Source organism: Gymnodraco acuticeps, unplaced genomic scaffold (genome assembly GCF_902827175.1).
Source record: "Gymnodraco acuticeps unplaced genomic scaffold, fGymAcu1.1, whole genome shotgun sequence".
NCBI lineage: Eukaryota > Metazoa > Chordata > Actinopteri > Perciformes > Bathydraconidae > Gymnodraco > Gymnodraco acuticeps.
The window spans coordinates 387311-531489 of record NW_022990011.1 but is presented as its reverse complement, the minus strand read 5'-3'; the positions used below and the strand labels follow the sequence as shown (position 1 = coordinate 531489).

The 144179-nt window shown below is 40.0% G+C and overlaps 6 protein-coding genes, 1 long non-coding RNA gene and 6 other non-coding genes across 24 annotated transcripts; 3 read left to right on the top strand and 10 right to left on the bottom strand.

The window, feature by feature from the left end:
* Window positions 1-39076: 39076 nt before the first annotated feature.
* mfsd8l1 (major facilitator superfamily domain containing 8-like 1) lies at window positions 39077-46400 on the bottom strand. The gene is made up of 13 exons (XM_034213179.1): window positions 46318-46400; window positions 46160-46248; window positions 44675-44860; window positions 44480-44542; window positions 43929-44048; window positions 43502-43581; window positions 43078-43426; window positions 42912-42985; window positions 41944-42157; window positions 41503-41625; window positions 41241-41371; window positions 39438-39557; window positions 39077-39185 (listed from the first exon to the last, which is right to left on the bottom strand). Exons 1-12 carry the CDS (start codon window positions 46398-46400, stop codon window positions 39477-39479), a joined length of 1593 nt encoding a protein of 530 aa, XP_034069070.1. The 3' UTR covers window positions 39077-39185; window positions 39438-39476.
* A 1872-nt stretch (window positions 46401-48272) lies between these two features.
* On the bottom strand, window positions 48273-54022 carry polr2h (info polymerase (RNA) II (DNA directed) polypeptide H). 3 transcript variants are annotated; one of them, XM_034213194.1, is made up of 7 exons: window positions 52993-53235; window positions 52065-52157; window positions 50295-50378; window positions 49771-49864; window positions 49508-49591; window positions 49301-49386; window positions 48411-48665 (listed from the first exon to the last, which is right to left on the bottom strand). In XM_034213194.1, the coding sequence occupies exons 2-6, from the start codon at window positions 52135-52137 to the stop codon at window positions 49332-49334; spliced, it is 390 nt and encodes a 129-aa protein (XP_034069085.1). In that variant the 5' UTR covers window positions 52138-52157; window positions 52993-53235; the 3' UTR covers window positions 48411-48665; window positions 49301-49331. The 3 variants fall into 3 exon arrangements, with proteins under 3 accessions (XP_034069083.1, XP_034069082.1, XP_034069085.1); XM_034213192.1 differs by lacking the exons at window positions 49301-49386; window positions 52993-53235 and adding an exon at window positions 54001-54022 and having other exon boundaries at window positions 48273-48665; XM_034213191.1 differs by lacking the exon at window positions 49301-49386 and having other exon boundaries at window positions 48273-48665.
* LOC117544273 (lisH domain-containing protein ARMC9) lies at window positions 53363-101478 on the top strand. 8 transcript variants are annotated; one of them, XR_004568669.1, is made up of 27 exons: window positions 53366-53561; window positions 53972-54075; window positions 54257-54382; window positions 54651-54821; window positions 55103-55258; window positions 55389-55481; window positions 56528-56552; window positions 57008-57165; window positions 57504-57602; window positions 58530-58565; window positions 60150-60184; window positions 60270-60381; window positions 60614-60706; window positions 61271-61361; window positions 62020-62143; window positions 62519-62658; window positions 63658-63734; window positions 64392-64466; window positions 65429-65519; window positions 65822-65871; window positions 66824-66922; window positions 75426-75541; window positions 79699-79796; window positions 80320-80425; window positions 88104-88298; window positions 88389-88460; window positions 88583-89749. XR_004568669.1 is itself a non-coding variant. In XM_034213187.1 (26 exons), the coding sequence occupies exons 2-26, from the start codon at window positions 54001-54003 to the stop codon at window positions 100386-100388; spliced, it is 2463 nt and encodes an 820-aa protein (XP_034069078.1). In that variant the 5' UTR covers window positions 53363-53561; window positions 53975-54000; the 3' UTR covers window positions 100389-101478. The 8 variants fall into 8 exon arrangements, 4 of the variants coding, with proteins under 4 accessions (XP_034069078.1, XP_034069079.1, XP_034069077.1 ...); XR_004568668.1 differs by having other exon boundaries at window positions 88389-88465; XM_034213187.1 differs by lacking the exons at window positions 88104-88298; window positions 88389-88460; window positions 88583-89749 and adding exons at window positions 97902-98095; window positions 100366-101478 and having other exon boundaries at window positions 53363-53561; window positions 53975-54075.
* Window positions 89821-92427, bottom strand: LOC117544275. Its single transcript, XM_034213190.1, has 3 exons — window positions 91645-92427; window positions 90899-91034; window positions 89821-90690 (listed from the first exon to the last, which is right to left on the bottom strand). Exons 1-3 carry the CDS (start codon window positions 92235-92237, stop codon window positions 89938-89940), a joined length of 1482 nt encoding a protein of 493 aa, XP_034069081.1. The 5' UTR covers window positions 92238-92427; the 3' UTR covers window positions 89821-89937.
* A 6784-nt stretch (window positions 101479-108262) lies between the features above and the next one.
* b3gnt7 (UDP-GlcNAc:betaGal beta-1,3-N-acetylglucosaminyltransferase 7) lies at window positions 108263-112635 on the top strand. Its single transcript, XM_034213208.1, has 2 exons — window positions 108263-108500; window positions 109918-112635. Coding segments are annotated over exons 1-2 (1254 nt in total). The 5' UTR covers window positions 108263-108498; the 3' UTR covers window positions 111170-112635.
* A 4124-nt stretch (window positions 112636-116759) lies between these two features.
* On the bottom strand, window positions 116760-125361 carry ncl (nucleolin). 3 transcript variants are annotated; one of them, XM_034213183.1, is made up of 16 exons: window positions 125095-125361; window positions 124148-124243; window positions 123965-124052; window positions 123323-123442; window positions 122818-123009; window positions 122468-122605; window positions 122160-122243; window positions 121859-121982; window positions 121451-121587; window positions 120968-121094; window positions 120021-120160; window positions 119474-119609; window positions 118990-119123; window positions 118666-118792; window positions 118244-118552; window positions 116760-117925 (listed from the first exon to the last, which is right to left on the bottom strand). In XM_034213183.1, the coding sequence occupies exons 1-15, from the start codon at window positions 125110-125112 to the stop codon at window positions 118246-118248; spliced, it is 1968 nt and encodes a 655-aa protein (XP_034069074.1). In that variant the 5' UTR covers window positions 125113-125361; the 3' UTR covers window positions 116760-117925; window positions 118244-118245. The 3 variants fall into 3 exon arrangements, with proteins under 3 accessions (XP_034069074.1, XP_034069071.1, XP_034069073.1); XM_034213180.1 differs by having other exon boundaries at window positions 118254-118552; XM_034213182.1 differs by having other exon boundaries at window positions 118254-118552; window positions 119474-119606.
* Window positions 118048-118185, bottom strand: LOC117544289. Its single transcript, XR_004568676.1, has one exon. It is a non-coding gene; the product is annotated as a small nucleolar RNA SNORA57 (small nucleolar RNA).
* Window positions 119252-119389, bottom strand: LOC117544285. Its single transcript, XR_004568672.1, has one exon. It is a non-coding gene; the product is annotated as a small nucleolar RNA SNORA75 (small nucleolar RNA).
* Window positions 119814-119951, bottom strand: LOC117544287. Its single transcript, XR_004568674.1, has one exon. It is a non-coding gene; the product is annotated as a small nucleolar RNA SNORA57 (small nucleolar RNA).
* On the bottom strand, window positions 120416-120553 carry LOC117544288. The gene has a single exon (XR_004568675.1). It is a non-coding gene; the product is annotated as a small nucleolar RNA SNORA57 (small nucleolar RNA).
* On the bottom strand, window positions 121231-121368 carry LOC117544286. The gene has a single exon (XR_004568673.1). It is a non-coding gene; the product is annotated as a small nucleolar RNA SNORA57 (small nucleolar RNA).
* LOC117544290 lies at window positions 123101-123238 on the bottom strand. Its single transcript, XR_004568677.1, has one exon. It is a non-coding gene; the product is annotated as a small nucleolar RNA SNORA57 (small nucleolar RNA).
* A 13239-nt stretch (window positions 125362-138600) lies between the features above and the next one.
* On the top strand, window positions 138601-140263 carry LOC117544281. Its single transcript, XR_004568671.1, has 2 exons — window positions 138601-139935; window positions 140064-140263. It is a non-coding gene; the product is annotated as an uncharacterized LOC117544281 (long non-coding RNA).
* Window positions 140264-144179: the final 3916 nt, after the last annotated feature.

Here is a 144179-nt window from a genome sequence, read left to right as displayed (position 1 = left end):
GAGGTCCAGTGGTTCCTAAGCTAAAGGAGGTTATAAAGGAAGTTTGAAACCTCCTTTCCTTTCATTTGGAGAATTGGAACGGCGCTTATCATGGCTTGCCACTGACGTACTTTCCGGGTTCATTTCACTCCGTTAGGAAGGTTCCTCTAAGCTAAATGGACTATTGGAATGCAACCCAGGGCTATATATAGGTGAGGGGGATGGGCACAGGTGAAAACAATCAGGGCAGGGCCAAGCAATCTCACGGGCGGGAAACACACAAAGGCTGGAAATGTGGGATCTGGAATGACAGGAAAGATTACTTTCAAATAGAAACAGGAAGTGACAAGATCAAAACACAAAACTAGAGTAAAAACATAACTAAACCTAACATATCTGTCGAGTCAACAACACGTTATTGCACTCTCCTCGGCCCTAAGCTGTACCATCTCTTCTTACAGTGGTCCACTTTTTATCATGGCTTGTTTTGTTCAGGGAAAGCTCTGAAGGCCTTTTTGTTTAGCTCGTGATGTGTGTGTGTGTGTGTGTGTGTGTGTGTGTGTGTGTGTGTGTGTGTGTGTGTGTGTGTGTGTGTGTGTGTGTGTGTGTGTGTGTGGTGTGTGTGTGTGTGTGTGTGTGTGTGTGTGTGTGTGTGTGTGTGTGTGTGTGTGTGTGTGTGGTGTGTGTGTGGTGTGTGTGTGTGTGTGTGGTGTGTGTGTGTGTGTGTGTGTGTATTTTCACTATCTCAGTTTAGTTTAACCTCAATTAGTATTCAACATAAGCACGGCTGAGGCCAATGGGGATTTCATAGCTTTGCATGAATTTTACTTTTTAAATGTATTTAACAAATACAGACTTTGACCTGATGATGGCTATGAAAATGTGCACGGTCATCAAAGGGATTATGATTCATCCGGGGGTAAACATGAAGTGTCCTTGTAATCTATTCAGTTGGTGTAAAATAATTTCCCACATGACACAAATGTCATGCTAACGGTGGCTAAAGAGAACAAATCCTTTGGATACATTTGAAAAGTTCGATATTTTAACTAAATTAAATTGCAATTCATTCAATCGTTTTTCAGGTGGGTATATTTCAGATACTCATCGAGCTCGGCAGAATCTGCACCTGGCTCGCCGATAATAAATGATCATTACACCTGGGTAAAACAGAGTCCATTCTCTTCGGTTCGAAACATAATCTCAGCAAATCCGACGACTTCTCAGTTGCAGTGGGCGACATTATTGTCACAAGTAAGAAGGAAATTACATACCTAGGATCTATTCTTGAGGCAAACCTCTCCTGTGACAAAATGGCATCCAATGTAATAAAAAAAATCAATCAAAGAACTAGATTCCTATACCGGATCTCCTCTCTGGTAAACAAAAACACCCTGAAAACTCTGGCAGGAGCACTCATTCAAGGGTACTATGACTATGCTTGCACGTCATGGTACCATAGCACCTCCAAGGCGCTAAAAATAAAACTTCAAACATCGCAAAATAAACTGGTCAGACTACTGCTTGACCTTTCATCTAGAACCCACCTCACCTCTGCCCACTTTGACAACCTAGGATGGCTTAGAGTAGACGACAGAGTACAGCTACTTGCAATGGGCCTGGTCTACAAGATCCACTACACCTCTATGGTACCCATGTACATGTCAAAATTCTTCCCAAAGGTCAAGGAATACCATGATCATAACACCAGAGGGAGCTCCACAAATCATGTGAAACCCAGATTTGGCACAAAAAAGGGGAAATACACATTTCGCAATTATGCCACATCAAGGTGGAACGCTCTTCCCACAACTGTAAAGGAAAGTAAAACTATACTTACCTTCAAAACCTCTCTTAAAGAGCACCTTCGGGGGAGAGCATTGCAAAACTGGCCCCGGTAATGGTACAAATCTCAACCTGTCGTTCAATGGACAGCTTCCCCCCCCCCCCCCCATCTATGTATATACTCGCATTTTAGACTCTGTTACTAACTGTATATCTGTAGACTTGGTATGTCTTAAATGTCCGGTTAGGATGTATTAGAACGAAATCTAAAATGAAAATTGTAAATAAGCAATCTGTATGTAAAAAACTTTTCAAAAACTTTTCAATCAATCAATCAATCGTACAAGATAAAAAATGATCTGTCATGGAAAACATGGATTTTACTTAATTAGTTTTCCTTTGCTGTTTTACTGTTGTGTTGCCTACTAAAATCCGAGGACAAATAACCCAGCCGGTTCTTACAGAGGGAAAAGTTCTAAATAAGCCATTTTAAATTCATTACACTTTGCTGATCACAGGTTTCTATTTGCAATTCAGACAGGGCTTATGAATTTGACCCGTCAGCCTTCCATCACGCCACAAAGGCTCAAACAATTGGCCAGATAAGCAATGCAACAAATAAACAATAGCAGTAAAAAGCTGTCTAAGGCAAAACCTCCATCAGATTAAGGTTAAGACGTCAGAATTTCCCCTGCCTGCCGTCCTTGGCCTCTCACCGCTCAAACACAGGTGGTGCGAAGACAGCGGTGCTGCTGGGTCAGCAATTGGCACTCGCTGGTAAACAAACGTGGGAGGTGGAGGAGAGGGTGATGGGCTGATGGTGAGAGGAGAGAAGGGAGGCGAGCAAAGGTACATTTTGAGAATGCAAGATTGAGTGGTTAGGAGGAAGAGGAGGGGCAAGAGAGGTGGAAAACAGTGGGGAGAAAGAGAGACAGGAACTCAAGGAGAGGTAGATGGAGAAAGTTAGGATCCGCAGGAGCAAAAGTGAATTGACAACTAATGAGTCAGCATTTATTGAGTGGAGGCATTTGAAAGCTCTCCAGATTAAAAAGTGTGAGTGTGAAACAATGAGGTGTGTCAGTGGATGTGTGTCAGTGTTCGGACAGAATGCAACTTTAGTGAAGATCCAACTACACAAAATCGGGAAAGATGTCGGAAGTCGGCTCTAAGTGGTGCAAAGAAAAATAAAATGTTTTATGATACATTGGCAAGATCAGGGCATGTATATAATATATTAAATGGTCAGAGTTAACAAGGGACAGGTCGTAATAAATGACGCAATTTTGCCTACTTTGGATATGTAGAGCGAAAAATCAAGATACCATTCTGAGATGTGTTTGTTATTTTTTTTTATTTTTTCGAACAGATTAAAAAATAACAAATAACAAATGTGAAAAACAGAATACCGTATTGTTATAATACAGTATTTATCCACATTCATGGTAATATTTGTATATTCAACAAAAAAACAAAAAATGTCTTCATATTAATAATAAATCATATGTGTCCGAAAGGGAGTAGGAGGAAGCAAATGCTTATTAATTCCCACCCCTTACTTGATCAGTGATTGTCCTTTAAATCATTATGCAAGTTATTCCTACATACATTTACATGTATACATACATATACAATAATTTCTCATCTTCAATCACCTCTCTTCATTCTCATAGTTTTCCCAAAAAGTGTTTCTGTACATCCTTTTAAACTGAATTATGCTTGTGCTTTGTTTTAACTCCTCCTCCAAACCATTCCATAAAATCACCCCACAGATTGTTATACTCATACTTCTCAGAGTTGTTCTGACCTTGAGTTGTTTAAAATGTAGATTTCCTCTCAAATTATACCCACCCTCTCTGTCTACGAACAATGTTTTTAATTTCCTAGGAAGTAGATTATGTCTGGCTCTGTACATGATTTGTGCCGTTTTAAATTTAACCAGATCAATGAACTTCAATATGTGTGACTTCAAAAATAATACATTAGTGTGTTCAAGATATCCAACATTATTGATAACTCTTATAGCCCTTTTTTGTAATGTGCATAACGGCTGTAGGTTGGTTTTGTACGTGTTTCCCCAAATCTCCACACAGTAAATCAGATATGGCAATATTAGTGTGTTATATAGAGTATACAATGAGTTATAGTCCAGAATGTATCTGGCTTTTCCCAATATTGCGATAGTTTTAGCCAGTTTTGCTTTTACATGAGTGATATGAGGTTTCCAGCTGATTTTGTGGTCTAAAACCACACCAAGGAACTTCATTTCATATACTCTTTCTATGTGTATGTTATCTAGTATTAATTGTATCTGTGGATTTTTTTTATGTTTTCCAAATAACATAATCTTTGTTTTGCTTATATTTAATGATAATTTGTTTGTGTCAAACCAATGTTTTACTTTAATAATTTCTGCTGTTATCACTTCCATTAGCTCTTTCAAATTGTCACCGGAACAAAAAATATTAGTGTCATCTGCAAATAAAATAAATTTCAATATATTTGATACTCTGCAAATGTCGTCGATGTATATTATGAACAGCTTTGGACCCAACACGAACCCCTGAGGTACTCCACAAGTTATGTTCATGTATTCTGATGTAGGTTCACCAATTTCAACAAATTGTTGTCTGTTGCTTAAATAATCTCTCACCCAGTTTAATCCCACCCCTCTGATGCCATACCGTTCCAGTTGTATCAGTAAAATATTGTGATCTATGGTGTCAAATGCTTTTTGTAAGTCTATAAATATTCCCACTGCTTGTTTTTTATTGTCCATGCAGTTTGCTATTTCCTCACTTAATTCCATTAGTGCCATAGATGTTGATCTATCTTTCCTGAATCCATATTGACTGTCGTCCAAAAGCTGATGTGTTTCCATGAAACTGTCAAGTCTTTTTGTAAAAAGCTTTTCAAGGATCTTGGAAAACTGAGAGAGCAATGAAACAGGTCTGTAATTTGTGTAATGGTGTTTATCCCCAGTTTTATATAATGGTATAACTTTTGCTATTTTCATTTTATTTGGGAATTTACCAGATTGAAAAGACAAGTTAAAGAGATGAGTCAATGGTTCTGCAATTTCTTCAATAATATTTTTTACTATAATCATATCAATATTATTCCAATCGGTCGAGGATTTGCTTTTACATTTTCGCACAGTATCGATGATTTCTTTTTCTTCGACTGGTGCGAGGAAGAAAGAGCTATTGTTTTCATTCCAAAGGTCCGTATCTTCCCCTTTAGTTGTTTCTACGGTTTTAATTTGTTCTGCCAGATCTGGCCCCACATTTACAAAGAATTCATTAAAACCATTAACCACATCTTCTGTATTATTAATAACATTATTTTTGTCCACAAAAAACTCAGGGTAACCAGAGCTTTTTGCTCCATTTCTATTTGACACTATTTAATACTTTCCATAAACCTTTCATATTATTCTTATTATTCTCTAATATTTATTATAGTATTCTTTTTTACATATCCTCAGAATATGGGTTAATTTATTCTTATATCTTTTATATTTATTTTCTGCTTCTGAAGTTCTATATTTTATGAATTGTCTATATAGTGTATTTTTCTTTTTGCAGGCATTTTTTAGGCCATTAGTGATCCATGCACTGTGAGTTTGATTGTGTCTCTCTCTGCATTGTTTCACAGGACAGTTTTTGTCATAAAGTGCTTTAAAGATGTTTAGAAATTCATCATAGGCCTTGACAATATTGTCTCTCTCATATACTACCCTCCAATTCTGCTTTAGTAAATCATTCTTAAATGCAATTATGTTATCTTCAGTTCTCAATCTTTTGTATTTGAAATGGCTGGCGACTTTCGGTTTCTTAGAACTGCAGTGATACACAATAAAAACAGGTAAATGATCACTTATGTCACTATATAATAGTCCGCCTACTGTATTGTTTTCCATAATGTTTGTGAATATGTTGTCTATTAATGTAGCAGAATGAGAAGTGATTCTACTAGGTCTGGTAATTTCAGGATACAAACCCATACTGTACAATGTATTGATGAAGTGTTCTGTCATTTTATGCTTATTTGGATTCAACAGGTCAATATTGTAATCCCCACAGATAAACATAATTTTTTGTAATGATTTAGTAAACATGTTTTCTACCCTATCTGTAAATGTGTCAATACAGGTTCCAGGAGCTCTGTATATACAACTCACAATAACATTTTTAGACTTTTCCATACAAATTTCTACTGTAACACATTCAAACAAATCGTCAACAGCTGTTGTCATGCTCTCCACCACCACCTTATAGTTCATTCCTTTATCCACATAGATTGCTACACCCCCTCCACTCTTATTCCTTCTGTTTGTATAATTCAGTTCGTAGCCATCCATCTCAAAGTCCACACCTTTCTCAGTACTGATCCAGGTCTCTGATATTGCTATGATGTTGAATGGGTTCTTAAACTGACTTAGATATTCTTTAATGTTGAGGAAGTTGGCATATAGGCTTCTGCTATTGAAGTGGATAATTGATATGTTCTCTTCTGATTGACGCGTTACATTGAATTGCTCTTCTGTGAAATAGTTGCAGCTGTTGTTGATATTGTTCAGTAAATTGTTTACCGGATCAATGTCATTTTCCATGTCCTGTGCTTTATGCTCTGTATATGCAAAAGTTTCAAGTCTTGATGGAGATATGTGTATATTATCTGGAATTGTCATGGTAGTGTTTTATTTTCGTTACCCTTGTCTGATTTGTTTCATTGGTATTTGTCCAGTTCCTCCAGGTCCCTGATGATTAACACTTTGGCTTGTTCTGGTGATCCGTTAAGCTTGATGAAGATTTTGCAGTTTGCAGTCCATGTTGATTGTATTTGTTGCTGTTTTCTCAGGAATCGGGCCTTTCTGGCGATCTCAGCATTTCTTTTAGTGAGGTGTTCATTCTATACATCCGAGCCCTTAAGCCGTCTTCCCTGTTTCAGAAGTTCAGTTTTATGTTTTCTGTTGGCAAACCTTATTATTATTGCCGGTTTATCAGTTTTATTTCTCCGTGGTAGCGGGTGACAGGCCTCGATGTTGTCGCTGTCAATCTCTATTCCCTTGGTGTTGAGGAAGGCCGTCACCTGTAACTCCCACAGATGTAGCATTCTCCTCGCTTGTGTCCCCTCCGATCATCCTCGTCGCCGCCCGAGCGTATGAGCGGGGTTTCGTCTCCAGTCCAGTGATTATGATGTTGTTAATTCGGGTGTATTGTTCCAGCTCATCCACCCGATTTCCAGCGAGAATATCCTCTTTCTTTTTCGGCTTTAACCTTCCTCCACCAGGCTCTAATTGCTATCTGTTGCTGTCTTACAACAGATACCTCCTCCGTCAACATGTCTAACGATCGTTTAAATGTCGTCAAACCTCCTCAGCATGCTGAGGAATCTTTTTTGGTGGCATTGCGTTTTGTTTAGGATTATATATACGGAGAGAACGAGGAAATGTTAGTTTGCTCTCTGTCTCTCAGACCTCCTGAAAATTGATTTCTTAGAACAATTTGCAAACATTTCCCTTGTTTAACAATTTAATTAAAGGTAAACTGTCGAAATCAAGAGAAAGGCTGCCCAATCCGAATGGCTAAATGACCACCGGCCTTCTTGGAAGATATCAGGTCACATGGTCTGCAGAGTCTATGTTAGGAGGCTAGGCAATGTTATAAAAGTTTCCACAGTAGCCCTAAAATTACAACTTACTTTGCAAAAATATTTATTAAAGTAGAAAAGCTTCACACATTCATGCTTGAAGGAGGAAAAACTGAGATAACTAGGGGTTCTAGCCCGTTTTGAGATCTTTGCAAGTTTAAGATGTCAGACATACTGACAGTTGGTGTGTCTGCCTTTACCTCTGACTCTACACATTGCTCTCTCTTATATTAAATGCCTAGCAATCTACTGGCGGTGGAAACAGCCTGTTTCTACCTACCTGCCCTCTATTGGCCCCTCAGTCTGCTCCATACCTCAGATGATGAATCCTCGTGGATTTATCTTCTTATTACAGACACATGCATTTCCTAACATTCGGTCTATATGCTGTAAAATGTATTATCTCTTCGATTTACACACGGCATCTATTGCACGTCTGTCCGTCGTGGGAGAGGGATCCCTCCTCTGTTGCTCTCCCTGAGGTTTCTCCCATGTTCCCCTTAAACTGTGGGTTTTCTCTGGAAGTTTTTCCTTGTACGATGTGAGGGTCTAAGGATAGAGGGTGTCGTTTTTCTCATACTGATATTCTGAACAATCTGTGTCTCTACTGTAGGCTATTTTTATTATATGTACAGCACTTTGGCTCGACCAATAATCATTTATAAATGTGCTATACAAATAAAACTTGATTTGATTTGATTTGATACGAGCCTCAGGGATGGGAAGTTCTGGTGTTCAGCTGACAGTCAAGATCAGAAGTGTATATTCTCATGTCTCACACTTACCCCAAGGCACCGGTAGAGGCAAACATTCTCTTTCAGTCACTGCTCAAATCCCTTTGCCGTGTCAATGAATCCATACAATTTTGTTTTCCTATGATTTTCCTTCACTAACAACTACTGTAAAGGTGAAGAATCAACCCTTATTGAAAAAACAATACAAGACGCGGAAAAAAGTGTAGTTACTGTAGTTCAATGATCCTTAGGTGAAACTTAATTCTGGAAAACATTACAATCACTAGAGTATAGTTTTGATTGTTAACATTTTGCAGTTTATGTGAACGAGAAACCTTTACAGAATCAGTGTCAAACTAGTTTGTGCTATCAAAGACCCACATTTCAGAAAAATCAATAGTGTGAACAAAGCTACTCCTGTGAGGGCTTTTCTTTTATCTACAAGTAAGTAGTGCTGTGTGTGTGTGTGTGTGTGTGTGTGTGTGTGTGTGTGTGTGTGGTGTGTGTGTGTGTGTGTGTGTGTGTGTGTGTGTGTGGTGTGTGTGTGTGTGTGTGTGTGTGTGTGGTGTGTGTGTGTGTGTGTGTGTGTGTGTGTGTGTGTGTGTGTGTGTGTGGTGTGTGTGTGTGTGTGTGTGTGTGTGTGTGTGTGGTGTGTGTGTGTGTGTGTGTGTGTGTGTGTGTGTGTTCCTCAATGTCTGTGAGGTCCTTGAAGTCAGACCACCTAGAGTTGACCCACACTGCACGGACTACTTTAATCTTTTACTACTGCAGACACATAAAGATAAAGAATCTCTTTGCAGTCTAAAATGGAGAGTGCAGGATGGGAGATTGAAGGTGTTTAACCCTCCCTTCTCAGCCTCAGACTCAAATGTATGTTCCTTGTTCCCTTTCAACTGGTTTATAGGTATCTTTTTATTGTTCCACCATTTTTTTCCATAGCTTATCTGATCAAAACTGTTCATGAATACAACCATCCTGTCTTCATCTCCGGCCATTTCACTATTTGGTTGGTGTGAGAAGGCAGTAAAAAGCTTCATGAAAAAGAATGCTGCTGGTTAATTTACTTCACTTCAAAGAAACACGCCTAAAAGTTGCTGGATCGTATCCCAAAGAAAATATGTGAGAGGAATCTAAAAGAAGAACCTGACGAGCTACAGTACCAATGCTGCCTTGCACAAAACTACACACAGTTTTATTTACTCTTGCAGACATGTTAGGCAGCCTAAAATAAATATATCATAACATTGTTCGAACACAAAGATGAATTTAGAAGAAATAATTAAACATGCTCAAAGCACAAGCTCTCCTTTTTGCCTCTGTGTCATTTCCATTTGACAACACACATATTCATACTTACACAATCTCTATATAGCCTCCATTCAACCCTCTAATCCCAGCACGCACTGGAGGTCACCACCAATTTAACAAACTATGGAGGAATTAAGGGTCAGAGGCCAAAGCCACTAAAAAGTTGGCCTATAAAAGCTGTGGACGCAACATAAGAAAAAACCTTTAAAACCTTTTGTTTTAGTTTTTTTGAACATTCGTACCAGAGACACACGGGAATACACAATCACATATCCCATAGATCTCTTTCTACCGCCAAACTACTGTCTCCTGGTCGTATTTATTCTTGGGTAATTACTAAAGACAGATGACAAGTTGCTGACAGATGGCAAATAGATAGGCTTTGCCCTTGAGATTTGACTGGCCTGTTCATCAAACACATAATAACACTGTAGGTGGATGGTGCAGAGTCAACATACAGATTTTAAAACCCAAGGACACAGGACTGCTGGAGGTCTCCACAGAAACTGTGTGAGTGCTATTCACTCGGCACTAAAGAAAAAGGCAAGTTTGAATGTTCAAACAATTTCCTTCCACAGGAGAAATATACTGTCATATGTGCCATAAATATATCGGCACATAAGTATCTTTGACAGCAGGTTCCCTCTTCAGGGAGCAGTTCAGTTAATGCTTGTTAGGTGAGAAAATTGAGGATTTTTCAGATGTTGCTGCCATTAATCCACAGCATAGTTTTCATCTGAGAGAAGAGACGAGGGCAGCCGTAACATTATGTCATCTGTCAATAAAATATTCTCTTGCTCCCACAGCAACCATGGAGCGCCATCCGGTTTTGAGCAGATTGAAATGTGTATCGACTTACCCAGAATGCTTTGTAATGAATATGCCTCTTCAGCTGTTTTTAGTGATTCAAAGGATAGCAAACAATATCATATGCAGACACAGCCATTTTTGCAATTATATGAGCAAATAATACGGTTTTAGAAGTACATTGCAATCATTTATTCAGAGTTCGACTCACATAGCCTTCAGTAACCCGCCCCATTTCACTGCAGGATATAGGTCATAAACCCTTCATAATTCTGTCACTGCAGTATTGTTACAGCTGCTACGGCCATTCACAGCAGAGCCAGGGAGAAAGTTGATGTTGGCGTTCAAGTACAACAAAAGAGTACATCAAAAATTGGGAAGTGCTGGGCCAAAAAACAAACCCATCTCATCACCATCTGTTTTGCTTCTGCATAACTTTCATGCTAAAGCCTGGAGACTCCCGCTTTCACTTGAGGTCGCTTAGCTGCTGCCGCTTTGTGATGCAGCGAGCAACAACAAAGTATCCTCAGAAATATGCCCGTAACTCATCTGCAGCTGCCAACACTTTGTAAACAGCCAGTGAGAGAATCCTGCTCAAACCACAACAATCAACTTGGCAATTACAATTATTCAGCTATACCCAAATCACCGGACATTACCCTTACCACACTTGCTCATAGCTTTTAAACTGTTTTCACCACATGTAGGTATAACACAATGCAAGGGGTTGGGAAATATATACAGAAATGTATTTTGCTATAGTGAATATATCATGAGCTTGGGAATGAAATGGGTCCGTCAAGCATGGCAACACACAACACTGAGCTACTAATTTGTGATTTGTGGAATACATAGATAAAGACTAACTCAGCCATTTGGTTATAATAACCCGGGAGGCGAGGCAATTAAATGTTTACGAGCACACATTGCTTTGTCCCTCATTATTTGCAGGCAATCACAAGAAAATATTTACTGGTGGGCTTTTAATTTCCTGCCTGTATTCAGTAACAGTGAGGTAAAAGTTTAAACATTCTAGCTTATTTGACTCTTGTTAATGTTGTTAATCAGGCTTCGAAGCTGTTGCACAAAAACACAATGTCATGTTATGAGCTGAAATATTACCAGTAATTAATCTTAAACCTGTCATAAGATCTTAGGAAAGAACACTGAGTTTCGTCATGTAGTTAGCGTAGGACATGCCGTCATGTGTGTGTGTGTGTGTGTGTGTGTGTGTGTGTGTGTGTGTGTGTGTGTGTGGTGTGTGTGTGTGTGTGTGTGTGTGTGTGTGTGTGTGTTGTGTGTGTGTGTGTGTGTGTGTGTGTGTGTGTGTGTTCAGTGTGCGTTTTCAGTGCAGGCCTCTGTAGCCGTCATCCTGTCTCCAGAAGGATTTAATGTAGTCCCCCAGGCCTTGTGCTCAAAGGCAGTGACTGACAACTGGCAGGGGGTGTTAGAGATATGTATGATACGGTGTACTGTATGAGAGAGAGGGTGTGTGTGTGTGTGTGTGTGTGTGTGTGTGTGTGTGTGTGTGTGTGTGTGTGTGTGGTGTGTGTGTGTGTGTGTGTGTGTGTGTGTGTGTGTGTGTGTGTGTGTGTGTGTGTGTGTGTGTGTGTGTGTGTGTGTGTGTGTGTGGGTGTGTGTGTGTGTGTGTGTTTGACATCAGGCAGTAGTGTTGTTAGTCACTTTTCTCTGTATGCCTGCATAGCCATCAGCTCTTAGTGCAAGTCGTCCCTTGTGTATGCCATTTGTGTTTTACACTTCTGAACTGTCTGTGTTAAGAACCTTTTGGACAGACTTTGTTGACAGACTATATTAATTGAAGTTTATAATTAGATTTTTTTTATTAGCTTATTTAACAACAATCAACAGTTGTAAAATGCCAAAACTATTTAGTCAAATTGGTGTTTATATTTTCAGTGTTGTCTTTCTGTAACTTGATTTAACTTATGATCTTTTTTCAATCAAAATCTAATGTATATATAAAAAAATACCATTGCAAATTTTAGTTAAGTTGAACGTTTAAGTGTATATTTGTTTCTTAGGCATAGCTGCCATGTGCCGTGATCTTAATATCAAATAAAACCCTTCATGCACTACACCATATCACAGTTTTACATCAGCTGGATATGCCTGTCACTAAAAGCCCAAATACAGATTGACATTTCATGTAAAGGCCTCTCTGTTAATTATAACAGTGCACAGCTGCAGGTTAGTGTTGGCTAAAAGTGAGTTATCAAGCCCTGAGGCTGTGAATGGTTGCACTGTATGAACAGCGGTCTCATATGTCCATCTACAGGGGGCTACTGTTGCACCACTAAGCCTTGTCATTGTTACAGTTGCTACTGTGGAATAGGGGACACACTTACATTGCTGGGAGCTGGTGTGTGTGTGGTTGTGTGTGTGTGTGTGTGTGTGTGTGTGTGTGGTGTGTGTGTGTGTGTGTGTGTGTGTGTGTGTGTGTGTGTGTGTGTGTGTGTGTGTGTGTGTGTGTGTGTGTGTGTGTGTGTGTGTGTGTGTGTGTGCGTGCGCGTGCGTGTGTGTGTGTGTGTGTGTTTGTGTGAGTTTTCCGGTTTGATTTCATTTGCATGTGCATGGCCACACATAAGTGCATCGTATAGCGTGCACATCATGCATGTGTCGGCACAAGCACGTGAACACAATATTCTTTACCTTGTGCATGTGTTCATATCAGTGTCTCAGTCATCTGTGTGCTTTCCATTGTAAGAGTGTGTCAGTGTGTTTTGGCAAGATTTCAGATCCTGCACCGACAACAACAGGACCTCCAGTTTCAGTGCCAAGTCAAACAGTGCCCCCTAATTCCCCATAATCCACCCTGTCTCCAGGCAGGTGATCCTTGTGTGTCTGTGTGTGTCTGTGTGTGTGCCAAGCCCTGCTCGGGTGGCATCAGCAAACTGAGGCTACTCTCACAATGCTCTGGAAACTCATCCTCCCCATCAAGCTGTCACTCCTCACAGTAACCAGTAGGCTAAGCCTGTCACAGGCCTGGTTAAGCCTTATCATGTGCTTTGTCTCTCACTGGGGGGTACTAGGACTATTACATATCAAAACAAGGCCACTTTAGTAGTGCCATTAGTCATTGTGTCAGCTACTAGTGTATTTCTAGTTTAGCATTGCTCCATAGGGGCTTTTCAGTGCCATTGCAATCTCATAGCCAACTGTAACTTCCTATTTACTGCAGTTGGGAACTGTTTAAATTCACAAAAAGAACACTGTCTTAACCCTAGTTGAGTTCAAATTGGAGCCAGTTTCCAGCATTACAATATATTCAAACTAGCTATCAGTTAGCTGAATGCAACAACATACTGTACTTTTGCAAATTACATAAATGTGTAAGGCCATATTCTGACCACTGTGTACAAAAATACAGCCTCTTCAGTCTACCGCTGGCATTTGCAGAGATGAAGGTTTCCTGTATCCCCTGCCTGCAGTTTTTATTTAAGCCAGCTAACCAACTCCTGGCTCTAGCTTCATATTTAGCTCAAAGAGATAAGAGTGGTATTGATCTTCCAATCTAACTCTCAGCAATAAAAGCAAATAAGCAAATTTCTCACTTTTCTTAAAATAAAGCAACAGAAAACCGTGCTCTACTCTGTTGGGATTGACAGCGAGCTTTTAATATCAGTATGACGTCGAGCAGAACACCATATGTCTGCCAGAGGATGTGTTACATTACCTGAAAGCAATTCCATGCGAGAAGCTGAACTTCATGTAGGCACACATTTATTAATACACCCAGACACATTTATGTACTCAAACATGTTTACACCCCAGAAAGCCCTTACAGACATCTGTTCAAGTACATGTTTTTGCAATCACAAAAATGTGCAGGACACCATTGCCGCCACCATCAACATTTTACCCACAAAGACTTTAACATGCCCACTGCATATGTCAATCATCCAGTGAGTTTTATCAGGTGTCAATCATCCCCCTTGCTGACCAGCCATCATGTTGTGCAACCTGAGTTAACTCGCCCCCCCCTCGTTGCACTCCAGCGCGAACTTCTCACCCCAACCATAATGCACTTGGCCGTCCTCCAACCTTCCTTCAACCTCCCAGCTTTTACCTTTCTCCCTCCCTATTCACAACACCAGCATTTATGGACTCAAACAGATCCATCACTCAGAGTACTCTATGAACCATCTGCCCCCTTTTCCACCCCAATCCCTGTTTAGGATCTTATACAACTATTCCTGGTATTTAGCCTGATTGACAGTGTTTAATAATGTGTTCAAGAATAAAAGGGCATTATTAAAAGGGTGAAAGAGGAGGCAACTAAAAGGCCAGGTATTAGGGCGACCAGGTGAGGAAGACTGTTTTTACTGTGGGCGTTCATTAGCGGCCACAAATAGGCCATGCTGTTGGTAATGCATGCCTGCATATATGTGTAATTCAAAGAAAGCACACAGGAAGGTGTAATAGCTTGTTACATCATTAGTAACCATAGTTCAACAAATGTCGCCCAGTGTGCTGTGCCTTTTGAGTTTGACACTGATAGTGCTAAGAGTAATGATCATGCTATGATGGTAATTTGGTGTGAAATCTATGTGAAGTTAGCATTAACCGAATATCACAAAAGGCATTACCGGCATGTCTAGGAATGCGCTATGCGAGTCCGATCCCGGCCAATGATAAGGCACCATCTGTTACCCATGAGTGGAACTGGTTTATGCTTACAGTTGCATACACACACCATTCCTGTCACTTGTTCCAAAGGCTTCCCTCCTTGGCCTAGATTATGGAGGGGCTTTGGTGTTTCGAGCTGGTAGGTTTTCTTTATGTTATCATAACGTCTTCGGGCGACAGACGCTTTCCTTTCTTCCTCTCTTTGGTTTCTAGCCAGGATTACGAGGAAGTATAGGGGGTGAGGGACCGGCCATAAACTCCCGTCTCCGGTCTCTATCTTCAATGAATTTAGGGACACATGGTCCCATAACGGCAATTCCTCTCCGCCCATCCAGTTTTAATTTGATTGGATGTGCCAGCAGGGGAGACGGAGAGACTTAGGCGAGGTGAGGCAGTGACAAGAAGAAAAAAAGAGAGATCGTATTATATCAGTTTTTCCTCGTGCTGTGTCAAGTCCCTGATTGTTGTGTTTGGAAGGCGTTCAGAGCGCGTGAGGGCTGCCATGGGGCACAGAGCAAGGATAAGTTGACAACTTAGTGCAATGGTCAGGATTATATTTCCACGAAAAGCTTTTTAAAAAAGTGGCATAACAATCTTTCTGACCTTCGTATGGTTTAATTAAAGAGCAGGCAAGATGAATGTCAGTCAAAACAAATGGAAACGATACACTTTGCAAGTGATTTCCCCCCCCTACTTACCTCTCTTGTAAAGTCACAGGAAAGTGCAGCAGGAAAATTGTTCCTTCCAATCAAAGTTCCTGATTTACATTGTTCTGTTATCTGATGGAGAGTCGGAATAAAAGGCTATCTGCAAATAGCTGGCCAATTCCGGTCCGGGGTGAGTCGTTGTTGGAAGTAACGATATGCCTTGTATCTTTGCTATGTGCTATTCTAGATTGATTGCTTGCTAAATATGAGGATGGAAATGAAATATGGAAAGAATATGGAAAGAAGTCATCTTTGTATATGCAATTACAAGTAGAAGAATGAGGCAGACATTTGATCTGAAGACAGAACTAGAAAATCAAAGAGTTAAAAACTTTACTGATGAATCTCAGTGAATTAAAAGAGCAATGTTTCAACGTAACCTATTTCTTTTCTGTGGATTTGACTTAATTGACTGGAAACAGTCGGATTTTTGCCTTTGATTGAAAACTGTGTGAACTTTCATGCTGGTTTTTAAACTGTTTTCTGCTTATATGGGTTTACAGCCCTTAATAACCATACATCCTCCCATCTGTCCCTTTAATGTTCCCAGGTCACCTGAAGTCACTTCCAAGTCTTCACCCGTTACATTGAACTTTACATTTTCCAACTTCTGCTCCCCAAGGTGTGCCTGCAAGACAGTGATGGAGGAAAGATAAGTAGGTGGTAGAGGAGCAACAGGAAGCTGAGTTAAAAAAACATGGCAGGGGGTTGGTAGAGAAGCAGCAGGAGGGGGACATAGACAGCACCGGTGGGAAACAGCAGTGAAGAGGTCTTCAAATTGGTGAGAAGCTACACGGAGAGAACCAGCAGGAGATGCAACGAGATAAGTCTGAATTGAGTTAAAGATAGCAGGTTCGTAACTGGAAAGTTGTCAGATCTACTCATCCATCCACCTCAAAAGAAATGCAGAATGAATAAGTAATGCAGCCCACTTTCATGAGCGAATATTAACTTATTTATGACTTCAATCAACCAGTTTGAATTGAAACAGTGGTAGTATTTCTTATGACCTCTGTCACATAAGAACTTCTCTTATCATTTTGAATGGTAGCCTGAAAACATTATCATTGATAGTTTAGAACCTAAAGTTGAATAATACAGAGGCATGAACAGGCTATGTATCTCTAAAATCACACCATGAGCAATATATTACAACAACTTTTGCTTTGATTAGCTTCAGATAAATGCTTCAGGCCATGATCCCTGAAAAGTCTTGTTATGGTGGTCATGAATGTGGAATCACCTTTAGTTAAAGGTCTCCTATTATACTATTTTTAGGCATATATTATAGGTCTCAGATATATAAAAAACATGTCTATGAAGTGTTTTGCTCAAAATACCAAACAGATCAACCATTCTAGCCATGCCTCATACTCCTCTATTTCAGCCCTGTTAGAGAAGTGCTGATTCTGGGTCTGTAGCTTTAAAAAAGAAAAGAGAGAGGAACTCATGCAGGAGAATTGTACCGGCACATACTCAGCTAAACGCTGCCGTGATTAAACGCCATATTATGTTCCAAACCACATCAAGGATTATGTCTGAAACAGTATGGAGCTCAAATGCTTTTTCTCTCATGGGTCATGGGTCATCTCTCAAGGTGAGTACCTTATTATATCCTGGTTTTTTACACATACTCTCTCCAGTACAGCGTTAGCTCTAAGTGTTAGCGATGCTTGCTAATGTAAACACAGACGAATTACCTACAAAACACGTTGTGCATTGTTTCTGATACAGCAACGTTTCTGATTGGGCCGTGGCCGTAAAGCCAGCCAACATTTCTGATATTGCGTCATGACTGCAGCAAATCTGGATCAGCTCCGCTGTACCCCCATTTTCATGTGGGTTAGGAGGAAAAGAGAGAGGATTGTATTTGCGAACACTTTGTGAGTCTCCTTACACACCGGGAGACGTATAAAAGACATCAAAAAGTGAATTTTGTATAACAGGGGACCTTTAAGTCACACATATCAGCATTTGAGCAGTAATCTTCATTAGTGTGGATAAGAAACATGTATCAGCCCTATGTCCACCAGATGTATTACGGTCATGGAGGAATTTTGAGCAAAGGCACTGGATCTCCTGCCATGCTCTGGCTCGGTACTGTAGGCCTCACAGGTATGACAGGGCAGTTGTGTATTCAGCCCTCCCCCAGCAATTATCCCCCCAAGGCCCTTGAGGTAAACAAGCCTGTCCTTGCCGAACTTGTCAGGTCTAATAAGGGGTTAACCAAAAGAGGGGTGGTGCTGAAGCTGCCAAGGGTTTGACGTTAGGGAACTGTCGGTCTGTTGGCAGGAAACCCCTTGTGGCTGCTGCCTCGAATCCAATGGCAGCCTCCCAAGTGTTTGCTGCCTTTCAAAGTCTGTGTAACTGTGGTAGGCATGTAATTACTCCACTAGCTTAATGGCCACAAACCGTCCTTTAAGCACCTACAACCTGCCTGGGACTTGTTTTCTGGGTCAGGGATGGCCCTTGAAGTAAAAAAGAACATGTCATGTGAGCTTGCAGGTGTCTCCAGCCTTTCTTTGTTCATTTATTTGTTATATTTTGTTTCCCATGTTACTACCATCATCTCTGCACAGCATTGCAGTCCATTCGACCCCTATTTGCTGCTCCCCACAGTTTGCCAACTTTTGTCACTGCGATAAAGTCGAAACAACCTGGGTGACTTGCCAAAACAAATTCAGTGGCGTAGCCAATCATACAATTCCTACTTGATTTAAGAAAAATCCACAGAAAACATGCTGCTCACTGACAGAGTGTATTAGCGGTAACAAGTGTGTGCCTGCATTATATGTTTATATTATTTGCTTGAGACTGCATTTGTGTTTCTATGCCTGGGGGCCATGAAGGCAGAAAATATGGCAGACAGACCCCATTCCCTAATCCCCATGTCTGCCCTGCCTCTCTTAACCTCAGCTTTCTCTCCACGCCGGTCGGTTGTTTCCGTCACACTGCAGACGTCTCAGCTGTCCTGCTTCTTCACTGTCAAGGTGCTAACAAAGCATGAAAGGTGTCAATATGAAGGTCCTCTGATCACAGTTTGGCTTGCACAACAAAGCTGAGCATACATGTGTGCTCGTCTGGCCCTGGAGCGCTGTGCGTGATGGCAGCTCTACGACTCTACGTGAGGGGAAACTGATGGTTGGCCAAACAGCCTGACACACTTGGGTTCTCAGCAACCCGCTCTCTATGCAGATGTGAGCAATACTTTGGCTCAGGCTAAATTGTGCCGATCCAAACCTGTGAATCTGATACCAATTAGTGGCAGCCTAATCATGTGCCTCCCGGTCCTGGCTTTTGTTACAAAACAAAATAAAGAGTTGGAGAAAAGTTGGGAGAGAAAGCCAAAATGGAAGAGGGGGAGGAGGGTTAAAAGAGGTCCAGAAAATGAAGCAAGAAAAGAGAAGCTAAGAGATTGTTTAGAGAAGTGATCTGGCAGAAAAACGCTTCAATGACTGGAATTCATATTTAGAAATAAGAAGGTATATGACACAGTGGACAAACCTGAACTAGGATGTGCAAGACCTTGTGTTTGTCTCACTTCTGGCCACACGTTTGCTTGATTAACCACACCCAAAACCTTGCCACTTACAGAGGAATGCAAATACAAACACAAAGAAATCACAGCCGCTCACATGCATCATTGTCACCGTTCTCCCCTTGCAGGTGGAGGGTTGGCATTTAACCAGTCAGCAATGCCCCGCTGAGCTCCCAGCAGATTTGCAGTTCATCACAGGGTCATATCTCTCTCACTCTTTCTCTATTCATTCATTACTCTGCCCTTAACAGCAGCATCACCCAACACTAGGTATTGTACTGCCCCCTTGTGGAGCATACATGTCACATAATAAATAGCCCCAGTAGGCCCTGCAGATAGTTCAGCTCATTTGAACCAATAACCTCTGTGTGAACTCGGTGTCTGAGTTTACAGCTAAGCTTCTTTTTTATTCTCTAATAATAAAGCTGTGGAAAAAATTAGGTCAGTGCTCCTTTAAACAAATTGTTAAGTCATGAAGAGGAGTCCCTAAACCATGTCACACTTTGATACGGTCTAGATCTACTTCTAGTTATTTATGCCATTTTTACTTCTATTTGCCGTATAAATATTAGTAGTTTATGTCTGTGTGTTTGTAGGTTTTACTGGAAGCGTGTATGTGATGTACATTATTCTTGTTTTTGTTTTTATCTATTTTGAACATGCATGAGGAACTGGGCAAAATCATTGCATGAACACTTTCGTGGAGAGTAATTAGAAATAATAACAAAACATTTAATAACTATATTAATTGCCATTAGCAGCTTATGTGTTGACATGTCTTTTTTCAGCACGATGTTATTATCACAGAATATTTGAGTTAAGAAACAATGATTTCCTTCTTATAATCCTGCATATTTAATATATTGTTGAATTATTTTACTTGACAAAAACTTTTAAATGTTATTAGAGACAAAAACAAGACAATCAAAAAAAGTACATGACAACCAATTTGAACAGGCTATTACAGAAGGAATTGTAAAAGCTTGTGATTAGTTTAGAAATATTTGCTAGAAAATGTGGTTATTGAAATTCCAGAAAGGCTCAACACATATTTGTACTGAAAGTCACACATGATTTGTCGTGTCTTTAAATCTGGCTAAAATTCAACCAGCCTAGACGGCCCTTTTTTCGGCTACGGGTATTATTCAACATACATTAAAAAATTCATCAGGGCCAATAGTAACATGTAAATGCCCACAGCAGCCTCCTTTCTAAGGGCAGTTCGTTTTTTGGATTTTCAATCATAGCTCAGACAGTTTTGAAAGTTTTCTTAAGAATTGTTTCCTGTAGTGGAAAAGAAGAAAAGGTAATTTAGCTAAATGGTTAAAAACACGAAAGCTATCCTTCTTGGTCATTTCGTTAGTTTTTTTCTTTATTGATGTATTCACTTTAATGTAAAGCACATTTGATTTACTTTGCCTTTAATATACTCTGATATATTTGCAGTTTGTAATGTATAATTTTGTGGAACAATTTTACTATTATTCAATAATTTATTACATTACATGACATTTCATTTAGCTGACGCTTTTATCCAAAGCGACTTACAATAAGTGCGTTCGACCCATAGACTATATATATAAATATTGTATCTTTGACCAAGAAGATACAAACTTGAAGAAAACAGAATCATATAAGTACATTAAGTTTCACAGAGCCAAACCATTTTAAGTGCTACTCAATTGGGTTTATTTATTTTTTTCATTTTATTGTTCGAAGTGGAGTCGAAAGAGATGAGTTTTCAGTTTGCGCAGGAAGGTGTGTAAGCTTTCTGCTGTCCTGATGTCAATGGGGAGCTCATTCCACCATTTGGAGCCAGGATAGCAAACCAACGTGTTTTTGCTGATGGGAACTTGGGTCCCCTTCGCAGTGCGGGTGCAGCGAGCTGTTTGGCTGATGCAGAGCGGAGTGCACGTGCTGGGGTGTACGGTTTAACCATGTCCTGGATGTAGGAAGGGCCAGGACCATTCACAGCATGGTACACTAGTACCAGTGTCTTGAAGTGGATTCTAGCAGTTACTGGAAGCCAGTGAAGGGAGCGGAGGAGCGGTGTGGTGTGGGAAAATGCTGGAAGGTTGAAGACCAGACGAGCTTATGGGGAATAGTAACAAATTAAATTAAAATAAATTACTTGTGATTGTTAATATGAAGAGGAGTTGGCTGCTGCTTCGAATCCAATGGCAGCCTCCCAAGTATTTGCTGCCTTTTCGAAGTCTGTGTGTGTGGTAGGCATGTAATCACTCCACTAGCTTAATGGCCACAAACCGTCCTTTAAGCATCTACAACCTGCCTGGGACTTGTTTTCTGGGTCAGGGATGGCCCTTGAGGTAAAAAAAGAACATCTCATGTGAGCTTGCAGGTGTCTCCAGCCTTTCTTTGTTCATTTATTTGTTATATTTTGTTTCCAATGTTACTCATCTCTGCACAGCATTGTGCAGAGAATAGTAACACATAAAAAATAAATTATTTCATTTTATTTATTTATCTAGTTATATAATTATGGCAGTTTAATTTATGGGATAGGAGGTATTTTGTTATTGTTATAACTGGAAAACCGGAATCAATTTAAATCAAGAATATATATTATCCTGCTTATGATGTGAAACATGCTGTTATTTCGAAAAAACTACACTGTAGAAACCGTTTTTATTTTTGCTACTGTGGTAGTTTATTCTGCCCAGCTGCACTGTATTACTTCTGCTCTGCACATCAGGAAAACAGCGAGACCTATTTGTCAATGTTTATCACAGTGTTCTCGCTCATTCCCATGACATATACCCATGACCGGCAGCAACATGGACGAGATGAAGGGCATGGAGGGGGGATGGCGACGAGCATGCTCAGTGCAAACAACGACATAAGTCCCTGCACTGGGCACACAGCTAGGCGCACAGCTATTTACAGAGAGAATAGAAATTGGGCCATTGCCTCACGGCGGCCTCCCTGAGAGCGTTTTTCACATAACAACTGGTCTGCTTTCGTGTACACTCTTATCATAATGAGGCCCAATCCTTTGTTTAGCCCACAGTGTATCCACAGATAGGATTGTTTTTAAACCTCCCCCCGACCCTTCTCGTCTACCTTTGTTGTCTTGCTGCCTGTGCTGCATCAAGCCGGCAGGCCGCCTTCCATGTCTGAGCTACTGAGACATGATACATCAGTGTCATCTACTCTCGGACAAAGAGCCTGTTAGGAAAGATTTATTTACTTTTTTGAGGGATTGACTGAGACATTTCAACTGTTCCCCTCAGCCATCTTTATATGAAGGCAAGACAGTATGCTGAATATGCAGAGAAACCCCATGGAGCCAACTCTCTGCATCAATTGTGATGGTAAATATGAAGAGGAGTTTGTCAAGTGTTATGATTGTCTGTTCGCTTGAGTATCAAGTAGTAAACAGAGAGCAGAATGGCAGAGGTCAGGAAAAGTTAGGGCGGCTCTGCTGGCTTTTACAGTATTGTGACCTCAGTGAGCGCAGAGAGACGCATATCCGATGTAACTAGGGCACCAAGTCATCCATAAAAGCCACTGCAAAGTCAGTCTCCATTCCTCCAGCAGATACTGTAAGTCACAACTTCCACCCCGAACCTGCTGCCTGCTGATCCAAGACCTCTGCAAACCGCCTTAGTCTCTGTTCTGCCTTTACAGAAGACAGCCTAACCGCTGTTGGAGAAAAAAAGCCAGGTGAAAAGTTCACTCGCTGTGTGACAATTTAAGTCTTTGCTCCCTGTTTTTACACTAACAGTTACTGAAGGCAGCAAGCATTGGTGCCGTGAAGTGAAATAAATGTGCAAACCCTTAACAACACCTTTTCTTAAAGTATCATAACTGAAGAGCCTCTCAGACCCTTTTCAGCCACCCAGTGAGATCACAGTGGAGACAGACTGCTCTGTTTGGGGCCGTCAGACTCGGATGGGAACACTTGACTTTCGGGCGGCTGGTCTTCGTTTTCTAAGCTACAAAGTTAAATGGTCAGGTGCTCCTTACAGTACTGTCTCAAACACAGCACTGCAACACAGGCTTAATCATTTTGGGGGTATTGAGACGCTTTGTTAAATGAATGAGCCACTATTTAAGTTAGAATTGCTGTTACGATAAAGACTGTTAAACAACTGAACTGCTGAAACAATTTCATAACATTCATCTGCTACTTAGTAATTATCTATCTATTATCTAATATATCATTCCAATTACTTGTATATAGACTCGTATTGCACTATTCCACTTTCTCACTTTTTTTTAGAACTATTTTTCTTTTTTATTACTTTTAATATAATATACTTTAATATTGCTTTAATATTGTCTGCTTATCTGTATTATTGTGTTGCATTGTTGGAGAAGCCTGTGACCTAAGATTTTCAACGACATAATTACTCTGCAGCTATGTTAGTTTGACAATAAAGAACCTTGAACCTTGAACAATGTAAAAAAAATGCACAAGATTAAAATGATGTAGTGTCCCCATGAAACTATGTGTCCAATGTTTGTCAATTTACAATAAAAATATAAAAATTGAACAGTGAAATTACATCTTACAATAAAACTTTAAATTAACAACTGATTATTTCAGTTTTCTTTTTTATATTTCTGAATTATTCAATTTTAAATGTGTCAAAAAACTAAATATGACTATAAATGAAAATGTAATGCAGTACAAATCACTCATGAACATTACGTTTTTGGCTTTCGCTGCCATTAATACAAACTGTATTTTTGTGTTACATTTTGAGATAATTTGTATTAAATTATAATCTATTTATTTAATTGAGGGAATATATTTTATTTTAGGTATTTTATTTTTCACACTGCCAAAAGGTATGAGTAAAGATCATTCTTAATGTCAATGTTAAAATATAATACATATTTTGTATCATTGAATTTGAAGTACCGGTACCCACAATTAATCTGCAATTGTGCAGTATATATTAAAACTGTAATAAACTCATGAATTTGACCAACTAGAACCTATAACTAACTTTATAATTACTGTTTGTGTGTTTTCTTTTTCACAATTATTCATAATAATGTCACTTATGTTAGAAAGTGATGCTGCATTTCTTAACTTTGCAAGTGCATTCAAACATACCTGCAGAACATGTCACATGTACAGTATGAACATACAATATGGAAAAGAATATATGACATAAAATAAAAATATTGAAAAAAACGAAGTTAAAGACGAAGTCAGAAAAAGTTGGACACAATATTCCCGTTAAATCAGCAGGTTCATAGGTAGTTCATTCCTTAATCAATAAAATATCAAATATACGGTGAGATTCTTTACTGTCGGTTTAGAGATATTACAACTTTACGTTTTTTAATTTTCTTTGAGGCTCCTGTAACAGGAAAGAGAGCTTAAGAAACTTTTCTACCTGCAGTAATTCAGTCTGACCTAAGGGACAGATAACCAAAGTAGCTCCTTAGGCCATCAAAAGTTTAAAAAAAAGATATAAGAGCCTCATATAACCTGTAAATGTCTGAAGACAAGAAGATACACGAGAGCAGATGGCAAATCCAATAGTGAATGTTTTACAGTCTGTGATAAACACACACACGCAAAACTAATGCACTATAAAAGAACATCAAGATCTGATATTTTAAAAAAATTACCACAGTATATAAAAAACAAAAAAGATGTAGGACAAATTAGAACCATGTGGACCAACAGTCTGTGTTCAGAGCTAACATAATGTATATTTATTAAATACAGTTAACATGATATGAAGTCATAAAGCAAATATCTTGAAAAATTAAAGATGGTCGCAGAATAAAAGCTAGTATACATGACAGCTATTAAGAATAATTCAATCTTGCCTGATTAGCCATTGGATTCCTAAAACATAATGATGGAGAGAAATACTTTGCTATAATGCGGCTTCAGATATCAATCCTGTGATGATATATTGCCCCAATCTTACTTTTGTCTCAAAATGTATCCTGTATGCGTCGATTGGAAACCCTGTAACTCCTGACGCTTTATTAGTGGCCTCACCTCACCTCAGCTCAGTTTGTGCTTCAGCCTGGTTTTCACTCCGCTTGATTAGTAAAGCGGAATTTTCTATTAAATATTTGCAATGCTCAAGAAGAAAGTTTTACAAGTGTTTGGCAGAAACCAATTTTCTTAGGGATATTATAAACACAATCTAATTAAAAAGGCTCTCCAAAGAATACACTATTACCACAAAGCTTCACCTCTGGCCCGTTGTGCCTATGAGGAAAGTATTTATTAAAATGAGTTGACATACCGTGCGATGGTTTTTCGATATTTCCACACTTCAGAATTTGATCACAGTTTATACCTTGCCATTATAAGAAGCCTTTGCATTTATATAGTGAAAGGGGATTTGTGGCACAGTGGACAATTTCTCTAATGTCCAATGCAAGGGGCTTTACTGATTTAATACAAATGCACATATATTAATATGCCCTTTATAGCTTAAGAAGTGTTTTGTAATTAATTTTTTTAAATAGAGATAGATTATATTTGATTATGCAAGTGTATATATAATAATAATAATAATAATAATAGATTAATTTTGTTAGCGCTTTTACAGGTGCTCAAAGACGCTTTACAGATATAGTGCAAAGAAAAGAAAGGAACAACAAATAAATATATAGTTAAAGTTAAAGTCAAATAATACAAAAACAATCACACATTAAAAGCCAGATTGAAGAGGTGAGTTTTTATGAGTTTTTTGAAGGTGGTGAGGTCAGTGCAGTCTCTGATGGGTTGGGGGAGTGAGTTCCAGAGGGAGGGGGCAGCGAAGGAGAAGGCTCTGTCCCCCCAGGTCCGGTGATTGATGCGGGTGGGGATGGATAGGAGGTTGGCTTCTGATGAGCGGAGGCAGCGGGAAGGGGTGTGGTGGTGCAGCAGGTCTGTGAGGTAGGGTGGGGGGGGGGGGGGGGGGGCTGATTGTTGAGGACGTTGAAGTTGATTCTTTGACGGACGGGGAGCCAGTGGAGGTTCTGGAGGACGGGGGTGATGTGGTCTCGGGAGCGGGTGTGGGTGTGGGTGAGGAGGCGGGCAGCAGAGTTCTGGATATGTTGGAGTTTATTGAGGAGGTTGGATGGTATGCCGTAGAGCAGAGGTGCCCAGTACGTCGACCGCGGGCGACCGGTCGCCCGCGGGGGCAAAGCTGGTAGATCGCGAGTCATTCTTAAAGAAAAAAATCCTGTTCCGTTAAAATAGACAAAACAGGTTTTGATCCCGCCTCCCTTGGCCTCCCTGCCACTTAATTCAGGAGTTTACTTGATTGACAGAAAAAGCGACCTATCGCTTTCCAGTCTGTTAACCCAGAATGCAAAGCGATACAAAATCAGTCAAGTGCCGGGAAAACTCAAATTAAGTTAAAGAGACTAACAAGAGACAAACAACCAAATGAGTGCGGGACCGAGCAAAAAGCTAAAGACAAACCACTTCCACCCAGAATGGGAGGAAGAATATTGTTTTGTGATGTCACGTTCAAAGGTTATTTGCCTTATTTGTAAAGCAAGCGTCGCTCTGCCAAAGAAAGGTAACGTGGAGAGGCATTATCGGAGTGTTCACAAGGCATATGACAGCGACTTCCCTCCGAGGAGCGAGTTGAGAAAGGTCATGTATTATTGCTACACAAATATTATCTCGCAGTCTTAGTGTCGCCAACTCGTTTCTAACATGCAAAAAGACAAACAAATGCGTCTATGGTCGGTGTATTTTCGACCTCTCCAATCCAGACGAGATCTCTCTCTCCCCCGTCTGTGCGCGAGGGGGCGGGGCAGTTTACACACACGCGGCTGCTACATGCAGCAACACACGGAGGGGATGGCGGAGAGAAGCGCTCCAAGGTGTGGTTACATGTTACCCGTCTTGAGGAGGACAATGCTCCTTGCCAAGAGAGTTCAGCATGTGAGGGCGGGAACACGAGCAATGTGTCGAAACATTTATCAAAAGCACTCCACATTCAGACGGAGGAATGCACCGGGTTCCACTGTCTTTCTAGCAGCTCTGTAGCCCCATCACGAGTAACGTTTCCACGTCAGGTGTTATGTATGCTAGCAGCAACACACGGAGTTAACTCATGATACAAACATGGAGTTAATGATTATAGGAAACTGAGTTACTCTTTATTTTGTTAAAGTTTCAGCTATTCTGTTCACAGTTCTGTCATCACATTATTTAATAGGATTTGTTAAAACATTGTTGTTTCTTTTGATGCGAAATATTATTTATTTTATTTAAATAAAAAGCAATGTTAATTTTGTAAACAATTTGTTAATTTAATAATATATGTATTTTTGAATCAAGTATTCATCTTTATTGTCTTGTTAGTTTCCACATGCTTAAAACAACCTCAAGCTAAATCTAAAAGTTGATGGCTAAATAAGAGGGTTTGAGAAATTGTGCAAGGCATACAGTAATAGTCTGAATAGTCGATTAGTCGTTTCATTAATCGATAGATTAATCGATTATCAAATTAGTCGTTTGTTGCAGCCCTATTATCCCATGTATAAATAAAACGTGTTATTCAGCAACCCTTGCAATTTGGGATTTTATTTTTGGTTGGTAGACCTCGGTGAGCTGGTCATTTCAAAAGTAGCTCACCAGCCCAAAAAGTGTGGGCACCCCTGCCGTAGAGGATGCTATTGCAGTAGTCGAGTGGTGAAGTGATGAATGCATGAATCAGGGTTTCAGCAGCAGAGGAGGAGAGTGATGGGCGGAGACAGGCAATGTTTTTGAGGTGGAAAAAGGCGGTCCTGGTGATGTGATGGTTTGAATTTGAATATATAGGTCATTTATTTTCTCAGTATATTTCCTCTTCATTTTGAAACCCTAAGCACAGTTTACATAATGTGTTTTTTAAAAACAATTTTCTAAGAAACTGAAATGTGGTGTAGACCAAGAAATATCAGGAACAGTTTACAAATGTTCCCATAATAATTTAGTAATGTATGTAATGAGGTTTTAAAACATTGTGTAGACAATCTGTGGAGCATAGAACAACTTTAAAAGGAAAGAAAAAAAAGTTTTTCAATGATTCAGGATGGTTGAATATCTAACAATTAACAATACACTTTTACATAATTTACAAACCGTTACAGAATGTTACTTATCTTCAAAAACAATCTGATGGACTCACATGGCTGTAAATCGCACATGTACCAAATGATTCCACTATAACCTCTTAACAATTATCAATTCAGTTATACAAGCGGGTCCGCACAGATGTAAAGTATATTTTCAAACTGAAGTTTTAGGATTAGGGTAGAATACCTTTGAGAAAGGGCAGACGATTTGGATTAAAGAGGACAGGCCTCACAGAGTGGTGACGCATGATTCACAGATAAAGGACAAACACTGGGACAAGGGTTGGAAAAACAATGTGCATTAGAGTTCAGTGTTTTGACATTCTGAGAAGTAAACAAGAATGAAATCATAAGTCACCAAACCAAATGAGACTTCATGAGAAGAAAGACTACATTTCCAAAGTCTCTCATAATCCCTCCTTGTTTGTTTGAGATTCCAACCATTGCACTGTGTTATGGAGACACAAAGTATACAAACCATGACAACTGGTGGAAAGATTAAGTCAGGTAGAAAAATGAATTTGAGAGTGAGGTGAATTAAATCCAAGAGGGATAGGGCACTAGTCCACGATTAACTTGTTTTTGTTAAGAATTAACGAGAGGTTAGTGAGAGGCCACAGCAGGGTGTTGTTATGCTGTGTAATTGTGTTTGCAATTTGTCTTGGCACTGGTCTGGTGTGACTGCACTATCTCGCCACATGAGAGCAACACTCAGGCTGTAGTTTTCTTTAATTTGTTGGGACATTAATTGGCTTGACCGTGTACTTTGCATATAAGTCTGGTGAGACTGATTCCTCTTTGACATGTCGCAGGATGTCCAGTACCCTCACACCTCATTGTAGCAGCACAAAGACAAGAGGGGTCGCAGGTGAAAGCGGCAAGTGGGCAACTGAGAGAGAACAAGGGGGGGGGGGGGGGGGGGGGAGAGGGTGAGAGGGAGTGAAGAAGTGGGGAGTCCCACGGCTAGGTCAGGAGTTCAGAGCGGGAGATTTGTCACCTGCTCTGCTTGGCACGCAATATTCCTCAGAAGCAGCTAAACTAAAGCCCTCCTGCCTCCCACACACCCTCCAACCTGTCTCCCTTTACCTCCTGCTAATTGGATTTAATGAGCGATTTAACAACACAGCACTGCACGATCAAATCAAACTGCTGCTGTCTACCGCGCTTAATCCTGGGTCACTGCTTGGTAATGCTAGCATGTCCCACGACTGGCCTTTCTACAAGATTCCTGCAGCGTCCCTGCTGCCTCACACATTCTCTCCCTCCTCTCCCACCCGCCTGTCTGTTTCTCTTAACGTCTGACTCAGCTAACCCAGATCAGGCTGAGAAACCCCCAAACCAAAAGCTGCCCCGCAATCTCTCAAGATCGGTGGTATATGGAGGAGGATGTTCTTGACTGTTTGTTTTTCAGCTCAGTGTGAGATCACACTTCCAGGTCAATGGATCTGTCCTCTGGCCCGGCATCATCAGCTTAGCGCGTTGGAGGTGCACATGAAGAAGAGCTCACAATAAATGAACAAATACAAATGGTTCCATTCATGGTTTGTAAAACAACTGATGGCTCTGTAATGTTTTATTCCATGTCACAGCCAGGTCTTAGTTTACTCTTGTAGTTAGTTGAGGTTTATTTGATTATTTATCTAATTAAATACATGTTTTGATGCACATGACTCAAATAGTAAGGCTTTTTGGATATTTTTATAGTGAAAAAGCCGTTATCGCCCAGAACGAGAGTGACAAATGAGAAATCTGTCCAAAGCTACTTGAAGCTACTTGGGACCTCTTCTCTTTAACATCTACATGCTACCACTGGCTCAGATAATGAAGAACAACAAAATAAGTTACCATAGCTATGCAGATGACACACAAATTTACGTAACCATTTCACCAGGAGACTATGCTCCAATTCAAACACTGAGTAAGTGCATTGAACAAATCAATGACTGGATGTGTCAGAACTTTCTCCAATTAAACAAAGATAAAACTGAGGTAATGGTTTTTGGAGCAAAGGCAGAACGTATAAAAGTTAGCGCTGAGCTTCAGTCTGCAATGTTCAAAACAACAGATAGAGCCAGAAATCTAGGTGTAGTCATGGACTCTGACCTGAGTTTCAACAGTCACATTAAAACTGTTACTAAATCAGCCTACTATCACCTAAAGAATATATCTAGGATTAAAAGACTAATGTCACAGCAGGATTTGGAAAGACTTGTCCATGCTTTTATCTTCAGTAGACTGGACTACTGCAATGGTGTCTTCACAGGTCTCACTAAAAAATCTATTAGAAAGCTGCAGCTGATTCAGAACGCCGCTGCTCGAGTCCTCACTAACACTAAGAAAGTGGATCACATCACTCCTGTTCTGAAGTCTTTACACTGGCTTCCTGTGTGTCAAATAATTGATTTCAAAATACTGCTAATGGTTTATAAAGCACTGAATGGTTTAGGCCCAAAATACATTTCTGACCTCCTGCTAAATTATGAACCATCCAGATCTCTCAGGTCTTCAGGGACTGGTCAGCTTTCTGTCCCCAGAGTCAGAACTAAACATGGAGAAGCAGCGTTCAGTTATTATGCTCCAAATATCTGGAACAAACTCCCAGAAACCTGCAGGTCCGCTGCAACTCTGACTACTTTTAAATCCAGGCTGAAGACTTTTCTTTTTGCCGCTGCTTTTAATTGAACTATTCATATCTTAAACTGCACGGTAACTTTTATCCATGTATTTTTTCTTTTAATGTTTATTTTATTAGCTTTTCTTTTTAATGACTGATTTTAAATGCCATTTTCTTAATGTCTTTCATTTTTTGTAAAGCACTTTGAATTGCCTTGTGTTGAAAGGTGCTATATAAATAAACTTGCCTTGCCTTGAAAAACATTTTTTAAGTGTTATATTTTGTCATTTTTCTTTGAAAACGTAATGTTAATTGCTTATTTTTCACCTGGATTTTTCACCAAAAACCTCTAATCAGGATTTGCAACATGTATTATTGTAATTAGTTATACAAATATATACATAATTATTTTCCCAGATAAAAAATATTTATTATTAAATATTCCAAATTTAAGATTTTTAAGTAGTTATATTCTGGCACGTCTAAAGGTTATGTACTCCTGGATAAAATAAGATAATGCTTATTATACATTAGGAGTTCAAATACATACTGTTTTTTTACTGTATATTTTACCAGTGAGGATTATTTAAACTGGCTTAAAATATTTGATGTGAAAGTGTTAATACTCATTGCCAATGTTGGATTTTTTGAAGATTTAATATTACACCTTTTCTGTAAATCAGCATTTCTGACACTAACAGACACAGCCAAAGAACATGAAACATGAAATGTTAAAAATGGAAATGTTATTAAAGCTGAGTACACATTTCAACAATATTCAGATTCTTTTTTAAAAGCATATTGGTCATGCTTATAATGCAAACTTTCGAAAAATCATAACTAAATGTAGGAGTAGACCTATAGGATTTTTCAAGGTCCAGTGAATTTAATAATTTAAGTTTTTAAATAAGTGTTTTCTGTAATGACCCTTTAAAGACTGTTGTGCTGGTTTTTTCACCTAAAATACAAAACATCTATAATTTAAATGTATGCAAAACATTTTAAAAACTGTGCTGCAGAGGTTCAGATTTTGTAAATGTTGTCGTCGTACTGAGGAAACACTCCTTTTCCAAACAATCTTTATCTGCAATAACTTATAATAAAGGCTTTTTTGTATCAGCGAATGCGATGGATTATACAATTTAAGCACTTTTTTGTGTCTGCAACTGTCAATATGGAATTGAATGCAAACCAAAGGCTGTCGTGAAGGCAAACAAATACAAAATCTAAAACACTGCAAAATGGTTGGATGAAAAAGGGATATTCAATTTGATTTCAAATCGGCTAAAACATACAGAAAGGTCTTTAAAGCTGACATGGCTATTAACCACCAGCTCCTTTCATGTTTCTTCCTCATAACGTTTTTTGCCTTTACTCCAATTTTAATGACAGTAGATAGAGGCTAATGATAAAGCACAACCGTGTGGTCACAGCTTCAATTTCTTCTTATTAAAATGTCTAACATCTATGACATAAAATCAAAAAGGGTCGGCTTATGAAAGATGCCCTGCACTTGGCTGTTTTGTTGTACGAAATCCCACAAATTCCAAACAAAGGATTACTTTCTCAGAGAGATGATAAAAGGCTTGGGATTTCAACAAGGGAGCTAGGAAGCACCCAGGCATCGCAATAAAGATGGTGGAGCCTCTGAAGAGCAATGGTTTAGTTGAGAGAGATTTGTCACTGCGGTGGCAAAGCTGCTTCTCAACCTATAATGCCGAAAGCAGCTTAATTATTAGGTCAAAGGAGATATGACCGGGAACCAAGAGAGGGAGGGGCCCGCTGGGGCTGTAATAGGGTTCAACATGTTATTATCTGTGCATTTGTTTGGGGGAGTCATCTATATGCACAAATATATTATTTTGCAAAAGATTTCTAATATCTAATTCCCAACACATACACAACTATGTAAATAAGTTAACTTCAGAGCATTTCTTTTTTCTTTTGGCACATGAATTATTTATATATTTAATTGAATTATTCAAGCAAACACAGATAAAACATTTGTTAATATCTGTTAGAATGCAACATGATTAAATACAGTCCTTCAAAGTGAAACCCGGCAAAGTCTCATTTGGGTTTTATTGAAAAATCTAAACTGGATTTTTTTCAAAATTGGGCCTTTCATTTTTAAATAGAAATGGCGAAAAGGAATTCCTTCCCTATTAGCTATAACAGTGTCTACATTCGAAGGTGTAATTTCATTGGGAGCCTGGTAGACATGTCAACCTCAATAATTTACATAAAGGATTTGTCCCTCTCAGGGTCACTAATAATCTTATGCTTCATCGAATGGTTAACGTATAGCAACAGGGAGAACATGTCTACAAATCGCTCAGTCGTATTACTCTGGAGATGCGGGGGTACCTAAACAAATGGCTGTATGTAGCACATTCATTTTATTATTATTTACTTGTAACCACCATGAAAACCAGTTTTGCCTTTTTTTTCTTATGTAGCAAAATGGGCCTGTAACTGCATTTTGTTGGAAACTTAAATTTAGAGGTAAATACATGAGATACATATCTGCTTTAGCCCTAAACTGGATTTAGGAATTAAATATACCCACATGCTGAGCAATAGGCATATTTTGTGTATTAACACATTAGGCTTATATATTATTTTCAGTATTTCTCCATTAGGTTGGAATTGTACACACCACATAAAATCCTGTGAGGCAACATGTCTGATGGTTTCCTGCCAACTTGGTACAGCAAAATGTCATAACCCAAATATTAAATTCGGCAAAACTGTTGACATTTGTTCTAGCGTGACCTTTCAGACTGAGTCATTGGCAGTGACACATTTCTAGGTACAAATCTAGCTTTGCAAATGCATGTTGTGCAAAGAGTAACAATTTCAGGCTCATGAGTTCGGAATCATACATAATGCAGAATTATCCATGGCACAGCACTGATGTAATCATTACTGTCACATCGAGTCCATGCTCTTAAAAAAAGTTAAATTGTTATACAATTTTATTTCATTATTTTCTGCTGCTTATGCCAATCTGCCAGAATAAGTAAGTCAGTCATGAGTATTATGTTGTTTTACACGAAAAAAACTGCATTTGAATTTCTTATGTTACAAAACAAAGAAGAACAAGTGGAAGTATATGTTGTGCCTTGGGGACATGAATAAAATCCTAATTTATAGAGACAAAATAACCATGTACTGTAACTAACGTCTAGATCCTCTTCTCTGTGCAATGATAATCTCACTGTAGTAATTACAACTGAATCGTTGATGTCCTCTGTTCCACAGAAGCCCATTGTCGGGGCACTGAAAGTCATATTGATTTATGTTTTATTGCTGGAGTCTATATTGAAGTGACACCAAGCTTCTACTGCACTGAAACAGAGAAATATATGTATGTGCATATATCTGTTCCTCCTCTGCAGTCCTTAATGCTGCGTTAATCTCTCGGCCATCTCTCTGTTTTCCTTCCTTCTTTCTTTTTTCCTGGCTCCCGTTCTCCTCCACCCTCCCCAGGTTTGCCCGATTCCCTCTCGGTTCAGCGGCAGGGCACTGGGTCACGGCACTGGCTTGATTTTCACACTGTTCCCACTACTGAACGCCACATCAAGTTAATCAGGGTTAACAATTGCGGCGGTGCCTTGCTGAGCAGGGCTCCCATCGGCTTAGCGTGGCCTCTGGTGATACAGATGGGCTAGTAATCTGTGTTCGTGGAGCAAAGGGGACGGGTGAGGTTAGAGGCACATCGTGGCTGCTTGGGTGGGTGATGCCGGGTGTTTAATTGTGAGAACACAATTAAAGCAGACACACAGGAGGTCTGTCATGAAATCGGGAGATTGGAGTTTAATGAGTAGACATTTCCTGGAAGCAGGCCGGCAGAGGAATAGTTTAACTTTGAATAAGAGATAAACCCTGTTTTTCAGGAATAATTCAATGCTAGTTTCTTAACTCAAATTAAATACTGCTAGATATAATGTATGTTTGGCTGTAACATTGAACATTTATTTTTCCACCATTCACCAATACTCAAACCCATTTGATAACTTTAGAACAGCTATCTTCAAAACTATTTGTATTATCTGAGGAATTGAAGATTTACTGAGATGCATCAGACATTAAGGATATTAGAATAGTGCTATAATGACAAGACATTAGTATTCCTTTCACAGAACGGCCGATATAAAGAGTTTGAAAAGGTGTCCAATGTGACTAAAGTTTCCTTTAATCCCTCATGTGCTGCTTTACTCTAATTAAACACAAGGGTCAAAACTTGTAACAGAACTAGCAAAAAGTCAAGGTTCAATAAGACCATCAGAATAACTAATCCAGTTTATGATGTTTTAAGATCAAAGAGATGTAGAAAACTTTGTGCAAGGAAACCTCCAGTGCTGGAAATAACTGAAGCATTCCAGATTTGGCAAAACAGAACGCTATAATAGCAGCTGGCTAGCCTGAGCAACACAGCCTAGGATGCCCCGGCCATAGGCTTTGCTTAATTATTCATCCAGACAGAAAAAGAAGCATTACACAACCCGAAAGGAGGCACGGAAAAAAAATACTCTGCGTGTCACACAGCCTTGGGTGACCGAAATGGAGGTCTGACTTCCATTTCTTACAGTAGATTGTATTTTACCTTTCGTTATGGAACACTTCCTGTCCCAGCGCCTCCATTTTCGCCCGTTATATCCCAACTTAAGCACTCTTCTTTTCCCTTTATCCCCGTAACCATCTTGCTTTCCAGATGTAGCACCTCTTCGGAGTGACACATGTATTATTAACACAAGATTCAAGTGCTTGCTACAAAGGGACACTCACAGACTTTCACAGGTTTCTGTCGATGCCACCATTTTGATTTGGCTGTGGCTCGAGCAGTTTTTCCGCAAAAAGAAGAATCCCTGACACCATTGAACAAACTAAATATTTCATACGCGCAGCAGCTCAAAAGCTTCAAAGTTCAGGCTTGGGAGCACACCTATCCATTTATTACCCATCACAACTAGCATCATGAAAGTCTTATAATGACCCAGTTAGAGGTGTTATTCTTGAACTTCTAAGTTGTCCCTTGAACAGAGAGAATGTCATGTAAAGTGCAAGAAAAAAAGTGGTAAAAGTGGTGATGCTGCAGTGTGGCTTTGTCCACACTTCCACGAGTAAAATATGTATGTTCGGCTGATCTGCGATATTCAACAAGCCCCAGTGTTACAGTGCATCATCCGAGCACATCCTTACACTAACCCAACCCAGTTTGTGCGGGTCAATCAGTGATCAAGCCTGGGAATGAGATTGGGGGGGAAAAATAAGTTTAAGACCCAATGAACTCCAGCTGCCCTCGCTGCCCTCTTTCGCCGGAAAAACACAGTTCATCAAAAGTTCACGTCTATTATCATCTTTGAATTTGGCTGTATATGCCTCGTAACATTTGGCAGGGAAGGAGGAGTGAGCTTACCAAACTTACCCCGACAACCACTGCTGATATGACACACGACGTGTTCTGCGCTTCTGACCCTGATAGGCAGGGTCGTTGTTCGGTCAGACTACCGCTATAGGCTGTGTGTGTATGTGTGTGATGGGTGTGGGTGGTGGGGGCCCAGTTTAATAAAACAAATTGTGAAACCCCAAAATATCTCTATGTCGTAACATTTCTGAGCCCGCCCCGCCCAACATCAAAACAGGTTCACATAGAGTTCAAGTCCGAGGCCACGCCCCCTCGTCATGGCGTCAGCAGACAGACGGCGCAACGTCACAGGTGAGAAAGAACCCAACTCTCCCAGTTTCTGGCTCTGCCGGCGAGGCTGCAGCGACCCCCAGTGGGGCCGGGTCCCCACCTTTTCACACTGTGTTAACAACTCCAGGTTTAGAAATGTGCTCGGTTTCACTTTTGTTAAACATGTTTGTGGTCTAAAATCATCTGAAAACTAAGAACGTCTATGATACTAAATTCCTTCTTTTTTTTTTTATCAACAATTCGGTTTTTTTCTAAATTTGAATCTCATATTTTATGATCATTTATTATTTATAATTTCCAAAAAGTTAAATACAATTTCCAATAATTCATTTTCAATAGATAATGCAGCATGCCATTTATAAATAACAATTCACAAAAATGTGTGATTTGCAATTCTGAATTTAAAATGAATTTGAAAACATTTAAAAATGTGTAATTAATTCTGTATCCTTGATTCATTATGAAGACAAAATAAATAAAAGGTAAACATCATTTCGTTTTTAGAATATTTGTATTATTTTATTTTAAGTACACAGTTAATTTATAGTCTTGTATTTATTTACACAGTGATCATATTTAATGACTTTTATCTTTTCTATATAAAATGATTCTATGATTCTACTCAATTGAAATTAAATATAGTTTTACATGCAATTTCATGTATTAAGAAGATATGTGACATTACCCTACTATTACGACTTTAGTTGTCTTTGTTTTATATCAAATTTGAGACGGGTATTATTTTTATTTTAATATAATATAATTTTCATTGTCAATATTTGTTCCTTTTAATAATACAAATAATTAAAATTAGTCATTCAAAACAAAATATGTTGATTTTTTGACTGCAGGTGTAAGCTCTCTACTAACCCCGATGAAAGTGTCATTACATATTTAAAAAAATATTAAGTTATTCATTTTTACAATAAAAACATTTGTATCCTTTAAAAAAAGACTACAAAAACAAAACTTTATTTTTTAAATCCCACTTTAAGAAAATGGCTTACATCCTAAATTGTTCTTCTGTTTTATATATGTTGTCTATATATCTATAGGCCTTTATTTTTGATGATATGTAACTGTCAACCAAAAAAGCCATACAATTAAGAATTCATGTTAAACAATTGTTTTAATGTTTGATGAAATTATTATTATATTTTAAAAACGTATTTTACTCTACACATGCACTCATTTCACTCTAGAGAATAACAAAACACAAGGCAATATAGTATAGTGAATATTTATTTTACTTGTAACATAAGTAACACATAAAAAAAGTTGTTCATGTAGGGGCTCATAAAATATCTAATAAATAGATGCATATTAAATAAACAGTCTCATAATTCATTCAAGTTGTTTGTGTAAAAAAAAAACCTGAACAAATTATAAAGAGGTACACCACAAAATGTAAAGCCTTAATATTATTTGATTTATTAGTGTCTGTTTTCTGTACTGCCACCTAAAACCGTGAAATGCTGTTTTTCTAACACTTCGATCATAACGCTCAGCAGTAACAACAGGGATATACTTCAGTAGACTAAGAGCTCCCACTAGTGTTACACAATAGTACTGCTCTGTTTTTTCAAAGTAGGAAATGTATGTTATCCTTTATTCGCCATCACAGCAGGAATATTAGATCTTGAATTAACAACCTTCAATCAGGGTTTGGCAGACCTCCATAGTATTTAGTGTTTCCCTTAGAACGTGTATTACTGGTATTTAAAGTAATGTTTCAAATAAAGATTTCTGATTCTGAAATACCATTGAAACAGCATTTCTATCACCATGGCATGAAAAACCGTTTAAATATATTTATTTAATATTTTGTGTTAGTAGTTATTTTAGTGACCAAACATATTGCTTCAATAGTAGAGGCAAGAATAAAAGTATTAATTTCCAAAAGCACACAAATTTAAAACAAAAATAATCGTTTCTCTAAATATTTTGCTGTTCAAGGAGAAAGCTTCCCTATATCAGATGTAAATGGAATGAATGCGATTAAAGAAGTGGATTCAAATAATATTTTATCAAGGTTAAAATACTTTGGGTTTATGGGCAAAGTAATGTATTGGTCTTAATTTTGAATATTTTACTACAATAAAGCCCGATTTTCTAACCGTCAAAAACAACCCTGACCTCTTCAGGGAGCTGGTTAATTAAGTTAAAGAACAAGTGTTAAGGCTAAACAGCTCATTTACACTCCTACAGCTCATGGACAGCTACATCAGCTTACGATTTGGCATGTTCATTGATATCAGAATGTGAGAGATGGTACTCAGTGCAGAAGAAAAAACCGGACGGCAACCATTAATCCAAAGCTTGCACACACTGTGTCAGCAGGACTCCATATTTCCATGGGAAATGTATACATGCACCATATGAGTGCTTTGATCAGCCTCTGCACTCAAAGTCCAAGTGTTAGGTTAACCCTCAGGAGGTGATGAGAGGTGTGTGTGTGTGAGAGAGAGAGAGAGAGAGAGAGAGAGAGTGAACACAGGAGAGAGAGAGAGAGAGAAGATAGCAGATAGAGAGAGAGAGGAGAGAGAGTGTGTGTGTGTGTGTGTGTGTGTCTCGTCACCCTGCTTGCTGGTCCCAGTGCAGAAAGTGAAACATTGGATGGACTGTTAAGTGCAGGACAGGGAATCTCCCACTGTACACAGGCAGAAAGGAAAAAAAGGGTGAGGGGCAGTAAGGTGGTAGACAAGGCTGCTATCTGATAAGAGTGAAGTACACATTGCAAAACAATAACATAGATCAATTTATCGTTATAGCTACTTATATTATGTATGCATTCAAGAACGAAAATGGTCTTACATTAATACCATTCAATTCTCATTGTAAGTCAATTTGGATAAATATATGTAATGCAATGTCTCTTTTCATAAAATGTATTAAAAGCTACCTTTTATATCCACGTTCATCCCATCTGCTTTCTGCTGGTTTAGCCAACGTTGTCCGAGTCATCCACTTGCTCCTCCACAGCAGGTGCAAGCATCCGGTCGTATGAGAAAGCCAGCATAATCTGTACAGAAAAAAATATTTTATTATAATATATTTGATTTAAAACAAAAAAGACAAAAGGAAGAACATGTACAGCAAGGAAGCAAAGCAATTGTTAGATTTCCTTCTTTCTTTTAGATCTCTCTCTCAGTAATAACATCCAATGAGAAATACAAATGTTATGGTTTCCTCAAAAAGGATTTCCTTATGCATCTGACAAAATACATTAGAATAAACATCAAAAAGCCTGAATCCTGAGCAAATAATTGATGTTGGCACAAAGCACTTTTCTCCACTCAGTTGCAAAGTGAATCCTGAAAATTGACTGATTGGAAGAAACCCAGAAACCCTGCTTCAGAGCCATCAGACAAGAAATAGCCTGTCCTTCACAATGAAAAATAATGAAGGACAGAAAAAATGAGGCTATCAAAGAAGCTTCCTGTTAAACCAAATGTAAAGTGAAAGTTAGATTCAAACAGACTCATATTCAGGTTTTATTTTGTTCTTTCTTAAGGATAGTGGAACATTTTGTTGTTGGGCCGTGGTTCGCCCACACTTCCTAACAGGCATTACAAGCATTTTGTTCCTGAACAGAAGAGGAGCTGCTGGCTATAAGATGTCAACTCACATCTCCTGTTCCTAACTGTAAAACATTTTCTCTGTGGTTTGTTTGTTTCTGATCTATTCTAATTGTATTCTCAATGCAAAAGACACCCTCTGCGCAATTATTTCCTTCAACAGAAATGAGACTCACATTTACACAAATCTTTTTAACCATTGCAAGTGCTGTGTCTTATGCACATGAAGTATTAGTGAACTCCATTTGTAGTGACACTCACAGCTAAACGAGGCTCTTCAAGGTGCAGGGTGAAAATACAGAGGCAAGCTTTGAGACAAACTCCCCTATCTCCGGCAGAAACAGGAACATCCGTAACCTTCCGTTACAACGGTTGCAAATCAGTATTTCTTGGACAAAAATGTGTTAAAAAAATAACTGAAATAAAACTCCAAAAACATTTAATGCCGTTTATTTTTTTGTAAACATCTTTCTTTTTTTTATCTGATGTTTATAAGCTGCTTGGTTTTTGCAACAGTCCCTGTAAATATACAAAACTTTACAATCAAATTTACATGTTTACAGTTTTCAAGACACAGGTAGATCCTAAGTCATACAAATACGAGGCAACCATGAAGATGCTAATGTATGACGATATGAAATGTCTAGTTTACTAGTTAATGTTTGCACAGAACTGTTTGTAACCAGCAGGTAGTGCAGGTGGTTGAGTCAGGACCGATGCAGACACGCTGGTGAAGGGCTTGATAACCCACTCCCTCTCCCCACTTGTTGGATTGGAATGGAAAAACGTAATGTGGGGGACCCTCTGCGCAAACAGAGTGGTAGTGTGAAGGGGTAGGGTGTAGGGGTCGGCAGTAATTGGGCCTAAATCTCATCATTCTGAAGAAAATCAGCTCCAACAAGCCATTTAGGACAGAGAGTGAATACACATACTATACAGAGATGCTATATGAAAAACCAATGTGAGTTTGGAAAATTGCACAATGTAAATCATTTCTAATAGACCTTAACAATGGAATTATGATCAGTAGAAATGGCCATGTCATGGGACCTTTAAAATCCATACAATGCAGCCATAATGTCCATCCGACAACCACATACTACATCTTTGAGTTTCTTTTGACATACCGTAACCAGTGCCAGCAGTCCCATCATCACCCCCATCATGATATACATGTTGTCTGTGAGGCCCCCAGCCCACAGAGGACCCAGGATGGTAGCTAGACCCCCCACTGAGCGGCGCACGCCTTGACTGAAACCTGCAATACAAGCGAGACACAGAGAATCAACACTAGTCTATTACATCGACCCACCAAACAATGAAAGGTGTAGAACGTATATTCCAATATGCAATGCTGTTTATGTTCCACTAGATGATGCAGTTTCTCACCTTGTGTTTTCTCAGAAGTGACTTTGGAAAAGAGGGAAACCTGAGCCACAGCTACAAATGGCAAACCCAAAACCTGCAGAAACACTCCAATGACGAATTCAGTCAGCTTCCATTGGAAACCACCTTCAGAAAAAAGTGAAATAGAAGAAGAAAAAAAACACTGAGTGAATAGGCATCATGATGATTTAAAATGTTTGATTGTGTAATATAATTTAGATCTGTTGGATATGACTGAGTTACCAATTGTGAGAATGTTTTGAATATAACAAATGATTCATATAAATATGTAAACCTTCTTTATTAAACAGGCCAGATCAGTAAAACATGGAGTATTAAACAAAATGTTGGTGGGGGATCAGGATTTTGTGGCAGCATCAGTTCTAGTTGACCTGTGTGTACAAAATGATGTAATAGTAAGCTGTTTTTCCAATGCATTCTGACCTAGTGGGTTTGCCAGGAAGATTAAGCACCAGACACCGGAGATGTTGCAGATCGTCAGTCCGATGGCAAGGATAACTCGCTCAGTAACACGCTGGCTCAGCCAGCGCACAAACAGGAAGCCAGCGATCACCTCCACCCCGCAGAGGCTGTACATCACGCTGTTCTCCAGCTCACTGTAGCCAAAGTACTTCTGGGTCATCGGGGTCACCATGGTCTGAGAAATAAATGTATCGAGTGTTAGGGAAATAGTTGTCCTAGACTCCTAGATATGACGTACAGGACCAACCCTGACGTCTGTTTATCTCCTTTAAGGACATAGGCTGCTTCAGCCATAATGTTATTGTTCCCATTCTGTGACCGGTCAACACTAGGTCACAGATGGTCTTTGTTGTGGGTGCACTGGGACACTTCCTTCTTTATTGCTTATGGACTCCAGGGTATGACATATTCGAGGCCATAAGTGGCGGAAGCAGATAATTCAGTGTGCCCAACTGTCTAAAGCTATCTTATCAAAATATGTTGATTACTCTCTGTGAAACCAGTTAAATGGGCTAGCAAGAGAGAGGCGCTCCAGAATTGACGTGGCAACCCACCCGTGCAGTCTCACCGTGACTGCTGTGATTTGTGATGTGAACTCTCCGGCCGTAACTCCAAATAAACCTCCAGTGTTTGACATCAAAAGCTCCTGCTCCACCGTGTCTCCTTCCTGAGTCGGTGACTCCCACTGCATTGCTACACAGAAGTTTCCCTTACATCGAGACGTTTGCACAGTGCATAAATCCCCATATAAAAAGGGTATTTCGTCCAGTTTTCTCTTGCCGAATAAAAACGTCTGCCAACTCCTGGCTTCACAGATACTCCACTAGTTTTAGTTAAGTGATCCCTACTGTAAGGAACATAAAGATAACTTTTTTGTTCAATCATTTAATATATATGTGAGTGTTACAGTCTGTATATCTTTACTCTACCTCCAGTGCTGTCTGATTGAAGAGAGTGATGAACTGAGCAGCCAGCAGCACAGCCACCTCTTCTCTCAGGAACTCTACAGAAAGGGAGAAAGACATTACATTTAGAGAATGTGTCTTCCAGCTTTTTAAGAACCCCTGAGAGAAAGACACACTGTCAGTCACCCACCTCGAGATATGCTAGAGGTCTTAGAGGGGCTGGAAGACTCATGGGTCTCTGGTGGCTCTGGAGAGAGAGGTGGAGAGATGGGATTCAGCGTAGCATTTGAGGTAGCAGAAGGGTCTGACATGGTTGTGTTGGACACCACCACTGAGCCGTAGGACCCCCCTATCTCCTGGGACCCCATTAGCGGCTTTTCCTCATCATTGTCCTCTTCCACAAGCCCTTGCTCGTCCTCCTCGTCCTTGCTCTGGCCTCTTAATCTGTCTTTGGCCTTCTCTTTCTCCAGAGGAGGTAGGTCCCAGTACATGAAGATCACCGCCAGTTGAATGAGAGTCCACAGCAGACACATGAACAGCTGCAGAAGGTGGAAGAAGAGCATTACAACTTCTCTTTGAGGGGTGCAAAGTTATAGCTTATTGTGGACCCTTACCCCTGGCGCGGTATATTTATTGACAACAAAAGGACCCAGTTGGAAATCACACAACCTCAGGAAGATGTTAAATGCTGGACCTGTCAAACACAAGGTTAAACATGCATCATGTCAGAATCAGATCTCAGAAACAGGTTTATTGCCAAGTAGGTTTAGACATACAAGGAATTTGCCTTGGTGTACACACCCAAACATTAGAAAAACATGAGTCTTCACTGATTTTCAGGCCTAGGGACCCTTTATAAGGAGCAGGGATCACCGGCCTACTTCAATATTTGTACCACATTAAACTCTTCTATGACTGGCGGCCTATAGTGCCATTTATAAACATGCTTTTTTATGTTGCATACATTCTTAAGCCAATAAAATAATACTGCACTGTTACTGGCTAAATGAATATGCCACCAGAAAGCAGTGGAGCACTGACCAATCAGAAGGCCAGCTTGTCGACATGCCATGACTGCAGCAAAAGCAGTGGCGCGGTCCTCTGGGGCGGTGCTTCTGGTCAGTAAGCCAAAGATAGCTGAGCCAGCACCTGTTCCGATACCTGAGGAAAATTCATCAGTTACGGGTGATTTTCAAGAAATTGAGGTTAAATCTGGAGCTCTGGACATACATTGTTTGTTGCATCACGTCTTATTATCTTCAAAAAACTACAATAATATTACCATTATTTATATATATCACCCTCTAAACCCCATTTAAATAAACAAATATTTTTTAAGCTTTGGGATATTTTTAGATGGTCAACCACACGATATTACCGATAATCATTTTCAGGTTAACATGTGTCACATTTAAAATATAAGGAACAGTCTCTGTTAAAAAAACAAAATGATGATGCATCATAGTATGTACAGGCTCAAATGTATACCTTTACATAATGTACCTTTTCAGCTACTCTGGTTTGACAAGTCTATTCTACTAGCTTGACACCTGGAATGGATAATAAGTCACAGTGTCTTTGAGCAGACTCACCTGCCACCAGTCTGCTTGACAGTAAGAGCCACTTGGAATATCCCATAAAGTACATAAAATTACCTGGAGAGCAGAAAGGAGGAGTAAAATGAAGTGAGTCATACACTTTACACTAATACCACAAAACTAATAGTGAATGAAGTTTGTTGTTTCAAGGTAGAAGTGGTGGAAATACAATCAAATAAGTGGACTCACCAATCATCTCAAAAACATTGGCAAACAAGATGATCTTCTTAGTGGTCCGTGTTTTGTCGGACCAGTAGCCAAACAACGGTCCTGTGAGGAGGCCGGTCAAGCTGAATGCTGACAGCGCCAAACCCAGGTAGTAAGGTGCTGCTTCTAAAGTCTGCAAGTACCTCCATATCGTGGGCAGTATTACAGCTGGGGAGACAGAAGGAACAGTTTTCATCTAATATACACTTTCTTTTGAAGTTACAGTGTTTGAATAAAAAACTAAATGTCAAAGTTAACACATGGAAAGTGAACATTGTTTACTTAAACTACCTAACTCAGTGTTGCTGAGTCATAATTAGGTATATGAGGATTTAAATGAGCACACTGTAGCTCTGTTGGGATGCATTTAAGAGGCATCTTAACAATGTTTATTGCAAACCTGTGACTTCCATGAGCCCTATGGAGATATTTATCAGAGGAGTTGGAGAGGTGAACTTTAAATATTTTTCATATCAGTGATAGTAATGCCAAGAGAGCAAGCAGTGGTAACAATTTCTCCCTGTCAATACCTCAAGCATAATCATTAATCATCTAGACAGAGAATAGTGCTTACCAAATACAGTCCTAATTTCATTCTTAGGTCAGAACAGAAGACACATGGTGTGCTTTCTGGAAAAAACAGAAATGGTTGCTTAAATTGACTTGGCATCTGTGACCATGCAAAAGTGATAAAACTAATTGAGCCTTGCTTTTGACACAGCTTTAAGTGACTATGACAACAACAACAACAACAACAACAACAACAACAAATTCACTGCATTGTAAGATAACAGTCATATACTCAATAATATCTTTCTGAATCTTATCAAGAGAGCTGTGCTTTAATTCCTTGGAACGTTTTTAAAGGGTGTGGTTGAATTTGCTGTTCTTTTGTATGCATGTGTAAATGTCCTTGTAAGGTGGCCTCTGTGCCAACCTCACCCATATTTGAGTAAAATATGGACTGGTTGATTCAGGTGGTTGAACAGATATCACTGTTATTCATTACATTTTTGAGTTAATTAATACGTTTCTAAGTAACACAGCCAGTGAGCTGTAAGACATATGACAAAGGTAAATGTAATCAAATTACCAAACAATGAAATAGTTAAATAAGTAACTAATACACTACAGTCCTTTGTATTACTCCTGACTACTCAAACCCTTGCCTAAGTATCCTTTCCCTGATCAAATCACATAATGGTTGAGTCCAAATACCTCAATAGGAGAAATACACACACTCAACATGCCAAACCAATAAGTTCCAGTACACCATGTTCCACCAAAAAACATAGTGAACATGAATAGTAGCCTCATACTCAATCATTTAGGTGATTATGGGAACACTACATAGTGATTGACTGTACTGTAATATTTTAGTGTCCCACTTTCCCATTCATTTAAATGGTCAATGTCAGTGTTGCAACACAGGCAAAAGAAACAATAACAACACAAAATAGATCTTACCATATTCCACACCGCTAAGTAGAAATATGAGTCCAATGGTGAAGAATGTCAGCTTTCTTCTTCCGTCGATAATCCATCGTGTTTGGCAGCTATAATATTATTGTTATGCTTGAAGATACATGTCCATTCTAGTCTGTCTACAAAACACCAAAACTGACATAATCCCGAGTGCAGTGCTTCCAATTAGAGCCGACTGAGGGTACATGTCTCTGTGCCTTTCTCCGGACAGTTTGAAAAACATTTTTCAGAGTGCGTGTTGTTCTACATAACTCTGAAGTGAGTGTGCAAAGAGCCTGTTCCCTGAGTATGTAATGCTTGAAGCGCCAGTTCAAACAGGGATTTGCAAACGAGAAGCAAACATCCGTGCAATGCTCCTGCGCAGTTTAGCCCAAACTACATCACTTCCGGTGGTTTCACCTAGGTACACTTTGGAACAGTCCCAAGCAGGGAAGCCCCACTCTGCTTCGGTTTAATTCGCACACAGATTCATTGGTGCTTTTAGATGGATTAGTATTTGTGATAATACAATTTCGACACTGTGGTTTTTACCAAGTTTTTCTGTTAGATATTGATTATGTAGACACCTGATCCTGTTGGTAAAATGCGACTATATTTAAGTCATTGTGTTTGTAGGCTATATGGAAAAAAAACCTATTAAAAACAAATGTTCACCGTACAAATACATCTAAATCAGCTATAAGGCACATTCTAAAAGGAAAAAAAGAAAACTGGGATAAGCTTGGGTAAAATGTGTTGTGTTCTTTCTTTTAATTTGTTTGTAAATCAAAAACAGACCAACTACAGTCCTAATTAATATTAGACACACAAGATGTCATAATGAAATCGTAAAAATAGTAAATACAATCTGTGGTAGCATAGCATGGGAATACAAGCCTGCTCCAGTATAGCTCAAATGTGCAATCATATGTTATCTCTTGTTTTACAATGTAATGCAGATTACAGTTGCAGTTACTATACCACGATTGTCACAATCTGAACATGATATTCATTTAGGGTTTTATCAAACCTGCTGACACCAGTGGAAAGATAATGTTGTTTGATAACTTACTCTGACCATTCCCCATGGTGAGCAAATAACCAACAGCATCATGTCAGAGGCACATACTTTAATAAATCTGGGACATATTATAGTACAAAATAATGTTTCAGACACTTTTACACCGCGACAAGAGAATTCTGAGGAAAAACCCTGAATTATTTTAAGTATTTGGGCAGCTGCGGTATTAAAGTACTGGTGCTGGCTTTCAAAAACATATATTTTACAATTCAAATCGAATATGTCCAACCGGATTGTCCCTATAAAATGTTGTGGTACTTATACAATGTTTTACTTTAATATTGTACATCATTGCTGTACTTTTGTAAGGCTACAAGCATATACAACAGTACTAAGTCTGCCTTCCATGCATACATTATTAAGAATATATGAATCACTGGCAGTGTTCCCTCCTGTCCTGTGACACCCATTACCACTGTCATTGGGAAGCTTGTGTCACACACAAAGCTTCTTCTTCAGCCTTAATTCAATCTTCTTTCTCCTGAGCATCAGCATTTTTGCTTGCTGCCATGTAAGCAACTATAGAACCATTGCGTAAGACATGCTAGCAGCTGGGAAAAACTATTATTTAATTTTCTAAATACTTATCTAAAGATTTATTCAATATCTGAACTTCAAATGTTCTACTTATGTTGCTGAGAAGACATGTTACAGACGGCTCTGTTGTTTTAAAGGTCACTTCTCGAATTTGTGTGTAGTCAATCTAAGCTATTCCATATGACATGAACAGACATGTCAGTACTTGATTTACTGGACTTTTTGAAACCATGCATTCATTTATGCTCACCTTTAATGTTATTTGAAAATGTACAGTTGTAAAAATGTTCCCAAAGCCGTGTGAAATAAAAAAACAACAGTACTTAGTACTTTAAAATCTTTTGTGAAAATGCAACAAAATGAAACCAAATAAACATTTATAAGATCAACTTAACAGTTGCAAGGGTATTTTCTGGTTGGAAGAAAACAACAAGAATAAACTCACTCACAGATTTTTTTTAAATAGTCATTTTGAAAAAGGTGACAGACAATGCAAGAATCAATTAGTATAAAAGAAATCTTTATTTACAGTTTACCAGGTTGCAGCAGTTTGTATGTGTCACAGTTAATAATTTGTAGTCCATCTCCTTGGAGGAAACATTCTGTAACTACAAGAGTAAAAAAACGAAATATGTTGCCTCCATGTGTGTCTGTGAGCTGCGCTTGGATGATATTTGCATACTCCAGGGTTGAGAATATGAATGTTTTCAGTATGCAGTTCCTTATAAAGTTGCCTGTGGCATTGGGAACAACTGAGTGAGCAGAGCTGGGGGTTAGAAGGCGAGTTTCTTCATGAGGAGGTAGACCCGGGAGTCCACCTCGAAGCCGTGAAGGTTGTTGGCGTCTCCCTGCAGCCTCATGAGGAGGCCGCCGTACGACACATAGGCAGATCTGAGAGAAGGAGCACATGGAACTTGATTAAAAACAACAAATGAGATTTAAAGTTTGCAAAAAATTATAAGAAAATATTACCATCGCATTATCTCTCTATCACACACAGAGTTCTGTTGGGCAAGCTAAATAATCTTGATCAATGCAATACACAGCTGGGTGATCATTTGCAAAAGAATAGTGGTTATAATAATACACTTAAAATCCAACTTAAGTATATTCTTCTAATCAGTGACATATAATACAAATATATTTTCACAACTAAATAATATTTCTAAGCTGAAAAATGTAGAATTCTTTCAAAAAAAGAGTTTCTGTGGTCCTTTATATATATATGAGAAATTGCTGCACTAATGATTTACCAATAGCAAAGCTACTTGTTAGTATGCTAACAGTTTATTTAAAGGTAAACATATTAACATTTATATTTATGAGTTATAAGCTTAAAGGTGGGGTAGGTAAGTTTGAGAAACCGGCTCGAGATACACTTTTTGTTATATTTCATGGAATGCTCTTAACATCCAAATGCTTTGACAAAAAATCCATAAAGAAACTTCATCTGTGGAAGCCGTAGTCCCGTAAAAAGCACGACCAATCATCTGAGCCGGCCCGGCTAAAATAACTGGATGGCCTACCTGCCTGTCAGCCTTCCATCTGTGCACAAACTTATCTCGTGCCCTCATTGGTCATGTGCGCGTTCGTGTGTGTTGGAGGAGGGGCTCTGTGAGGAAGTGGCAGATTTTTCCCGGCTGTGTATTTTCAAATTCTAGCGCACTCTAACTGGTTTCTCCAAAATTACCCACCCCGCCTTTAACTTCAAAAAAGCATGTAATATTACTTACAGGCGTGTGGCTGCTTCTGTTGAAGTCTCATCACCCTCAATCTTGTAAACCTTCCCATACATCACATAATCAAACTGGTCCGCCCTGGAAATGTAAACAAAGTCAAATAAGAGCATTTATCAAAACATGCTGTACATCACAGGGAACAGGCACACTAAACATTTACACAGCAATGGTGTTAGATCCTTAAAAACATGAAAGAACCAAGGAAGCATTTGTTGGTTAAGTTACAGTCATCAATGTTTGAAGAGAAAACGCCTTACCTAGAAGGCCGGTCATCCTGAGGATTGTACTCTCCGTCGTCTGGCGTTCCATCTTCATATAACGTGCTGGCAATGACCAGTCGGAACTTGTCACCTTAAAGAAATAAACACATGCAAACAAAGAGGTTTTATATATTGGAAACTTGGGACACCCTGGATTATGATTCATGGTGCTTTACGCCTTAATCTAAGTGTAGCCTCACACACTGACTAAAGAGGAATATATAGCGGTTTGGCGTAGCGCTACTTACTCACATGTACACCAGAGTATATAAGGAAAAAAGTAAAAGTAAAGGTGCAAGTGATGATAACCAGACAATTATGTGACCACCTTGTCTAAAAGTAAAAGGATTTCTATATATATTTAGGAGGTAAAAATGTTGGGGAAATAACTGATTGTTCTGAGCAAACTGTATACAAGATATGTTTAGAATGTGATTGTGTGAGACAACATCAACAATCAAAAGACTTCTTATCTTTACCTTATAATTAATATAGACATGAACAAAGAGGTTGCTTCTTACCAAGATCCACAGGATAGATTTGAATGTTCACATCCAAGATGAGGTCCATCTTGAAAGACTCACTCTCACAATGTAGACGAGATACTGTAGAACAAAACAGGTAGAAGTAGACATTGGATAAGTTCATTTGTACTTTAAAAAAGTGAAATATACTAATTGAAAATAAATAATAGTAACACAAATGTAATATAGTTAAACGCTTTTAGAAGGTTAAATTATTAAAGCTAGACAACTAAAAGGAGAGAGGCAAAACAACAACAAACTAAAATGTAAATAATTTCCACAAAATAAAAATCTGGGTCTTTACCTTTAAAATATGCCAGACTTCATTTAATACTTAAGATCATTCAATATTTTACAGATAGAAGAATAAGGTGTACCAGTACAGTAGTAGTGACCACAGTGCATGACATTAAGGATTTTGGGAGATGGCCCTGTGGGCCATCTAAGCTAATTTACAGATGGCCCTGAGCCCAATAGAGATTGCCCTGAAAATGCGTGCGGACGTAATGACGCATGAAGGGTTTGGGGGGCCTCCCCCTAGAACATTTAGATTTGTGCAGGTCTTAGATGCTGTCTGGTTCTCTAGACTGAATTATAAGATGAACCACCACAATATTGTATTGTACAATTTCAATTTTATTCTTCATTTCACTTGTTTGTTTGTTCTTGTTTGTGTTTGCTCGCTTGCATGCCCTGCATAGCTATAAGAAATACTTAAGTTGTTGGTCAAGACACTTTCCATCTGATGAAGGCAAATGCCTTCCCAGATGTAAAAAAGTAGAAAACATTACATTCAGTTATAACTGCCAAAACAAACGTTATTTACACTATTATGGCCCCTGTTAAAACATTTTGTAATGTTATCTACTGTAAGTTGGTCGAACGAATGCCTCCTCATCCGGAAGCTGACCGAGCAGACCCGAGCAGCAGTCGAGAGGAGCCGAGCGCATCCGCCAAGCACACAAAATGGCGACGTCAGAGTTCCCGTTAGACGGCAAATCTAAATCTCTTCGGTCAAAATGTCCGGTCAAAATAATTTCCCTTTAGCCCAATACCGCTTCAGTTGCGCCACTTATGTGACAGACAAGAAAGTATGTGACAGACAAGAATAGTCAATTATAATGTCTCACACTTAATGTGGAGAAAGAGATGTCCTGTGTGGGTTGATTGTGCGTTGATCTGTTGGTAATGCCTCGGGGTTCCGGTGGGCATGTGAACAAATGCATAATGCTGCGCTATACTTTGTGGCCTCACCCAGTTGCATAGCGACACTTATTGTTTAGGTGTCTTTTAATAAGCAGGTAGTCATATCATTAGCTAGAACTATCTGGATCTGATCGATATGGACATAAACGCGAGTGAAGTCTAATCTGACGGGAGAGAGAGATCAGCTGCTGCTGACGAGTCGACACGCAGCTCTGCATAATCACCTGCAGCGGTGAGCGGACAAAACACACACTTCAGGTTAGAATATCACACGTAGCTATTTTAATTACCTCTTAAACTACCGTAACTAGTTATAGATATGTTTAGTTTTACTGTCGGGTCACTCATTACTGGATCCGCGAGCTGCATGATACTGGCATAATAGATTGCCCGATCGGGCAACCAGCAGGTGAGGCTTCATTGCCCGAGCTAAATACTAGATGGCCCCGGGCCATCGTGTAGTCCTTAATGTCGAGCCCTGGACCATTACATGATGGTAGTGTATAGTGTGTGATTCCCTCCACCCTTTTCAACTTTTAATCATAATGAGATGTCACACACCTCTGTCAAACTTCATGCCATCTGGGTCAATGTCCTTTACATCGAAGATATCCTCAAACAGAATTCCAGCCATCTTTACCCTCGTCTACCAACCTGGAAAGGAAAAAGACAAGTACCATTAGTCCAGCTTTTGTTGGAGGAAGAAAATGTTCAATGAAAATAACTGATAGCTTTGGTCTGCGTTGATAGAGCCCATGTTTTAGTTAGTAATGGGGGAAATGTGATTATTCAAAAACAAACGATGTGAATGTTTCAAAAAGTCATCATATTTCTAAGCCATTTTCTTGGAAATGAATATAGTATGGCTTGTCATATGTACATCAACACAAATATATAGCATGATAAAAAGAACAAGCAAAGGATAAGACTTAAGTTTACAGACTTATGTTACACGACTGACTGAAGAAGTAAACTAGTAAACACAATGTAAAGAAAACAGCAGAAAAGGGTCGTATTTTTGGGTCAGTAAAAACTGTCTTAAATGCATGTTTATGTTAGGTGTTTTTGATTAAAGGTATTGTATTGTGCTGCTCGTTATGATTCTGCTATCATTTATGTCACAATGAAGATGCTGAAATTGTAAACATATTGAAAGTGATTGAGAATGTTGAGTGTTTCCAGTTGCCTTCTTGACATTAGACATATTCTTTAGTCTTAATCTAATAAAATATGCCAAGACGTAGTTTAAAACAAACTAGATAACGCTTCTTGAGAAACATGAATGTTAACCGTAGCTTGACATGTAAAGTTCAATTATGTGTTGGTTACTTACAAACTCTCACTCGATAATAATTCAACAACGTTGGTGCCTGAGTTAGCGTTATTTAAAGTATTGCTATAACGTTAGCTGACTACTACTTTATAAGTGTCTCCTATTCAGGCTAGCTGTTAGCTTTAGCATGTAGAACACCCACTTCCCCAAGCTTACCTCAAATACGTTCTTGACCAATTTTTCTCACAGAAAAGTCTCACTCGCTATTGTTCTGCAGTGATGTCTGTTTAAATTGTGCCCTATATATATTATAGCGGTAAAACTTAATTAATGTACGCTTCAGTGTGAGACAGATTGTACCGCCATGGGAGAAACAATGTGCTCAACCTCTGACACGCAAACTGCTTCCGGTTGAAAATGCAAACATGACTTTATTTTTTTACTGTCAATCCCAAAAAAACTTGAATACATTATTTAAAAACTCAATGTCGTAACTATCTGTGTATAGTTGCTTTAATGTTTAAAACACATTGTGCTCTACACGTTGTTTTGCTAAATAAAGCACGATTCACGACATCTGCCTCTACTTTCCAGCTTGCATTTCCTAAGTGTTTGGTTGCTAGGTGTATTAGCGTCCTATCTGTGTACGGTTGCTAGCTAATGGCTAGCTGGCTAAAAGCAGGGTAAACATATGCCGTGTCGAAAATGGATCATATAAGTTCCAGTTCCGGATGAGCACGCTGAAACGATATAAACCTCTATTTACCAAATGCATATGTGAAAGGGTGAGAACGATGCCTTGTCTTTTACCGTCAGATGACGTTAGCTTGTCAGCTAGTAACGTTAGCTTGCCACACGTTTGCTTACAATGGCAGAACAAATAGGATGTTCTGTTAACGGTGTTGTTTTAAAAGCTGTATACATCCAGTAAAAAATGGATGTCCATTTTATTTGTGTCTAAGAATAGTAGGCCTACTATAACAAAAAAGCATGTATATCGCTTTAGCTGAATTCTCTAAAAACAATAATACTCTGAAACAAAAATTGCACTATAGTTATTTGACAGCCCTTTGTTGCCTGCTTGTTATTTTGGTGCTACACACATTTGCCTAATTATAATGTCCTGTACGGTGCTTTTGGATCTGCAGAATTGGTACAAATGTTGTTTATTGAAAACAGACTTATTTTCTCACAGTAGGTGTTTTGAAGTTTTGGGGCACTCACATGAGTTCCAGGGAGGCAGCCAAGATGGGGGACATCTTGGCAACTGAAGCCGATCTTCTTGGGATGATCAAGGAGGTAACACATTTACATTTTTGTGAATGCAGACAGAGCAATACGCCAAACAGCATGAGCATCACTACAAGTCAATTACAATGTCAAAACAAGAGTTTTTAAGTTTTTGTAATTTGGATGACTCCATTGTGTTCTGGTTAAGGTAGATTTGAAACCACTATGCTTGTTTTTTTGTCTTTTGTAGTACCTTAAGTTTGAGGAATTTGAAGAGACTGTTCACAGTTTGGAAAAGGACTGCAAAAGCAAAGGCAAGCTCGTCTCAAAGCCTCAAGGAAGTACTCTCAGAGACTCAAAGACTCGTGTTATCCAGGTAAATCATACAAGTATTATGATCTATTCCTGCAGGTTTGTTAATCATTTGTGATAGTGGCAATAAGGGATGTGCTGCGATTTATCCCTAGCATTAAGCTTTTTTGTATTGATTTTATCTCTAAATATTGTTGGGTTTTCCAAAATTCTTGGTCATATTATCATATATACATTATCATTATAACATTTCAGAAAAAATTGTAGATTACATCCTTCTAGAGTTATTACTATTTCTCCAACCAACTCCTCTTTAACTTTGACTTTTCTAGAAAGACCTCCTTGGCTGTTTTGACGACGGAGACCACAAAGTGTTCTTTGAACTGTGGACTGAGAATATTCCCTCTGAGGTTAAAGACACGGATGCTGAGGCCCAGAGCCTGGAGTTCTACCTCTACATCCACTTCACCATCTTCCCACTGAGGAGGCACCCTGGTAGACATGTATGTTGTTTTTAATTGTTAAATACATTTAATTTAAACAAGAGCATTACTTTTCTTAAGATTATCCGCAAGCAAAACACAACTATCATTGAATATCATGATATGAAATTTTTCTAAATGTCCACTAAGCTGTGCTACAGTCTTGTTCTCAGCAGGGAAATAAACAGAATGATCTAATTGGAAAAATATTATGTATATTACAGATGTTTTAAATTATGTTGTAAGCTAAACAGACATTTTGAAATAAATCTACTCCTTTGAAAACCTTACTCATTCTTCAGGACCGGGCTGATTTTGAGGAGAGGATTTCCCACTTTAAGCAGTACCTGGAGACTCGCGGAGCGTCATTGAGCCAGACCGCAGAGTTCCTGCCTTACTATGCTTTGCCTTTTGTTCCAAACCCCACTGTCCATCCCTCCTTCAAAAATCTTTTCCAGGTGATCAGCTAACACTATATTTTTGGTTATTGTCAACAACTTATTATATATTATGCAACATTACTACCTGGTGCTACTTTCAGAATGAGCATAACCATATTTTCTTCCATTCTACATTCTGTTTATTTAGGATTCCTGGATACCACAGTTGAAAGATAAGCTGGAGCGGTTTCTGTCGGTGACACTGAAGTCATCCAACACCCCACGGCTGCTGAATTTATATGTATCCTTTATTGAGACTCACTCACATGCCACATGTACAGCACAGAGGGGTGACATATTGTATATTTATGAACAATAGATGATATTATATTTTAATTTAAATGTGTGTGCTGTGCCTTTCTGTTTTACAAGTTGCATTCATTTCACCACAGCTAAATAGTTGTTAATAAAATAAGTTTTATGTTTGTGCTCAACTTGTTACTTGGCCATTACATTTGATATATACCAGTGTTATCCTACTGAATGGCCAGTGGTTCCTCTTCTGGATGAGCTGCACATTTAAATCTCAGCAAAAAGCCTTTCTGTTGGTGACTTGAGAATTCATTAATAGTCATAACCCAGACTTGGACATTTCCTATCATGTAAGCAAATCCTGTCTGATTTACATTTATTTATGGCCGTGTTTCAGTCTGGAAGACCGTAATCCAACACTAACTCATCCAAAGTCATTCAGGGTAGAAGGGCAAGTGAAGGATAACACGAGTTGTTGCTTGAACTGGAAACCCAGTGGCTCGACTTTCCTCCCTCAACATGAAACTAAACCCTATCCCTACTGGCTGACAATCAAAGTACACAGATTAACATAGTGAGCATCCTCTCAAGGGCTGACCAAAGAAATACTATCTATTTGTACAAAAATTAAGCATAAAGGAGCAGGGTTACATAAGCTAATATTGTAATATGCAAATACAGCAGCTGTCACAGCACACTCACAAATGAAAAGGTTCTGTTAGTGGAGTTCCAACTATTCCAGGACACGTTCACATCCTTACGTGCTTCTAAATGCTCTGAATTATAGGCGTTCATCTTAATTACAGACACAATTATCTTCCAGTCCTGTGTAAATGTTTGCTTTCATAAAAATGTGTGCTTCAAACAGTATGTAAAACAGACTGTTTGTTATGTGTCAAGTCAAATTGAAGCTCCAAAGTGCAATTAACACAATCCCTTGTCTGTATTTATCATTGGATGACGAAACAAATACATAGAATTGTTTGACTTGTTCCATTGAATGCTAGTGCGTGTTCTTTAACAAGCGTCATGCAGAAGGAGGGAGGAAGGAGCACTAAAGGTAAATATCCCTCTCTAGCTTCTTTTGCAATGTGGTAACACAAATATTAACTGCAGACTGCCTAAACAACAACTTATTTTGTCAACGCCAGTCACTCAATGATTTAATTAACAACAAAAAGCTTCCCATACCTTGAAATCTTTAGACCACAACAGCCTATTATTTAACAGTGGCGGTCAAATATTCAAGATAAGGATTTCCAAACTCTTTCCCTGGCACAAACATCATAATATTTGAACTTTCTGTCGTAAAACTCATCATTACTTGTGCGTAATTGACAGTCCACAGCAATTCAAAGTGCCATAAGAGATGCGAGGCTTTGCCAAAGATTAACAAAAAAACAAAACGTGTTAACCATCATTTACACAAAGAAGGTTGCATGTGATATGAATGCTGTTAATTATTATTTGTATCTATATGGCAACCTTTGTCTGTGTGTTTGTGTGAATGCACAGAGGCCATACAGCAGTTACAGCTCCAGCTGGTGGAATCAGACAGACGCATAAATAGCTACGTACGGAAGTTCAACAAGATGCAGGCCGACTACCACAACCTGATTGGAATCACGGCTGAGCTGGTCGACTCGTTGGAGGCCACTGTCAGCGGAAAAATGGTAGGTCTGCTTGACTGTGGAGCACACAGACACATACACACATTCTAACACACGGGCTACAGGCACTAACTACATAGACTGGCACACACACTGACACAAATGAGCCAATTAGTGGTGTGCACACACAAATACTGGACACTAAAAGGTTGTTGTTGTTGATGTGGTATAAGCAAACACTTGAATATGAAACATTTTTACAAATTGAATATGCATATTAATGAATACACACATGCACCTCACTATTAGACAAGGCTATTAAACAGGGACACCAAAATGGCATCCCTGCCCTCCCTCCACCCACGTACAGCATCTTAAAGGGGCCTGCTGTGTTTTTGCAGATCTCCCCTGAGTACCTGCAGAGTGTGTGTGTCCGCCTGTTCAGCAGCCAGATGAGGCAGAGCGTGGTGCAGAGCACTGACTTCACCAGACCTGGCACTGTGAGTGAGAGCACACACACACACACCTCTCTTCACCCTCATTCTCCTTCACAGCTGAATAACAAAACACAATACATCAGGTATAAGCATGGAAAATGTAAAGCGTCTCAAACTTTTAAACAAGTGTAGGAAAGTGATCTCGGGGCCGTACGTCACACAGGTAGAGGTAACGATGACGTTGTGTTTGAAAAGGATAGGAGGGTTAATCTGCATTAACTTGTCCACACGTCCTCTACATCCTGTACATTGTGTAGCCTGGTTAAAGCCATCTTGTAATCCTGTAGTTAGTATCCTGGAAATAGGTGCCTGGATCCTGCTGTTGCATTAACACACACAGGCTTGGAAGGCTTGTAGAAAAGCTCACAAAGTCCAAAGATTATTAACCAATTGAAATGTTACTTTGATTATAATGGTTAAAATTATGTTTAGCTGCATGAAGCAGTTTGAACAAAATACAAAATATTCATATTAAACATCAAATAGCTATGTCTTGGCTTTGTCGCCATGGTTTTGTATCTGTTAAAGTGTGAGTCAAGGACACAGCTGATCATAAAACCTCAACAATCACGCTTGCTGTCAGTGGCCTTCATTGTGGTGTTAAACTGTAGTTTGTGAAATCTTGTTTCTTTCTGTTTTAAACTGAACCACTTCTTTCTGTGTGTGTGTGTGTGTGTGTGTGTGTGTGTGTGTGTGTGTGTGTGTGTGTGTGTGTGGTGTGTGTGTGTGTGTGTGTGTGTGTGTGTGTGTGTGTGTGGTGTGTGTGGTGTGTGTGTGTGTGGTGTGTGTGTGTGTGTGTGTGTGTGTGTGTGTGTGTGTGTGTGTGTGTGTGTGTGTGTGTGTGTGTGTGTGTGTGTGTGTGTGTGTGTGTGTGTGTGTGTGTGTGTGTGTGTGTGTGTGTGTGTGTGTGTGATACTTTTGTCCTCAAAGGGATATTACTCTATGAGTCCCTATGATGACGGATATGTAAGTTTCATATGTTTTCATCTTTACCTCCTCCATCTTTCAGGTCCCTACCTATCATCCTGCTTGCACCTTGCCTTGTCTCCTTTCCTCCTTCCCTCCTTCTCCTTGTGTCTGCCTCCTCTTCCCTCACTATAGGTATACTCCATTTCATCTGTCTATATGCAGTGCCATTTCCCTCTGGTTCCTATTAGATTGTCCCCAGTTTAAAGGGATATTCAGCCTTGTTTTCTGTAAGAATGGCCTCTTTTGTCAGAGCCCTTGTTAAGCCAAACAAGAGCGTCTCTCAGGGCGGACCCTCATCATTAAATGAATTTGTTCTCATAGGTCGCAGTCATTGTTCCTCCTCTAAACTCTCTCTCAAAAGTAAATGCTGTCAGTTTCAGTTTACTCTCCTTACCATTTGGTACAATGGTACAGGTTTAGATCAGGGAGCAGCACCATCTACTCTGACAATAACTTCAACAATAGATAGAAATGCTATCTCTTATTTAAACTCAGCTTCGACAGAGAATTCAGGTCAAGTCTTTGCTCTGGGTAGATGATTGGCTGAAATGTGTCAATACACGAGGCCTTTAAGATTTATAAGGAACATTTAGAAATGCCTTGTTATAGTTTTCCTTCTGCCTCTAATAATGTAGTTTGACCCCACTATGTGTACGTTCATTATAGGTGTATGGCTTTCCTGTTGGAAAGAAATGAATAGAACTGGTTCAAAATGTTTTGTATATACATCTCTTTATCAGGCCACCTTGGGTCAAGGGAAGGGTCAAATGTCTCAGGGAAACCTTTCCCCTTGCCCCTCAGCATTTTTCAGGGCAACTGAAGTGTTTACAAAGAAAGAATTTGGGAATGAATCCAGGTATTGGTGCTTTCCCCCACTTCCGTATTACCTGCTGCACACCAAAGCAAAAATGTGGGCAGCCCACCCGATACTACAGACCACACGGATCACTCCCCTGACCTTACACTGCTCTGCTGTAGGCTTAACCACCCGGGCTTCAGATTGGATTTCAGGGCTCAGAATTCCCTTTCAATAGTAAAAAACCCCCACTAATAATTAGATCCCTCACCCTTCCTCTACACACATTCACCAACACCCAATGGCCATATTAGTATTTAGTTCAGAGGTGTCCATTTTCTTTTCTCTAAAAACAATAACAAACAGGGCCACAGTTCAGGTACACTGGGGTGTAACACGTGAAGGTCTGGCTGTTTCACACTAACCTGCCCTCTGTGGAACTTAACAATTACTGACTTATGTGATCCTACTTGTTACTGACTGCATGGGCAATGTTGCCAAACGGTACTGTTCTTGTATAGTTGCGGATTCAGCATGTACCTCGAGCATGATGTACGCATGTCCCAAAAAAATACTCATTACTTTTTTAGACAGTAGCTAACTTTTTCTCATTGTTTTGGATGGATAACACTGAGTTGGTTGGGGGACCATTTAGTCCAAATTATGAAACAGATGAGCAGTCGCATGGGTTATGTATTCCACACTTAAATAAATAACGATGTGGTCAAATTCTAACATATACTCTTCCTCTCCGACATCTTTCTTAATCTTCCTCTCTTTTATAGGCCTCCTCGTTGCTTCGAGCTTCCATTGCACCACAGTAAGTCTTGAATATGAATGTTTTTTCTGTTATAAGTTTATAAGTTACATAATAAACTTGCTGACTTTGGTGTTTTTTTTTAAAGGAGACCCAAAGAGGTGCCAATGCTGCCCTCACTGGACTATGAAAAGTTAAAGAAAGACCTGGTTGAAGGCACCGACAGGCTCAGGGCTCTGCTGCTTCAGGCGCTGCGCTGGGTGAGTAATAATAATCTACCATAATCACACTTTACAGAAAGGCTAGTGTTCTGTACTTAAAAGTGTATAGTATGGAGATTTAATAAAAGGTTTTTAAATCTTAACTTTTACCATTCACACTAAGATTTTACTTTGACGCAGCTCATTAGTATAGCAGTTTGTGAGCGTCACTCATATTCACTCACTCCTTTGAGACTTCATTGCTGGCTCTGTTTCTCACGTCTTTTCTCAGAGACTGACTCGCTCTCTGCCTGGTGAGCAAAGAGACACCATGCTTCAGGCCTTCATCAGCAACGATCTGCTGGAGCGCTACAGCACAAAACAGGTGGGATGATAAAGTAAACGTTTTAATATATTTGTTTTAATATATTTGTAATGTGGCAAGTTTTGACACAAAGCAGTTACTATGACAGTTCTCACCTGGTAAATCTGAACTGAAATGACTCTGAATTTGTTATCCTCAACGCACCTTCCAGTGCAACCAGAACCAAAGTATAAGATAACTTCTTGTCCATTGGCCTCAGCGTGTAATGAATCCCCAGACTCTAATCTAAGGCAGGTGGGGAATTGGCATCTTTGCTGACTACACACATGTGTTTCTGTCCTGCCTTGACTTTGTGTGGAGTGGGTGAAGAGCTTAGATATCAGACATAAGAACAGAAATAATCAATCGTTGATACATTGGTAAAAAAATTAAAATGTCTGTTCGGTTCCTATCTATTTTTGAATGAGGTAACACAATGTAGAATCAGCCCATGAGCATCAGTTTTAAATAATTCCAAATCATTTTGTATATTTTGGCCACATTTGTTGAGCCTGCTCAAAAGTATGATACCGTGAAAGTACTAGCTATCATTCTAAACTACCCTACATTTGATGTCTTTTACAGAAAACTGTGCTTCATTTAATGAGCTCCAGGAACGAGATTGTCCGCCAATACATGGCTCGTCTCATCAATGCGTTCGCTTCCCTTGCAGAGGGTAAGTGCCTAAGCATCATTATTTCTTTTGAACATGAGTCATTGTCTGAGTGGATGCATTTGTAGAGTTAGTTTCAAGGAAGACTTCAAAAGCTTTTACAATAACTTCCATTCAGTTCTGCTAATGATCCTCTGCAGCAGCAACTTTGGAAATAAATGGACAATGTTGTTCAGAATGATATGATTTATGCTGACACGCATGACTTTCTTTTATGTACTCAGTGGTGGAGTTCAAATTATTTGTATTGAAGATCAATAAGCTAACATTGATTTGCAAGAACAAGGAACAGTTGTATTGGAAAGTTAAGTCGGAAGGACTCTGGTAGTAGCTTTTTTAATTTTCTAAAAGTTGGAAATTACAAAACATTATATATAAATTGTGAACCTCATGCAACTAAATGTATTCATAGTAACAGGTTGAGATGGTAAGAATATGTTTGCATCAGGTTTACCCATCATGGTGAATCTGGTCAGCTTTGCTGTGTGAAGGAGATCATACTGTTGCAATAAAACTGTATTGTGAAATGTTTGGCTTTCACTGTTGAAGCCACTGCTTGTAGCTTAGATTAAACTGGTGTATTTTAGTGTCCAGTGAGGCCTTAAAATAAATAATTGTATTGCATTTTGATCTTAATTTGATTTTGTGTTAATCCTTATAGGTCGGGTTTACCTCTCCCACATCCCCATTCTGCTGAAACGTCTGACAGAGGCGCTGAGGATGGAGGAAAAAGACTCCGTAACGAGAGAGAACGTGCTAGTGGCGCTGCAGAAGCTCAGCCTCAGGTGAAACTCTACTCTTTCAAACTATTTTAAAACTGAATGGTGTGTTTATCAACCAAATGAAATACCAGTTTGTCGAATTAATTACCAATCATCACCTAATTGTGTTGTTATTTTTGACTTGTAGATGGGCTAGTGTCATATAAAACAAATATCACCTTGACAAAAACCCTGAAGAAGCAACAGATTATTGAAATCAAATAGTTAAATCTTCTATTTTTGATTTAATTTAAAATTAAATTCATGCTTGCCGTTTTGCTTTAAATATGATGAAACATCAGGGATCAAGCTTTCTGGATATCAACCAGAATTCCTTTCCCGCTCAGTAACACAAATGTTGTATGACATCTATAACTTTTTATTATGTCTTCTTGGTAGGAGGAGCCAGCAGACGGCCATGATAGCAGACGATCTGATTGGCTGGCTGGTGGATGAGCTGCAGGACTCTGACTGCCTGAGCGACTACACCCTGGAGTACTCTGCTGCTCTGCTCATGAACCTGTGTCTGCGAACAAAAGGTAAAGATGAGGCTCAGGTACATGAAGCACAGACCCACAGATTCATATGGCATGAGACCCCAAACTGTTCAGATTTGGCTGGGAATGTTCCTCACAATACACTTTGCTTATAGAGTTAAATTGATTAAAAAAATACTCAATGGGAGTTTAACTCATAAATACAACGTTTCTCTCTTCATATATGGTATACTACTGTATACGTCCGGCAGTGGCTCAGTCAGTAGGGGCTTGGACTGTGAGCCGTAGGATTCTATTCTATACATCTTGCGGGTCCTCTTTACTATATATTGTGTTACTTGAATAGAATCCAAGAAACATATGGAGGAAATGTCATCTTATAAATACTAACTGATGTCACTGTAAATCAACTTGTATGTTTAACTGTTGGATGATTTTATTATAGGCAGAGTAAAAGCCAATATTTCTTTAGTTTTCGTTCAACACAACATTTGAGTTTTTACAGCTTCTTCTACTTATTTCCTCTTAGACCATATCTGTAGTGTATCTGTGTTCATGTTACACCCCTTAATACACATATATTATATATAAACCATCAACAGATATACTCTCCCTCTTTCTCACTACTTCAGTTTCAGTTTCACTATCTTCAGTTTTGTCTCAGTTGCCCGGGGGCCTGCTGTTTATACCAAAGTGAAAAAGCTGGACTGGTATTATCTTACAAACAGAGAGATAAAACTAATGGAAAAACATTTGGAGAAAATCATATTAATCAGTAAAAGGTCACCCTATCCTTAATTAAACAAATGAGTCACATTGTAGGATACCATTTTGGGCTGTTAGATTGAGTGTGTGTGTGTGTGTGTGTGTGTGTGTGTGTGTGTGTGTGTGTGTGTGTGTGTGTGTGTGTGTGTGTGTGTGTGTGTATGTGTGTGTGTGTGTGTGTGTGTGTGTGTGTGTGTGTGTGTGTGTGTGTGTGTGTGTGTGTGTGTGTGTGTGTGTGTGTGTGTGTGTGTGTGTGTGTGGTCTGTCTTTGTACAGGAAAAAGGAAGTGTGCGGAGAACGCCAAGCATGTGCTCAAGGTTCTAACCGACCTCCTTGGACACGAGAACCACGAGGTGACACACACACATCCGTCCACACTGGCACACAGATGTTGCATGCCCAATGTTTGTTATGCTCACACACACATTCACAGAGGTAAAACAACATGGATGTGTAATACGTACAAAATAAACACATGCGCGTACCCTCGGAAAAAACAATTCCAGCTCTTGACTAAAACTTAAATCAAAACACCTCAGAGGACTACACACAGCACTAATTCACAGCGTTCACATAGATGCATAATTCAGCTTCACTACCAGCTGATCGGTTGGAATTTCAATCTGTAATCCAACAGAAACATGCAGACTTGCCTTAAAACTACATTTATGATGCCTCCCGGAGTGTTTGAGTGTCTTGAAATGATCCATTACTTTAATTAAATCTATAAAAGATAAGCAACACAAGCTTCTTTCAATTTTATGAAAGGCCGTCAAGTCATTAACTCATTTAGTCTTGTAACTGACATACTTTTATATCTATAAATTAATCTTGTATTTGGATCCACTGCAAAAGATTGTTTCTTCTTTGTATCTGTGTTCCTTAGCTGGTGCACATTTCTAAACGTGTTTACCATTTGGCCAGAGAAAATAAAACAGAGGATGTGTGTGTGTGTGTGTGTGTGTACGCGTGTGTGTGTGTACGCGTGCGTGTGTCATTTGCTCTACCAGATTCGGCCATATGTGAATGGAGCCCTGTACAGTATCCTGTGTATTCCCTCTGTGAGACAGGAAGCCAAAGAGATGGTGAGATAGCACACATGTCTTCACCTGCTTAGAGGAAACAGACGCAGTTTGTGTTTTTCTCTTTATGTCACCACACAGCCAGTGTTTGGACAGGAAATAACAGGTGTTCAGTCATATGACTCACTCTCTGTACAAAGATACTGGTGAGCGGGTGGCTTGTATCTGTGTCTCAGGTTGAAAATGTTTCTGCAATGACATTTGGAGTCGCAGGAGAGTATGTATGGCTCTAGGTCCATCCTGTCAAGCAAATTTAATATTTAAGCAAATGCCTAAACATCAGTGATCATAAGTACAGGGTTCTTACGGTCATTACAAACCTGGAAAAGTCATGGAAATTCTAAATGCTAATTCCAGGCCCTGGAAGAGTTATGGAAAACAATATTTTTCCCAAAGTTTTGGAAAAGTCATGGAAATGTAACTAAAGTTGCATCAAATATAATTTATATTTTATCTAATCGCCAAAATAGTAATACTATAATGATCATAAATACTGTATCGTATAGTAATGGAACGTAAAATGGCATTTAACTGTCGAGGTATTTTGCTGGTGAGAGATTTTAATTAGTAGCTGTAGAAGCGAGTAAGCCTACTATTTGATTTGTTTTAGATAGGCACAACATGTTTCATATGCAGACCTTATTTTCCTGCTCCATGTTAAAATAAACCATTTTCAGTGGTACCGCTGAGAAAGAGTAATTTATTTGGTCATGGAAAATTAGGTAAAGGTCATTGAAAATAATTTGTGAAAAAGTGTATTAACCCTATAAGTAACACAATTACAAAATGTTATATTCCACTTCAGCACTTTTGACGTCCAGCCAGTTGTTATTACACTGCTTACTGCTAGTAAAGTCGCTGCTATTGATTCTATCAGTACTAGAAATATAGCCCTTGTTTTTGTCTTTCAGGTATAAAGTGATATACTAACACCAGTGCGTTTTGTGTTTCCCTCCCCTGTGCAGAGTGTGGAGGAGATCCTCCGCTGCTACAGCAAAGAGGAGAACCCAGACCTCAACAGACAGATTAAGTTCATCCTTAAACAGCTAAACTCAGGTTAGTGAAGTCATGTTTACTGTTGTAATGATGTACTCTACTACGAATGGTATTTATATTCAAGGATAAAATACCCAACAATGTAATGTAAAATGTTGGTTAGATAGCAGGACATTTAGTGTGTTTTTGAAATGGTAGTGTTTTATAATGTGAATAGCAAGTATCTATTTTTTGAATAGTTGATTAATTGCTTAAATCAAAATCCCTAGTTTGTATTTGTTATCATTGGGTCTATCTATGCCTCCATAGGCACATTTACTGATTATGTTAAATGCTGGTGTTTTTGGCTTTATTCCAACCAGCTGATGATGAGGGGCCAGAATCAGATGATGAAGAAGAGGATGATAATGATGTAAGTCCTCCTCTAAGCCCATGAGACATACCCAACTACGAATGATTTCCCAACTATATGAATGTATTAACAAAAACAGATTAAAAAAATGGAGATGAGAAGAAGCACGACCGGAATGAACACCTCATATTTGACACCTTTCCCACACCTGTAGATAGCAATTTCAGCGTGACACAGATATTGGATGTCATGTGTGTTTAGGGGGGGGGGGGGGGGGTGATGATGATCTTGGTAGATTGGATTATGTGGGAAAGTGGGTTATCAAGATAAGGCATGTGGTCGTAAGTGTTGCCCTTATTCCATTGCCTCTGATCTCAGATGAGGTGTTTCTGTTGCTGCTATCTATTTACCATGGCTATAAGGTTAAACTGATATACTGTATGTTCCCCACTTGTGTGAGTGAGTCCGACAAATGTAGACAACACTGGTCTCTTGTTGGTGCCGTGTGACTTGGTGCCAAGCACTGTATTCGCTTTCAACCTAGCTTGTAGACTCGAATAAATGTTATTGCAAAAAGTACATACAAAAAAGTATAGTCAACCCCACCAAACTAACCTTAGCCGCAGAAATCGAGACACTTCTGTAAACCTGTACATTTGATATATATATATATATATATAATAGAGGTAAATGAAGCCGAAGAACTTGTATATAGACTCGTATTGCACTATTCCACTTTCTTTCTTTTTTTTTCTCACTTTTTTAAAAAACTATATAATATACTTTAATATTGTTTTAATATTGTCTGCTTATCTGTATTATTGTGTTGCATTGTTGGAGAAGCCTGTGACCTAAGATTTTCAACGACATAATTACTCTGTAGCTATGTTAGTTTGACAATAAAGAACCTTGAACCAATTGAGGTGATGTCAGCTGTTCATAAATTGATTGAATGCTGATTGTTACAAAATCCACATTACTGACACTGCATGCTGTTATTGTGTTCTGACAGGAAGATCTAATGGAGACAGAACTTGAAATAGAGGAAGTTCTCCAGCCACAGCCAAGGGAACTGTCTGGAGAGAGTCTGCTCACCACTGAGTACCTCGGAGTAAGAGCAAAACACACACAACACACTCACTACACTCCTCAACAACATGCTGTTAGATTAGCAGACACCTAAACTACTCACAATTACTCCGCTAGTGTCTTAATTAATTTGATAAGCCAGCTGAAGGTTATGAATTAACTTTGGAGCTTCCAGCTAGTGCAAGAGCTAAAGGTACAATACCATAAGGGGAGCTGGTAGTGTTAACTGCCTTGTGTGCACGCATTAAACAATGAAGGAGACAAGCGGATCCTCACTTTTAAGGAAGCTGTCTCAAATATAAGTGTCTAAAAACCTGATAACTACAAACACAGACAGCACATCCCCTAAAAGAGCTTTAAGGTGGGTGTCATCATCATGTTCATTTGTCCTGAATAAGCAACTGACCCCTCATGGACCCCTCATAAGTCCTCGAGATGTCAAAAAAGGTGTAAACTTGCTTTTATACATTAATGTCAATGGCTCACAATGTCCCTGTGTCAGACCAGTATTGTGTAGTTCTCATTCATAACACTCCGTTCGATGTCTCACTATGGGATGCGCCTCATCGCGGAGCAAACAGAAGCATCAATCTCATTACGCCAATCCTGATTGGCTGGTGATCTTAATAATAATAATAATAAATGATATTTATATAGCGCCTTTCAAGGGACCCAAGGTCGCTGTACATGGTGGACAAAAGAAACAAACAGACAATCAACGGGCAAACCAAAGAAATAAATAAAGGAAGCCAGGGGACCAGAAAAGGGCTAGGGCCCGAAGGCCAGGGTGAACAGGTGTGTTTTTAGTGATGATTTGAAGATGTCCAGGGAGGCAGCATTACGGATCTCGGCAGGAAGTGCATTCCAGAGGGTGGGGGCTGCAACACTGTCCTGTCACCAACAGTTCGGAGGCGAGAGCGGGGGATGGAGAGCAGGCCCGTGTCTGAGGACCGCAGACTCCGAGAAGGGGTGTAGGGATGGAGGAGGTCCGATAAGTACTGGGGGGCGAGGGTATGGAGGGACTTGTACGTGAGGATGAGTGTTTTGTATTGAATCCGGGACTTGACCAGCAGCCAATGTAGGTGGATGAGGGTGGGGGTGATATGGTGCCATGGCTTGGTGTGGGTGAGAAGCCTGGCAGCGTCAGGGAATCCACCCCCTATAAGTAGCTTGCGCTACGTCGCATGCGTCATTCAAACACCTCTTCTCGCTTCAGAGCACATCTCGATGGTAGCCGGGCTAGCTTAACAGTCCACAGACTGAACCCAAAGCTAACTTTCGGTCGACGGGCGCTCGCCGGCTAGACTGTTAATGCTAACACACCAGTTAGTATTACAATCGACCTCGCCGTTTCTTTCCTCGGAAATTAAGGTAAGGTTTTGATTTTTTCAAGCTAGCAACAGGTGTGTTGCTAGCTTGCTTTCCCTCACTACCGACACCACGGTAGCGAGGCTACGTACCTGTTACGAGCGGGTCCTCTCCACGCCACGCGGCGAACAAGATGGACGCCTCTCTCCCTCACACCAGAGGAGTCAGGGACTCGGAGGCTCGGCTCTGCAGCTGCGGATTGAAAATATCAGGCACAGACTCACACCAGGTCTGCTCGTCCTGCCTCGGGCTGGAACACGCCCAGGAGGCTATTGACAACCCCGGCTCGTGCGGGCATTGTGCCCGCTTCACCGTAAAGAGCCTCCGCCGACGGTTAGCACGCCAAGCTAGCTTGTCGGGACAGGACCCCCTCATGTCCGCTGATTTTCCGGCTGGCAATCAAGACGCGGGGGCGTCCGCCGCAGAGATTGAGCCCCGCACTGTGTCGGTCTGGGGCTCATCAACAGCGTCAGCTGCGGAACCGGAGTCCTGCGCCGTGTCAGGCTGGGACCCGGTGGCGGCAAGAGACGCGAGAACGGAGCCCCACGCTTTACCAAGCTGGGGCTCCCGGCTGGACCTCACCATGGTTTCGCCCGCGGAGGATATCCTGGAATTGGATTATATGGAGGACGAAGAGGGTGCCTCTGAGTTCCTCCTGTCTGATTCGGATGAGCAAGAAGACGATATCTTCGTGTCATCGGCTCAGGCTGCAAAGCCGGGAGCGATGGCTGCTCTCCCGGGCGATAGCACACCAGCTTCGCCCTGTCTGAGCATGGACCTGCAGGCCGTGTGTCAGCGTGCCGCGTCCAGACTAGACATCCCGTGGCCCGAAATGGCCAAGGAGACCTCCAGGTCCCGTTACTCGTGGTCTGGCTACATCCTGGGCTTTGTTCAAGGGTGTTTCCATCCAAGACATTTGTGCAGCAGCGAGCTGGTCCTCGCCGCTCACTTTTGTCCGCTTTTACAGGCTAGACGTCTCTGCTCCAAGTGTGGCCCGAGCAGTGCTGGGCACCTTGTTGAGTCAGAGCTCTACCTGTTACGTTCTGGTTGGTTTGGTGAATTTCGAGATAAGCTCGTCTGGCAATACGGGAGCTACAATATCCCATAGTGAGACATCGAACGGAGTGTTATGAATGAGAACTATAGGTTACTTACGTAACCCCAGTTCTCAGAGTAACATGTAGTGAGATGTCTCACCAGACGGCCCTCCTTGCTATGGTGAAGCGAGAAGAGGTGCTTATTTTGAATGACGCATGCGACGTAGCGCAAGCTACTTATAGGGGGTGGATTCCCTGACGCTGACGTCAAGATCACCAGCCAATCAGGATTGGCGTAATGAGATTGATGCTTCTGTTTGCTCCGCGATGAGGCGCATCCCATAGTGAGACATCTCACTACATGTTACTCTGAGAACTGGGGTTATGTAAGTAACCTATAGTTATCCTAATAACCCATTACAGTGCAACTACCTTTTTAAAAGAGTGGTAACGACTGTCCAAGAGTTTTGTTTTATCTGTTTTATGTCCTATATCTATTCATGTTACACTGTTGAAGGAGCCTGTGACTGAAGTTTTTCATTGCCATATCTACACTGTACAGGGTTCGTACGGTCATTGAAAACCTGGAAAAGTCATGGAAATTCAAAATGAAAATTCCAGGCCCTGGAAAAGTTATGGAAAACAATATTTTTCCCAAAGTTTTGGAAAAGTCATGGAAATGTAACTAAAGTTGCGTCAAATATAATTTACATTTTATCTAATCGCTGAAATAATCTGCGGTCGCGAGCTGTTATGTGCCATCATGACGCGCATGGTGTTATTTTTTAATATATGAAGCGCGAGCTGTGTGCTCGAGTCTTCCTGCCTGTCGGGCTGGCTGATCTCTGCTGCTCCGGGATGAGGGTCAGCTACATTATCTACGGCAGTGGTTCTCAAATGGGGGTACGCGGACGCCTAGGGGTACGTTGGAGTACTGCAGGGGGTACGTGAGATTTATTTATGTTAATGAATAAAATATAAACAAATATTTAAACAAACTACTAATAGAAGATTAACTACTTTATTCAAAGGTTTACAGTAATTCTGGATAATAAAATGGGAACAATAAACGGGGTGCTCTCTTTTCCTCTCCCTCTCCTCACAGCCCGTCAGTCTCGTGCAGCTCGCCAGGGTCGGCGTCATGGGGGGTCATTCGCGGGCCATGCCCCCCCAAATGAGTCACTGTGCCCCCCCAAAGCAGGGTGGGCAAGCCTTGCCACTTTGCCGTTTTTTTTTTTTTTTAATCATATCAGTGAAAACGTTTCCACTAAAGGTTTTTTGTGTGAAATACATCAGAAATAAAGAATACAAATATAAAACACAGCCTGAGGTGTGCTCACTGCTGCTCTCTGATTGGTGTGTTGCTTGACCAATGACCCCCGACCTTTGTTTTGTTATCATTACGTGGCTGTGTGTTTAGATGAAAGCCCAGTGGCGATCTGTTCATCTGTTACACTGATTATACAGTAAAGCCATCGAAAATAATATGATATAGTAGGCCTACAGTACAAGTAGCCTACTTCTGGGTCTCTGTGTTTCATTCAAGCTCGGCTCTGTGTGTGTGTGGCACGAGCGTATTTTGTGAGTGCGCGAGTGGTAACGTGGAATGTTGTTGTTAGCATCTGGTTATCTAGCTATGCTAACGGATATAAAGAGCTGTTTCTACACCAAGGTGGAGGAGAGTCCTCTCCTGTCAGACTGAGAGGATCGTATAACCTCAGCTCAGTGAGGTAAGGACTCTCAGTGTTTAGATAGTTAACTTTAGTGTAGGTTATCTCAGTGGGTCTCAAACGCGGTTTGCTCACCATTTATGTAAACAAGTATTTGCGAGGAATACCTTTATATGATCATTATAGTTATTAAAGAATAAGAGAATAAATGAAAAACGGGTATGAAATACTATAGGACAGTAACACAAGAATACAGTTTAAAAGGGGAGTGATTAGTAAAATATCCATAAAGAAAAAGTACATTTGTGTACAGTTCTGTTTCATATGGATGCTTAGAGATGTAGGCTATCCATAGATCTCTTCATTTTGCTCTCAAAGTGCACCAGATTGATGCATTTAACTTCAATATTTTAAAAATAATCTTCCCGGGGGAGCATGCCCCCAGACCCTCCTAGAGGACGTTAGGTCCACCCCCACCTAAAACATGTTCACATGGATAGGATAATAAATACATTTGCACACTTTTTATATGGTGGCCTATGTCCTTATATGTTTCTGTTTTGGTGGTCGTGCCACAACCGTGCATGTATGCACAAGTCATAGGCGCGCTATAAAATAGCACTACACCCCTGCAATGTGTGTGAAAGACACTTTACAGCATGTTTTTTTTAATTGAAGTTGCGTTGGTGTTTGTGTGTTGGTTGTTGACGGCAGTGTGTGCCCCCCCTTGGTAAATGCTTTCCCCCCCATTCGATTTGTTCTGGAGCCGACCCTGCAGCTCGCTGAACCTGTAATAAGTGACCCGACAGTAAAGAATAAATATATGTATAACTAGTTTAGCTAGTTCCAGAGTAGATAAACTAGCTAAGTGTGTTAGGTCTAACCAGGGCCGCCCCTGGCCAACTTGGGGCCCCAAGCGACATTGTGAGATGAGGCCCCCCCCCCCCCAACCGACAGGAGTGAAACACATTTTTTTGGAAACAAAGTAGGCTACTTTGCAAATATAATTCCTGTTTATTATTAGTATCAACACAGTTACTTTTGTATACAGTGAGGTAAATGGTAAATGTGCATGTACGTCTGCATTTCCTGCCAAATACTAGCCTCAAAAAGATTAAAATATAATGAATGCAAATAAACTACTTCTACTAATAATAATAATCATAATCATAATCAATTCAATAATATAAATACTATATTATTTTATTATAATTTAGTTGTAATATAGTCCAGACAAAACATGCTTATGACATGCTCAAAAACTGATATTTCTTAAATCTGTATTCAAATGTAGTTCCCTCTGTCAGCAATGTATCAACAACTACACACACATTTCTATCAGTATTTCTCTGTGTTGTGGTTGACATGATGATGACTGTTAGGAGTTAAGGGGAGAGGCTGAGCATCACCATGAAATGTGCAAATTGACATAAAAATGAATAAAAGGGGGAAAATGCTCCACGTTTTTAAGCTGTAAACTTGAACTGTTATGTAAGCCAACTAGACAGACAGTGTATCACTCTTCCTCCTGTACATTAGCAGATAAAAAGGCATAACTTACTTGAATGAATGTTAAATAAAGAATGCTGGAAATAACTGCATCTCCATTAGCCAATATGCTATGCAGAGACTGCCTTCTGCATGTCGTGAATTGCAGCTGATGTTTTAATATGGCAATTGGCAATTTGACTTATACAACATTCGCAAGTTGTACATTTGACTCATACAATAGCCCACCTTCGGGTGATGCTCTAGTTTCTTCATGTATTGTTTTTTTCCCCTCTTGCTTGTGCCGGACTGAAACTGTCTTTTCACCGACATCTCTTCACCTGCACTAGTGGCCGTATCAAAGCCGTGATTGGTCAGATCTCGATTCATTGCAACGGTGTCGGGTTACAGACGTGCTTCCCTTCTCACCTCTCACTCTCACTCTCGCGGGGGGTGCGCGGAGAACTGAGCGGAGAACTGCGCACAGCAGCTGAGGCCCTCTGGGCGGGGCCCCCTGCGCAAGGCGGGGCCCCATGCAGCCTGCGTGATTGGCCTGTAGGGAGGGGCGGCCCTGGGTCTAACTCTCAGTGTATTTTGCTTTGCTCACCGGTCCGTCACAGCGGACGGAGCTGTGATCATGCAGAGCTGCGTGTTCTCCGTCAGCAGCAGCTGATCTGATCTCTGATCCCTCTCTTGCGTCCGGTTAGACTTCTCTCGCGTTTATGTCCAAATCTTTCAGATCTAGCTAGTTCTAGCTAATGATATGACTGCCTGCTTATCAAAGGACCTAAACAATAAGCGTTGCTTGGCAACGGCGTGTGGCCGCAAAGTATAGCGCAGCATTATGCATATGTTTATATGAGGGGTCAAAATCCCATGCTCATAAAATGCTCATATATATTTTTCTCTTCATTCCCCACGCACCAAAATAAATAAATATACCAATTTTAGGAAAAGTAACGAAGTTTGAGCAATGTGGGTTTTGTATTAACAGAGTTACACATATTTCAAAGCACAAAGTGTAATAGCTGCAGTTTGCCTCCCTGTCAGAATGACAAAGATCCTCAGTGAAGCACAAGCCCATGTTTCTCACTACATTGTAAGTACAACTTATTAAAAAGATCAGTTCAAAGCAATTAATGTCGTCTTAGTGTTATTGCATGATGTTAAAATTGGTTTGCCATGAATTTTGTGATGGATTGTAAACATTTGAAATGTAGCATTTAAGTGTTTCTCAGTTACAATGTTGTTGTTTTAATGAATCAGACACTGATGGTGCAGCGCTGTACTGTACCTCTTTATATAGGCTTTTTTCCCCTAACAAATAGTTTTTGCGCTGATCATGGGGTACTTAGCTGAATTTTTTTTTCAAAGGGGGTACATTATTGAAAAAAGTTTGAGAACCACTGATCTACGGTGTGTTGTTAACTGTGGCACAGACTGAGCCGCTGGTGAACAGCTGTTAGAACGGGCCGTTCAGGTGTTCAGAGCTGAGCGGCAGAGCGTGATGTGAACTGAAAAGTTTTTCTGTCGCAATGCTATGGTCGCAATATTATTTAAGGAATCGTTGAGCTAGCTAGCTAGCATACATTGTCACTATCTGCTAACGTTAGCTTTAGCCTTCGTTTTCTAATAGTTTTCATAGGCTATAAACAGAGGTGGTATAAGTATAGATTTTGTACTAGAGTAAAAGTACTCAGATCTTGTACTTTAGTAGAAGTAGGCTACTCAGATCTTGTACTTAATAAAAGTAGAAGTACTCAGATCTTGTACTTTAGTAGAAGTACTCAGATATTGTACTTGAGTAAAAGTAGAAGTACTCAGATGTTGTACTTGAGTACAAGTAGAAGTACTCAGATCTTGTACTTGAGTAAAAGTAAAATTACTCAGATATTGTACTTGAGTAAAATGAAATACATGTAGTGGAGTAAAAGTACACCTTTTACCTCTGAATTGTAGAGGAGTAGAAGAACATAGTAGCAAAACATTGAAATACTTAATAAAGTACAAGTATCTCAAAATTGTACCCACGTATAGCATTTGTTGAGTTTATGAACTTAGTTACTTTACACCGCTGGCTATAAAGATAGAAAGACTAAGCCTTGCACAAAGGCATGAAAATACATTTTCAAAATGCTCAACAGTGCTGCCAAAATTATAAACTGACTGCTACACAATTAAAATAAATGCTTTTATATATTTCTATTAGATGTGACTCTTTGGCGTTTCTGTTATTATTGACACTGCTGCTTTAGTTGTTCTGATTGCTAAAATCCTCTGTTATTCCTCATTTTAAAGCCGATATTCCGTGGGGTCGGGGGTCGGATCCTTGTCACCTTTTTCATACCTGATGAGTTTGCATCCCTGACTACAGTTGCTTTAGCGTGTAGAAGCTAGTAAGCCTACTATTTGATTTGTTTTAGATAGGCACAACATGTTTCATATGCAGACCTTATTTTCCTGTTCCATGTTAAAATAAAACATTTTCAGTGGTAATTTTGTTTTGGTCATTAGGTAAAGGTCATTGAGAAGTCATGGAAAATCATTGGTGAAAAAGTGTATGAACCCTGACTGTAGCTAATGTGCACATGACAATAAAGCCTTGAATCTTGAAACTGGAATCTTGAAAAATATGTTTCTCTGGACGCATTCTGGTTTATGTATCTTCATGACATCAACTCTACAGACTGCTATCTGCTATATATATAAAGAGGGCAATATATTCACAGATTAACAGAGATATAACAACTTTACATAATATTGTGTGTGTGTGTGTGTGTGTGTGTGTGTGTGTGTGTGTGTGTGTGTGTGTGTGTGTGTGTGTGTGTGTGTGTGTGTGTGTGTGTGTGTGTGTGTGTGTGTGTGTGTGTGTGTGTGTGTGTGTGTGTGTGTGTGTGTGTGTGTGTGGTGTGTGTGTGTGTGTGTGTGTGTGTGTGTGTGTGTGTGTGTGGTGTGTGTGTAGATCATGACCAACATGGCGAAAGTGAAGAGGAAGTCGACCCCTGTGCTGCCAGCAAGTGGTGATGAACCCCTGCAACGGCCAGTCACCCCTAGCTCTCATCGTAACGTCAATGCAATGTAAGTGAAATGAAAACACAGACAATGTCAGACAGTCCTAATTGCAGTTCATTCTAAAGCTGACATGCTAATTGATGGTGTCTGTGACTGTCATGGTGACACATAGTGAGCAGGATAAGGTTGGGTCTCTTGCTCCAGGGTAATCCGTGTATCTACCGTCCAATTGTTTATCTTTATTAAACACGTAAACGGAAGAGCGTCTGAGAGGCCTTTTTGCTTTTTACCTTACTAAATGGTCTAATGGTCCTTGGAGCGAGGAGCGGGGCGAAACTCACGGAAGTGATTTCAAACAAAAGCGGTGATAATATTATAAACAAAGGGAAACAAGGTGAATTTAGCGAAAACAACGAAAACGGCCAAGACACAGATTGAGCCCAGAAAATGGATGTTATTAAGGGCTGTAAATATAATAAGCCTTAGTCTAAAATGGACAACATTGTTAGGAGATTTAAACTATACTGCGATTCTGCACTGCGGTCACTCAGCCGCCTCTCGAGTTTGTTGTTTCAAATCAGCTGCTCTTCATTCCTGCTATATTTGACGAGTGATACAAATATGTTTTACCACAAGTTCTTAAGGAAACTGACTCTGTTGGACTCGGTACTAGTTTGACTTCTACCAGAAATAAAATGAAGTACTTTTACTGTGTACTTTGTGAGTAATTCTCTATCTCAGTCCCCTCCATAGTACATAATGCATGTTTTTCTGCTATCTTTGATGAATGATAAAAATAAAATGTTACCATTAGTTCTTAATGAAATTGATACTGTTTGACTTTGTATTAGTTAGCCTACTACTAACAATACATTGAAGTACTTTTACTGTGTATTTATAGAGAAATACTCTGTCAAAGTCCCCTGCTGAGAACAAAATCAAGCCACTTCTGCTAAGTTTGATGAGGGAATTATTTTTTGTTTCCATTAGTTCTTTGTGAGATTGATCCTGTTGGACTCAGTACTAGTGAAACTACCCCCACAAGTACTATGAAGTACTTACTGTGTACTTTTCCAGTACTCCTCTGTCAATGTCCCCTCCTGAGAACAAGAATGCATGTTTCTCTGCTATTTTGAATAAGCGTTAAAAAAAACCTTTCTTCATGAGACTGAAATTGTTGGACAGAGTATTTTAAGAGGATATGGTGGACATGATATCAGCAATACTTCCAGTCAGTACTCCGGCAGCAGCATTTTTACCCCTTGGAAAGTCTTTAGAGTCTGGCCTGGATAGCTGGTCTATCCTTCAGCACACTGACACACTCTGTCACTCTTGTTGGCCTCTTATGAAGCTGCTGTCTTAATATGATTATTTCTCTGCTCCAGTTCATTTCTCGCAGATTCTTCCATCAGTCCCAGTCATTGCATGTCAGTCAATAATAGAGCTTCGAAAAATGTGTCCAATTCAACTAAATGTTTTTTTGTGAGTGAAGGCCAGAGCTAAATTATAGATTGTTTGATTGTGTAATTACAAGGTGAGAGAAAATAAATCCACATCCTCCTATGAAACCTATTTTATTTCCTTTTCCATGTTATACTTATACTTACTTGCCTTAGAACATTTGCATGTTGAACTACATGATATCTTCCCCAGCCTCAAGGAAATACAATAAAATAAATGGATTCATAATTTTTTTAAATGTATACATTAATAATGTTGTGTGCAAACATTTCAAATTTAAATATAAAATGAAAAATAAGTTTACTTTTTAAATGATTTCTCACAAAAACCTTTCTAAATTATAGTAAATCATTAAAAAAGGTTTAGTGAATATACGTTTTTCTGCCTAAAGTAGTTGAAATTGAACGTAAACTATATCAAACACCACATGCATGGCAGTTAACCCATTTTTGCCCGCTATTTAAATTGACTTTGGTTGAAGTTAATAAAAATATTGATGGTTTGTTTAAATAACTAGTGACATTTTAATAAATATTGCAAAAAAGGGCTCCAATAAAGACATATATAACCTGGCCGGCTTAACCAGTGTGTAATTCTTCAAGCACCACAAGATTCAGAGTTTATCAAGTACAATTCTGGGCCATTGATTGTTTTATTTCTCCAAACACATGCAGTAAAAATGCCTGTTTTGAAGCCTTAAAATGGTGGAGGGCTTTACATTGGGTTATACTTAAAGACAGGGCTATTCAGTTAAGAGAAGAGAAAAAGGAAAGCAAATTGTTATAATGGGTGATGTAACATTAATGACATACATAATATGAGGTCCTTGGCACTCATGGGTGTCTCCTTGGGTCATTTTGTGAACATGGGGTTTCACCCTACAGCATCAGGACAAAATCATATGGAGTCAGACACTGGAAGTGTGCTGGAGGCTGATGCGTTGACTGCAGGGGACTGATGGAAGGATGAGGCTAATGAGACTGAAGAATCTGTGACGAACTAGCGGCTGAGAAATAATCATATATTAAAAGACAGCAGCATCATAAGTGGCCAACAAGAGTGACAGAGTGTGTCATTGTGCAGTCTACCATCCTCTTAAAATACTCTGTCCAACAATATCAGTCTCATGAAGAAAGGTTGTTTAACGCTTATTCAAAATAGCAGAGAAACATGCATTCTTGTTCTCAGGAGGGGACATTGACAGAGAAGTACTGGAACAGTACACAGTAAGTACTTCATAGTACTTGTGGGGGTAGTTTCACTAGTACTGAGTCCAACAGGATCAACCTCACGAAGAACTAATGGAAACAAAAAAGAATTCCCTCATCAAACTTAGCAGAAGTGGCTTGATTTTGTTCTCAGCAGGGGACTTTGACAGAGTATTTCTCAAAAAATACACAGTAAAAGTACTTCAATGTATTGTAAGTAGTAGGCTAACTAAAACAAAGTCAAACAGTATCAATTTCATTAAGAACTAATGGTAACACTATATTTTTATCATTCATCAAAGATAGCAGAAAAACATGCATTATGTAGGCTACTATGGAGGGGACTTTGACAAGAGGATTACTCACAAAGTACACAGTAAAAGTACTTTATTTCTGGTAGAAGTCAAACTAGAACCGAGTCCAACAGAGTCAGTTTCCTTAAGAACTTATGGTAACAAATATTTGTATCACTTGTCAAATATAGCAGGAATAAAGAAGAGCAGCTGATTTGAAAAAACAAACTCGAGAGACGGCTGAGTGACCGCAGTGCAGAACCGCTGTATAGTTTAAATCTCCTAACAATGTTGTCCATTTTAGACACAGGCTTATTATATTTACAGCCCTTAACAACATACATTTTCTGGGCTCAATATCTGTCTTGGCCGTTTTCGTTGTGATCGCTAAATTCCCCTTGTTTATAATAATCGCCGTTCCTTCAGTAGGATACTGTAGTGATTACAAGTGTGATTTTAGCAAACGAGTGCTTTTGTTTTGAAATCACTTCCGAGAGTCTCGCCCCGCCCCTCGCTCCAAGGACCATTTGACCATTTAGTAAGGCAAAAAGCAAAAACGCCTCTCAGACGCTCTTCTGTTTACGTGTCTAATAAAGAAAAACAATTGGACGGTAGATACACGGATTCAGGGTGGGCAGTCGCTTCCTAACGATTTTGCACAGAATACTATATTGAGATAAAGTAATGCTATGTATGTCCTCTTTCATTTTATAGTGGACACATTTACATAGCCCACAATCTGACTTTTTATTCATTTTGACAATAACGGCTGCCCACTTTCTCAACCACACGGATAATGAAGACCTTTTGAAAGCAGTGCAGTAGGTCAAAGCAGGAATGCATTCAAACACAATTTGCCCTTAATCGTAGCAAAGCAAGACTGCATTGTTCATATACTTTAAACGAGTGAGCAAGAGGAAACTGGAACTGTAGCCGCTTTGTACTGAAAGGCATATCAAGTCAATAACAACTGTAAGACAGACATTAGAGATAATGGAGAGTGTTATTTTAGAGTAATAGATATGACGGTATGAGGGATCAGTGTACTACACATGAGCTGGCCCCAGAGATAAGGGAGCATCAACTCACTCAAGTAACTGATAGTACTAATGGCATTGTTTATCTTGGTTTGTTAAGAGTGTTGTACAACTATATGTAGAACTGTTAAGATTAAGGTGTAGAACTGTTAAGATTAAGGTTAAAAGATTTGAGATCAAGAAAACTACACTGATATATTCACTCTGATGGCTCTTCTTTAAAGCGAGGAAGGAAGTCTGCCTCCTTCTCGATACAACTCCCGCCCCCCCACACGCTCGGGCAGTCGCCCCAGCACTGCTGACTCCCTGCGTCACAGTATCGGTGAGTGAGTGTCATTTTCCATCCAAATGTTTCTCAAATATTATTTAACAATAGATTTAAAAGCAGGAAGAGTCTATACACAACAAGTTGAAAATGACTACTTTGACAATCTCAGAATTCTGTGGCTTTTCATCAGATGTTTGCGGTCAGATTATTATACATCAACTGGATATTTGTGTAATAATTAAATGTCCCTTCCACCGGCTGCACTTTATTTTGTTTGTGTGGATTTGTTTGATGTGATGCCCAGTGTCCACTCGGCAAGGACACTTCTGTGACTTCCTCACAAAGCACAAGAAATAAAGACTCAGCAGAATGGCCACCAAATGACTCATGACCTATTTTGACTTTCCATGAAACTAACGTCAGCGGGGCATCAGTTTATGCTCATTAGTTCCACAGTAACCATACATGTGTAGCAGTACTGTTGCATTGGTTTAATTTAGGTTTTGAAGTTGAAGTTGAAAGCCAGATACCTACAGTAGATTCTAACTCCCGCCTCCCGTCACAAAAACACACTCAGACTCGGAGTGCGGCCGGCTGTCCCAGGAGTCAGAGTTGGACGGGCCATATGAAGGGCAAGCCAGAAAAGTACATTCCCAGGAGGAACACAATGGACACTCTGCCAGGTAAACACACACACAACTCTAACTGATATATGACATACACACAAAATGAAGCGGTGCTTTTGCCATCCAATTGCTGTGGTAATATGGATTTGAATGGTTTTCCCACATGTAAAAAGGGTAAAAGGGAAGAGCATGCAGAAATGTATATTTCCATCATATTTGTCCTTAACATATGTTGTAAAATAGCCCTCCATTAACCACAGAACCTAGAGGACATCATTATAAATTGTCCTTCAGAGCTGCTCACCACCACTCAAGGTTTTTCCAAAAAGAAAAAGTATATATTCACGGATTCAAGGCTTTTATTGTTATTCGTACATAGCTACAGTGTAGTTATGACAACGAACATCTTAGGTCGCAGGCAGAGTTGGGTGCCTACTGTGATAATATTACTTTTGTCGGTGACGGAGTAGTGTAACGCGCTACTTTTATAATTCCCCGACATTGCCCCGACACGCGTTACTTCGTTACTTACTAAAATCAGTCATAATAAAACCTCAACAAACACCTGCAAAGAACACATGCTAAGGTGAAGCTAACGCACAGCTATTTGTTGTTTGTTTATATCACGTAGTCTGTTCTTCTTCTCTGTTTTCCGGTTGTTGCCTGTTTTGAATGATGAATACACACTACTGCCGCCTGCTGGTAAGGAGAGTTATTGCCACTCACGCATGCGCAGTTCGTACGTGCTCGGCTGAAGTCTTTGCGGTGTCTGGTTCCAGTGCAACACATGGCCAACACGCAGGAGAACACGCCGACGCAACAGCGTGAGCAGAGATAGACTGCGCAAAATATACAGATAGCAGGAGAGAGAGGACAGCCATGGCCAGATAGGAAAACATTCAGGATCTGGATCAGTCTTATGCGACAATGGAAACTGAACTAAAGAGAACATTTGAAACTTTAGCAGTCTGCGTGATCTGCCTGCAGGGAGGGGCGGGCCGGCCCTGCGAGTAAAGTAACGAGTTACTTTATGTAGAGAGTAACGAAGTAGTGTAATATATTACTTTTTTTTAAAGTAATATGTAATATATTACTTTTTTTTAGTAACGACCCCATCTCTGGTCGCAGGCTCCTCCAACAGTGCAACACAATAAAACAGATAAAATAGTACAAGTAAATAAAATAGAATAGAATATACTAGAAATAGTGCAGAATAGTCTATATACAAGTAATTGGTGTGGTTGGCTCGCATGTTGCGGTGAAAGTTAAAAGCACACAACGAAAAGTAAACAAACACTGAAATAAAGCGGGAAAAAAGGCAGAGTTGGAGTGGAACAAAAGACACGGCATCCATCATCACCAGGGTTGCCAACTTTGGGTACCTGGCTGGAGTGAGATTTTGATATCATGGGTTTAATTACATATGCGCACGAAATGACTGCTATCATGTCAGCAGCGGGACCTTAGCATATATATATATATATATAGGATATATATATACAATATATACAAATACACAATATTGGACACAGACTATAAAGGGCACAAAGTTTCATTCACTATTGAAAGTCAAACACATGTTTGTTTCCACTGTTTTATTGTGTAGGCCTACCTGTCGCGATAAGCAATTAATTGACGTATCGTACGATAAATAAAAATGAACTCGATACATTTCCATTTACATGAGGATGTGACTAGCAGTTTGAAAGGATGTACTTGAATTATTATTATATATTATCATTATGTCAGTGGTCTAAAATGGTCATACAACGGTGCCGACAATATTATCGTTTATCGCAATAATTTCCGGGAAAATGTATCCAACAAAATTAATTATCGTGAGAGCTATACATGAAACACACACACACAAACAAATCTACAGACTTACTCCAAACTACCAAATATATTAATTAACACACTCTCACTCTCATATACTCTTTGACTCTATTTTGGCCTAGAACAATAAGCAGCAGACTTTTACTTTTTATCATTTCTACTGGTTCTTAGATCTGAGCATGCGCAATACGGGTCAGCAGTTGCGAGAGAGTATTTTTGTTGGGTAATCTATGGTAGGGCTAACCCATACAGTGGTGGGGCTCATGTCAGTATTTGCAATGTAATTACATACACGCTCCCCTTGACAGTGAAACGCCACGCGTGAGGTTTAGATTATTTCCCTGTCTCAATCCAAATTGAACTGTATGAAATAAAAAGGCACATTTGTCTTGTAGTAAATAAAAAGGGCGACCTGGAGCCAATCCTACAATTTCTACACAGGTGAAAGAGTTGACATGCTGAAAACCCAACCCCTGCAGGGTGGCCTGGGGGGATTCTCCCCCAGGAGATTTTTTTTGTTTTAGTTTTGAAATATGCTACTAACATAAAATACACATTCTGGTACTCTCTTGAGAAGAAAAATAAATAAATCTATTACTACACTTTGTTCTGAAAGCTGAACCTGCTGCTCCTCACAGAGAGAAGAGGGAAGAGGCTGTGTGAATTACTTTACATTGTGGATAAGGGTGGATAGCCCCCATTGTTCTGTGTGTCAAAATGAAAGACAGCCCACACACCTATCCAGGGCCGTGCACAGACATTTGGAGGGGCTATTGCTCTAAACTGGAAAAAGGGCCTCCCTCCGAAAAAAAACACAAGACCTTTTTTTAATGTAAAAGAAACCAAATGATTATTACATCAACTAAATTGAACAGTAATTCACATCTCATAACAAAATAAGCTAAGGCGACTACTTGCATTCGGTGACTTAATTTCAAAAATGAAAATCAGGGAAATGTTTTGTTTTGCGGTCCATATCTCATTAAAATATCTAATGTTGGTAACTATTAAAGACAAAATGGGAACAATTCTGTTCTAATGTAGTTTGACCATTGTAACTGCTGTGCAGTCCAGACATACTGATAAAATAGGGCCTCTAACCAGGGGTTAAATTGGGCCGGGGCTGTCCGGGGCTCAGCCCCGGCACATAGGACGATGCTCTGACGTCATCGCCCTCGCTCATTTGTCATTTGTTTAAGCCATAATGTCAAAACATCTCTCGTTCTTAATATAGACTTTATTTAGGGTCGATATGTGTTGACTTTAAAATTTAAAATAGCAGATCTCTGTGACAGGATATCGTTTTTCTGCTTAGTGAACGTGTGTCTCAGCTCCGATCAGGAGCTGCAGCACCGTGGCTCCTTCGTGCAGAGAGTCTGCAGCGGTGTGTGTGTGTGTGCAGAGAGTCTGCAGTGGTACCGCCAAACCCCCGACCCGTCTTGTAACACGGAGCCCGTTTCCTACACCATCAGGGCCGGTTCTAACCAATTTGCTGCCCTAGGCGAGATTTTAGCTGGCGCCCCCCCCTGCCAGAAAATCGTTCAGTAGAACAAATAAAAGTATCCAAGGAATACACAATAGAATATATAAAAAATAAATGAAAAATCTGTACAAAAGACCAATGCACTACAAAAACAGAAACGTATTGACATAGGTCATATACATCAAAAAGGCTTCAAATGTATTCAGTATTATATGAACATGTTTTAATTGGGGTGAGGACATCACATCCTCTAGGGGGGCCCGGGGGTATGCCCCCCCGGGAAGAAATGTTTGAACATTTAAAGTAAAATGCTTCAATCTGGTGCACTTAGAGCACACATTACTAGAGACCTTATCTAGGGGGTACAACTCTAACGGCCCGTCCACACAGCGGCGTGCGTTGAAGCTTGCCGACGGGCGTGTCTGAAACTCGACCAACAACCAATCACATGAATCTCCCGCCCCTGACATACAAGCAGTGGTTTGATTGGCTAGAGCTTGTACTGGCATATGATTCGATTGGCTGACGCTTCTGCCGTGGCTTCAAAACTTGAACATTGCTCAACTTTTGCAGCGAGCCACGCCAGCAAAGTGACGTCACCCCATTCAAAGTGAATGGTGAAGCTTTCAACGCACGCTGCTGTGTGGACGGGCCGTAAAACACCCATATGAAAAAGTGTATGTGAACAAAACCAATAACCTACCATAGCCAATAGCAAATAAATGCAACTTATTTTATTTTTGTTGTTCATTCATATCTTATTTTACCTAGTTAACGTTTATTTATGCATATTTTTGTATCTCTCAAGTTTTAAACGATATTTTTGGTTTACTGTCCTATAGTATACATTGAAATGATTTCAAACCTGTTTATCCCAATAATTATAAAAGAGTGCCTTGGAAATATTTGTTTACATAAATTGCATTTATCTCTCTCGCTCGATCCCACACCCACTTTGGCTGTGAGCTGCGGACGCCTGATAAGCCAACACCCCCCACTTTCATCACTTACAGCGCCCATCGTACAGGGCAAATGAAAAGTGTAACCGGGATGAAAAGGGTGTTACCTTGACTTAATTATGAATGCTGTTACATCAAGGCCGAAAATTAGGATGAGCGCAAACAGTCAAAATGTATTTTTCCCTCCCAGAGCTGCCAGCGCAGCGCCCCCCCCCCCCAGATCTGGCGCCCTAGGCGACCACCTATGTCGCCTATGCCAAAAAACGGCCCTGACTTAACCTAACAACTTATTTAATTTGTTTTCACAATTACTAATGTCATGTTTTTTTTTATTCTTGAGAATGTCTTTTTTTCTGGTATTCTTCCAGGATTAACAAAAATAAGAATAACATTGAGAACAATCTTTGAAGTAAATGGCTGTTGTTAAACGCTTCCCACATTTACTTCAATCGTACAATAGAAAAGATAAAAGTACCCAAGGAATACACAATAGAATATATAAAGAATAAATGAAAAATCTCTACAAAAGACCAATATACTACAAAAACAGAAACGTATTGACATGTTGGTAATATACATCAAAAAGGCTTCAAATGTATTCGGTATTGTATGAACATGTTTGAATTGGGGTGTGGACATCACATCCTCTAGGGGGGACCGGGGGTATGCCCCCCCGGGAAGAAATGTTTGAACATTTAAAGTAAAATGCTTCAATCGGGTGCGCTTTGAGCACACATTACTAGAGACCTGACCTAGGGGGTACAACTCTAAACACCCATATGAAAAAGATTGGTTTACATTTTAATAATCAAATAAGTATGTGAACATAACCAATAACCTACCATAGCCAATAGCAAATAAATGCAACTTATTTTATTTTTGTTGTTCATTCATATCTTATTTTACCTAGTTAACGTTTATTTATGCATATTTTTGTATCTCTCAAGTTTTAAATGATATTTTTGGTTTTCTGTCCTATAGTATACATTGAAATGATTTCAAACCTGTTTACCCCAATAATTATAAAAGAGTGCCTTGGAAATATTTGTTTACATAAATTGCATTTATCTCTCTCGCTCGATCCCACACCCACTTTGGCTGTGAGCTGCGGACGCCTGATAAGCCAACACCCCCCACTTTCATCACTTACAGCGCCCATCGTACAGGGCAAATGAAAAGTGTAACCGGGATGAAAAGGGTGTTACCTTGACTTAATTATGAATGTTGTTACATCAAGGTCGAAAATTAGGATGAGCGCAAACAGTCAAAATGTTTTTTTTCCCTCCCAGAGCTGCCAGCGCAGCGCCCCCCCCCCCCCCCCCAGATCTGGCGCCCTAGGCGACCGCCTATGTCGCCTATGCCAAGAAGCGGGCCTGTACACCATGCTAAATATGTCTGCATAAAGCTGAGTTATGATCGGTCATAATAACACGGAATTTGGTGATGATTAAATAGTTTACAGTGAGATTTACTCCCATACTTTTGGCCATACTCACGCAGCCCTACAAATGAATTGAGATTTCCACACAAATATTCTTTAGCAAGTGTGCAGAGCAGTGTTGATTTAAAAAAGCAATTTGAAGGTTGGATATTTGTAAACCTTTTTTTGTGTATATAGCCTATATTCATAATTTAAGATGTAAATGAATTCCAGTTTATTTGTAGTACTTTCTATTTTTATTGTGACATTTGGTGGCATCAATGTCTGCATTTGATACAGATAATGGAGCAGTTGCTTTAGGGCCACAGTGTAGGCCAATATCCCTTAAGGTCAAATAATGAGATCCTCGACCTCCGTCCTCCCCCCCCTCTCGCACCTCCACACAGAGCCCCCCCCCCCCCCCCCACATATCAAATCCCAACTTAACCCCTGCTTCTAACTAGGCTACCTTAAATAAACTCACTATTTAATTAATTAAACCAGTTCAATACGCATTATTCTTATTCTTATCATAATGAGCGCAGCCAACGGTAAGGTATCTAATTACTTATTTAGGCTATTTAGTATTCCGTAACTTAATAACAGAGATGGTCAAACTAAAGTGGTATAGACATGGCAGAAATTCTACAATGAAGCGGGACAGTGAAGTATTCACCCATGAGAGGGCGATAAAGAAAAGAGAGCGAGCGGCCCCGTTGACGGAGTTTACAGATGAAAAGACACACAATCACAACAAGTAGGCTATATTTAGGTGTTTTTTTGTAAATAACCAACGGTATCAAGAGGAAGTAAAGTCCCCTGGTTTGTCCCTTATACCCTAACTGCCATGATGAGACAACTCAAAATCAAGTTTCCAAAATCCGACACTGAGGTGGTCTTAACGCACCGGCAGATGACAGCGCTGACAAAGTGTGTTTCCCGCAGCGAGACGCTACTAATAGGCTACATGCACAGTCACTTCCGCATTCTACTCATAGCGGCCGATTCATTTCCTGTTTGAAAATGACGACCTTCTACACCCGCTGCCTACAAGAGCTTCCGAAATTAAAAATGTCAGATGTTCATCGGATTTGCCGGACGACTAAAGCCCCAGCCAGCAAACTCGATAAAGGCTTCAAATTATATGCTGCGTCATATATACACAACTATGAAGGTAAGAAGGTAACCGGTACTAACCAGCTAGCTTATGCTCCGGGTTACGCTAACATTAGCTGTCAAAAGCTAGGTAACGCCAGAGCCCTATAGTATAACTACTATTATTATTATTATTATTATTATTATACTACTACTATAGTAGACTACTATAGGGCTCTGGGTAACGCTATGTACTGTTTCTGGTGTTAATTATTTAAAACATTAGCCATTTTGCTAACAAATACTATCGTTTAATAGCCTTATAGCCTAGCCAAGGTTGTCTTGTTGTTAGCCACACTGCATAATGGTATCAGCTTTTGTAAAGCAATGTTGCCATAGATGTTTTGACGTGAGTATAGATCTAACGCTGTTGCTCTGTTTTTCTTCATTCAGTGTCCAATAAAGACAGGCTGACAGGGCAGGTCAGCGTGAGAGCCTTGTGCTACAGGTCAATGCGGAAGAGCGAGACAGCACACAGTTTGAGTGTAGGCAGGCAGCATTGACACTGTTCCCCCCTGTTTATTGAGTTTCAGTTCAGTTAAACATTAGTTTACCTTAAGGGAATCTCAACAGTGTCCTACTTCTCCCTGCTTTATCACAGCTGATTGGTCAGATATTATTACATTGATTATGGATGTGTAAGTTTGGGGGTTAAAATATATAGTCAAAACTGCTTTAATACAATTTTCAATATCTTAGTTTCCAAAGAAAGTTCATTGTGGTATTGTAGGGTAAGAGGGTAACACTAAGCATTCAGGAATACATGCTTCTTCTAGGATAATGTGTCAGTAAAAATAACCAATAATTCTACTCATAATAACCTCCTGGCTCATAGTAACAAGTGAGGTTACTAATCACTAGTATTTCTTCTCTCTTTTTTAGATAACGCTTCGTGATTCATCACCAGTGGTGCTCACGCACAACCAGTGCTCCTGTGTTGCAGGAACTGTTTTGTGCAATCACACAGTAGCATTGCTGTTCCAAACAGCACACTACAATGAACTGAACATGCCAGTTGTGCCACCTGTGCATAGCTGTACTGAATCGGAACAGCAATGGCACAAGCCGCGAACAATGGTAATTTCAATGAGGTTCAAATACTTGTAATCTTTCACAGAGTTTTTGTTTTAAAGTGACTCAACGAACAGTAATTGTCTTTTCCTTAAGGGTGTGAAGCCAGGGCCCATCAACTCCATGGTCTTCACCAAGCCTGTACCAAATAGGATGGTGCAGACTGGAGTAAGGTAATTTTAGCTGGAAAATTGTGTTTCCTGTATTTTTAAAATTCATAATTCTGGTGCTGTATTCCTAACCTTTATTGTCACATTAATGTGCTATATTGTCTTTGCCATTCTTTGTAGGAGTGGATTCTACAGAGGCATGGTGGGGCCATTACCAGATCCCTGCCTGTTCAGAGTTACGGAGGCATACTCAGCATTCAGCATTGAAGACAGGCCGCTTGTGACCACAATGAACATGAGACCTGACAAGCCCCTTGTGGAAAGTGCCTTCGGGATTGTGCAGGAGGGCAGTGTTCTGTCCTATCAGATGCCTGCTTTGACGTCTCGGTACACCACACTTCACACTGACACACCACCAACACCCCACTTGCCCATAGAGGGGTATGTGATCTTGCCATGTGATTTACCGCTGGTGTGCTCAGAAGAGGAGCAACTACATATGAACAGCTTATCTGTTGATTTGGAAATGTCTCACAAAATTGAGGAGGCTACCCGTGAGCAAAGCTCTAGCTCAGAGTGGCATCTGCTCCGCAAACCCAGCGTTACTGCCTCTAGGTTTAGAGAGATTTGTCACGTCAGAGGTGAGAGCTCTGCTAACTCTCTTGCAGAGCGAATACTCAAAGGTACAAGGCAGACTGCAGAAATGAGGAGAGGTGCCGAGATGGAGCCCACAGTAGCAGCTGAATACAGTAGACTGGCGAACGTGAACTACTCCCCTTGTGGCCTTGTCATTCACCCCTCTACGCCCTGGCTTGGTGCCTCCCCTGATGGAGTTGTTTTTGACCAACAGAATATCCCCAATTTGGCCTTGTTGAATTCAAATGTCCCAATGTCCCAAATTATGTCGACTGCAAATATGTGCAGATAGAATGTGGCTCCCCTAAGCTCAAGAAAAGCCATGCCTATTACTGGCAAGTACAGAGTCAACTTCTTGTATCTGGGATGCAGTGGTGTGATTTTGTAGTGTGGGCACAAGAGGACTACCTGGTGCAAAGAATATACACAGATCCAGAAGTGCAAAGAGCAATCAGAGAAAAAGTAGACTTTTTTTTTTACACATACATGCCGAAGTACCTGTCATTAAAAAAGTAGTGGGCACTGTAGCCATTGTTAACTCTGTAAGCAGTTAGCTGCTAGACCCTGGATCAGCCATCATTGTTTTTAGGAGGCAATCCCTCAATCATGTGTTCTGAATGACAACAAAATGTGATTTCAATATTTTGTTTTTGATATATATTGTTTGTCACATTTCATATATGTAAATAAATATACAATTGTATTTAAAAAGACAATAAAGTGAAGTGATTTGTGTAATGAATAGTAAATCATTGCATTTGTAAGAAATCATCAACGCATTGTAATTTGCTATTTACCATTTATTCAAACAAAACACTAGCGTGTGTCAGGCAACACGGGATTACGGTGTGCTCACCCAGCTTAATCACAGCTACCTGCACAGGTGTCATCATCTTGTCTTATTTCACCCATTTCTTGACCAGTGCTTTGTTCTGATAGTTTGACAGCATACATGCTACTGCAAACAGTTGGTTGATGTTGTAGGCATGGGACAGGAGGATGACACCATCAAAAAGTTTGTTCTCTTTTATCCTCCTAATGACACGCTCCACATGAACCCTCAGTCTGGCAATGGCCTGTGTCTCCCTCACCTGATAGGCTGGCATTTGCTTCTGCTTTGACAGAAAAGGTGGGCAGTACACCTTGCATTTGCAGCAATCGCTGATCAGGAAGCCCTTATCTACCATCACTGCCATGTTTTCAGTCAACAACGCAGCTATTCCAGATTGTTTGAAAATCTCCTTGTCGCTGACAGAACCATCATACAGACTGGAAACAAATGTCACTGCGCCATGTGGGGCTATGCCAACCAGGGCTTTCATGGTGCAGTGAGATTTGTATGTAGAATACATTTCACTTTGGAGGAGGAGTGAGGATGGTGTTTGACACCTCAGCTCTGTGCAATCCAGGATCACCTGTGTGTCTGGGAAATCTTTGAATGCCTCTGGGAGGTAGGCTTGAACTTCTGCAGGTGTAAGCCAGATGCACTGTGACCCCAATAAAGTTGTAAGAAAACTCGTCCATGTTGCAATGATGCGGCTCACAGTGGACTGGTGTACGTTGAAGCGGTTTGCAAGGTCCCTCTCTTTCAAACCCACCGACAGGAAGCAGAGAAAAAGGAAGAACTTGTCAATTGGCTGAAGCAGCTGTCTCTGGAAGATAAACAAAAAAAGGGTACTATATTAATGTCATGAGTGTAGCACACCATGGGAAAAACATTAAGTTGTTTTAGTTCTCTGATGTATTCAAAAAGGATTGAGTACTATAGCCTTTTAGCCTACACGAAAGCAATGAAATGTTGGAGAAACATTTTCCCTTCAGTTTGTGTTTAGATTGTGTGTTAAAAGAAACGTAGCCTACCGTTGATGGACGTGCGTGTGTAACCACTTCTTCATTCCTCTTGGCAGCTGATATCGCTCTTGTAACACGAACCATTTTATAAATGGAAGGCTCAATCAAAAACCAAAAGGCCATCAGGTGGTTATAGCTCGGGAATCTGTACACAAAAGACACATGTCAGTCATTAATTGACTCGTTAACTGTAACACATGGGCTAATGCTTTCCTCTTGTTTGCTATAATACATTACAATTCAAATAGACTGATTAAGAAGGCACTTGGTGCAGGTATAGTAATATACAGCAGTAACATGTAACAACTACATTAAAGCAGCAGTAATAATAATCTAAAACATACAGGGAACATTTTACACAGAATGACTACTTTTACTCTTCATTCTTAAGTGTGCAACTGGGAGAAACGCAGTGGATATTGACATGTACTTTTACTTTGGTAAGGTTTTGAAGATTTCCACTTGTAGTAAAGTATTATCAGTATGTTGTTAGTATTACTATGTTTTACTCCACCACATTTAGTTAACCTTCATAGTTTCTAGTTACTTATGAAAACACATGATTTATGATTCTACATGTTCAGTTCAGGAGTATTTTCAAACCATAGTATTTGTACTTATACTTCAGTTAAGTTGAGTAGCCTACTTATTCCAACACTGCATGCAAATAGTCAGCAGTTAAACGGCAGGTAAACAGGATTCTTTATAAGCTAACCCATCTCAAAAACTTGGATAGAATTTAGCCAAAACATTACCTGGTATAGAATCGGATGTTGTCGTCGGAGCCAGCAAACCGCTGTAAGCAAAACTCTCGCTGGACTCTTAACTCCTGCAGTTGCTTCTGCAGATCCTCCAATGTTTTGGAGTTGTCTTCTGTAGCTTGAGAGGACATGTCCAGTGAAGCTGGTTCAGGGGTTGAGCAGTAATCATGGTCACGGACATCGATGTGCTCTTCCTGCTCCTCCCGAGAGACTGGTTCAGTGGGCCGCTCCCTTCTCTCCCAAACACTAGCCCGCGGTGTTTGAGCAGTGAAGTGATTCCACTCAAACAGAGTTGGGACAGCACCTTTCACAAGCCTCCTACGGCCATCAAGGGTTTTTGGCTCTATTAGTTGATCCGTAGCGAAGTGACGACTGCAGACCTTGGAGTGAGAGGAGATTGTAAAGTTATCGCGTCGTATTTTAACCAGCCACTGTCTTCGCAGCTCGAGTTCGGTCGGAAAGCCATGGAAACTTAGGACGCCGTTGAATTTAGCTGACGCCGTACAAAGTGGGACACAGCAGTGCTCGGAGTAGTTGTTTACTTGTCTTTGCAAATGCTCCGTTTTGAAAATCTTCCGTCGACTCATATTTAAACCACAGATTTAAACAGTAAAACATTTGTGGACGCTCAGCTACGCAGACCAGAAGCAACCCGGAAGCGTCCGAGCAGTATAACGGCTAAGGCGGAAGTACGTCTCAGACCCTAGTGCATGTAGCCTATTGTGGGCTTATCATGTTGATTCGGCCACAACAGAAAAAATTAAAAAATTAATTCTCGCTCTCTCCAGAGGGGCAGGTCAGCCAAAAAGGCCAAACGGGCCGTTGCCCTGGCAACATTAGCCCGTACCTGTGCACGTCCCTGCACCTATCAATCATCAAACCGTGGGGTCTTATTTCATTACGTGTTGATTTCTATCAACACGTAATGTTGTATCGATGTATATAGAGATGTAGGCTACAACAGCAAATGCAAAAGTATTCTCCGTCGGGACTTCCTGTTGGCCAGAAGACATTATCAAAGATGTTCTATTGAGAAGACGATCACTACCTGACAAAAGTTTTCAAAACCGTTTCTAGTCTTCGGTATTCTTTTTTTTGGCTTGAGAATAGTTTGGAGAGCGTGAGATTGAGAGTGAAAGCGTGTGTCACACGCCAGATGCGTGAGAGTTGGCAACCCTGTAATATCACCGCCGCCATCATATATTATATGGGTCCCTATTGCCATTAAAAGGAGCACACAAAAGAACAACAAACAACACATTTTAAAGAACACAAATTAAGCAAAAACGTGCTGGTTTATAATAGGGTTGCCAGAAACTGACCATGATCAAAATCGATTATTCGGCAGCCCTGGCAAATAATAATCGATTATTCGACCGACCCAAATGCTGCTATTTAAACCCGTATTTATCGTGTAAAATGTCGCTGTTTAGGCATGACTTTATCGAACTGATCTGTACACAGGACTGATGATCTGTACACATGGTTGGGTTGTAACGGAATACATGTCGGCGTTACGTAATCAGAATACAAAAATCAAGTAGCCTAACTGTATTCAGCTCGCGTTACATTTGAAAAACAACTCATCCGAATACAGTTACTTTCGTAAACCTGAAGTGAATACATTTTGGAATACTTATTGGAATTATTGGTGGAAAAGTTTCCTCACAAAATATATCCTAATATTCATTACCGGCAGAACTGTGTGCACAGCATGTCTGTGAGGCCCCGCCCCCGCACGCAGATGAGAGAGATCTCTTTTTAAATATATTAAAGTTAGAAATGGAGATGGTTCGATAAAACGTGCAAGATAACGTTTATGTAGTTTGTCGAAATGATGACATTTCATAACGGGATAAAATGCTGCTGGTGAAGGCAAATATATAACTGTCCTTTGCCTAATTTATAAAGTAAACCTTAGCATCTCACTAGCAGTGGCAACTGCAATCAGTTACAGCTGCCCTAAGTCTGTAGCCAAGTCTAATAACACCAGTGTACACGTTGCTGTGTCAATACAGATATGTATTTGTTAATTATTTGTCTTTACTAGTCATACACCTGGTTTATCGTAGCAAGCAGTGGAAACTCCCCTCAAGAAGCGACAATTGCCAAGGGCGTTGCAACCCTCACTCGCCAATATTTCATCATAAATATAGCACGTTTGTTTATTTTAGCAAACCATGCTCCAAGTAAAATTGAATAGAAATGATAATGTATAATCTTTTTTGAAAAATAGAGATCGCACATCAGTCCTGTGTACAGATCAGTTCGATAAAGTCATGCCTAAACAGCGACATGTTACATGATAAATACAGGTTTAAATAGCTGCATTTGCCACGGAAGGCGAGTGGCAGCTACAGTAAACCTTCTCTTACTCTGGCATCTTGTGGCAACTCCCGTTGAGCAGCGGCAGATGCCTCGGCAAGTTGTGGCATATGCCGGAAGTAGACTTGCCACAGATGCCACAGAGTAGTGGCATCTGTGGCATATGCCGGAAGTACTTGCCACAGATGCCACGGAGTAGTGGCCTGGCCTCTGTGGCAGATGCCGGAAGTACTTGCCACTGCCGGCAGATGCCACGAAATGAGCCAGGCCCTACTGCTTTTCGCAGAGCTTGCATTTAACTTCCTTTGGACTTGTAAGTTCGAAGTAGTTCCACGAGGAGGAACTATTTTTACCTGCCGCTTTGTTCATCTTTAGTCGCACGTGTGAGGGAGAGGGGGGGGGGGTGGGGGCGGGGTCGGTGTGTAGCGTGCTGCAGCAGCAGTCTGCTCTGCACGCAGGCTTCCTCCAAGTTTACAGTAAAACAAACTGGTGGTGTGACCAATGGCCATTTACAATTATTAATACTATTACTATTATTAGCATTAGTCTATATTTTGGTTGAAACTAAGCCAGAAAAAAACAAAAAACATAAATAATAATAAAAACATATATAAATAAAATCGATTTTTAAAAATAATATTCGATTATGGAGACTGTAACGAATATTCGAATAATCGAATAATCACTGGCATCCCTAGTTTATAATACCTTCCTTCTGACTCCAAACGAAGCACTGGAAGAGAAAGAACACACAACAATAACACAATAAAACTGCAGTATTTAAATGAGAAGCCTTCAGATTGTGTGCTTTATGATCAGTTGTTTGTTCGCAACTACCAATACACACATTTTTATTTACAATTATTTAACTAATATATTCCGATAATAAACAACTGTGCAAGTCAGCTGAGGTTCATGTGAAACTCTGAGATGTGTGTCAGCGTATTTGTGCGTAGCGGAGAGAGTTGGCAGGAGTGTTCGGTGACTCAGCGTTGCCAAGCTGCTCTGTGAGACTGTGACATGCGTTTGAACGAGGACTTCCCACAAAGAGAGCCATTCAATCAAAGCTCCCCTGCTTCTCCTCTCCTTCAAATCCCTAAGGAACTTGACTCCTGAATCCCGCCAAGAGCAATGATTCCGCTTCAGTTATCCCGCCCCCCCCATCACCCCATCCTCCCAACAAACGTAAAACACTTCTACAAAACAGACTTAAATGGCCTCATTTCACCCCAATTTCAAGGCAAGTCTTTTGATATTCTGGTGAAAAGAATCTTAGCAACACAGCAATTTGGCAAATATCAAAAGTAGATGTTTGCGTTTGTTGATAGGTTAATGAATACCCTTTTTTGTTTTGTTTACTGGAAAAGCTCTGATCCAAACTCATTCAACTCATTCGATTCAACCTCGATCAATGGAAGGGCCAAGAAGGCTTTTATGTTCCAGACATCAAAGTAGAGGACTGACACTCTGTTGCTGACTTAGTTGTTATTTGTGCAAATGTTTTGCAGTTTATAAAACATGTATGCAAATGTCAGTTCCCTGCTCCACAGGAACGAGAGATTGTATAGACCCTATTAGAGCCCTTCACTTCCTTTTGCAACATTCAGTTTTACCAGATGATATCAGGGATGATGGAGCCAATGTGACTACTGTGAGCAGGAAGAAGAATGAAGCTGAAACCCATCCATCTATTATTGTATGGGATTGCTCTCAGGATGTAGGTCATGTGGCTCCTGTCAGATAAGGACATAAGTGTGGGCCTTTGTGAGACTGGAGGCAGAAGAGTCATTTATCCAATATGATCCTTTTTCTCAGACTCACACAGGCATGACCACAAGTATTCTTTGTGGTTTTAGTGAACCATTGGGGCCTTTTCCAATGCTTGCTTTTCATTGGAAGCCCATGCTAAATATTGTGTCATTTGTAGTGATGTAACGATACCAAAAACTCACGGTACGATAATATCGCGATAACAAGTCCACGGTATGATATGTATCGCGATATTGAAAAATAAAGGGGAAAAAATGGAATTTGAAATTTAGTTTTTCTAAACATTTCTTTTGAAAACAAATTTTTTTTTACTTGAAACATTTTTCTTTCTTAAATAATAAATCTGATTTGTACAGCATTTTAGTAGGATAGTAGTATTTTAAAGTGCCAAAAATATAATAATCAGACCCTGCAATAAAATAAATTAAATTTCACTTTAGTTTTTCAAGTAACTCAACACTAACTCACTCACTCACTCACTCAGCATCATCAAGGTTATCTTTTAGGAATATGAGCATGTCCACATTTCCAGGTAGAAGCTGGGATGTTTGGGCGTTTACAATATCCCCTGCTGTGGAAAAAACTCTCTGGCTTGGTACTGATGTTCCCGGGACAGCGAGATATGCTTTGGCCATGGGTGACAGCACTGGGTAAAACTGTGCATTGTCTCTCCACCACTTCAAAAACAATACCGTTTTTGCCAAGAAGGTGAGGCTTATTGACTGGGCGAGATATAAATATACTGTTGGTACTTGTCAATGTCTCTAGGTATGTACATGTAGCCCTGTAAATACGATGTCCTTTATTGTTATCTGTTGTTTTATGTTCATGTTGTAACCTACTTGCGGCCATGTTGGACAGGTCTCTCTTGAAAAAGAGATCAATGATCTCAATGGTTAATGGATGGTTCAGTGGATCTCAACCTGGTTAAATAAAGGTTTAAAAATAAAATGTTGTCAGTCTCACAACGGTATCGAGACATTTATTTACCGCGATATTCGATATATATCGCTACATCCCTAGTCATTTGCATAACTATGAACTGCACACAGACTAGCTGTCCCTATTTGCTATCTCTGAAGTATCAATACAATAGTCTGGTATGCCAGCTATTGACTGAAACGAGTGAAGGGATGCTATCAAGGGCAAGAGGCTTGTGTGAGGTTGATGTTGCACACAGTAAAGCTGTGATATCTGTGCTATGAAACATTACATTGCATTTAGCTGACGCTTTTATCCAAAGCGACTTACAATAAGTACATTCGACCAGGAAGACACAACCTTGAAGAAAACATCAGGTTTCATAGAGCCAAACATTTCAAGTGCTACTCAACTGGCTTTAGATAAGCCAGTCCTTTATTAGTAACCTTAACAGAAACCTTCTGTGAAATGAGATTTGTTCATTGTGTTGTGTCTCACAGCTACTGAGAAGCTCATCAGATAGAAAATGATCCTTCTAACCGTAAGAAATAAGAGTAGAGGAACTAAAGAACATCAATAAAGGAGTTTTTGTATAGATTGGTCAATGTAGCCTTACTCTGTTCCAATGTATTTTTCAAAAGCAAATGTTGTTTAGGCAAGGCAAGTTTATTTATATAGCACCTTTCAACACAAGGCAATTCAAAGTACTTTACAAAAATGAAAGACATTAAGAGCATTAAGAAACATATTATAAAATGGTATTTAAAACACTCATTTAAAAGCAAAGATAATAAAACATGAATAACAAAGTTACATGAGTTAAAGTTACAGTGCAGTGGGAGATATACACATCTGAAATATTTAGGTCTGACTCTGATTGCTAACTTTTTTGCAGAAATAGTTTTCTTTGACCTCACTTTCTTTCTACTTTATTTTTTAACTTATCCTTTCGTTATTTCAAGTGTTTCATGCTAAACGAACCCCCCTTTTGAAAATCTGCAACCCAATATTTCCGAAAATTCAACGGATCCTGGCCATATTTGTGTAGCATATACAATTAATTTGCTCCCAGACATTCATGTGGCTTGCTCGTTTAGTTATATGTTATCACCTTTTTTCTTTCATGGTGTTTATTTTGATTTGTGAAACAGATGGAGTTATTGTTGTTATATTTGATTATAGCTACAAAGAAAAACGAATCTTTTATTTCTTCCTCTTCCTTTCCCTCTGTTCAGTGGTGAGTATGGCTCTGCATATTCAAGCCAGCCCAAAGTTCACCGAACCCCTGAACCTCCAGCCCGACAGAACAGCAGCGCTCTGCGGGCTCGGGGCCCCGCTCTGGCCCCCCAGTTCTCCCACTCAGAGCCACAGCAGAGCAGCCGGCCCGGCTCCGTGAGCGCCACAGAAGGAGGGGGACAACAGAGTGGAAGTAAGCATATGCCCAAGTTTCAAGATATGCAAGTGTGTGCTCCAGCTGGTTGCTGTATTATGATATAGAAAATGAAGTTGTCTTGAAAAACACGTCCTGAAAACACGTCCTGAGTTGAATTCTGTCTCTGTATGTTTTACTCAATTTTACTTCAGACAAATATTGTTTTTTTCCAACTTTATACAAACAAGTTTTACCAGAATTGTTCTCTCTCCTTTTTGAGTAGGATTTACTGCAAAATAACAAATCATACTCCAATTTCCCTGAAGCTCATGTCTTAAGTTGCACAAAGTCATTTTTAGCATTTTCTGACCTTCTTACTGGACTTGTGCCAAAATTGTTTGATAGCTTTTAAAAGTCCTTTCTCAGTTGCCAAAAATTGGCTTAAACATTTTAAAGTATTTATTCATACATTCACTCACAGTTGCCTCAACCCTACGTTTGACAGGCCATGTGTTGTTGTGTTTAGCTGCTTCTTAGATATATTTGAACATTGTGTTTTAAATAGCAAACATGGCAGATGAGAGCGCGTGAAAGGTGTGTTTTTGTTGCCATCATATAACTTTGCTTTTAGAACAACTAAAAAAAGGATATTATTTTTTTCGAGGCCACATACATTTTCTTCTTTGACAACTTCACATATTAAAATAGAACTTAGAGGATGGCTGGCCTGCCCAGTAGCTCTGGTGCCTTTAGTTGGGTGATAACATCTCTCCATGCTCTCATGCATCTTAACTGTATTTGATGAGCGAGAACCTCCGGCTCTTACACAGAGTGTCCTTACCATTAAGCCTGTAATACGGCCTAATGCTTTGTCTTAGCCACCACATCCCTGTGTGTGTGTTGTACTTAAGAGGTCTGGCAAGTGTCAGACCTCTATCGACTATTATAAGGAAGTCAGTTCATCGTAGCTCCGCTTGAAGGCAATGAGCAGGCGCACATGACATGGCAAACCAAATAAGTAGCTTTTATTCGTTCCTTCCCTTTGAGCTAGCCTCATACTTTTTTTTTCTGACCCACTATCTTTTCAGTTTCTTTTCACTTGAATCAAATCTGTAATTTAGCCGTTATTATGCCTTATGATGGCTGCTTGGTGGAGTTTGGCAGCCAACCACACACTGAGACAGGCTTCCCTTTAGGCCAGGGGTGTCCAAGGGCCACATACAGAAAAATATACGAAGGTCTGGGCCACTCACTAGAGGTGAGGTATATTGCCTCATAAGTTAGCAGAATCAATCAAATGTAGGTCAATTATGCTTAATACTTTAATATGCTTCTTTTTTTTTTTTAAAGCAACAGCCTATATCACAGCTCTCCATAGAGTTTACATTATTTTGTTAGCAGGACATTCCTTAAAACAGCAGACTCAGATTGCTTATCATAAGAGGAACTAGGAAGAGTTTATTTGAAGCTTGTTATTTAAATAAGTTATTATATTTATCAACTAAAAAAGCTTTGAAAAGTGGGCTTCTTAACACATGAATACTACTGTGTCATATGTGTTTTCATCTATATTTAAGAAGTACAATACAAGACAAGCACAAGTTTCATTTATGGGCCATATTTCATTATACTTTTTGATTTGCTGAGGGCCGATTTTAAAATGGCTCGCGGGCCGCATTTGGCCCCCGGGACGTAGTTTGGACACCCCTGCTTTAGGCCCACATTTGGTAAACACATCAGTTGTGGCTGACAGAGACGATCCTTTGGCTGAGGACAGATAGAGGAGAGGTTTCTGTAGCTGACCACCCACTCAGCCTGCACAAAGGAGGAGGGGAGCCATGCCGGCTTCGCCATGTTGACGATGGAAAAAAACCGCATTAACCTTCCCAAGTCATGTTGACACGGCTTCACATGATGACAGATCTCCGTTATGTTGCCGGGGAAATTATAGGAAGTGCAGCACTATCTCTGATCCCAAATTATAAAAATGATGACTAAGTAGGCAGGAATAAATGGGCATTTATTCTCTCTCTCGTTAACATTGCGGGATAGGGTGTCTGGCCCGGGGGTCTGCCCTTTATATTTTATAATTGCCCCGATTCAATTTGTGAACCTCCCATGGTGTGTGTTTGGCACTGGAGGGCACTTGTGACATTCATCTGATAAAGGGGGGAAAACACATCAACCAAAAAAACATCCAAGCAGATTCTTTTTATATGTCCTAAAACATGTCAGGAGGCCATCTTCAATTTAGTTTTGTATTGATAAGTTAATCTCCTCTTTCCTAACCGTACACCCTTCCCTCCCTCTTCTCTCTCCTCCTTCAGGCAGCCAGTCGAAGAGGAGGTGAAGAGGGAGCTGTCACCATGGAGGAGCGTTATCTGTCCGGGAACATCAGGCTTCCTGTAACATCATCCCCTCAGGTTGTGATCGAGGTCAGGGCAACAGAGATGGTCCAGGATCAGCAGCAGCAGGAGGAGGCGCTTGAACAATGTGAAGGATTGTGGCTCTCCATTTTGTCTCCCCCTCCCCCCTTTTTGGCTTCAGCACAGACTTCTTCTGTAACATAATATAAACAATAACCACAATCCCCCGCCGTCCAACTCTGTGCACCTTGCAGTCTTAGCTGGCACTGATTCTCTCTACTCAAGGTTATATTTGGCACACTTAAATATGTGAAACACATCCAAGCAGGACCAAATTCACGTTTAGAGGAATGTGTGTATTCTAAGGAGTAAGTATAGCTCGGAGCTTAAAGATTTAAATATTCGATCAGAGCTGTGCTTGAGTCTAAATACAAGCTGAAGTGTTCTTACTTAAGCATAGTATTGTTTTACCTGGTTTTCACTATATGTAAATGAGGGATTAGGGGTTAAGAAAATATAACATGACTTGGCATACAGATAAAATGTTTGCTAAACTCTTGATCGTCAAAAAGGGAAATGTGTTTAACATGACGAATGGCAAATGATTTTTTTATGTCTTTGAATCGATTGTACAGATATAAGTTCTCATCTTGATTTCACTACATCCTGTATATATTGGTTTTTTAATGTGGTGGAAAAGATCCGTCCACATAAATAAATAATCGTACTGGCTTTACTTCAAATATTTCTCGTATCAGAGTAGCTGCTCTTGTCTAACTTATGTTCCAGGAAATGTTCAGCCTGACAAGTTGTCAGGCTAGTGCATGTTTAAAAATATATTTAGAAGTGCTTATTGCAATTAACATACACTACCCTCTATACACCATCCGACCAAAAGACTTGAATTGTGTCTTGAATCCAGCATTGTACATTTGCACGGTGTTTTCCAGGCGTGGTAATGTACAGTTTATTTATGTAAACCGCTACATTGTTGATATAATTCATTTGGAAAGTAAGTACTTTTTAAGTGGTTTTAAATAAATGTTTGACCATCTGTTTTGTCTTCGAAACCAACATGTCTTGCCTCGTTGATTGATGTGGATTTTCTCAGTTTTTGAAGCATTTTCTAAAAGCTCTGTTCTACATCCTCACTGCAGCTGATCCAAAGTGCAGGCTAGAACTATAAATCACCTCCTTTACATAATGACTGCCAGCCAGTAGTTGGCATATTGTGCCCACGCAGTGTTGTGTGCTGCCCTTTGTGCTTCACTGTGCAAAGAAAAAAGTATTTGTGTTCAACTCGTTGAGAAGTCCCACAGCAGGAAGATGTCTGCTCCTGTATCGTGTTGTACACTGAAAGCTATGTTACACTCGCTAACTCACCTGACAGCTGCACTCTTACAAATGTTCTGAAAACACGGTGAAGTAAAGTCCCGATAATAATCACGAGTATTCAAGTTATATTCTAAGATCAGCTGTCGTATGAGTACTCGATACTTGCATTGGCTGCTCTGATTTGTCATTGGGCAACAGAGTGCTTTCAGAGGACATAATATTGTACAGGTGACAGGGCTAGACACATAGGCTGTAAAGATTGTACCTGCTTAGGGTTTGGGAAAACTTGTAAAATCCAACTGCTGTTCATAGTAGGCAAACTGTCGCGAATGTAGTTTAAGATCTGAGTGGAATAATGGGATTTTTATAGTTGAAAAGATTAATAATAAAAACGATCTCTCAAATTACAGTGTTTATTTATCACTGATACATTTCCAGAAAAGATAAAGACTGAATGAGAAAGATGTGTAATCAAAGGAACGAGCCAGGATGTTCAGTTAAGGCCTGTCTCACTCTCTCTCTCTCTCTCTCTCTCTCTCTCTCCTCTCTCTCCTCTCTCTCTCTCTCTCTCTCTCTCTCTCTCTCTCTCTCTCTCTCTCTCTCTCTCTCTCTCTCTCTCTCTCTCTCTCTCTCTCTCTCTCTCTCTTGGTTTGAAACTTTCAAACCCTAACCCAGACCAAAACATCAAAGAATACTTCCTTTTTTGATTGTCCTCACAAGGCCTAACTAAACAAACATCTGTGTTTGCCTATACTGTAGGTGTGTTGCATTTGTGGCAAATTACAATTGGACCTGCCCTCCTATGTGTGTCACCAGTGTTAACAAGCAAATAATCCTTTTCAATGGCATTACATGTCACACGCAGGCTACGCACAGGTGTAAATAATAAAAATGAATGCGTTGAGAAACCTTGTTGGCTCACCTGGTAATGTGTGGCTTTGATATATATCAAAGTTGTTCCTTTATCACAGTAACCCACATTAAATTCCAGCTCTTAAATACAAGCCCTAATCCATCACATTTTAATACTATATATTTATATCAAGTGGCATAACTACAAGTAGAGTTCCAGTGACGAAGTTGTTACTACCCAAAAATACTTGTTAACATCCAGCCAAGAAAACACTTCATATATATATATATAAAATAAACATACATGCAATGTCGACTTTCCCTTCGATATGAAAAGTCTACAGGACGGATAGAGCTAGTTTAGCTCTGCAGGTCTGACTAACACTCACATTTGGTCCCTGGAGACATGACATATTCAACAATTAATATGGTGGACTCTGCCAGTGAGCAGCAGCACAATGTGAGGAAACAGGACCTACATGACAGACTGACGCACTTGCAGCAGGTGGCCGTGTAACCCGGAGCTCCAGCTGTCACTTCAAGCTGCTATTTTCTATCAAAACAAACGTGTGGATAAAGACTGAAAGAAAAATTATCAAACATTTAACTCAGCTTTTTTTAATGCACTGAGGGGATTCCGATGTGGGCCTTTACAGCACACAGTGCAGACAAGTATCTTTCCTCCAGCTTGTATCTGAACAAGTTGTAAAGCTAGTGTATTGTCTTCAAGGCAGAGTTATAAATCAGACAAAGTGGGTAACAGCCCAGAGCTCTAAAAGCTCCTAACTAATTGCAATTGAAAGCTCACATGATAAGGGCCTACTTTCTCAGCTATAGGTATTGAAGAAGGCTCTTGTCAAAATCAATTTTAAAAGTTCCATTATTTCAGTTTTGTACTTGCAACAAATCTTACACAACAAAGCTACTCTGGAAGAAATACATTTAAAGAATTGGTCCGTGGTTTTGCCCATCACTCTCAAATGTCACCATAACAGTTGACTAATTTACTCACTTATTCCCCAATAAAGACCTTAGGTATACATTGTAACAGCGAAGAAGTGTAATTATACAACCTTGAACCTTGACCTTACTTGTAATAAGAGTTAAAACACTTAACCCAGACGCCTGTTTATGAACTTGTTAAGTGAACTTGCCATGAGAAAATGTGAACATAACAGTGGGAATGATGGCAAATAATCCAAAGGTAATTCCCAGTTAGTAGACACTTGACAACACTCAAATCTCCAAAGACAGAAGCATCTTCCACTGAAGAGCCCTCACTGTCACCAAGATCACTGACACCACTCTCAGTTTACCAGTAGATACCATGTGCTCCACTGATAAAAGGTGACACCAACTAAGAAGAGACAGCGTTTTAGTGTCTCTGTCTAGTGTCTACTGAACCTCCTGTTTCCTCCTGACCGGTCCTTTTGAACACACAGATAGAGGTGACCCCCACTACTGCCCTTTTGTCGTAAACAATCGAAGCTGTGTTTTTCCCTGAGGCTAGTTAAAAAAACATTACATATTGACAGAATGTATTATTGTCAAAGCTTAGGATATTTTCCAAAAGACAGTATTGTTAAAGGTTTAAGAGGCCACCTATCAAATAGACTAAAGCAAAAGCTTATTTGGAATTCACCTTTTACATTTTTGACCTTCTCAGGAATGTCCACACAAACTGTCCATTAACCTTTAGCATGAAAGCTTCTACTCTTTTTTTGTGTGTACACTAGAGCAAATCCAAACAATGTTTTGTGAGACCCAGTTAATGCCAGTTTCTGGCTTTGGGTTATGGAACAGGAAGGGGACGAATCACAATCAGTTTAACAGTGAGCCCAGTTGCCTTCCTCTGGCCTGGATATTGGTCTGGATAACACCAACCTCTCTAGAAATGAGATTGACAGCTAATTATTTTAATAGAAAACAACCGTTAATAAACTCAACTTGAAAATCAGCTATTTGCTTTGGACTGTATCATATGGTTTTCATCATCAAATTAAGTCTACCCAGGTGTCACAGACCTCTAGATGTAGAACCTTTCCAGTATACTCAGCACTTTTAGGAATTCTCTGTATCGGAGTAAAGTTTAGGGAAGAAAAAGAACAATGTACATTTCTAAAAGCAATTCTGATTAAGAATTTGTCTTGAAAAATGTACTCATAGAGGTAAAAATACACACAAAAAGTGTACTTGTCCCAAAGGAACAGATACCATTTGGCTGTGTTCAGCCCTCTAGCCGCAGGGGGGAGTAATGAAGAGAACACCACACGAGGGTTATCGCTAGGCTTGGTAGTTTAGTCTTGATCAACAGCGTTTTAAAAAAACAACCCAGGGCTTATGAGGACCATAAGATATGGTCCAATGCTCATCCAAAAGTGAGTAAGTTGACCTTGAGTTATGTACCGTCCTATTCTCAAATTGTTCTGTTGCTGCAAGATGCTAATTACACACATTTTCCAAAATAAAATCATATAATCATTGATATCATTCGTGTGCCTTTACCACGGGGACACTGCAGTCGTTAGTAAAAATCAGAAGGTCACTAAATCACTAACTGTACAGGAAGGTTAACACTACCAAAGCACTACCAGGAACTTCATTTGGCAGAAATCGGCAAAGCGTGAAGAACTTTCAATTTTAAGTGATAAGGAGTACTTCAACCATGTCCTCCACTGGGTGCTGGTGACCTTGTTAGATTGTTGACTAAACCTGTAGGGGCCTCTGCATGGTTAGAGGGAGGGGGGGCAGGTGTTTACCTATAGCCACAGCTGACAGGGGCCTTCATAACAGTCCAATCACATGCCTTTGTTCTATCAACCTTAAACATCCTCAGTTGACGGCTGAGTGGAAAAGAAGGAGGGGAAAGACAAAGATCCCCTCGAGCCACGTTCTCTTCCCCAGCAGTACATTCTTTCATGGTGACTGAGGAGTTAGCAACCAGGGGCCCTCGCTCATCCCAAGAAGGAAGAGACCATGGGTTTTCTGAGGCTCGTTCATTCCAAGCAGACACTTGACAAAAGTTGCACAGAGTGAAAGGTAATCCTTACCCAAATCCCTCAGGTGTGTTAAACCCAACAAAGGATTAGCACTAACTTCCTGTGTCAGAAGTACCGGAAAAAGTGTTCCATATCTTATTGACAGTAGTTTGTTGTTATTAACACAAACCCTGCAGCTCACATACTTCCTCGTTCTTCGATAAACTACAAAAGATGAAAGGGAGGTGAGAAGGAAATTATCGCTAATGGAGTGATGCAGGGAAGGACGAGGGTGGGTCACATTGTGTCTTTTCACCTGTTGCCGATAAAGATTGAACAACTGTATCACTTCCCAGCATGCAGGTAGTTAAGAATGAGTAATGGGTAAACAATTCTATAAACTACTGTTATCTTTCACTCTTGGTGTTGATCTGTGGACGTTTTGAGAACAATACTTTTTACTCAAGGATGTTAAAACAATGCTACGGATAAGAGGTGTTTGATATACCAACAGTAGCACTAGTTGTTGAAAAGGACACGTTAGTTGTTGCTGCTAAGAGTTGCCTGCTGTTGTTTGAAACAAGATGGACAAGAGATGTTCGGGTTAGGATTAGTGTTAGGTGAACCAAAACAGATGAGTTGAGGACCAACAAATCAAAACAATGAGCTGAAAGACTCTATAACACTAGAGGACAATTCTTTCTAGGTACAACACTACAAGTGACCCCTTGACCTTACAAGTTTTCATTTGTAAAGAAGGGACAATATGCACAGCTTTAAGGTTAAAAACTCTGCAATGTCATTATTTATTTATTTGTAGAAGTTGAATTTTAAGTTAACTATGAAAGTAAATCAAATTGCAGTTACAAGGTCATATCCTGGCATTAGTTTCATTTTGCAGTAAGTCACAATGATCTGATAGGGCTCAGTTTCTTTTTTGGCTAATGGCTCTGGTGGCCGTCAGTGACTAACGCTGCCTTTCAAGCCAAGGAAAAGACCAGGGACTGTGGTGTCTATCACCACTTCACTCATCTACAGAACTCTCAGAGCCTGAACCCACAGAGAGGAAAAAAAACAAACGGGAAAAAACACAGCCAGCAGGCAACAGGATGCACATGGCCCTGAAAAGGATGGCTGGCTGGATCCAGGAAATGGAGAGAGGAGGAGAGGAAGGAGATATTTTGGAATGCAGCTGTGTTGCTTTTTTTGTTGTTTCTTCCATAGACCATAATGAAGGGGTAAGAGCACAGTTTGCCACAGCAAGGGTTAAGTGCGGTAGTAATGGTGACAGCTGTGAAATCAGCATTTCACCCATCATCAGTCTTCATCTTGCTTCCATGTCTGAGAGGCCTTAAGAATAAAAAGAAAACCATTTAATGTCCAGATTCAGATTTATTAACTCACGCATCGTGGTTAGTACTTGGTGCGTACAAACACAGACAAATCATATTGGGGTCATTAAATATCTTTGTCATTCACCAGATTGTATCCCTTTAGAGAAAGCATAACTTGCTTTTGTTTTCCAGAAATTGTCTGCAAAAAGTGGGATTCATGTTTCACAAAAAAAAAAGCCATACCTGGTTTGAACAGCTCCCAGGCTATAACAAAATGTCAATTGACGTATCATTTGTATAGCCTAACAATTATATGAAATAAATATGTAGTTACACAATGGATGTGAAAGGTCAGGGAGCTGATAAAACTCTGTTGAGACTGCTCCAGGACCTCTCTATGACGTCAGTAGCATACCGGAAGGTTCATATGGTAAGAACAGAATAATATGACTAATAGATGAGTAAGTCATTGTGGCTCTGTTAGCTAGTTAAATCCACCTGTTTTACACATCAACAGGAAACAGCTGACTGAGGGAGAACAATCACAGTGGAGGTCTATGGAAAAAAGTTTAAAAGATTTATAATAACTCGGTAGGGATATTAAAGTCGTCCTCTAATGGAATATATAAATATATATAATTTATATTTGAGTGTTGTATGTCCGATAATGATAGGGGTATAATTACCTACGGAGGAGTTCACATTCTACAAATGTTATTCAGATTAGAAAATGTGAACAAATAAATGAACATGGGGGGTGGGTAACTAAATCTACCTTAATGTCGTCTCAGCTTTTTAGAAGTTGGAAAACGTTTTAGTTTTTGTATACTGCAGGGCAGCATGTGAAATGTACTCCAGGTGTAACTCAAGTCTTATTTAAGTGTTATATTTCACAATATGAATCCAAATATGTAAAGTAACTAAAGGTACAAAATACATAGTGGACTAAAAGCACCCAATTTACCTCTGAATTGTAGTGGTGTACAAGTAGCATAACATGGAAATACTCAAGTAAACAAGTATCTCAAAATTGTCCTTAGGACATAGGCTACTTGAGTAAATACACTTAGTTACTTTTCACTTCTGGTTAGACTTTAGTTTTCCAGGAGGAATCCAGTAAACACGAGTATAAAGCCAACATGCAACCTGGTGGATTAGTTATTCCACCCCACAGACCTTTACTGATGGAAAGGAACAAATAAAATCCAATGTTAACTGATGGAGTAGCCTACTATGTGAAGTAAGTCCTGTGTATACATGGGCGGACCCTTGATTTCTCTGCTGCTCATTCATCATCTACATCCTGTGTGTAAGTGGTCTTCCACGTAACTGCAGCCGCCCTTAAAAGCACTTCTGAGGGAGGGAGAGAGGAGGCAGTCCCGGGCACCCGGCACCACATCCACCTCCACCAGCTCCGTGCATCTGTCACCATTTGCACCAACCAAGACCGTCGCGATGGAAAGGATTATTTTATAACTTTTCCCCATCAACCGGAGAGACACAAACTCAAGCCATTCCACTTTCCTGGGCTCAATAATCGGGTTTTTATCGGTTTTATTGTCTCCAAGCCACGGATCGTCGCAAGCAGGAACAACATGTGAGTGTCTTCTTCATCATTTTAGGCAAGATTGACAATTTAACACCATCTGTTGGTTTTAATTATCTTTCGTTTTAATTTATGCACCTAAAGGCAACAACTGAAAATGTTGAATCTTTTAGCGTAGTGTAATTCAGCAAGACTGTGCATTTAAAAAGAACACGAAACAAACATATTTTAACTTTTAAACAAATAGTTTAAAAGTTAAATATTTAATTGCCCATTTTAACAGATTGTTTTATGAAAACAAAGCAGTATAGATGGCAAACATAATAGAGGTAATGCTGATTTTTACCAGTATCCTTTATTAATTGTAAAGTCCCGACACAATTATTAACTTTAAGATAATTGAAGTGTGGCATATTGTGTGCTTTCGTGTCAACATGTGAGTCCAGAACAATTACAAATGAACTTTCATTATCAACAAAGATAACTATACGATTTAATTTGTTTTAACGAATTGACTGCCATGTAGGCTCTGCGTCCATAATTAGCCTTGGTTGACCTTGTTTGTTTGTGATTTTTCTGTTTTTGGTGGGGGGTTACTCTCCTATTTGCCCCACATGGGAGTGTCTCTGGGGTCGTGAGCATAACGAGCCCTGGCACGACTTGTTGGACATGTGAGAATTCTGAAGCTCCAGGGGTTACTTCACGTTCAAAGTACATCCACGTGTTCTTCCAGAAGTTACACTGGTTAAATAAATAGTGACAAGTGTTACTTTGCTTGTGTTATGTTTAAAAATGGAGGGGATGATACACCTCTGCTGCATTTATTTTGTTTAGAGCAAACCTAGTAAAGTCTTAGGGAGAAGCATTGTACTGTCTTTTATGCAAATTCTATTTAAGTACATGCTGATCATATTATGATGTAAACCTGCCCTCAGGCTGTGCTTTGCTTTGCTGGCTGCATGTTTTGAGTATGCATTGATATTGTTTTAAACTGTTTATTGTTAGTGTACTGAAAACATTTCACACAAACCCCAAATTAAAGTATTTTCTTATGGAGCAGTTATTTGCAAAAAATAACAACCTGTTTTCAGTCCTTCAATAGTGAAAATAAAGTTCATAATCATTTTTAAACAACACAATACAACATTTTGACTGAGTTTTCAGAGATTCATATTTGATTCCTCATTGCAAGTTTCATGCTTAATGGCATCCTCTACACCACACACATTGTAATGAAATGTATAATATTACTACAATTCAGTGGTAAGTCTTAAGTTGAATAAAATGGAAATACTCGATTTAAGTACCTCAAAATTGTACCTAAGACAGAACTTGTGTAAAGGTACTCAGGTACTGTCCACCACTGCAGTTCAATTGGTTTGGGATTAAACAATGTAAATGGCTCTTTCTGATTATCTAGATGTGTTTGCCCTAACTCTGACTGGCTGTGGTCTTTGTCTTCCCCCAGGATGAACAACAGAGACCGCTGGAAGGTGTACAAGAGGGTGGGTGTCATGTTTTTCCTGGCTGTGGTCGCGCTGACTGTTATCCAAAGAGGAAGCATCAACATGGGGGCTACCTTCCAAATTGAAAGGCAGGCTCGGACAGATACCTCAGAGGGGGCGGAGCATGGAGCTGCTGGGGAGGACAAAAGTGACTTGAACCTGGGAATGAAAGGTTTCTGGAAGGCTAGCAAACACCAGCTGATGCCTAAAAATCGGACCACCACACAAAAGTCCCGGATCACTGAGGACAGCAGCCCGAGAACCTGGGATGTTACCAACACCAACTGTAGCATCAACCTCAACCTCTCAAGTCAGAACTGGTTTAATAGCCTGGAGGAGAATTTCAAGCAATTCATGCTTTATCGACACTGCCGTTACTTCCCCATGCTCCTCAACCACCCAGAGAAGTGCACAGGCGACACATATTTACTCATGATAATAAAGTCTGTTGCCACCCAGCATGACAGAAGAGAGGTCATCAGAAAAACCTGGGGCAAAGAGCAGGTGATTGATGGCAAGAGAGTAAAGACCCTTTTCCTTCTTGGTAAACCCTCCAGTGTGGCAGAGAGAGCAAACCACCAGAAGCTAGTGGAGTACGAGGACTACATCTACGGAGATATCCTCCAGTGGGACTTCCTAGATAGTTTCTTCAACCTCACGCTAAAGGAGACTCACTTCCTCAAATGGTTCCACACCTACTGCCCCAGTGTACGCTACGTCTTCAAGGGGGATGACGACGTCTTTGTCAGCGTGGACAACATCTTTGTGTTTTTAGAGGGCAACCAGGCAAAGAACCTGTTTGTGGGCGATGTGATTGTCAAGGCGCAGCCCATCCGTAAAAAGGAAAACAAATACTACATCCCCCTGGCTCTGTATAATAAGACACACTACCCTCCGTATGCAGGTGGAGGGGGGTTTCTGATGGATGGGAATCTGGCGAGGAGGCTTTACTTGGTGGCAGACACCCTTGAGCTTTACCCCATCGATGATGTCTTCTTGGGCATGTGTCTGGAGGTGCTTCAGGTCACTCCTATAAAACACAATGCCTTTAAGACGTTTGGTTTGGTGAAAAATAAGAGCAGCAAATTGAACAGAGAACCTTGTTTCTTTAAGAGCATGATTGTGGTACACAAACTGCTCCCATCGGACCTAATGCACATGTGGCATATGGTCAACAGTGACCTGGTGTGCTCACACAAAGTGGAGATCCTATAGCTTCATGGGAGCACCAGGTCAGGACAGCACCAACACGCTGAGCTGTACCTTGGTGGACACCGTGATGCACGAGAGTCCCAGTAAACTCTCCCTTATGTGGGGAAGGACCATGGACCACATCAGAATTAGCTGTTTCTGTTTAGCAGTGCAATTTTTTGAGGATATTCCTCAAAAGTCAAGTCAATTATACAGAGATTTTAAAACGTTGTAGAATTGTGTATTTATATTGGCATTCTGAAAGACTTAATTATTTCAGAGACAACCTAAGTTTAACTGCTTCCTCAACGGTCTTGCTGAGGAGGACAGTTATTGCTTGGCAACTACAGGCTTTTTATTTCATTATGTAATATGTGTGAGGTTCTCCGCCTTATCACAGCCGGACACACTGTCGTCCTCCCCTCGTCAGTGGCCAACACCTTTTTTTCTCCTTCCTTCTGGTTAGATATGGTTGAGGCTTTTCATTGCCAAATCACCAATGGTAGCAATCCGACTTATATTAATACCTAAAATGTAACCAAAAGTGTAGTATGAGGACAAGTGGTAAATAAACCATGAATATGTATTTGTAGCTAAATGTGCTTTCTGATAGGTCAGAGGGAAATAATGTTTAGTTGGCCAGTGTGATCTTGAGAATAAAAAGGCAGTGTGAGGTGGTGCCCTGGATGCTGGGGTTTGAAAGCCATTGCACTTGCTGCACAGCCTTTAGTTATGCTTGCATTTTGGGTTTGTATTAAGTGTTATACATTTCCTTCACTTGAGTCAATGTGTAATTCTGCAGTGGCTTCAAATCAAGTAAGAGACGATTCTCTCTACCTCAGTGATTCGGGCAATTCAAAAAAAAAAACATAATTAGTTTGGGCTTTTCTACTGTAACCCTGTTATCTTAATATGAAGCACATGTTCCCTAAACTGTGTTTTTAATCAATGATGTACTGTAGAGGTCCTTGCACTATTATTTTGGAATGTGACTGACTTGATCTACTACTACTACTACTACTGGAAACTTTTAAAATGAGATGTCTAAACTTGTTACATGTTTGCTGTCTGTGGATTTGAATGTGCTGATATACTTGACATGGATTTGGTTAAGGGTTTACAATGACACTGTGAACTAAAACTAATGCTGGTACGAGAAACGACATATTAATGTAATCCTCAATAAAAAGGAGGAAAATATTTAATTTAAAGCCTCCAATGAGCATAATAATGTGATGTTTGATGATTATAAAACTGAATGTTGTGGGTATAGTGGGTGATGGTGATGTAAAAATAAAAATGTACAAAGAATGTCATTTGTAAATTAAAATGTTAAAATGTTCTCTTTGAAAATCTGTCCTATATTGGCTGTTTTTGTGTTTGGTTTATCAGCATTGAATATCCATGTGAAAATCCACATCAGGTCACACAACAAAAGTGTTGTCGGGTATCTGTTACACTACTTAACAATAAAGAAAACATGTATGCTCGGTTATGAAAATCACAATGGTGTATCTAACAATATATTAAGTGCTCATTTTTATCAGTGTTCAGCAACTTAACACGCACGCATGCCTTCTTAGTCTGCCTGTGGTGAGATGGCGAAGAAGTGTGACTTGCATTATTCCTACACTGAGTGTGACACCATTGCTGGATTATAGCAGAACATCCTTTTTAGTGCAAACAAAGAATAACATTGAAAGACAATGAACTTCATCGAATAAACTTCTTTTTTAATATGGTAAATACTCTTCAACACAGTCTATTGTGTTAGTTTTCCGAAAGTATCTGTCCATCCTCCCGACTGGGTGTGACATTTCACATAGTTTATGTTAAGCATCTCCGTCAACTATTGTGTCTTTTTCACTGAGAATGAGACTGACGGTAAACAGTGAGGAAATGAATAGCTTTAAGTTGGCCTAAAAAGTAAAAGAGACAAAATAAATACCTTCCTGTTGTTCTTTACAATGTCCTACAGGACAAAGACAATAAAGCCTCACAGAAACTGGATCCTCTCGATATATTGTGTTTCCTGAAGGGCGCACTGAGATAAAGTTTAACAAGATGAATCTCACAACTTTCCTCTGTGTGGAACACAATGAACAAGTGATACAGCGTTAAACCTTCCCAAAAAATTTGCTGAATCATCTATTGTATTTTCACAAGTTTGATTAATTCAATATGACCGCAATGTGCAAATCGTATTACTAACAAGCCCTACATTTCTATTTTAAGACATTGATTTGGTTCAACCAAAACTTACTAAAGTGATGTAAGAGAGTGTGTAATTAAACATGTTTTATTGGCAGCTGTGACCTCATCAGTCAAATGTCCTCTTGTTTGGGGTCCATGTAGTGGTGTCATCGTGGTGTGAGGAAGGGTGACGAGACTAATTGGTGGCAATGAATTCATCAAAGAAACAGGACATTCCTCTGTATAGGCACGAACCAAATCTTACATGTTTGTATTAGATTGAACTTAAGGCAGCACTTTTAAACTCCTTTTTTTTAAGAAGGGATATCCTCTCCATGATATTGTGTAAAACAATTAGTCAGTTAACATTGAGAGTAATGAAAACATTCCGTACCCAAAATCTATTATGTTGTTTTACTTTGTGTACTTAATGGAGTTTTTACATTAGGATGTACTGAGTGTTAATTGTAAATGTGTCTGTATGTGTGTGAAACAAATACATTTCTACCTGAGAGCAACAGAACAAACAATGATTCATATCTCACTGCCTTCTGTGTCTGCTAAACCTGCAAGGAGAGAGGAACACAAACCCACAGCTAAAAGATGTGCAGTTAACATAGGAACAATAAAGGACATACTATTGTTGCTAGGCTGTAAACAAACAAGTGATTTTTCCCTTGCTGAAAAGCTATCATCTAGTGTAAATGTCCCACTCAAGTGATGATATTTGGATGTATGCAAGCCTGCAGACCAAGAGCTGCACATTTGTCGAAAGTAATTGGAGGAAGCTTTTGATGCGAGTGTGGTCAATGGGGTCATCTGACAGAGGCTGCAGGGTTTCACACAAGCCCTCTATTTTCTTCAAAGGCCTCTGGAGCACCATCATTGGCATGGCTGAAGATGGGAAAGTTGTTGCTGGGGTTTAAATTAAAAAAGAACATTCCACACTGTACATGCTGCTGACTATGGCATCTCTATCAGCTAAGACAACCTCATCTAGCAGCTGCGTAAGTTACAAATCATGTTTAGCCCAGTGTAGATAACAGTAAAGATAATAATTGGACATAACATGGTGTTCCACATTGCCGAACGTTACTTAATATTATGTAGTTTGGTGGATGGATTACACATGATACTTAAATTAACTTTTGCACTTTTTATGAAAAGAACAAATGCTCTTATATTGTCCCTTACTTTGGAAAAACCTGGATTGAACTAAATAATCACGTAAACATTTGTTGGTAAAGGTTTATGCAAAGTTATTTACTTTCTTGCCAGATTTGGATGAGAAGATTGTAAACACTGTATAATGCTAATTATAAAACTACAGCAAAGCATTGTCACAGTATTCAATCAAAATGATGACTGAATAACAGTGGTTCAAAGTCAGCATTGTTATGGAAATAATTATCATAAGACGCCAATTTGTAACATACAGGACAAACCTTGATGTCTGTTTACCTTCTTTAAGGACACAGGCGGCTTAGCCAATAATGTTATTGTTCCCATTCTGTGACCGGTCAATACTGGGATACAGATGGTCTGTGTTGTGGGTACACTGGGACACTTCCTTCTCTGTATTTGTGGACTCCAAGGTGAAATCTTCGAGGTCATAGGTGTCCGAGGCAAGTAGCTCAGTGTTCCCACACTGTTTAGGCTATCTTCTCAAATATGTTGTTTACTCTCTGCGAAACCAGTTAGATGGGCTGGCAAGAGAGAGGCTCTCCAGAATTGACGTGGCAACTCTACCGTGAAGTCAGAACCTCGGACTCTTGGATTTGTGATGTGAATACTCTGGTACCAACTCCAAATAAATCACAGTGGTTTGACATCAAAGCTCCGACTCTTCCCGTGTCTCCTTCCTGAGTCGGTGACTCCATTGCATGCCACACAGAAGTTTCCTCTACAAGCATCTTAACATAGCACTGAAACTATTAAATCAGCAGAGAAACACACAAATACATTTCAGTAGCCATTGTTACCAAAGAAGGACTCCATGTTATTTACCTATGTGTTTTCCGATCAACTCCAGACTTGTAATGTTTGTTAGAAACAATGCCATACAATAAGGCTGAACAAAGCTCTCTTTGCTTTCAGTTCAAACATTGGTCCCCTCTGCTTTACGACGCGGGAAATAATCAAATTGTTTGAGTAAGAGAGCAACAGCATCAATAAAGATTTCACATGCATTGTTCTCTGGCAGGGAGGAAACAGTTTGTTCTTCTTGGTAACATACATTTGGGAAATGTCGGTAAAAAAATGAGTATTGTGTGCCCACTCAGCAGATCAGTACACTGTAGTCCCTGACTCCACATCACACTGGAAGAGAGGCCAAGGCAATGCAACTTCATCTGTGCTATAGGACACCATGTACTTGACAAAGCTCCATTGTGAAGAAGACTCAGAGCTGTATGCTCCCCTTTAAAGAGGGTCCTATTTAGATCAGCCACTATACAAATGAGAAAGTATGAGTCTCTGTCCTCTTCACAATGTCCTATTGACTCAGTGTCCACTCATGAAGATGCTTATGGTTTGTCAAAGAGTGAAACAGCAGCACCCTCAATCATATTCCCTCCCATTACTTCCTATAATATGCTGAAGCATAAGCAGAGTTTAGGGGAATAGATTTAATATTAACATATAAAAGCTAACTATATTGTAATTGTAAACTCTGCTTGTTCATGAGGTCGACTGTTAAATAGGGAGAAGAAAAAAAAAAATCACCTCAGGAAAGCAGGGGAGAACAATTTATAGAAATGGAACCAAGCTGAGAAACAGCCCTTCAAGTGATCCCGTAACAAGGTCTGACATAACGCCTCAGCTAGCATGACTTTGTCACTGTTCAAGGCAGAGAGAGCGCTAATCTGCATGGAGGTATTCAGTGGCACCTTCAGGAACAAAGACCCTGTTCAGCTGAGGGATGACAGCACACTGCCGTCCCGTCTGCTGGTGTCAGACGGAGGGTCACTGTTAACCACACTAAGGCCCATGAGAAATAAGAAATGTATGATTTTACAGAACCAACTGGAACGGCCCCATCTTTTTACCCACCAACATACAGATAAATTCATAACTGCCTCTCGAGAAACACTGTTAGTCTATATCTATATTCATCTCCATTTGTCATAGGAACTGTGCAAGTATTGTAAGCTAATTTAAGAGATAAATTCATGTATGCCTGCCATGTGAACAAGGGGTTACTGATTTGACAAGCTGAAGGTTGTTTGGAGAAAACATCTTTAACATTTTAAGTCGTTTTGAAACTCCAAGTGGCAGTTTAGTACTCTCCTCTATGGCTACATTAACTATTTAATTGGCTGAGGACACTGCCTTTAACCAGTATCCCCGATAGCTGTAGGATGTGAAGTCACAGGTCAATTACAAAATTATCCTCACTTGCATACAAGTACTCAGTATGCAGTTTCCTATGAGATATTTTTATTGGCTCAGGTGTCAATACACAAAACGATACCTGATATATACTGCCCCCTTGTGGAATAATAAGGGGTGATCATCTAGCCATTTAAGACGTAGGTTACATTATGGTTGTTTGTAGACAACGCATTCAGGAATACAATAGGACGAGCATCCGTCCCCATTTAGGGCATCCATGTGGGACACTACAACAACCTTCCAACAATATACAGGTTAACAGAATCAAACATTTTTCTCCAGGACTCCTAGGGTTTACTCAGCCAGTGACAGTATTACTTGAAATGTTTCAAGCTTTTCAAAGTAAAATATATTTCAGAGATGTGTTGCATTGGTAGGTAGCAGTATAAATGTATCAACTTTTATATTCTAACATTTCAAGCCTGTGACACATTCAATGTTTCAGATTGACATGGTTGAAAAAGGATAGACATTTAAAAATCACCACCTACAAGGTTTTATTTAAATCATGTGAAAATCTTCAGATGGGGAAAGAAATTAGTCAATGCACTACAAATATTTTATGTTACATAGAAGAGGTTCTTCCTCTGACATTGACCCGGCCCCACCAAACAAACATGACAGAACATCTTGCCATTTCCTTAACACCCAACTGACTCAAATCTTCTATCAAAATATGCTTTACACAGAACAGTAAAAGTTGGCACCTAAAGCAAACTAAAAATGACAAAATAAAAGCAAATAAGGTGTATTTTTTTTTTTTACAAAAAGGTAAAATGAAAATCATACAAACTGTTTAAATTTACACAATGTATCTGACAAAGACAAGCATATTTTTCACAGCAAACTTGTTTGCCAGACCCGTTCCATTTTACTCCTTCAGAAAAGCAAGTTATCAGAGGGTTAGAGGTGCAGGTTTGCACTTGGGACATTCAGTACTCACAAAGCACTTGAGCTGAGAAGGTCAAAAAGTACCATTCTGGCACACAAGGGTGGAGGTTTGTGGGGTCTAAATAAAGGGCTAAAATGCCCGTCAACAGTTAAATATATATCAATGACGCTTTCTGGAATGTCCAAAAGCTCTGAAAAGTGATGAAACCAGAGTCCATTCAAAAGTAAAAATGACAAGGATTTAGTCATCAAACTTAGTTTTCTTCCCCTGGGGCTTGGCAAATCCACCACCACCTCTTCCACCTAGAAATAAGAAGAAAATGTGTTTTACTAGCCAGCATATTTAGCTACAAACAAAACAAATCATGAATACTAGGAGATTTCCTAATTATCCTTTGTACATTCTCTAGATTCCACTTAGGCATGAATGTGACAGCGATTGAGGATAGAACCGGCAGACGATAACACACACCGGCACCGAAGACATAGCACTGCCTTTAGTTTTCCTCCGAACATTTCACACATCAGTACTGAACAACCAAACGTGTGCCAAGAAATGGAGGGTGTTTGGCAATTTTCTTAAGTCTCAGGGCAGACATTTTAAAACTTCAAATATAGTACTTTTATTTACCTCCGAAGCTTCCTCGCCCGCGTCCACCGCCACGGGAGTCTCCTCTTCCTCTGCCGCCACGACCACGGCCGCCAAATCCGCCGCCGCCAAATCCACCACCGCCGCCGCGCCCGCCGCCAAATCCACCTCTGCCGCCGCGACCGCCAAATCCACCTCCGCCTCGACCACCGCGGAAGCCGCCTTCACCCTTGGGCCTGGCGTAGTCCAGGCTCACCTTGGTGCCATCGATCTCGCCATCATCCATGGCCTCCTTGGCTGCCTTGCAGTCATCCTCATTGTTAAAGTCCACAAAGCCAAAGCTGCAAGGAAAGGCAGAATTTAACATGCAAATCTGTACACAGTCCCTGCTGGACAGAGTTGTGTTAACAAGGACTGAGAAGCCACAAGGAATTTTTAAAACTTGACAACTTACCATTTTGATGCTCCAGTTTCTCTGTCTGTGACTATCCTGGCTGCTGCGGCCCCATCGAACGCATCCCTGAGAGTCTGATCTGTGGTCTCCTCAGAGAGACCCTTGACGAACAGGGTTTTAGTTGGACCTGGTAGCAGAGAGAAGTCGTCATTAAAAAAAGGGTTTTGATTTAATTATCTTCGGGGCTGATACAAATTATTTATCAACCTAAAGCCTCATGGGAGGACCAGTTTAAACTACCAAGTTTCCACATCTGGCCATGCTATCAAAAATCATTTTATTGCTGCAAAGATCAGTTCTGAATGGTCAAGTTTGTAGACTTACCAGCGTTTCCTCTGCCTCCGTCTCTGTTCTGGCTGTACTCCAGGCGGATGGAGCGGCCATCAATATCTGTGTTGTTGAGGTTTTCCAGGGCATCCTTAGCCTCCTCTGTGGTCTCAAATTCTACAAAAGCAAAACTAAGGAAAAAAGAACAACATTAGGAAAGTATAAGCTGATAAATTCAGAAAAGGCCACAAATTGATATCAAAATGTTACCATTGTTGACTAGTAGAAATGCAAATCATAACAGTTATCGCTCGATATAAACTGTTGCACAACAGACAGACAATCTCCCTAATGCGAGTAGGGCCTGCAGAGCGTGTTCTAACTGTGCATTGACTCTGCTTCTCGTGCGAATCCATTCAGAATCATGAGTAAGATTCAGAGGAGCTCATGAGAAGGTGAACAGTAAAAGATTTATTTCCAGATAAATTATAACCTATAGAAAGTCATCCTTGCATGGCATAGTATGATTCCAGATTCTTACCCTTTTGGTCTGCCATCTCTCTGTGGAATCCTAATAGAGACAGCCTTATCAAAAGTGGCTTGAAGTGCCTCTTCTGTGGCATTGAAGGACAGATTATTCACCACCAGTGTTTTACTGGCTGCTCCTGCTGCTGCTGCTACAGAGACAGAAGAAAAAGAAAACAGGTGAGATTGAGAACAATTTTCGTTGATCTACTGGAAGTACTATGTGCATCAAAACTGTCCAGTTAATGCAATCGGCCCTTTAAATTGAAATACATTAACATCATGTCTTAAGAGCTTTAAATGACAAATCAATAGCCAGAGGACACTATTGATTGTCACTTAGTCATAAAAGGCATGAATGTGACAGCGATTGAGGATAGAACCGGCAGACGATAACACACACCGGCACCGAAGACATAGCACTGCCTTTAGTTTTCCTCCGAACATTTCACACATCAGTACTGAACAACCAAATGTGTGCCAAGAAATGGAGGGTGTGTAGCTATTTCCTTAAGTCAAAGGGCAGCCATTTTAAAACTTCAAAAAAAATCTGAGGAGTTTACCTCCAGCCATGGAGGCTCCCTTCTGGCTCTTATCTCCAACGTAGTCCACCATGATGGACCTCCCCTGGACATCAGCACCTTGAGCTTCCTCCAACATCTTCTCAGCTTCAGCCTCAGATTTGAACTCAATGTAGGCAATGCTGTCAAAAAGAGAGAAGACATTACTTGTCAAGAAACAAACCTAATACATTACTAACCAAAATACTGGTCAAATGCAAATGAACGGCATGTTTGAGTACTAGGAAATAGAAACCTACCACTTATAAAGCTGCAACAACTAGTTTGACTAATCAGTTCAACTGCAATTTATCAAATGTCAGTAATGTATTTTTCAGCCTCACAATAAGAGATTTCCTAATTATCCTTTGTACATTCTCTAGATTCCACTTAGGCATGAATGTGACAGCGATTGAGGATAGAACCGGCAGACGATAACACACACCGGTACCGAAGACATAGCACTGCCTTTAGTTTTCCTCCGAACATTTCACACACGAGTACTGAACAACCACATGTGTGCCAAGAAATGGAGGGTGTAACAATTTTCTTAAAATGTAGAAGGGCAGACATTTTAAAACTGCAAAAACCTAATACATTACTAACCAAAATACTGGTCAAATGCATGTTTGAGTACTAGGAAATAAAAACCTACCACTTATAAAGCTGCAACAACTAGTTTGACTAATCAGTTCAACTGCATTTTTAAAAAAAAATGATTTACTGTTTACCAAAATTGCAATCCATAAATAAAATACACATTTTTTACTTTCAGTACTATATCGTACAAAATGGTGGATTGAAAAAAGTACAATTTCCTAACACTACATCAGTTTCCTACACAGTTCTCACCGAGCTTGTAGGATCTCAGAGTTTGTATTCCCTATGTTTGTACAAAGTGACCTCATCTAGACAAAGGAAATAAACTCAAAATGTCCGCTTGTCCTTACCCCCTGTTTGAACCGTTCTGGCCTGGCGGTAACCTGACATCAACGGCAGCCTCAAAGACTTCCTTGAGGTCTTCAATCGTGGCGGAGAAGGGAAGGTTCTTCACAAACAGTGTCTTTGAATCCCTCTCTGTGGGATAAAAAGAATCATCAGTTTTGGAATAACTTTATTTTCCCTATGAGAAAAGTTCTTTGCTAAAAACCCATTAATTTCAGGAAAAGCCCTTGCAATTCGTTTTTAAATAATCTGCATAGGAAAAAGTCATGAATGTGACAGCGATTGAGGATAGAACCGGCAGACGATAACACACACCGGTACCGAAGACATAGCACTGCCTTTAGTTTTCCTCCGAACATTTCACACAGTGATACTGAACAACCACATGTGTGTCAAGAAATGGAGGGTGTAGCAATGTTCTTAAAATGTAGAAGGGCAAACATTTTAAAACTGCAACAACATCCATTTTAAAATGTTGGTGTTTTTACCTTTCTTTCCATCCTGTGAGGTCTCCTTGCTTTTGGCTCTGTCCAACTTAAGCTCCTGACCCATGAACTTCTTGCCATTCAGCTCTAGAGCTTTCTGCATGTCCTCCTCCGAGGAAAACTCCACATAACCGAATTTTCTGCAGAGGCAAGACATTCAAGGACCATTAGACACTTTTTTCAAGACTGATATATAGATTTATAGCAAAAATTCTAAGGCTTGAATCACAACAGTACCACTAGACACCAGTCATGATGTGATAGAACCATTAATGATGTTGCAGATTAACATTCTATATTTTTTAAGTCACTGCCATCCTAAAAGTAAGAAAGGTGGAGATTAAGGTTTCCAATAACAGGTTCTTTTACCTGTAAATAGGTTTATATTGTTTGTTTTCAAATGTTGCTTACTTGGATCCACCTAACCGGACATCAGTGACTTCAAGGTCGTTCTTGGTGAAGAATTTCCTCATGGCATCTTTAATTTCATCAAAGTCCTTGTCGGAGTTCAAGTTCCCAACAAATAGACAGAAACCTGAAGAACGGGGAATGTAAAATCAATTACTTTTGTTTGATTTGTGTGAAAACATTTTAAACTTCAAGTTGATTCAGAATAATAAGTAAGTGACATCACACATCAGTATTAAGTCCCTTGTTGTTCATCATAATAAAATGTTGACATTTGATTGATGAGTCAGTGCATTCTGCTTACCTTCACCATCGGCCTTTGCCTTCTTGGCAGCAGGTGCCTCTTTCTTGCTCTCTGCCTTCCTCTTTGCAGGAGTCACTGGGGCTTCTGTAGAGACAAGAGTGTTAAAAATGTTCAGACAGACATCAATTTAGAAGAAAGTCTGGAACATTCAGATGGTAGTAACTGCATTGCAAATCAAATATACATGCTACAGTTAACTTTTAATTGTTTTGAGATAATTATCTTTTTTTGTATTACCTACTAACAGGGTAGCACTTGAGTGACGTTTATTTGAAAGATGTTAAAATGTTTCCATCATAAAAACTCACCCTCTTCATCATCCTCCTCCTCATCATCATCCTCTTCATCATCATCCTCCTCCTCCTCTGACTCTTCCTTGGCTTTCACCATCCCTGCTTTCTTTGCCTTTGCTGGAGCAGGAGCAGTGTCCATCTCTTCTTCAGATTCTGGAAAACCACAATCAATGTTTTTTTAAACCATTGTGAACAAATTCAAACTATTGACCTGTTGCCTTTAGCCAAATCAGATATACAAAGGTGACATCACACAAAATCAGTATTAAGTCCCTTGTTGATCATCATATAATATCCTATGATGGCATCTCACAGGTGAGTAACTCAAAATCATAATCTTTAAAAGTAATCCCGGTCGATCTTACCATCTTCATCCTCAGACTCCTCTTTGGCAGCCTTTTTGGCGGCTGGTTTAGCTGCAGCCTTCTTGGGGGGCGGGGCTTCTTCTTCAGATTCTTCATCTTCAGAGGATTCCTTTGCAGGCTTAGCCTTTACTGCGGGCTTGGCAGCAGGTTTAGCTCCTTTCTTGGGGGGTGGGGCCTCTTCCTCAGACTCATCTAGATATCGGAATTGTACATTTTAGAAATGGGTAAAAACAGGAACAAATGTGCAGACAGTTGCATTGAATTCAATAAAAGCCACAAGCCAAAATGTGACAGCGATTGAGGATAGAACCGGCAGACGATAACACACACCGGTACCGAAGACATAGCACTGCCTTTAGTTTTCCTCCGAACATTTCACACAGTGGTACTGAACAACCACATGTGTGTCAAGAAATGGAGGGTGTAGCAATGTTCTTAAACAAGTAGCTTGTGAATAGACTGGTTTTACAAAGACCAAATCAAACTAATGTAATGTATGGCATACCATCGTCCTCCTCATCATCTTCATCTGACTCCTCAGCCTTTACAGGTGCTGCCTTGGCGGGTGCTGGTTTGGCCTTTGCAGGAGTCTTTTTGGGTGGTGGGGCCTCTTCTTCAGATTCCTCTGTAGGTTAATGGACACAGAACAACAACGTCAGCATGTGCCATCAGACTAGCCTTTCAATCCCTAGTATTCATTTTGAGTGGGGGTCTTAGTCTGCTCAGCTTAAATATAAAAAGGGGGGACTAGATGTTTGGTGTAGCAGATATTACTATTTCCCGTTAAAACCATTCACGTGTAACATTAGTCTTTTAACAACTGACCATTTATTTCACACAGTTTTGTACCTTTTAGAATAATCAATTCACTTGCATTACAATTTTAATCAATTCACTTGCATTACAATTTTAACATGCCAGAGAAATGTCTCTTATGACTTGACTAATGACTAATCAAGGGGAAGTAAATGATAAATCAAACAAAAAAGTTTATTTTCAGGACTTTTTGTTGGCGTCTATAGACTAGGAGAAAATCGAAATAATTTTACAAATGCAAGGATCGGTTGATTCAATTGACTTACAATAAGGAATTAAATAAGCATACCCCAAAAAGCTGTGTGATGAGATTGTTGAATAATTTGCTTACCTGAATCCTCCTCACTTTCTGCTTTTTTAGCAGCAGCTCCATTCTTAACTGCTTTTGCTGGTGTGGCTTTTTTCACCACTTTGGGAGCCTGAATCAAAATAAATAAAAAGAGAACATTAATACCTTTAAAAATCCAGAACAAATATTTTAATTTAAGAACAGAGAATCTTAAATAGTCTGTACCTCTTCCTCCTCACTGCTTTCCTCTTCACTCGATTCCTCCTCTACCTCCTTTGGTGGAGGGGCTTTTTTCTTCTGAATTGCCTGCTTGGTCGCTGCCTGCAAGAGAAATGGAAAATAGGACATTTTATTAGAGCACAGGTTTAGATTAAAATGAATCATGTTCAGTAATAGCCGGCTCTATGGGCGGTAATCTGGTTCCTCGGTTTTCACCTCGTGTCAATCCGAGCAGGCGCACAACCCACGTGGAGCTCAGGAGGTCGGGTAGTTAGCATGGTGGCTAATGTAGCAGTTTGCCGACATGCATAGAACGCATGGTGAGCAAAGGAGGGAATTGCAGGCAGACGAGCAATATACTAAATCGAACATTTAACACCGGTTCAAAAACGATCGGTTTACCATAACGTTACAAATTGATAACGTACTGCTCTGCATGTGGCCTGTTAACAACCACGCTTACGCGAACAACCATGTACCGCCATCCAGCATAGTACGTACATTAAAGTCATTCCAATAAATCGTTTGAATATCTCAATTATGATAAAAGTCGACAATGGTGTGTGGCCTAGTTTAATCTGTATTAAATGCATCTCTTAATCCCATGCTTTAAAATCGAGAAGGCGCTTGAAAGCCATCTTGAGTTTTTCGCTAACCATTAGCAGGCCAGGAAAAACAGCAATGTACCAACATGGCCGATTTGGAACAAACGTTTTAATAACGTGGGTTTTCAATTTCACCTTTAATTTCCACCAAACACACGTTATGATAAACGTACGTAATTATTGAAGGGAACCAATACGCAGCAAAATACCCGCATTTATTTGTAAGCGGAGTTAATTCCGTTTTTCACACAAACGCAGCAACTTCTCCATTAAGGCCTCATGCCTAACAACAAAGCTTACACACAAACGCAAACACTTAAAAGGGAAATGCAATCAAGTTGGTCTTACCTTTGCTAGTTTCACCATGGTGATGTTGTGTGTTTCAGCGAAACACAAGAAACTGGACGTATGGAAACAAGAAACGAAATATTTAACGGACACACGTGGTGGTTCAGCCTACTCGATGGGACATAGGGCAGGAAAGACAGAGACTTCGAAGCCGCGCTCGATGCTCTCTTGTTCTGCGCGTTCACGTCGACCCGCCCACATTGCTATGTCAACCAATCACAAGAGCAGCGTGCTTGCGCCTCGCCTACATACACATTTGCATGTATTTCTCCACACAGGAAATAATTTGTAAATTCACGGCAAGTAAACATTAAATCCATGCCATGTTAGATACCATTTTGTTTCAGAGGATAGTGCAATGACATGCTGAATTCAACCGCAGACAGATAGTCGATACTTTCAAATTGACACTTACATTTAGTATTTGGCTACAGTCAGTAGGCTACAGAGCGCCTTTATGCTCCATGCAGCTGTTTTCATTAACCATGTGGCTGGGGGGCAGTTGCCATCAACGAACTACCACGTGTGGCCTACCATGCGTAGTACTGGCTTCCATTTGCAAAGAGCAGTGCAACTTCATTTAATCTTATTAATTAGCCCACACATTTAGTTAGTCTTCCCCACCTTATTTACAACAACAATCTACATTTACATAATCTGAACTGTACATGTGTTATGTTTGTATGGAGTAGTCTATGCTAGGCTTTATTCAAGTGAGTTCAATTTAATTGGGAGTATGAGAACTTTCACTTCATTCAGAATGTTATTTTCATTGATTTAAAAAAGTCATTGATAAAAACAACAACCTAGATAGCACATTAGGAGTGGATTGCCAGAAAGGCAGTCAAATATTGAAGTGGTACTCTTCATTTAGTTGAAGTTGTGGAGCTTTTGAGTGATTCTTGTTCAGCCAATGAAGTTTCCACAACTTGTCACGGAATTGAACACATTAAACACTTTTTTAACAACCCTAAGTGATGGCGAGATGAAACCTTATGAAGGTTTGAAGTTTCCAGCCAATTTGTTCTCAAAAGGGTTCATCTCATGAGGCTTGATCTGAACCCCTGTTGGTCAAAGTGTGGTGTTACATAGGCATACATCTCAACAGTGTGATCTTTCTGTGAGTTCCCAGAATAACTCTAAACAATGAATATGAATATTATATACCTGCCCAGTTACTCTTACAACGAATTAGTATTTTCAGTAATAAAACTAGTAATCTAAGATACTCACAAAAGCACTTGAAGTATGAAGTGACCGCAGCACTGTTGTGACAGGGTTTTTGCATGTAACTTTTGAGCAAAGCATTAAATCCCCATTTTTAATCAGTCGATGCTTTCTACAGATCTGTGAAGGTTTTAATTGTCATTACCATGGGCATCACTAAAAACAGTGGTGGGGACAATGTCTCCAGATTTAACATCAGCATAGCAGAAGACAAAAGGTGTCCACCACCCCTGGGTGTTGAACCTCGAGCACCTGCATGAAGAACCAATGCACAGACCTCTGGACCACCAGGGTGTTTTAAAAACTATGAACGCACAACTATACGTATTGCTGTGATTGTGAGTGATTTGAACCTCTATGCACACAACGAGCAGCAGTGGCGGCACCAGGGTATCGCTGGGGTAGGCTACAGCCATACTAAGAAATGGCATAGCCCCACCTTAGCCCCACCATGAAAAATGATGTTAAAGTAAGCAAATAAAGTAATATCGTATCGTAAATTAAATAACAAGCAAAACTCTAAATGTTGAGAACACGGCTTGCGAAAATATACGGGTCGTGTCCACAACACATAAACTGATCCTGCTGTAACAACAAGTGCACGTTACTGATGCAATATGGTTGAGAACATTCGGGGTTATGCTAAAGAGGGGTGCAAGGATTAGTCTAAATAGTGGGGGAGTTTTATACACTAAAGGTGTGGAAATTCTCTGGCGTTATAATATCAGCGCGGCCGCGGTCAGATCAAAATGCCTCCGAATGTAATTTGAATAGACCTACAGCCAATCAGAGCAACGAAACGTTGGGTCTGCGTCATGCATTACTGATTGAGAGCAATCGGACCCGCCATTCAGTATCCCCATTGGATCTTCAACGTGTACTATCATACGTCACGTTCACAGTGATCCCTTTTTATTTACTACAAGACAAATGTGCCGTTTTATTTCATACAGTTCCATTTTGATTGAGACAGGTAAATAATCTAAACCTCACACGTGGCGTTTCACTGTCAAGGGGGCCCGGTTTCTCAAACGTACCTCACCTTTAAGTAAATGTACGGTCTACCGCTGTTCATTGTTCAAGATTGAAATGTAAATTTGCCTGACGGTTTCTGCCCCTCCAGGTTTCTTCATTCTCAAACTGTTGTGGAGCAGAAGTATAAAGTTGCAGGATTAGTCTCAAGTACCTCAATATTGTACTTAAGTACAGTGCTTAAGTAAATGAGCTACTGTCTACCACTGTTCATTGTTCATTTACCTATTGTGAGTCGCCTCGGATAAATGTAAATTTGCAAGAAGTGGCCATTATTCAGATGGGTGTTTCTGCCCCTCTATTCACATGTAACCTTTCATACGTGAGGTTGGCTTCATTCTCCCATTATCCTCCACAATCTGCCTAGAAGTATTTTAATGTTGTAGCTGTTCAATATGGTCATTTTAAAAATGTTTTAAATATATACTGTTAGTTAAACCAATAATAATGCTAGGGCTGCAACTGACAGTTATGTAGGCACATTTAAAAAAATTCTTAACGCTGTGTGATTAAAAGGATAAATACAGTGGCGTAACAAGGTTGTGATTGGCCCCGGTGCAAATATTATTTTGGGCCCATCACCCCAAACATAAGCGCACGCTGATGCGCTCACACACGCACGGACATACACAACCACTCAGAAGCGCCACATGTATATGCTATCAACAACAGCCTGTCCTGGCCTCAGACTACCACAGCCTGACAACGGCACAGCGAACTAAGAAGAGGATTAAACCTGTTTCCTTGATGTTTGTCTCTGGGGAATGGGCCGGTAGGCCTACATAGACCGGTTGCTATAATATAGCTTTTGATCTTGGCGTCGTCGGTCTCAATAGCGCCATAGTGTCCCCTATCGGTTGGGGCCCTTTGGGGAACTGTTGGACCACCGCCGGGCACAACCAAATCCAGCCTCTCCTCCTGGCTGGCAGGAGAAGAAGGTTGCACAGCCACGGCCACGGATAGAGCTTCACTTGTGGAGCTAGATGGCAATGATGGTGGTGAGGCAGGTGAGCTATTGTTAGCCTCCGGCTCCGGCTACCGCTGCACTTCAACATTGCTAAAGTTAGCACTCGATGTATGACAAAAAAAACTGTCTAATTTTGTCAGTTTAGCTGTTACATGTCTATGTTCTCTCTTGTCCTTTCTCTTTTGAGCCCTGCTCTTGTGCTTTGGTTTGCTGTACATCAGAGATGGGTATACTCGAGTCCTGGACTCGGACTGGAGTCGGACTCGAGTGCCGATTTTCGGAAGGTAAAGGCACACCTTTATATGATTTTCATCTATTCTCTTATAGTATAAAATACTATATGACAGTAAAAAAAGTTGTTATTAATAAACAATAATACAGTTTAAAAGGGGAGTGATTTGTAAAATATCCATAAATAAAAAGAAAATCTGCTTACAGTTCTGTTTTATATGGGTGTTGAAAGATGTATCCATAGATCTCTTAATGTTGCTCTCAAAGTGCACCAGATTGATGCTTTTAACTTCAATATTAAAAAAAAATAATCTTCCCGGGGGAGCATGCCCCCGGACCCCACTAGAGGAGGTTAGGTCCACCCACCACTTAAATCATGTTCAAATGGATAGGATACTAATGGCGCGTTTCCACTGCAGGCCTCGCTCGGCATCGCTCGGTTTGGTTAGGCCTTATTAGGCCTGGCTCACTTTAATGCTGCACTTCCATTACAGTTTAGGAACTGGGGCAGTTACTATAGTAACGCAGTGTAGGCGGAGCCGTGACGTCATCTTCAATGAGAGCCCCAGAAAAACAACACAGCCGTTAGCTCTTAGCACTCACAGCTCACAGCTCTTCATATCTGTTGAGAAACTAGACAAAAGTTAAACAAGTACAAACCACAGACTGTCTGTGTCATGGCGAATACAGTCGCTGGTTTATTTATGTCTGTATAGGCCGTTGTTGTGAGTGTGGACGGTCGGAGCATATATAACGTTAGCTTAGCCAAGCTCCATTTAGAAAGCACGCATTTTAAAAGGGATTTTCGCCTGCCGTCTGTCTGCAGACTTGTCAAAGCATTAATTCATGGTTTTTACTAACCGGTATCAGTATGTTGTTACTTCGGCATCATTTTGAAACGTGTATTACAATTAAATCACGGTCAAATATGTTCATCTTTTTGTAGTTGTAGCCCCCTTGCCAGCGATTCTCTCTCTAGTTTAGCATACTCAGCCCGACTCAGCCTGGTTGTTCCTGGCCCTAGAACCACGATTTAGTCGGGCCAGAAAAAAGGTGAAAAAGTAGCCCCGGGCCAAAACTAGGCCAAGTGGAAACGCAACCAAAAACGGGCCCCGCACGGCTCGGCACGCTTAAAGCGAGCTACCCGCTGCAGTGGAAACGCGCCATAAATACATTTGCACACATCTTGTGTCCATATTGTTCTCTTTGGTGGTCATGCCACAACCGTCATAGTGAGTGTCTGCATTTGGGGGGGGGGGGGGGGCACCAGCTAAAATCTTGCCTAGGGCAGCAAATTGGTCAGGGCTGGCCCTGCTCGGACTTGGACTCGGACTCGAACACAGGTAATGATGACTCGGACTCGACTCGGACACTCCTTGGGTGACTTGGACTCGACTACGACTCTCCCTTGGTTACTCGGACTTGGACTCGGACTCGAAGAGTGGTGACTTGACTACAACACTGCTGTACATTATAAATGCAAGCTATTACATTTGTTATTATGCTGCCAAACTTGCTGCTGCTGCTAGCTACAGTACAGTACAGGTTGATTAAACTGTTCGCTCGTCACGCAAGGTATCACATGACATGAAAGGGTGCAAGGCAAATTCGGAAGTTTTTGCCAATCCGACCAGAAAGAAAACCGTGGATTTTTGGATCTTCAAAGAGCCATATCGAGCCCGATCTCCGATTTCCAATGATTTAATGTCATTGTTTACCTGTCTGGCCATTGTAATCGGGCTCCTTGAATATCCAAAAATCCACGGTTTTCTTAAATTTCTGATCGGATTGGCAAAAACTTCATAATTTGTATTGACCGCCATTCAAATAACAGCTTTTTCCCCCCCAAAAGTGGGCGGAGCCGTACTTTTTGCCCAGAAGTGGAGAGTAATGTGTTACTCTCATGTATACAATAAAAATAAAAATAATACAAAAATATAAAAGTTATAATAAAATACAATTAAAATTATAACAACAATTAATAATAAATTAAATAATTATAATAAAACAAGTGATATAAATTCATTGAAAATTATAATGACAATAAAGAAATGACAAGTACAAATGCAATGAATAAAAAAAAAAAAAAAAAAAATGATATCAACACATAAACAATGAATCATTAAATAATAATTAATATTGATAAAATATTAATCATTTAAATAAATAATATTAAAAATAATAATTATAAAACAATACTAACAATTATAATAAAAAAGAAAGAAAAAATCGTACCACCAGGGGAAGTGTTAGGAGATGTGTGAAGTGTTTTTTTTCTTTGAACATGCTTCAGACTGAGGTTAGGACGGCCTACCTCATTAGCATACGGACACAGAAATACAGAAATAAAGAAATGTAAACGAGCGTAAATGTAGAAATATATTAAAGATTTATAATAACTTTTATGTATTTATTTATTTATACATTCATTTTTTTTCCATATTTGTTTATGCATTTCCAAAATTATTTATTCATCCATTTATGTATTCCTTTATTTAATGCCGTATTTATTTATTTATTCATGTTTTTATTCATACAATTATTGATGCTTTTATTTATTTATACTTTTGTAATGTTTCATCCTCCATATCAGTCAGTGTCTGAGCTCTTAATCGCATCGTGGAATCCATGCCGTCTACAGGAGGAGTAATGTGTTGTGGTTCAACCGTTCAACCGATCTGAAGCACTACCTCACGTGGTATCGAGGGACAGCGAGGCTCGTTTGTCATCGATGACGTCACTGTCCTAAAACGATACAAGCCTCGATGCCATGCTCGATACACGTTTCACCAAAAACTTCCTGTATTACTCGAACCACGCTCCGAAGCCTCGGCGCAGTATTTAACATCACTACCTTACCCCTTAGATCTCTCTCAATATGTTTGTGTGTACAATGTGTACAGCAGTTTAGACTCAGTTAAATCCCAGGGGACACACAGCACATGTGAGTAATTAACCCTCAACACCACACAGAGGCAGCATTGCATTTTACCTGACTTGTTTCACAGAGCATTGGGTAGAAAACCTTGCTTGCACTTTGTGTTTCACTGTGGATTAAGAACTGTTTTATTATTGAGGGGAAGTATACATATATTTTGGCTTCATATGACTTTTTTTTAAAACAACATTTTAGATACAATACTTATTTGGGGTGAAAGTTACGTATATCGATGTATAAATGGTATGTTTTGTAGAATTTCTAAAAAACACCAAACAAGGATAACTTGTCACAGTTCCTGACCCTGGTGATTAGCATCACAAACTTCTAGTCTGTCACCTTACCTGCCTATAATACACATAGGCCTACTGTAGGCTATGTAACTCTGACACTTTCCTGCCCGTTTATTGTGTGTTTAGTGAAACTGTTGTCTGTGTTTCTTTTCCATTGTTCTTGCTGCAAGTTCCTTGCTCTGTTTTATAATCAACTTTTACTGGGCATGCTTATACCATAGTCAATGAGATTCATACCCGTATAAAAAAGGTTTCTATCAGTAAAGAGAGGGAATGGTGTGAATGACTACATCACGCTCACCGTCACAAAATGATGATTCAATAAATTATAAAATAGGGCTTTCCGGTGGCCTTGGGGTTAAGGTGCTAACTATGTGCTGCAACATCCCTTTGCCTTTTCTGCATTAATTAATTAATTAATTGGTGGGTGGTGAAAACTGCATAGTACATCCAGTAGCGTAGCAGAAATGTACTTTAGGGTGGGCCTGTAAAAAATAGGGTGGGCCAGATTTTTCTTCTGCGCATCAGAAGCTAACAACAATCCCCGCTGGTACCGGTGGCAGATTACTTTTAGAATACTTTTGGAATACTTTCTTTTTCCATAACAGATGGGTATGTTTTGGTGAACAGGAGACACTTATTTTACTGTTTTAATGGTTTATCAAGAGCACAAACACAACATCTTGGTGGCATTCTGGACAGCTCTCTCATCTGCACCCCACGTAAAAAACATCACCCGGACTGCATTCTTTGTACTGTCTTAAAACCTTTCCTTAGAATATGTTATAAGGTGTCCTTGGGTGCTTTGAAAGGTGCCCCTAAATAGAATGAATTATCATTATTATTATCTGAAATGATGTAATAACTTTTAAAACTTTTTCCAGTCACTTTCCCCATGCATTCAGCAGCAGCAGGCCATTCACTTTGATTTTATCTCGTTATAAATGTCATAATTTCGACAATAAAGAAATGCTACATAAACGTTATCTTGCACATTTTATCTAACCATCTCCGTTTCTAACTTTCAATATATTTTAAAAGAGATCTCTCTCTCATCTGCGTGCGGGGGTGGGGCCTCACATACACGCTGCACACTGCACACTGCACAGCGCTGCACACAGTTCTGCCGGTAATGAATATTACATTTTGTGAGGAAATGTTTCCACCAATAATTCCAATAAGTATTCCAAAATGTATTCACTTCAGGTTTACTATAACTGTAATCAGATTACTCGTTTTTCAAATGGCGAAGTCCCTCCCCTTCCGGTGGACCTCCATGGGACCTTATTTTGAAAAAATTATGTATTGAAGTCAATGGAGAGTGAAAGATTATCTTTCGATCCAGTTTGAATTGTGCCACGAATTACACATAGATGTTTGTCAGTTTAAAAGATAATTTTGCAAGTAAAAAAAAAAAAAAAGTGTCGTAAAACTGTGAAGTAACACATTTTTGTGTGTGAAGCGCTCAATAAACTACAACTCTGGTCTTGCATACGTCACCAACACCAAGATGGCCGTCACGTTAGCACCATAGACTGTATAGGTTAGCACATTTCACCTCTTTCTTTCAGAATGAAGCGAAAAGTATTAAAAGAGGTGAAAATCACTACAAGTCTGGCCATGTTGAGAACTGTACATACACAAAAGGGGAGTTAGTCGGTTCCAGCATGCGGGACCGGTTTTACAAGGTGAGTAACACAAGTGTAATGTGTAACGTTAATGTCAGCTAGCTAAATTCACTTACGCGACTCTGGGATTTGTAGTCTTTCTAGTTGCGTATTATTCATAGTCTTATATTTCAACAGTTTTAAGACAAACTGTGACTTTTTTTTACATGGAAATGATTTTTTAAGATTGACAAACATCATATGTGTAATTCGTGGCACAATTCAAACGGGATCGAAAGATAATCTTTCTCTCTCCATTGACTTCAATGCATACTTTTTCAGAAATAAGGTCCCATGGGGCGGAAGTAGATGGGCGTGACTTCGCCACTCACTTGATTTTTGTATTCTGATTACGTAACGCTGTTACATGTATTCCGTTACAACCGATCATGTACATTCCGTTACAATGGTTACAACCAGGCCCGGACTGGCCATCGGGAGGACCGGGAGGTTTCCCGATGGCTTGGCCTGTTAAGTGGCCTGCTGGCCTGAGGATTTTTTTTTAAATGTATGTATTGTGAACGCAACGCTGCGCAAATGTGGGTCTGACTCTGCCTCACAGAGGGTGACTGGCTGTATACATAATGTGGCCTGCCGACATGGCCACTTTCATACAGATCATACTAATGCCCTCGATTGGTCTGTGTGTCATTCAAGTTCGGGAGGGTGTGTGTTAGTGTGGCGCGATAAAGTGTGCGCACCGGTTACGTGTATTGTTGTTAGCATCTGGTGCTAGCTAGCTGCGCTAATGGATATAAGGAGCTTTTTCAACAACAAGGTGGAGGAGAGTCCTCTCCTGTCAGACTGAGAGACTGATAACTACAGCTCAGGTGAGGTAAAGGACTCTGAGTGTTTAGATAGTTAACTTAGTCTAAGTTATCTCTGTGGGTCTCAAAGGGTTTGGTCACCATTTATGTAAACACATATTTCCATTTGAGGGGGGAGTGATTGGTAAAATATGCATGAATAATACAAACAAAATGTTAACTAGGTGAAAAAATGTAAGATAAACTTGTTGAGAGCTAAAACTAGTCTTTGCTGCTGCCTCAAAGAGGAGCAGGGGGAGACGGGTGAGGTTGGTTCAGGAGCACAGACACACTCACAACTATAAATGAACCAAAAACAAATAAATAAACAAGTTTCAATGTTTTTTCATATTGGATATGGTATGTTATTGGTTATGGCCATGTTTTTATGATTATTTAAATGTATACAGTTCTGTTTCATATGGGTGTAGTCTCTTTATTTCCCCCTCAAAATGCACCAGATTGATGCATTTAAGTCCAACATTTTTAAAAAATCTTTCCGGGGGAGCATGCCACCGGACCCCCCTATAGGATTTGAGGTCCACCTCCACTTAAAATATGTTCACATAGATTAAATAGATTTGCACATTTTTTTAAATAGTAACCCATGTCCATATGTTTATTTTTGGGTAGTAGATTTAGAGGGCTATCACTATGGGCAGCAACGCTGTAAAAATTGACAAATAAAACTGGTAGTGGCCTGGCTGGGTGTATAATTCCCGGCCTGACTTATTGTCCCAGTCCGGCCCTGGTTACAACCCAGACCTGTGTATATCTCTCCGGACTGTCCACCAGCAGATGAAAAACACCCACCTCTCCGCCTCTTCCAAGGGACGAGGGAACCGTGCGGCAGAGTTTCCGTTACATTTTTTTCTTCTTCTGACAGTCCAGCAGCAGGAGAGGTGGGGAGAGGGAGGCTGATTGATTGATTGAAAAGTTTATTAACAGCTTGTATATTGGGTACAGTACAGTACAGCTCAAAACATACAATTGTTAAGGGGATGCAGACCAGAGAAAGACTTTCGTCTTGTTTACACCAGGGTCCCCCATTTCCAATTCATCATATCATTTAAGACATATAAGACATATTTGACATACAGATGGCTTATTTACAATTTACATACAGGTGGTTTTTTTACATACAGATTGCTTATTTACAATTTTCATTTTAGATTTCGTTCTAATACATCCTAACCGGACATTTAAGACATACCAAGTCTACAGATATACAGTTAGTAACAGAGTCTAAAATGCGAGTATATACATAGATGGGGGGGGGGGGGAAGCTGTCCATTGAACGACAGGTTGAGATTTGTACCATTACCGTGGCCAGTTTTGCAATGCTCTCCCCCGAAGGTGCTCTTTAAGAGAGGTTTTGAAGGTAAGTATAGTTTTACTTTCCTTTACAGTTGTGGGAAGAGCGTTCCACCTTGATGTGGCATAATTGCGAAACGTGTATTCCCCCTTTTTTGTGCCAAATCTGGGTTTCACATGATTTGTGGAGCTCCCTCTGGTGTTATGATCATGGTATTCCTTGACCTTTGGGAAGAATTTTGACATGTACATGGGTACCATAGAGGTGTAGTGGATCTTGTAGACCAGGCCCATTGCAAGTAGCTGTACTCTGTCGTCTACTCTAAGCCATCCTAGGTTGTCAAAGTGGGCAGAGGTGAGGTGGGTTCTAGATGAGAGGTCAAGCAGTAGTCTGACCAGTTTATTTTGCGATGTTTGAAGTTTTATTTTTAGCGCCTTGGAGGTGCTATGGTACCATGATGTGCAAGCATAGTCATAGTACCCTGGAATGAGTGCTCCTGCCAGAGTTTTCAGGGTGTTTTTGTTTACCAGAGAGGAGATCCGGTATAGGAATCTAGTTCTTTGATTGACTTTTTTTATTACATTGGATGCCATTTTGTCACAGGAGAGGTTTGCCTCAAGAATAGATCCTAGGTATGTAATTTCCTTCTTACTTGTGACAATAATGTCGCCCACTGCAACTGAGAAGTCGTCGGATTTGCTGAGATTATGTTTCGAACCGAAGAGAATGGACTCTGTTTTACCCAGGTGTAATGATCATTTATTATCGGCGAGCCAGGTGCAGATTCTGCCGAGCTCGGAGCTGAGGGTTTTTTCAACCTGCAACCTGTTCCTGTCAGAGACCAGCAGGGCTGAGTCGTCCGCGAACAGGAACAAGTTGCAGTCACATGCTGATGACATGTCATTTACATAAATTAGGAACAGTAACGGACCTAATATGCTTCCTTGTGGAACACCACAGCTCACTGGGAGGGGGGGGGGACAGAGTACCGTTTACCTCCACCATCTGTTCTCTCCCCTCCAGGTAGGATTGCATCCAGCTCACCGATAGTTTATCAAAACCAATTGCTTTTAGCTTGTCAATCAGAATGGGGTGATTGACAGTGTCGAAAGCCTTTTGTAGGTCCAGCATCACCATGCCGCAGTACTTGCCCTCGTCCACCTCTTGTTTGATGTGGTCGCTCAAATAAAGAAGGCATGTGTCAGTGGAGTGGGATGTTCTAAAGCCAGATTGAAATTCATAGATTAGTTTCTTTTCCGAGAGGTACTTTTCGACCTGTTCATATACTATTTTTTCCATGACTTTCGAGATGGAGGTAAGTATAGAAACAGGGCGGTAGTTGCCTGGGTCCAATTTGCTGCCCTTTTTGTGCAGGGGGGTTACTCTTGCAATTTTGAAGTCTTTGGGTACTTTTCCCTGTTTTATGGAGAGGTTAATTATGTGAGCTATGACTGGTGAGATGGCGGTTGCTGAGTCTCTGAGGAATTTGGAGGGGATATTGTCGTGGCCAGTGGCCTTGTTAGGTTGGAGGGCGCTCAGTTTAATGAGTACCTCTGCTGTTGTTACCCTTGCTAGACTGAAATCATCTTTGCGTACCCCTAGGTTTTTGTAGTAGGTCATGATGTGATCTACTCCAAAAAGCCCTGAGTGGGAGGGTAATTTATTTACAAGAGTTGTGGCTATGTTTGTGAAAAAAATGTTCAAGTACTTGGCCACATCCAGTTTGTCTGTGATGAGCCTGTTATCTGTCTTTACGTTTAAGTTAGAAAATCTCGTTTTGAGTTTTTTACTGCAGCCAAGCTGGTTATTGAGTAATTTCCAAAGTTCACGGGGTTTATTTTTGTTTTCCTCAGTTTTGACATTGATGAAATTCTTTTTGGCAGTTTTGATCATGGAGCTTACGTCATTTCTTAGTCTGTTTCTTTCAATTTTGAGTTCAGTCACGTGGGCCTGGAGTTCACTGCTCGTGCTTTTGGAAAGCATTGACTGACTTTTATGAAACTCAGAGCATTTTTTGTCTCTGGTTTTCATGGCGGTCAGTATGCCGGAGTGCATCCACGGCTCAGCGCGATTTTTTACCCTGGTTGTTCTTAGGGGGGCCAAATCATTGAGTATTGCAGAGAATTTGTTTTTTAAACCAAGCCATGTTTCTTCAACTTGTGTACCACTGAGCTCATCTGACCAGTCCAGGCTCTCCAGTTCTAGGTTAAAGGCCTCGCTAGAGTAGTTTTTGAGGTCTCTAGATATGACTGTTTTGTGACAGCCGGCCCTTTGTTTTAGCTTTTTGCGGGTACAGAATATCATATAATGATCACTTAAACCGCATGCTATAACCCCTTTACTGGAGATCCTGGGCTATTTCATCGTTATCAGAAAATGATCGTATAGATCGCTGCTAGATGAGGGCAGTGGGGGCTCTTCTTGGAGTCTGGCTTTTTAAAAAAACAAAACAAAGTTTATTAGTAAACTTTGAGCCATAATTTATTTTGCAGGCAGCTCTCTGCCTCTCTCACGTTATTATGGCGCGCGCCGGAACCAACAATCAGTTTTTACCGTAAATGAGTTCGGTTCAGAGGACAAAACACATACAACATGAATTAAACTCGATTTTTTTGTTCACTTGAATTTAATTTTGAATTCTTGGATATTCTCAATGGGTGAATACATTTTTTTATAATAATAATAAAATAATTAAAAATGTAAAAAAAAATTAAAAGACACCGAAGCTTTCTCAGGGTGGGCTAATGAGTAAACTGGGTGGGCCTGGGCCCTATGGTGGCTATGCCACTGAGTACATCACCAGGACGGAACTACCATCCATGGAGGATCTTAACTCCCAGCGGCTCAGGAAGAAAGCCCTCAAGATCACAAAAGACCCCCATCACCCCAGCCACAAACAGTACCGCCGCATCAGGTCTAAAACCACCAGACTCAGACAGTTTCATTCCACTGGCCATAAGACTGTTAAACACCTGAACTCTTGAAACAACATCCAGAACATTCATCTGTTTGCAACTTACTAATTATTTATCTAATATATCATATTCCAATTACTTGAATATAGACTCTTCTTCTTCTGTTTTATTGTGTTGCACTGTTGGAGGAGCCTGTGACCTAAGTTTCTCATTGACAAATCTTTAGCTATTTACAAATGCCAATAAAAGCCATGAATCTTGAATCTAATTCCCCATCTTTGTCATCTCTTATACTATAGCATTTAAAGTGACAACATCCACACAGCTGTGTGCTTGACATGCTTGATAGTCCCCCGAATACGGTGACTTATTGGGTCGTTAACTTATACTATCGTCTATGATTTTTCTAAGTAATGCACGTAACATGAAACATCTGTGTGTACGGCTTGTTGCATACACAATGATACAACACCATTGAAGATGTTTTTTTGTTGTTTTTTGAGTATTCCTATTGTGACGACCCCTGCCTTGTTATCTCTGGTGTGTGTATGTTCCTTTAAGGTTTTCCCTTTGGTCTATCAGCTGGGATTGAGGACACCTGGCGACTGGAGCTAGCCGGATAAAGGACCGGGCCGGATCTCGCTCTCTCGCTCTCTCTGGCAGGAGGACGCAGCGCGAAGAGCAGCCACGACCAGCTGACCTCTTGTTTCGTAGTTTGTTTCGCCTGTTTGTGTCCTTCAGCAGCAGTGAATAAACTCTTGTTTCCTATTCACGCCCTCGTGTTCTGTCTCGTTTGTTGTGGCTGAGAGCCAAGCCATGACAGCTGGGGGCTCGTCCACTTCTTTTTATCTGTGATACAGCAACGGATAGGTGAGCTTTATGTGGGTTGGTTGGTGCGTTGCATGTGGAGCAGTGCGGAACGGTGCGGAGTTGTCCCTGGCAGGTTAAGCGGCGGTTCCCTTGGGATCGTTGAGCGGGGTGTGTAGTGTTGCGGAGAAAGTGGTTGAAGCCTTGGCTAGGGAGCATGGCCGTGGTCTCAGTAGTGTTGCTAGCTTGCTAGTCGCTTTGCTGGATTAGTGGTCTCCAGTGCATAAATACCCACCACAAGTAACTGCTACAACTGAGGAAGCATGGGCCGTGACGGTAATGTATTGTCTGTCATACTGTTTAATAAATCGTTCTCGCTCTGCCCATCCTTTTAAAGTGTGCTTCTCAGGTTGCTTACCTGTGTTGCTAAAGATGTGGCTGGGTGTGGGAGGAGCGGCTGGCAGTGTGAGGGTTGTATGTTGCAATTGTTGGTTTTGTTGGAAGTGGGGTTCCGTATGTCTGGTATTTTTGTTGTTCATTACTGGTGTTTTTTTTGTTTTGTCAGGGTTGGTGTGCCGGTGGTCCTGGGGACACCGACTTTAAGGGGGGGGGGGGTGTGACGACCCCTGCCTTGTTATCTCTGGTGTGTGTACGGCTTGTTGCATACACAATGATACAACACCATTGAAGATGTTTTTTTGTTGTTTTTTGAGTATTCCTATTGTGACGACCCCTGCCTTGTTATCTCTGGTGTGTGTATGTTCCTTTAAGGTTTTCCCTTTGGTCTATCAGCTGGGATTGAGGACACCTGGCGGCTGGAGCTAGCCGGATAAAGGACCGGGCCGGATCTCGCTCTCGCTCTCTCTCTGGCAGGAGGACGCAGCCACGACCAGCTGACCTCTTGTTTCGTAGTTTGTTTCGCCTGTTTGTGTCCTTCAGCAGCAGTGAATAAACTCTTGTTTCCTATTCACGCCCTCGTGTTCTGTCGCGTTTGTTGTGGCTGAGAGCCATGACACTATGGAACACAATGTATGTTTTTTAGAGTCACCTTCACACAGTGTATAATTGTCTTCTCGCTGTCTTTCTAATTAACTTGTTGAATTTAAAGAATGACAAAAATCTGTCTCTCTTAGTAACTTATTTTTTCCAGGGATAGATATAATTGATTGAACCCAATAATTATAAAGAGCACGGAGGTAATACATCCTAGGATTTTAGGTCAGAAGTGATTTTCTTTATCACAGGGAAATGGGCACTTATTTCTGGGCACCCACCCAAAGAGGAGCATGACTAAGATTTAAACTGGACTGTAAATTATTGGTAAAAGCATACAGTGGTAAATCTTGGTAATAATTTCTTGAAATGTCAATATTTTTTGTCAGTGTTTGCATCATTGCTAATGGAGTTTAATACTAAAAACTATTGTCTGCTGTAATGAGTTATTTACTTCAGTATTCTTTTAATTCTTAACAGGGCCAATATGTATGACACCATCCCAAAGTCAAGCAACAAGAGCAGAGCTACCCATTCTCATTAAGGAACATTCATTCCTTTCCCTCGATATATATTGGGTGTTTCATTGAGTAGCATCTGTAGTTATTTTTTAATTATAAATGAAATATTTTAAAACTTTACCACTATTCAGACATCAACAATGACATACATTAACATCTGGGTACCAAATTCAGAATCAAAGTGTATGTAAAAGGCAAACACTGGAAGATTCATAGTTTCAATGGAACTCCAAGATTTTTACTTTTTCTTTAGTTTAATACTCTTGTTTTTGATCCAACTTTAATAGGCAGTCCAGTCACATAAACTTAATAAAGCTCACAATGTGGAGTTCTGACACAGTTGATCAGTTTCTGTGGGCCAGCTATCCTGTTCAGTGTTGTCCCTTTATCAGGGTTGCCAACTTTGGGTACCTGGCTGGAGTGAGATTTTGGTATCATGGGTTTGATTACACATATGCGCACGAAATGACTGCTATCGTGTCAGTAGCGGGACCTTAGGATATATATACAATATATACTGTACAAATACACAATATTGGACACAGACTATAAAGTCGTATTCATTCACTAATGAAAGTCAAACACATGTTTGTTTCCACTGTTTTATTGTGTGCATAGGCCAATTAATTGACTTATCGTACAATAAATAAAAATGAACTCGATAAATTGCCATTTACATGAGGATGTGACTAGCAGTTTGAAAGGATGTACTTGAATTATTATTATATATTATCATTATGTCAGTGGTCTAAAATGGTCATACAGCGATGCCGACAATATTATCGTTTATCGCAATAATTTCCGGGAAAATCTATCCAACAAAATTAATTATCGTGAGAGGCCTATACATGAAACACACACACACACACACACACACACACACACACACACACACACACACACACACACACACACACACACACACACACACACACACACACACACACACACACACACACACAAATCTACAGACTTACTCCAAACTGCCAAATATATTAATTAACACACTCTCACTCTCATACTCTTTGACTCTATTTTGGCCTAGTAGAACAATAAGCAGCAGACTTTTACTTTTTATCATTTCTACTGGATCTTAGATCGGCGCATGCGCAATACGGGTCGGCAGTGGCGGCTCCGGAGTATTTGTGTTGGGTAATCTATGGTAGGGCTAACCCAGTGGTTCTCAAAGTGGGGGGCGCGACCCCCCTGGGGGGCGCAGAGGCATGCCAGGGGGGGCGCAAGAGACCAGGAGGAAAAATGGCTATAAAAAAAAAAAAGATAAAAAATAAATAAATCAGAAATTGAAAAATTATTGATTCGAAAATAATATGATGCAGTACTATTACGTCTGGGTCTCTGTGTTTCAATAAAGCTCGGCTATGTGTGTGTGTGTGCGCGAGCGAGAGAGAGAGAACGCACCGGTACCGGAGATCGTTGTTGTTAGCTTCTGGTGCTAGCGAGCTACGCTAACGGATATAAGGAGTCTTTTCAACAACAAAGTGGAGGAGAGTCCTCTCCTGTCAGACTGAGAGACTCAGTGAACTAAATAACTCTCTCAGTGTTATCTCAGTGGGTCTCAAAAGTTTTGGTCACCATTAATGCAAACAATTATTTCCGAGGCACACGTTTATAATGATCATTATAGTTATAAAAAAACAAGAGAATAAATGAAAAACAGGTATGAAATACTATATGACAGTAAAACAAGAATAAAGTTTAAAAGGGTGATTTGTAAAATATCCATAAAGAAAAAGTAAATCTGTTTACAGTTCTGTTTCAAATGGGTGTTGAAAGAGGTATCCATAGATCTCTCCATTTTGCTCTCAAAGTGCACCAGATTGATGCTTTTAACTTCAATATTTAAAAATAAATCTTCCCGGGGGAGCTTGCCCCCGGACCCCCCTATGTGAGGTCCACACACCACCTATAAAATAGCACTTTGCCCCTGCTTACACCTATATGCCTCGAGCCTTCATTGTAACTGTCACACTGTGTATATGTGTGGGGAGTGTTGCAGTAGAACATTCCACTGTAGCGTCCGGTACATTAATGGGAAACCCTAAATGTTTGAGCACCCTCTATGAAACGTCAAGCTACCCCACAGCACCCCAAAATAAATATCTGGCGCCGCCACATCAGCCTGACTATTTGTGTTGGGGGGGCCCGACTTATTTTGTTCTCCAAAGGGGGGGCCTGACAGAAAAAGTTTGAGAACCACTGGGCTAACCCATACAGTGGTGGGGCTCAAGTCAGTATTTGCAATGTAATTACACACTCCCATTGACAGTGAAACGCCACGCGTGAGGTTTAGATTATTTCCCTGTCTCAATCCAAATTGAACTGTATGAAATAAAAAGGCACATTTGTCTTGTAGTAAATAAAAAGGGCGACCTGGAGCCAATCCTGCAATTTCCCCACAGGTGAAAGAGTTGACATGCTGAAAACCCAACCCCTGAAGGGGGGTCTGGGGGGATTCTCCCCCAGGAGATTTTTTGAAATACTAACATAAAATACACATTCTGGTACTCTCTTGAGAAGAGAAATAAATAAATCTATTACTACACGACATATTTAAAAAAAATGAATGCCATTTTAGTGTTACTTTGTTCTGAAAGCTGAACCTGCTGCTCCTCACAGAGAAAACAGGGAAGAGGCTGTGTGAGTTACTTTACATTGTGGATAAGGGTGGATAGCCCCCATTGTTCTGTGTGTCAAAATGAACAGCCCACACACCTATCAATCATCAAACCGTGGGGTCTTATTTCATTACATGTTGATTTCTATCAACACGTAATGTTGTATCGATAGAGATGTACTACAGCAAAAGTATTCTCCGTCGGGACTTCCTGCAACAACACCACCACGCCGTTATCTTGATTCTGATTGGCCAGAAGACATTATCAAAGATGTTCTATTGAGAAGACGATCACTGCGTGACAACAGTTTTCAAAACCGTTTCTAGTCTTCGGTATTCTTGTTTTGGCGTGAGAATAGTTTGGGCAGCGTGAGAGCGTGAGATTGAGAGTGAAAGCGTGTGTCACACGCCAGATGCGTGAGAGTTGGCAACCCTGCCTTTATCCATTTTGTCAGGTGTTATCATGTTTTGCACACTGCTTTCTTTCTCAGGCTTAAAATTCTGCAATGTTGACTGTGTGATCAGATGTCTGTGTGTGATTTGTGTTAAATGTAGCACTCTCTGTACAATACCGTTTTCCGTTTCAAGCAATTATTTAATATATTTGTTAAATCAAAAGTGTCTTAACATGTCTTCTGAATCGCAATTTTATAAATAAATCTTGTATTCAATTATATACCGTGTAGTGGACAAACGGTTTTATAATCTGAGTCCCTCCAGTTTAAAGAAACAGCAAAA

Bases quoted from the DNA above. Each gene is read 5' to 3' on its own strand.
- mfsd8l1 (XM_034213179.1), bottom strand. From the start codon at position 46,400: ATGTTTTTCAAACTGTCCGGAGAAAGGCACAGAGACATGTACCCTCAG. The intron at 42,158-42,911 runs GTAGAGTAAAGA...TTTATTTCTCAG, and splicing joins TCAATCAGACAGCACTGGAG to ACCATGGTGACCCCGATGAC. The intron at 41,372-41,502 runs GTGAGAAACTGC...CTTGTATTGCAG, and splicing joins CACTTCTGAGAAAACACAAG to GTTTCAGTCAAGGCGTGCGC.
- polr2h (XM_034213192.1), bottom strand. From the start codon at position 52,137: ATGGCTGGAATTCTGTTTGAGGATATCTTCGATGTAAAGGACATTGAC. The intron at 50,379-52,064 runs GTGTGTGACATC...TTTGTTCTACAG, and splicing joins TGGCATGAAGTTTGACAGAG to TATCTCGTCTACATTGTGAG. The intron at 49,592-49,770 runs GTAAGGCGTTTT...TTACATTTCCAG, and splicing joins CAGGATGACCGGCCTTCTAG to GGCGGACCAGTTTGATTATG.
- LOC117544273 (XM_034213187.1), top strand. From the start codon at position 54,001: ATGAGTTCCAGGGAGGCAGCCAAGATGGGGGACATCTTGGCAACTGAA. The intron at 60,707-61,270 runs GTGGGATGATAA...TGTCTTTTACAG, and splicing joins AGCGCTACAGCACAAAACAG to AAAACTGTGCTTCATTTAAT. The intron at 62,659-63,657 runs GTAAAGATGAGG...GTCTTTGTACAG, and splicing joins CCTGTGTCTGCGAACAAAAG to GAAAAAGGAAGTGTGCGGAG.
- LOC117544275 (XM_034213190.1), bottom strand. From the start codon at position 92,237: ATGAGTCGACGGAAGATTTTCAAAACGGAGCATTTGCAAAGACAAGTA. The intron at 91,035-91,644 runs GTAATGTTTTGG...TTTTGTGTACAG, and splicing joins AACATCCGATTCTATACCAG to ATTCCCGAGCTATAACCACC. The intron at 90,691-90,898 runs GTAGGCTACGTT...TTTATCTTCCAG, and splicing joins CACACGCACGTCCATCAACG to AGACAGCTGCTTCAGCCAAT.
- ncl (XM_034213180.1), bottom strand. The intron at 120,161-120,967 runs GTAAGGACAAGC...TCTTTTTGACAG, and splicing joins CAGAACGGTTCAAACAGGGG to CATTGCCTACATTGAGTTCA. The intron at 118,553-118,665 runs GTAAGTTGTCAA...CTTTCCTTGCAG, and splicing joins GAAACTGGAGCATCAAAATG to CTTTGGCTTTGTGGACTTTA.